The sequence below is a fragment of the Schistocerca nitens genome, chromosome 11, assembly GCF_023898315.1.
Source record: "Schistocerca nitens isolate TAMUIC-IGC-003100 chromosome 11, iqSchNite1.1, whole genome shotgun sequence".
Classification (NCBI taxonomy): Eukaryota; Metazoa; Arthropoda; class Insecta; order Orthoptera; family Acrididae; genus Schistocerca; species Schistocerca nitens.
Genome location: NC_064624.1, coordinates 122,783,123 through 122,904,982, shown reverse-complemented (window position 1 = coordinate 122,904,982; position 121,860 = coordinate 122,783,123). Strand labels below are relative to the sequence as shown.

Sequence of the window (121,860 nt, the reverse complement as noted above, 5' to 3'; positions counted from 1 at the left end):
TATGTGAAATCACAAACTATATTTTCTGTTCTTCCGGCCATGATTTTGGAAGAACACTTTTGAAGTTTCGAATGAAAGCTACTGCATGTATGTTTTTCTTGCTTTCTTCGTTAAATATTTGAAACTGTCTATGCTTAATTAGGCTTTCTTCATGCATCAAAGTAGTTAAGTGCATGGAATTGCCATCATTCGCAGGTGGTGTGGTTACTTTATTACAAGTACATTCTATTCCACTATTATTGTTCCTTGGTGTCACATATTGCTCTGGTAATATCGGTTGATTACCAAAATTTGGTCTTCCTTCTGGTGCATTAAAATTCGCCATCAGATTATCTGCGATCTTTTCCCCTGTCAGTACCAGTGTTGTCATTACTGCATACTGTCAGATTTTCAAAGTTTTGATTTTCAGAGCTCAGCACCCTGGCTACTTCTGTTCGGACTTGCTTTCGGATTTCTGAGGGAATGTCCTCCTGCATTGTTTTCACAGCAGTAGCCAAGGCTTTGAATTGGTTCTCTAGTCTGTCTACTTCAGTTTGAAGACTATTGACCTGAACTGGAATGTTTGTTAACAGTTCAATAGTGGTTTTTACTGCATCGATCTCCTGCTTAAAATGGGTAGTAATAGCATTATCATGATCGACCAACACTTGATTTAGCCTACGGACAATTTCTTTATCTCTTTCCAGAAAAATATTGTTTATATTTTCCATAAATTTCTTTTCCTTTTCTTGGTCCCTGAGCTCCTATTGCTGTTTTTCTATAAACTTTTCCTGTCTACGTTTTTCCTTTTCCTGCTGACATTGTCTTTCACGTTCCTGCTCTTTAAGCTCGCGTAGTTTTTCACGCTCCTGCTCTTTAATAGTAAACTTTTCAAATAATGCTGTTAGCATATCCTGTATGGACATAGCTTGAGCATTGCTAACTTCTGCCCCTTGCCCAGAAGAAATATTGTCATTAATTCCTAACTGGTTGAATGCAGGAGTGTCAGTTTGTTTTGGCAACTTTTACTACCACTCGGGACATCAGTTTCTAAATTATCATTCATAATTAAATTTTCTAATAATTCGACAGAAATATGGGTAGATTGTTCTACCTGAGACTCTGATGTCATCTCTCCATCAGTATGCTCATTCGCTTTATTTTTCTTTTGTTAACCATTCTATCACCAATATAGCACAACAAATATATAAATCACTGACAAGCACCAATTGACACAAAATGACCTTATAACTAACACATATACACAAATAACACTTTTTATTATTCTTGCAGCCAGAATATTCAATTAATACTACTTATGGCTGCAGGTACTGATTTGAATTTAAAATTGCACACAGCGGTTGTTGGTAGTGTGCTGCTGTATAACCACTGAACGTGAACATCTGTTCCTACGTGAGTTGATTGAGAGTAGTGAACTGCACTGCTTATATGAAGTTACTCGTGTGTCTCGCACCAGCGCAGACACAGATTCGTACAGCAGTTCGGTAGGAAGATGTCAATGTTCATGAAACAAGTAAATAAACAATGATTAATAGTTTGTTTTGGTACTCCATACATGTAATAGATCACAATTACAATTATTAAAATGAATAAATGTGCATTGGTGGCCCCACGTTGGGCGCCAGTGTGGCGTTTGCTGTGTTATTCAGTGGTTTGGTATTTAACTAATTTGTAAATGGTAATGATAATCTTATTTTATTACATTGAGTAATTACTAAATAATTTTTCTCCCGGCTAAAGATTTGATCAAGTTACCGTCGTATTAAAGTGTTGTCTGTAAGTTGTGTAAGTGTCACTAAATCACAGTTCATACAACAGTTTCCTTACAACTATTGATTAAGATGGAAGCAGTTATCTTCAGCAAAATGATCATTAAAACCACCGAATATCAGCCACGCACTACACTGACGTATGTTACTTGAAACAATACTCTTCGCAACTCGTGCGTAATTAATTTCGGCTCCATAAATCAGCTAGAAAAGTTTCTTATAAGGATCGTGGTATGAGCACTGTTTTTAAAGAACCAATCTGATTCGAATCATTTTCATTAAAATGAGTTCGGGACCACCGGTGCACATTTATTTTTACACATTTATATTACCTTCGGCATTTATTCTGCAGAGTTGCGTAATTTAAATTTGAATTTGCCGCTGAGATAATTGTTAAGATGGCGGCAGACAATTGATAAACTTTCTATTGTTAGAGCAAATAAATAAATAAATATTTAAAATGCTTATTAAACTGTATAAAATCTACTTTCGTATTGTGCACTATTTAGACTTCATCAAGCAAACATTTGATTTGTTTCTAAGGAAAACACTGACAAAAACGGGATACAAATCGCTACATCAATGGCTGCGCTCCTTGCAGCGGAAAGAAATAATTAACACAGATAATGCTTACTGAGAGAGGAAAGTTACAGATAATTATTCGCTGATATTTATAATAATAATAATGAACTCTATTTTCAAGTATAATTACAATTTCTTAACAGATCTCAGTTCGATATGCGTCCGCAACCTACAAAAGCCAACCAACAAAAGGTAAAAACAAAGGAAGACAAACGCAGATAATAAAAGGAATTTACAATTATCATTCTCTTTGTATGCTACACATCGATATGTCCAATTACATCATAGAATATTATATAAATAATTAATATTTATCATTGTTTTCACTATTTTTTCATATGTCGAATAGATAATGTTTATAACTGTTACAGGCATAATTTCCTCTCGTCGCACTGTAGCTAAAATTTATCTCGTGGATGTTACACATAGAGATGGGTCGAACTCGTTCATTCCAGTGAACTACTTCATTCATTTCACTCTTTGCCGTGAAGCGTTCAAATGAAGTAGTTCATTCGTGAAGTACGGAAGCCTGTCGAAGTTGCCCAGTTCGCCGCTCAGCCGCTGCTACGCTCGCTTCGCCTCGCTCGTACAATGAAGCTTCGTAATACTTCATAATTTTACCAACAGATGGCCGAACTATGCAGTAACGTGCACGCAACGTTTTACGCTCTTACAGCGTCTGAGTTAACTTAAATAGAGCATGGTCGAAGGGGACAAAGGAAAGATAAACAGAGAAGCATGTCACATATAAGGAAGGTTTACATTTAATCTTGCTCGAAATTTTCTCATGAAGCGTCCAAAAAAGTCTTTATCTGCCAAATGAAATATTATTTGTTGTATTCATGAACTGAAAAATAGGGCTACCAACGAAATGCAGTCCAATTTTATGTTCCTTGTAAAATTTAATCCAAAATAGAATGAGTATGTTTACCACTGTCACAGTCTATATACCTACGTTAAGTAATTATTCAGAAGTTTTCCTGTAGATTTTATTTTTCTTGAGAATAATAACCCTCCAGATTTAAAACGTAAACTGTCACCTGTAGTCATTGTTACGATTTCAGGTAAAATCCCTCTTTCAGTGTTATCACAGTCTAACCTAGACTGTGGTGTTATTAACAAACCTTTTATTTTCATGTTGGCTGTGCGTGCTCACACAGCCAGCCCCTTCGTTTATATCTTTAATATTCATTTGTCTGCAAGCGCTGCCAACGGTAGGCTACCCGTAGACGCGAAGTATAGCTGCACAAATAGTCACGAGTAATGTCAGCACTGCACGTAGCAGCTGACGCTGCCTTCCACTCGCCCCTCACCGCCCCAACCCGTCGTAAACCTATGGAAACTTATGGTTCCCCAGCCCACAAACTCCGCGCGATTCGTAGACAGGCAACAGAGGGAGACTGAAGTGAAGTAAGTGACGTAACGCCCATGTAGTGGGTGAGGAGAGGGGAAGAGAGTGAGTGAACTAGAAAAAAGTGTGGAGTGTGCTATCTGTGAAGAGTTTGAAGTACCAGTTCATTGAAATTGAGTGGTTAGTTCACACTTCACTGAAGTGAAGCGTTCATTTGAACGACTCATTCACGAGCTCCCCATCACTAGTTACACAGTTGTGGAGGCTGCTGCTGACAACAACTGCACACCTACTGCCGTGGGCCTTGCATGGCGGTGAAACGTCTATCATAAAGTGTGAGGCAGTTTACATGTTAACACTTTCCCTGCGGCTGACGCTTATAAGCGTCACAAGAAGCCACGAGCCAGTGCGGCTGACGCTTATAAGCGTCCGCGCTCACTGTCGGATTACTCGGTCTAGTTGCAGTGTCTAATCTAGCATCAAAGAGTGTATACTTCCATTTTGTGTGGTCAGTTATCAAATGTATATTGTTCGTAATGGCGGCTAATGAACACACCTGGACCTTCCAATGTGAGCCGGCCTAGGTGGTCTAGCGGTTCTAGGCGCTCAGTCCGGAACTGCGCGACTGCTACGGTCGCAGGTTCGAATCCTGCCTCGGGCATGGATGTGTGTGATGTCCTTAGGTTAGTTAGGTTTAAGTAGTTCTAAGTTCTAGGGGACTGATGACCACACATGTAAAGTCCCATAGTGCTCAGAGCCATTTGAACCTTCTAATGTGAAAAGGAGCAGGAAAAGTGTTAAGTTGACAGAGGAATAGTTACTTAGTGTACTAGACGACAGTGATTTTACGTGTATGGAGGACGAGGCATACCGCGAGGATTGTCATTTAGAGTCTGCAGAAGAATTGCAGAGTGATGATAGCGTGGAAGCACAGCTTTCGAATCTGTTTCATGACAGTTCCGAATCTGACAGTACGGATCACGACGAATGTGTGGAAATTGACGACGAAAAAGGGCCTGACCTATCACACGGAGATAATCCAGGTGATTCCTGGCATAAAGAACCACACAATATACAGTATCACCCATTTACGAAGGAAGAAGTTTTGCAAATTCATCCTGCTGGCAACTCTCCTATGGATTTCTTAAGATTACTGGTAACAAGACGAATTGTTGCAACTTGTAGTTCACGAAATGACCGATAACACAGTCAACATGTTGCTGAGCAAAAATACAAAAGAGGGATCTGTTGTGGTGTTATTCAGTCCTGAGACTGGCTTGATGCAGCTCTCCATGCTACTCTATCCTGTGCAAGCTTCATATCCCAGTACCTACTGCAGCCTACATCCTTCTGAATCTGCTTAGTGTATTCATCTCTTGGTCTCCCTCTACGATTTTTACCCTCCACGCTGCCCTCCAGTACTAAATTGGTGATCCCTTAATGCCTCAGAACATGTCCTATCAACCGATCCCCTCTTCTAGTCAAGTTGTGCCACAAACTCCTCTTCTCCCTAATTCTATTCAATACCTCCTCGTTAGTTATGTGATCTACTCATCTAATCTTAAGCATTCTTCTGTAGCACCACATTTCGAAAGCTTCTATTCTCTTCTTGTCCAAACTATTTATTGTCCATGTTTCACTTCCATACATGGTTACACTCCATACAAATACTTTCAGAAACGACTTCCTGACATTTAAATCTATACTCGATGTTAACAAATTTCTCTTCTTCAGAAACGCTTTCCTTGCCATTGCCAGTCTACATTTTATATCCTCTCTACTGCGACCATCATCAATTATTTTGCTCGCCAAATAGCGAAACTCCTTTACTATTCCCTCAGCATCACCCGACTTATCAAGACACTTTCCATTCCGTTCAGTTGCTCTTCCAAGTCCTTTGCTGTCTCTGACAGAATTACAATGTCATCGGCGAACCTCAAAGTTTTTATTTCTTCTCCATGGATTTTAATACCTACTCCGAATTTTTCTTTTGTTTCCTTTACTGCTTGCTCAATATAGAGAATGAATAACGTCGACGAGAGCCTACAACCCTGTCTCACTCCCTTCTTAACCACTGCTTCCCTTTCATGTCCCTTGACTCTTGTAACTGCCATCTGGTTTCTGTACAAATTGTAAATACCTGTCGCTCCCTGTATTTTACCCCTGCCACCTTCAGAATTTGAAAGAGAGTATTCCAGTCAACATTGTCAAACGCTTTCTCTAAGAATACAAATGCTATAAACATACGTTTGCCTTTCCTTAATCTATCTTCTAAGATAAGTCGTAGGGTCAGTATTGCCTCACATGTTCCAATATTTCTACGGAATCCAAACTGATCTTCCCCGAGATCGGCTTCTACCAGTTTTTCCATTCGTCTTTGCAGCTGTGACTTACACTCCTGGAAATTGAAATAAGAACACCGTGAATTCATTGTCCCAGGAAGGGGAAACTTTATTGACACATTCCTGGGGTCAGATACATCACATGATCACACTGACAGAACCACAGGCACATAGACACAGGCAACAGAGCATGCACAATGTCGGCACTAGTACAGTGTATATCCACCTTTCGCAGCAATGCAGCCTGCTATTCTCCCATGGAGACGATCGTAGAGATGCTGGATGTAGTCCTGTGGAACGGCTTGCCATGCCATTTCCACCTGGCGCCTCAGTTGGACCAGCGTTCGTGCTGGATGTGCAGACCGCGTGAGACGACGCTTCATCCAGTCCCAAACATGCTCAATGGGGGACAGATCCGGAGATCTTGCTGGCCAGGGTAGTTGACTTACACCTTCTAGAGCACGTTGGGTGGCACGGGATACATGCGGACGTGCATTGTCCTGTTGGAACAGCAAGTTCCCCTGCCGGTCTAGGAATGGTAGAACGATGGGTTCGATGACGGTTTGGATGTACCGTGCACTATTCAGTGTCCCCTCGACGATCACCAGTGGTGTACGGCCAGTGTAGGAGATCGCTCCCCACACCGTGATGCCGGGTGTTGGCCCTGTGTGCCTCGGTCGTATGCAGTCCTGATTGTGGCGCTCACCTGCACGGCGCCAAACACGCATACGACCATCATTGGCACCAAGGCAGAAACGACTCTCATCGCTGAAGACGACACGTCTCCATTCGTCCCTCCATTCACGCCTGTCGCGACACCACTGGAGGCGGGCTGCACGATGTTGGGGCGTGAGCGGAAGACGGCCTAACGGTGTGCGGGACCGTAGCCCAGCTTCGTGGAGACGGTTGCGAATGGTCCTCGCCGATACCCCAGGAGCAACAGTGTCCCTAATTTGCTGGGAAGTGGCGGTGCGGTCCCCTACGGCACTGCATAGGATCCTACGGTTTTGGCGTGCATCCGTGCGTCGCTGCGGTCCGGTCCCAGGTCGACGGGCACGTGCACCTTCCGCCGACCACTGGCGACAACATCGATGTACTGTGGAGACCTCACGCCCCACGTATTGAGCAATTCGGCGGTACGTCCACCCGGCCTCCCGCATGCCCACTATACGCCCTCGCTCAAAGTCCGTCAACTGCACATACGGTTCACGTCCACGCTGTCGCGGCATGCTACCAGTGTTAAAGACTGCGATGGAGCTCCGTATGCCACGGCAAACTGGCTGACACTGACGGCGGCGGTGCACAAATGCTGCGCAGCTAGCGCCATTCGACGGCCAACACCGCGGTTCCTGGTGTGTCCGCTGTGCCGTGCGTGTGATCATTGCTTGTACAGCCCTCTCGCAGTGTCCGGAGCAAGTATGGTGGGTCTGACACACCGGTGTCAATGTGTTCTTTTTTCCATTTCCAGGAGTGTATTAAACTGATAGTTCGGTAATTTTCACATCTGTCAACACCTGCTTTCTTTGGGAAACCTCTAAGTATAGGCGAATTACTAGTTTTCCTGGGTGTTTCGTTACATGTGGGTAACGTTAAGTATCCGCGATTACAAGGCTACTGGAAGAAAGAACCGCTGTTTGAGAATAGAGGAATAGCGATGAGTATAAGCAGAGACCGGTATTTGATGATATTACGCTCTATTTTGCAAAAAATCCACTTCCAGGAAACCCGAAACCAGACGATCGTTTATATAAGATGGGACCTATATTGGATTATTTTAACACGCGAATGTCTCAAGTGTATTACCCGGGAAGAGATTTATCAATAGATGAATCAATAATTCGTTCGAGGGGAAGATTTGTCATTTAGACAGTACATAAAAAGCAAACTAATAAATATGGCATTAAGATATACATGCTCAACAATCCAGACGGTTTCATAAATAAGTGCGCAGTATACACGGAAAGTATCGGTGATATGGGGGGGGGGGGGGGGAGAGGTCACGCTGAAAAGGCCGTTTTGCATTTGATGGCAGAAAAGCTGCATGTTGGTCATCACATTTTCTTGGACAATTATTCTAATAGTTTTCATTTAGCTACAACTCTGTTGAACCTAAAAACACTTTCCACAGGTACTCTGAAATTAAATAGGAAATTCCCCCCGAAAACGTATCGGCAAAACTTGCGCGGTATTCTAATGTAGTTATGATTGGAAAATGGAACGATCGACGGAGGTTTCCTACATTTCCACAGAACATCTAAATTGTTATGGAGCAAGTGACGAATGCGCGCCAGCAAATAGTCACGAAACATTTGCCTATTATTAGGTACAATGCGTATATGTCTGGGACTGATGAACAAGATCAGATGTTATCGTATTATTTATGTGGACGAAAGACTATCCGCTGGCCAAAGAAACTATTCTTTCATGTCATTGACATGGTAGTTTTCAATTCTCTATATCTGTGCAACAAATACTCAGGAAATAAAATAACATTGTACGATTACAGAATGAGTATTATAAAGGGCTTCCTTCCACCAATGGACGTTCCACGAAATGTTAGCAAGAAACATCACAAACAAACACACGTTGTGCAATAACGGGAAGGTACTGCAGGGAAGAAGCAAGTTATGAGAAAGGCCGGTATTACACTATCAAATTTCTTTGTCCAGTATCTTTGTCAAAGATGTTTGATAGTGTAATAGGGACTTTGTCAAATGTCCAATATTTGATCAAATCTAGGGCCTCGCTGTATATTTGATCAAAGAAATCACTTGTCTTCTGTTCATTGCAATGTGACATGTTACCACATGGAGCGCTAGCATCGCTGCAGCGTTCTGTCGTCTGTAGTGTTTTTATAACCATTGCCGGTAAATACAATTGCTGTGTGCCGACAACTACAAAATTAATAGAGATGTCTGAAGCTAATGAGGCGCTTTACAACTTGAGGCACCCTGAATACAAAAATAGATTAAGAAGATTGGAGACCTGACCTAATCTAACCTAACCTAACATAACCCTCTCCTGTAACAAGGAATCGGAGTGTTACAGAGAGCCTGTCTTCTGAAGATGTAGCAGTTGTTAAGTGAATATTGTGCTTTGTGATATGAGGATACACTTCATTGAGCACATACAGAAATGTATGCTCATCCATTCTTAAGTAATTGATGTACGACTTGACGTCTTCCACTGTAAGATCACGTAACAAGTTTTGTTGAATGCTTTTATCGTGTCGTCGTAAAACCCACGGCTTCACCCAGATCAGATTAGTTTTTCGTTCCATAGATCCGTGCTGAGGAGATCCTCGTGGATGTGGAAAATGTCGATTTTTTTAAGCTGAAATAACAATACTAATAGTATGAATAAATACATCATTTGTTTCTATTAAAAATTTCGCCAATGGAGTAGAAGGAGTTGGCCAGTAGTGAGTCTTTCAGGCTCCTTTTAAACTGATCTTTATTTCTAACGAAATTTTTTATGTTTGCTGGCAAATTATTGAAGATGGGTGTTCCTGAGTAGTGGACCCCTTTTTGAACTAAAGTAAGTGCTTTTAAGTCCTTGTGCAGATCATTTTTGTTCCTGGTATTCTATGTATGAACTGAGTTGTTTGTTGGAAAAAGAGATATATTATTTACGACAAATTTCATTAAGATGTAAATATACTGAGAGGCAGTAGTTAGTATACCCAGTTCTTTGAAGAGGTTTCTGCAGGACGTCCATGAATTTACTCCACAAATAATACGTATTACACGCTTTTGGACTCTGAAAACTTTTGTTTGACTTGAAGATTTACCCCAAAATATTATCCCATATGACATTATGGAATGAAAGTATGCAAGCTTTTTCATTTTTATGTTGCCTATGTCTGCTAACACCCGAATTGCAAATACAGATTTGTTAAGGCCCTTTCTGCACTTCTGTGGTGTGCTCCTCCCAACTGAATTTATTATCACGTTGTAATCCCAGGAATTTAAGACTGTCAACCTCGTATGTATGGTTCCTGTTTTTCCCCCACTTCTTTTCCGCATGTGTACACAACGCAATTGCGGTACGTGCAACTGCTGCGGTTAATAACAAGTTGTTGTCAGCCATCTTGAACTTTGACGAAAAATTTGATGACAGTGTAATACGTGGTAATACCCCTTCTAGCGCTACGTCAAAGATCTTTGTCAAGACGGAATATTTGATCACATCTTTGATCAAATCTTTGACGAAGAAATTTGATAGTGTAATACCGGCCGAAGCGGTGTAAGAAGTGCGCGGAACAAGGCAAGCGCACTGATACACCATACGAGTGTACAACCTGCCCAGACAGGCCTGGATTACTGCTTTGAACTGCTGTATAATTTCCCATAAGTAGCAAAAACGCGATAATATCGAGGAATTCCGATTATCAGACACCTTTTATTTCTTTTGGCATTGTATGGTTTCTTTTTATGACGTGGAATGTTAGAACTGTTTTTTTTTTACGAGTACTTAGAAAACGAGGTTTTCTTTTGTGTTAAGTCGACTTATTTCTTATTGCGATGTAAAGTGTCCACTTCAGTTTTTTGCGAAAGAATTTGTTATACTAAATTTGTTTTAATAGCACCTCAATTGAAGTGATGGGGGATACGAGAGAAGCCTCCACGTAGGGTGTGTTTCACTTACTAATTGCTACACATCTTGGTGTCCCCTGGGCGCCTATGATATATGTAGACGGCTAATTCTCTCATACCAGAAGCAAACATGCTACTAAATTGACGATCTGTATCAGAGTCAATCTTAAAAATGAGCATTTTTAGTAAATATAATTTCAAACGAATCCAGTTTCCTTCTTAAGAATTTGCGTTTTGGAATACAAATTTTTCCTGAATGCAGTGGTTTGTTCCTTGTTTGAATTGTATTTTTTTGTTACATTATCAACAAATCACGAACATTTGAATGACGCCTGTGACCTCTACAGGTGTCAGACAGCAAACAGACTTTTAAAACATGACTACAATACAGTCGAAGCTTATTTGAAGTAATGCATCTAAGGTGCCATCAATAAGTCAGTATGGAACATGATCCTACAGATCTTACAAGGTCTTGACGTCAGCCTGTAGCTCAGGTGTGCTTACGAGCGTCGGCTCCGAGCGGTGCCTGCCGTTTCAGTGTCACTGGCCCGCACTCGCACATTGCCGGGCCGCACTGGAGAGATGCGCGCCTGCACCGATGCCGCCGCGTAAGTGTTCAAATACATCGCACAAATGTGCCAGTAACATTTTTAATAACGACGTAAATGTTTGAGCTTCTGGGCTCGAAATTCTTCTAAATTGTCGTCCTCAAAGAGTTGATTTTTAAATGAGAGTCAAACACTTTGTGATTTCAGTAATTCATCGTATATTCTCGCATTGAGAGTCAAACACTTTGTGATTTAAGTAATTCATCGTATATTCTCGCATATAGTTCATCTTCTGTACCAGGAAATTTGGATTGAATGTAACGCTTTTCAAACCACCATTCGCAATATTTTCCTGCGATTGTTGGAAATAGGTTCGTTTCAGCAGTTGGAAGAGAGCGTCATGTAGCTTACGCAGCTACGATGACGCAGGAAGCCCATATTTTTGTACGTGTAAAACATTAAAAGATCTTACATTATGTCTTAAAAGAAACAAGACATTAGAGGATACTTCAAGAGCATCGGAATTTCGTGAGCCTTACTAAAATGCATAATTCGGCTTAAAATGCACATTCATATGTCCAGATTCGTGTGTAAATTTTCTTGGAGTACCAGTACTGTATTATCTCATGTTTGGTTCTTTATTATGACATAATGCCATACGTGCACTTGAAACGCAGCGAACAGTTGAAACTAGCCAATAGTGTGAAATTAAACAATTCGTTTCAAATAAAGCGGAAAAGATTAATTAAAGCCAAATCTCTTTAGCTAACGGACAAAAATAACGTCATTGTTCTGCAAGGCGATTAATGCTTGACTGTCTGGAAGGTGGAAATAAAATCTAAAAATTATAACATATTTTAGTCTTCCGTAGTTATGCGAAGGTATTTTAATTCATTTGATAACTCCCGGCCACAAAATTTCCGTTTGTCGTCATTTAACGTGAGAGCAATAAACTAAGAGGAAACAACAAAATCACTGAACGTAAACACGGGTCACGTGGAGACGACCCATCTCCCTTCCACAACTCAGATTGCTCTGGGCATCAGCGCCAGATTTACTATATTTCCGAACCGGGGCAATATTAAGTAGTGGCGCCCAGCCACACTTCTGTAACCAGAAGCGACTCAACTGCGTATACGCAAGAGCCGACCCGCAACAGCTCAAACGAATGTAATTTAAAACAGTTGTCACATGACGCTCATCGGAGGCAATTTGTTGTTATGAAGCATTGCATCGGCTTCCTAAAGCCTTTGACACACTTTGCTGGTGGCAGACGCTTGTATGAGCACTGTTTTTTGTTGTTCTACACGGCGCATTTCCTTTGCAACTTATGTTTTATTTTCGTTTTTTTCCCTCTCGTTCTTGTTTTGTTGCCGCAGTATTATTCTGCAATAGCGGAATACAGTAATATCCTTTGTTAGAGTATTGGTTCTTACCAGTCAAAATCACAAAAATTTAACTGAAAACTAAAACAATCAAAAATTCCCGGAATTCTAAACAATTCCTGGGTTTTTCCCGGTTTTCTCCCGGATGAAAAAATTCCCGGGTTTTTCTGTATTTCTAAAGATGACGACAGAAAATGTTTGGAACAGTGGAAGCACCAATGAAACAAATGTATTAGTTGTAATGGAAAGCATTTTGAAGAGGATAACATTGTTTTGTAAACAATTTGAAAATATATCTTTTAAAAAATAATTCCTTTTTTTGGGTATCCCTCATATAAGTTGTAAATCATTATTCTACATTTGGAAACGCTTCTATATGTCAGACATTTTATTTCCATTGGTAGATTTTCCTAGAGTTTTATAGCTGCATATATGAGGGTAATCCCAAAAGTAAAGTCTCCCTATTTTTTTGTAAGTACATAGACCTGTTTATATCTACAATGGTTTACATCAATTTACAACTTGAACATTTAGCTATTTTTCGACATAAACCCCAATTTTTGTCGATGCATTTTTGTAGACACTGTGGCAGTTTTTGTATGCCCATGTCATACCAGCTCACCGCTATGCTGTTCAGAAAGTTATGAACCTCGTCTTTCACCTCGTCGTCTGAGCTGAATCGTTTCTGGCCAATTGTCCATTTAACCTAGGGAACAGGTGATAGTCACTGGGCGCCAAGTCAGGACTAAAGGGTGGGTATGCAATTATGTTACACTGAAACTGTTGCAGGAGCGCAACGGTTTGCCAAGCGATGTGTGGGCGAGCGTTGTCACGGAGAATGTGTACGCCCTTGCTCAACATTCCTCTTCCCCAGTTTTTTTCAGTCTCACAGTACCTGTCAGCATTAATTGTGGTCCCAGTGATTCAGCTCCGACGAGGAGGAGAAAGAAGAGGTTCATAACTTTCTGAACTGCATGGCGGCAAGCTGGTATGACGTGGGCATACAAAAACTGCGACAGTATCTACAAAAATGTATCGACAGAAATGGTGATTATGTCGAAAAATAGCTAAATGTTCAAGCTGTAAACTGATGTAAACCATTGTAGAAATAAACCGGTCTGTGTACTTATAAAAAAAATAGGAGACCTTACTTTTGGGATTACCCTCGTATCACCTCTTTCTGTGCAAACGTTGGAGTCATTAAGAAGGGTACTGCAGATAATTTTACCATCTAGTGTTGTGCTTCTGAATGTCTCTATTAATTTGAAAATGAGATGGACTGTCAACAACAAATTTTGTAAGTGGATAAATGTAGTGTGAGGCTGTGGTTAATGTTCCCAGCTAGCTTGAAGAGATGCCTGCAAGATATTTCTGTGTGAACCACATACTTATTTCTGATTACTTTCCCTTTTGCAATGAATAGTTTTTGCTTAAGTGTGGAGCCATCCCAGAATGCTGTCTCCTAGTGAATGAAAATATTACTGATTGCTTTATCCCCAATGTTGTCAAATATTCTTATGGCAAAAGTATCTGAACTGATGAAAGGTAACTTTGGAATATCTAATAAGAAGTTAACACAGACTATTTTACATACACAGAATATATTTGTAAAGATATAGACAGATATGGACACAGTACAATCATCTGACAGAGGTTTAAAGATGTCTTTTCCACAAAATATACATATATATTTAATTCCAAAGCTTTTACACAAAACATATGTCTTTGCATTCTGCTTCATCATCATAATCTTTTTTCCTCGTGAAAAACTAAAGTAAAATTGTCAGCAGTTTTGAGCAACAACAGAACTGTCAGCACAGCCCAGAATATATTCTGCAATGTGGCAAACAGCAGTTAAAATCTGGAAACCGGACAACAAGACTTCGGCACAATATACACACGTGTACACATATAAAACAGACAGCATGACATGTGGGCCTGATTCCAAAGAGAGGGAGAGAGATGGAAGGAAATTAACCTCCTCTCATCAACAGGCACACATGCTGCATTTTTTTTGCAAAATAATGAGCATTTCATCAAAATATAATTTTAGTAACTGGTATAAAATCTGTACAAAACACTAAAGAGCATCACAGGAAGAGCCAAGATTTGTAATGAAACAGCCATGTCATTTGTCAAAGAGAGAAGTGATATTTATAATTATTAGTTAGGAGAGAGAAAGTCAGAATTCAACATAAACTCACCACACAGGTACATGCTAGTTAAGAACAGGTACGTCGCAATACGTAATAGGGAGTGACGACTCGGTGAGTTATTTTGCAGTATTTCTCTTTACTGCTACCTTAGCAATGATGCAGGCAGTGAGGAAACTCACAAGAAGCTGTGTGTGAAAGCTGGAATAAGTGTGCTCTGCAGTTCCCAATAACTAATGTGCCATCTTAGATTGTAAATAATGGCACTGTATTTGCAACTATATGTTAGAGGAAGTTATCAGCAAGCAGGCTAAGGAAATAAGTATTGAAACACTGAAAGTGGGCCACTGGACCACATGCCTGAGGAGGGATATATTAGGATGAAAATAAGACTGTGGGAAATGGATATTAAGAAGTAATAAAGCAGCTTATGAAAGAATGGAACAAATATCAGATGCAAGAAGAAATGAAGAGTTGTTTTTGACGGACAGCTAAAAGACAAATACTAGAGACAAGAAGGAACAGAGCTCATTCAATTGACAGCTGGAAAGATGAGAAAAATTTTAACTTTTTTCCTTTTTTTAGAGAAACTGAAAAACATGAATGATGTTAGAATCTAAGAAATTAAAATAAATGAAAAGCTCCAGTTTGCTTTTGTTCTACAATATTACTTTTATTGTTAACTAGTTTTTGGCTTACAAGGCCATCTTCAGACATTTACTGAGTATCCCACCAAAGTTGTTAAATGTTAGCAGACAACATTGGAAGAGAAGTAACACATCTAGACTGAAGTAGAAACATACAGTAAGTAAAATCTATGCAATGAAAAAGTAAAAACTGAACAGTACATAAATAACAATGGAGTAGACAGGAAAGCCTTTAGCACAAAACTCCATTGTTATTTATGTACTGTTCAGTTTTTACTTTTTCATTGCAAAGATTTTACTTACTGTATGTTTCTACTTCAGTCTAGATGTGTTTCTTCTCTTCCATTGTCGTCTGCTAACTTCTTTGGTGATAATACTCAGTAAATGTCTGAAGATGGGCTTGTAAGCCGCAAACCAGTTAACAATGAAAGTAATATTGTAGAACAAAAGCAAGGTGCTTTTCATTTATTATAATGTTGTTCTACCAAAAACCGACGGAAGATTCTGTTAATATAAGAAATTAAAGCACACCTGAGCAACATGTAAATAATAGAAGAAAAATAGGAAACAGAAAAGTTCAAGGCAAAAGTAAAATCTTTCCCAGGATTCCAGGAGAAAATATAGGAAAAGATAGGGGCAACGTGGACACAACAAAGAAGAGATGAACCCACAGGCAAAGAATGAAAAACTTTTTGAAATAAAAGAAAGAGGACATAAATTATTTGGTGTGGTCATCAGTAGGTCAAACAAACTTTAAACTAATTATACTGTATTGTTGTTATTATTATTGTTATTACTATCATCATCATCATCATGTTGCATTAAAATTGGGGGTAATTGTTATGAGAGAGAGAGAGAGAGAGAGAGAGAGAGAGAGAGAGAGAAAGAGAGAGAGAGAGAGAGAGAATGTGGCAAGACCCGCCAAAAAATTGGCAGGGGGGGGGGGGGGGGGGGCGCATGACCTGTTCACCATGAAACTTGGGAGATACCAGCATTTCCAAGAAAAGCCAAAGTTGAAAACTGGCAACACACTGATTGAAAAAAAAATAACAGGCTCACAGAATACATACTGGGTTTTAGTCAAAGCTCAAAGAAAGACATGGTTGAAACAGTGTGGCCCACAGCTAGTGAAAAATGAGGGTATGAACCAAAACTATGAGATATTTACTGCCTGCTCAGTCTTTCTTTTGTCAATTCAGTTCCAATTTTGACTTCCATTACATTTACAGGGAAAAACCAGACATCTTTCACAGCAACCAACACTCCCCTATTTGCACAGAGGAACTGCAGTGCTGTGTCTACACAATTTGTTCCTTCAGCAGTGAATCTTTTAGTTTCTCTCTCCCTTGAAACAACCATTAACAACCATTGATTATAATAGCTAAGAATGCCAGTGCTGGCAAATACACAACCACAAGCAAGCAAGAACACTGATATATAGATTTTGCAAACTTCTTCAACAACTGTGCCCCAAGGGCACCATTTCAAAAAAAAATGCCCTAGGGCTTAACAGAGAACATATCTGCAGAAAAAGAAATTGTCACAACCATCGCACCGGGCGGAACGCCGAGTGTATAGATATGCTTCGCAGTATACTATACATACTACAATCTACATAATTAGCTAAACACCAATTTCTACACACAAATATATGTGAGATGTACATATGCTATAACACAGTTATGTCATTTGCTACAGAGGGCCTAGCTTATACAGTAGGTGCCAGCAAAGCTTTACAATTGACGAAGCGGTGAAAAAGTTAACATTTGAGATCCTTCGTTCAATATTGCACAACACAGTGAGGTAAATCACCACATTGTCAAACTAGAGATAATTTGAAAAATATACACAATTAGACCCCAATGCACTCAAAATTTGTAGACTTAGTACAAAGTTGGAAGAAGCTTAAGAGATGTTATAAAAATATTTAACAACTCCAGCAAAAAGAACATCAAAAAGGTATCACTCCTTCAATAGGAAAGTCAATACAATGTTCTCGTGGATTGTCGAAAGGAAGCCACATACAAAAATGCTTGCAAAGTGATGCACACAAAATAATGAGGTAAAAATACAATACGAAATTTTAAGATGCTCGATATTAAATTCGTAAATCACAGAGCAATTTGTTCTCAAATTCTACTGCTCTAACAGTCTATCAGCAAAGATATAATTTTTGACACACAGAAAGCACCTGTGAATACATGCTACAGAATATGCATACATCAACTATTCTAACTACCTCAAAATTAAACAAATATTCAACACATGTTATTTTCAATACTTTATCATACTACTAGTCTACACGACATTTTCTAGAAAGGAGATATAACACACAAATGCTAGAATTCCTGTCTCTTAAAAGCAAAACAAACAGATAAATAGAACTGTGTTTTTCTTACAATACTACTCAAAATAAGAATACATTATTCTGTAGATAGTCATAATTTGCACATTTGCAATCTCCTTGCTAACATTTTTCTCTCTAATACTATTTTTATCATAAATGCTTCCAATGAATAGTTACAAACAAAAAAGCTGCAATAACTAGCTACACAATACAGCAGTCATTGTGAAGTACAATAATTAGCTACATCAATCTTTGACATAAAAGTTTCTTTGGCACTTTATGGACAAATATAAAAGAGAAACTGTTTAACAAGAAGCATATTATATGAAACTAGACATTGCTTCAAAATATTATGGACACATTTGGCACGGAATGTTTTGTTTATGATCAATTCTCTTTTTTACACATAATTTGTCTGAAAATTGCTTTAATGAAAACATGAAATGTAGAAGCAACAGATTGTGGTGGCCAGCGCAACCAGTTCGGGAGTAATGGCAGGACGTAACGTGTGCAATGTGTGTGGGAGGTGGATTAAGCTCGACGTCGGGGATACTTCTCTCATTACTGAAATATGGGGGATGGCATCTGGCAGGTAAAAACACGCCGACTGGATCAGAAGCTGCCAAAGAGTTTGAAGTGCCTGAAGTCAGACTGTGCACACGGGTATCAAACACACTGCCTAAGGTAAAGGGTGTCAAGTAACTGGTATTCATGTCTCAAAAGTCTAATTAGTGTGCCAGCTTCAGTTTTAATTTACTTTCCCCACATCGTTTCAAATTAGTGTTGGGATGATTCCTGTGACAGGCCAAGCTCAGCTGCATCTCTCATATATAGAGAAATGTATGTTAACAAATCAAAAGTGCAAGCATGAAGTAATCATCGAGGAATGTGCCATCACTCAGATTCCAGTATGTCTTGGATGCATAACAAATTTCAGGGCTGAAGTACACTTAACAGTGTTAACACCTTTTTCCCTGCATGCCGATATTGGCAATTCATTGACATTACCGTATTGTATATGGTATCCAATGAGAATCACCAAATCTAATTATTTCTTCCAGCAAAAGATATGAATTGATTACATTTGTTTTGAAATTCCAAGTGCCAGAATAACTTTCCCTGATCTGTTTATTTTGAATTTATAAGCTGCTTATTGACTTTTGAATTTCTTTGGTGACTAGATATTCTGAGAGACTGACTTGTAGCACGGCTCAGGACCCAGGTTAGGTCGGAATGCGATAATCTGCTTGCGAGTTGGCGAAGCCTGTGAATCTCGACATTAAAATACGATTGCTACAATAGACTGATGTGCAGCGTTTCCCAAGATATACATTCGTCACTGAAAACCTACTTGTATGCCTTATTTCCAATCTTGTTGAAAATTCTGGTCATATGGTTAAATTCTAATCTAACACAACAAAATACCAGCTATCTTTAGTTATGAGCCATATTAAATTATGAAAGAGCATTCTGACTGGCTGTTGACAGCTGTCTCACAATTAGTCATATTCAGTTCCCATCGTTTTTCGTGCACGTTGTTACAAGCTTCGGAACAGAACCCGACAGTTGCCGTCACTCTAAGTGCACTTTCACCAATTTCATTTTGCAGCAAATGTAAGTTAAGTGAATGAATACAAGGAACATTCTCCAATTTTTAAGTACAGTATTAAGGTATGTCAGCTGGCCCAGCCACATCAGTTAAATGTCTTGATATTATTGGAGAGTTGTGGGAAAACATAATGCAGCTGTAAAGGAGACTGCATACAGAATAATCGTGTTATCCATTCTTGAGTACTATTCCAGAGTTTGGGATTCTCACTGTGTATGACAAAAGAAAGACACGGAAGCAACTCAGAAGTGCGCTGTTAGATCTTTCACTGGTCGGTGGTGGATACAAGTGCACAAAGACTAGCCATGCTGCCTTACTGAAATACAGTGTCAAATCAGGTGATTAGTTTAGAAAGAAAGAAAATGGAAGATATAAAATAAGGGGGAAACTAAATTACTAATCTTACATCCTCCTTTTTTTATCTGTTTAAAAAGATCATCGGATGATGACTTGGTAATAAGTCAAAAATGGTGATGATACAATTTGTGTGACCCGAGGATGAAATATGTAGCAACAAAAACAACAACAACAACAACACCAAGTTCTGTTAAACTTCCTTACTGAATTCAGGGTTGATCTTAAAACTTCTGGCATTAACTAGGGTCACCCTGACACATACAAACTCCACAATAAAGTTCCTAGGCTGCCTCTCAGATCAAAACAGGAGTCATACTATGTTATGGGTTGTCTCTGGTGCTTTGCAACAGTGTTCCTGAAAAATTCTTAGCGACTGGTGAACAAGATCGACAGAACCGACTGTAGCCTGATGAGAATGGGAACTCAATGCAAGGGGATCATAGTAGACAGTCTAGATTTTGCCAATGATACAGGCATTATACCAGTGACATACAATGTCTTGATATTATTGGAGAGTTGTGGGAAAACATAATGCAGCTGTAAAGGAGACTGCATACAGAATAATCGTGTTATCCATTCTTGAGAACTACTAGATTTCAAATTGAACTGTTAAAGAAAACCACCAAACGAAATGATCTGCAGACATCCCCTTCAAACACTAGACAAAATATGGAGAAAGCAGCAGAAAGGAAAATTTAAGTGCATATTGAAAAACAGACTGGACAAGGAAGCACTTAATGAAGGAATAAGTAAACTTGAAATAGCCTACCAAACATTGCACACAATCTACAATAAAAAATGCCTTTCACAAAATGCTAAGATACACCTTGAAGAAACAGTTCTGTAATCAGTATTCATCTACACAGCTGAAACCCTATCCCCAAATGCAAATAATGGCCTCCTTGAAGAACTGAAGAGAAAAAGAGTGTAGAATTGTTAGGACAATCATGGGATCCAATTACAAGAATGGCATACACTAAAACAGACGCAACAAGAATGTCTACGGCAAAAATTGAAAAATTGCAGACACAATCTGCAAAAGATGTGTACAAATTTATTGCTACTTCAAACAAATGAATGGGAACAGTTTGGCCAAGAAGATCTCCGAATTTTATTATTCAAAACCCAGAAGCACAACCCCCTGGTTTAGAAGTACCAAAAAATTCCTCCAAGCTCCTACAAAACAAATCCAATGATACCTCTGACAGGGATATCTACCGCAAGAAGATAGTGAAGAACGGGCTACACTGAGATGGAGAAACCAAATAGAAGACACTGTGCTCCTAGGATGGAGAACATATGTGAGCCCACTCACAAAAACTGAAGCAAATCTGGACTTCAGAGAAATCAAAGTCAACTGCCATGTAACAAGAGTTTACATGATTCTAGAGGATGTCAGAGAAATGATAATAATAATATTATTATTATTATAAAGAAATACAAGAACTGGATTAGAAAATACAGAAAATCATTCAGCAGACATTAACAAATACAACATCCAAAGTGAAATTTATGGAAAAACTTTCAAAACTATTCGAGGTAAAAACTGGGGTTAGACAAGTTGATGGGTTATCGCCTTTGTTGTTCAATGCAGTTCTACATACAGTCATGGAAGAATGGTAAAAGAAACTTGAAGAAGAAAACTGCTGGAAACCAATTTCATTAGGAACAAAAACGTGAATTCTCTACTTAGCCTTTGTGGACGATCTCACAATAATCGCAGATTCTTGTGAGATGGCTATAAAACAGATAAAAACTCTAAAAGAATGCCCAGAGAAAGTCGGCCTACAGATATCATTTGAAAAGACCGTGTTAACAACAAATTTAGAAATTTTCAAATTACAAACCAAATATGGAGAAATAAACAGTATCACACTTTAAATACATAGGAGAAATTATCTCTGAAAATTATGCACAACAAGAAAGGATACAAAAAGCTAGTAAAGGTTTAGGATTAGTGCAAAACCTCTATAACAAAAAACGCTTATCTTTAAATGCCAAAATTAGACATTACAAAACAGTAATTAACTCTCAATGTTATATGCCAGTGGAACCTTGGCACTAAGCAAGAAAACTGATATAGAAAATCTAAAGAAAGAAGAAAGAAAAATAACAAGGAAAATTTTGGGAACAAGATGGACAGAGAATGGATATAGACTACAGAAAACATCCAAGATTGAAGAATATTCTAATATAGAGACAGACACGAGGAAAAAGACGCCTCAGATTCAATGGCCACATAATGAGGTTTCCCTTGCTAATGGTCGAGAAAGGATCCAAAATGTAAAAAAAAAAAAAAAAAGGACTTGGAAATAGCCAAAATCACCAAAGAACAAGCAGATGTAAGGAACAATTTTAGAACAAAAGTGGAAAAATGAGAGGTTAAACCACACAAAAGCCTGAAGAACCAGAACAAAATAGAGTGAAGACAGAAACAACGAAAAACCGGTGGGCAAATAAAAAGAACCAGAAGAACGGAAAATGAACCATCTTTACTTAGCATCTTCCACGCTGGAAGTTTTGCGACTAATAATAATAATAATAATAATAATAATAATCCCGTGTGGAGTTGATAGTCTCCCATCGGGTGCCTCCCCAGGTGGCGGATAGGGAAATGCTCTCCAGATATGGAGGGTACCGGGGAAATAAAATACCCGGGGTGGACCAAAACTATTAACTGCAATCCACTAATGTCTGTCTGGTATCCAGTGGTTAGGGGTCAGCGTCTGTTCGCCTGGATGGTGCGGCTGCAGCAACCTTCTCGATCTCAACAATCACGTCGTTTTCCTCATGATCTTTCCTCGGAAGGACCACCACCAAGTTAGTTTTCAACTTGAAAACCAAACATGATGATAATACAAGGAATGAATCCACTACCCCAGGCACCAGTCGCAAGGCTGGCTTTACCTGGTCATCGGATTCCAGGGGACCAGGAGCATCATGTTACGCCCAAGGTTGAGAACCAGATGACATCCAAATTATTACACACAAAACAAAGACACTTCATCGGTAAACTTAATACTAATACTCTCTTCAGACTGGGCAAGATCAAACAACTTACAGACGTGCTGCAAAAATCCCGCATCAAAATCCTTGCAATCCAGGAAACACGATTTACGGACGAAAACCATTTTGACACAGACAACTACAGGACCTACAAAGGAAAACCAGCAGTTAAAACTAATGAGAAAGGACTCGAACAGTTTGGTACAGCAATTGTAGTCCACAAATCTATCAGCGACTCTGTCATTGACTTCCAGTCTGCCTCAGAACGTATATCAACGCTCTCCGTCAAATAGGCCAACAAAGCCGCCATCAATGCACAGGCACCCACAAATAACTATAACGAGAAGAACCCCCAGAAAGTGGATGACTTCTGGAATGACCTTGAAGAGACGACAAACAAAATTGCCAAACACCATGTAATTGTTAGGTGACTTTAACGCACAATTAGGCAAAGAGAAAAAATACAGGAAAATCACCGGAATCCATACAGCTCATAAGAGAACTAACAAGAATGGGGAAAGATTGATAAGCTTTTGCAAAACTTTCGGCCTCATAATTATGTCAACACAATTCAAAAAACCCAACAAGAAACTGTGTACTTGGAAGTCGCCCAACACAATGTTGGATGAATTCCAGATAGACCATGTGGCCCTCTCCAAGAGTAACACAGCAGAAATTCTGAATGTGAAAACAAGAAAAGGACTTTTGTAATCAGATCACCATCTTCTACAGATAAAGACCAGATTACAACCCAATAGAAAAAAGCCAAAACTAAACAAAGTGCTGAGACCAGACCCCGAATACATAAAACTCAACAAGGAAAACATGTTACAGGAAATTAGTCAGACAAACACTACAAACTGGACAGAACTTGTGGACGTCCTCAAATCCGTGATGAAATTGGGTCCACCCCGAGAAGGAGAAAACACAGGTGGTGGAACATATGTGACCAAGCAATAGAAGAAAGGACCAATGCCTGAAAAAACTTCAATAGTCACAAAACATCAGAAAAATGGCAACAATTTCTAGTAATCTGAAAACGAACATCGAAAACTATTCGGAGTGAAAAAAGAAATTATGACAAATGGCGACTAGATGAGATAGAACAAGACTTTAAGAAGAGCAACACCAGGAATTTTTATAAGACGTTTAAAGAACATATTGCAGGATACCAGCCATCCAATCTTTGCTTCAAGAAACCGGAAGGTTCACTAGAAACTAACACCAAGAGTAACTGCCAAATCCTCGCAGACTATTTCAACAAACTTTCTCAACTGCGAAAGATATACAGAGGATATTCACTACCAGACGTCTACACCAAATCCCGAAGCTAAACCACCAACCATCAACGAAATAGTAGAAATTATCAAGACACTGAAAAACAATAGAGCCCCGGGAGACAATGGAATTATTGCAGAACTATGGAAACTAAATGATGAAAGATTAACAGGAAAAATCCACAAAATCATATTAAACATTTGGGAAACAGAACAGATCCCTTCTGAATGGAAATGCGCACTCATCCATACATTCCACAAAAAAGGGGACAAAACTGAACCAAAAAATTACAGGGGTATCTCACTCGTTCCTGTCACATATAAAATCCTATCAAAAGTTCTCTTGAATAGATTAGAAGAACAAGCTGACCCACAAATGGAAGAATACCAGGCTGGTTTTTGCAAGGGACGGTCATGCATAGAACAGATCTGGAATCTGAAAATGATTCTCCAGATGAGAAACACCCGAAACACAGTGGTCACTTTTGTAGATTTTAAAAAGGCCTACGACTCAATAGACAGAGTAGCGCTCTGCAACATGGTGGAAGAATTCAGTATTGACAGAAAGACAAGGGCAATCATCTGCAAACATTAACTGACACAGTCTCCAAGGTTAAATTTATGGGGGATATCTCTGAACCATTTGAAATCCAAACTGGAGTGCGACACGGTGACGGACTTTCACCATTACTCTTTAATATCGTTCTTGAAAAAATTATCAGGACATGGGAAAAAGAAGTCAAAGGAAACCAAATTGGCATTAGAAAAGATAACAGATTCAATGTGAAGTGTTTAGCTTTTGCAGATGACCTTGCAATCCTCACAAATAAAATAAAAGAAGCCACTAACGCCATAGAGAAGTTACACAAAATTGCACAAAGAACTGGCCTGCAAATCTCGTATGAGAAAACCCAGTACATAGAAAGAGTGCCACAAGACAAATTGCCTATTGTGACAACCCATGGGAAAATCGTATAAGTACCACATTGTAAGTACCTGGGAGAAATCATCCAGCCATCAGGGATCAACCTAAAGGCCAATGAGGAAAGAATAAAAAAACTACAGAAAGCACATAAACTCACATGGAACTATTACAACAAATGATAAAGTCCATATCCATTAACACAAAATTGAGGCACTACAACACTGTTATATTTCTGGAGGCATTGTATGCATCTGAAACAACACAAATAGATGGGCAAACTAAAATCAAAGAAATAGAGAAACAAGAAGGGAAAATATTCAGGAAAAATTTTTGGCCCGATACAAGAGCAAGGAATCTGGAAGAAGAGACAAACATCAGAAATATATAAATACACAGACAAGATTACGGATACAATAAGGAAAAGAAGAATGCAGTTCTATGGACATATCCACAGGATGAATGAAAACAGAATTTCAAAGCAAATTCTTAAAGTCATCAACTCAGGCAGGGGAAAAACAAAATGGATAAAAGAAGTTGAAGAGGACCTCAGACAAGCACACATAACAGTAAACGATGCACAAAATAGAACCAAATTCAGGAACATCATCAAAAAACAAATTTGGCACCACAACACAGAAGAGACCAGGATGCAAATGGACAGCGGAGTGAAAGAAACAATACAGTTAACACATGAAGAAAATTTGAGCTCAGAAAAAATAAACAATAATCATAAAGGAATTCAAGTTCAAATGCTCTCTTTAAATGGGAATAATCAATAATAATAATAATAATAATAATACAAAAAATTTACATACAGTCTTTGACAGAAATCACTGCAGAATAGAAGACAATCTTTTCATGAAATGCCACTAAGAAAGCGAATGTGACAAAATGCAACACGTCTATTGCCTCCAACATCATCTTGTGTAAGGACCACGTAACTGAGATTAGGGCTCACATAGGAGCATATAGACAAATCAGTTTTGCCTCACTCCATTTGCGAGTAGACCAGGAGGGGTAATCACAAGCAATGATACTTTCCTTCCTGCACTGTGAATTGGGTAGCAGGGTATGTGTGTAGATGAAGAACTAAGTTCAGTCCCTGGCATTGCCACAGTTTTCTCATATAATCGTTAAATGGAACCTGCTCACCCTCACAAGTAAAACTGAGGAGATATGCAAAGCAGGAATAGTCGTTATATGTCTGAAAGCTGACTCTTATGGCTAGGTGACTGGTCTGCTAATGACGTAATATCCAATGGAGCAGTTGTCAGCTGGTATCAGACGTTCACTTGCACCCGATAGGGCTACACCTCTTCATGTTTTTTCCTTATCTTTCTACATCTACAACCATACTCTGCAAGCCGCCATACATTACACGCCAGATTTTTTCGTGCCCTATTAGTATTATTCGCTGTAACAAATGTGAACAAAATCAGAAACATTTAAGTTGAAAATGTTTGTCTTTTGTGTTGTTCACATAGAGTGACCCATTAATACGTCAATGTTCGTTACATTCCTCACAGAATCTGACAAGTCAGCCCCCTCCCTTTCCACCCATTTTATGTAAACTAACCCTCTGGATGCTGTATGTCAATGCAGAACAACAAATTTACTCATTTCCTTGCAGCAGCAGACACTTCAAACAGATGGCTAGCGTCCTCACCACTTGACATCTCAAGAAGGTGCAACATTTGATGTACACATCCAAAAATATAGGTTTGCTTAGGTATGTGACACTCATAAAGAAGGCACAGGATTACAACATTTTGCGTTGTGTCGATACTGGTGCAGACCCATAATTCGACATTTATCTAGTGGTGGGCTGCACACTCAACATAAATTGCCTTGCGCAAATAAATAAAGCTTTCAACACCTTCATAATTATTATTACAGTTCTCCAACACCCCAAAAAGTAAGCGGATTACAATTATCTCCAACTATATCTCTGAGAAGTGGAGAACCCTTATATCTTTTTGTTTCTCACCATCAAAAAATTAAAACTCCCTAGTCATAATTAATCCTAAACAAAATATTTTATAGAGAGTTGTACTGCTAAAAACTGTTTCTCAATAATATACTAAAAATCTTGCTAGGTGCACACAACACGTAATAAAATCAGCAGAAGAAACAACAAAACGGCATGCTAATCCACCCATTGGCATTGTGGTGAAAGCTTAAAAGTGACAGAGGCATTGGTACACATTTTAAAAGTATGTAGGACAGAGCTGTTTTTATCAGTAATACGTCAAATTTCTGTTTAAGTCAAGAGTGTTTCATAGCTACAACTCAATTTTCAGTGACTACATTGCCTTTTTGGCTATTACATGGGCTTCAGTTTATCAGCTAGCAGGAAATGAATGACACAGTTATGAGTTTTACAAGAAAGGCATTTATGATGAGATTAAAAAAATAAATAAAGGATTATCTGTAGATTACCTCCATCTTCAAATGATTTAACATGTTTATGACAGTACTACATGACTTAAATGTGATCCAAGGCTGTATGTTCTGTTTACATAGTTAAATGATAACAATCATTCACAGGAGATGAGAATGGAGTTGTAGGTCTGAAAAATGTTGACTTAAACAGAGGAATTAAATACAGTTTCTAAAGACAGTGAACTACCAGTAAAATTATCCACATTCTGAAAGTTACAGTCACAGACCGACAATGACAAAAGTCCATTAACACATTTTTCACTACCCAGTGCAATTATATGAGTATACAGTTTTCATGCAAAACAAGGATAATTAATACAACAGTACTGTTTCAGTGGTGTGATATCTAACAAGTTATAACAATCTATGAATAAGGGATGATGGACAAACAGCTCCACTTGCTTCGGCATTTTAAGAACTCAAAATATTGCAATGAGCTAGTCTGAAGCAAATGGAGAAGTTTGTACGTACCGACAGCTCTTACTTTCTAATGTACAACTCAGAACTGAGTGCTTGAATTCTGGTCCACGGGGAAAATGCTTGGAAGACGTTTGGGACAGCTTGCTTCAAAATTATCACACTGTACAATCTTCTGCTTTCAAGTCTGTACTCTCCAATAAAGATGACGCATATTGCTACACTTCTAATATCTTTGCTGTGTACAGATTTACATTATATACTAGGGTCGTACTGAAAGGCATGAGCAACCATTTATTACAACTGTCATTCCAAAAATGTAGCAAAGACAACTGCAGTATTGTAATCTACAGACTTCAGATTCTGTGTTGACATATTCTGACATCATTAATGCCTGTCATGTGACAGCAGGATAGATTTACAAACTGGCCAGCATTGAGATTTTATTTTTATAGCATGCTGGCATTGAATTCCTTATTAAAGAGGAAAAAATCTCCTGCTGAAATTCATCCCAGACACCAGAGAGCATACGGAAATGTGTGCAGTGTTAGGAGATGGGTGAAATACTTGAAAGATGAGGATAGGAGCGGCTGAGGGAAACCTCGTAACATCCCCCATCGAAGTGCCTGGTAGAGTTCAATGGGAGAAGAGTTGACAATTTCATTATAAAATACAGGAAGGATGGGGGGCGGGGGGGGGGGGGGGGCAACGTAATGAGTAGAACTTGTGACAGACACATTACAGTGCAGCAAATGTGTCAAAGCTCAGACTTTTGAAAAGTCTGTGCTCAATGCATCCCACATTTATTGACAATATTCAGGAAAAAAAAAAAAAAAAAAAAAAAAAAACAAGGTCTGCATTAGTGGTTTCAAAACTGTAGTGCCAGAAACTTACTTGTGACACCCATTTTTCACAACAGCTGACCTAATGTATGTTTCACGCATTTGTCTCAAGTTTTTATTATGTTTTGAATTGTCAGTCTGTACCTTATGTGACTACAGAAATTGTATTTTTCTCTTTTGATGTAACAGCTGCTCATGGGGAGAAAATGTGACCCCTTTGAAGACTTTTGTTGGTTTTCACAACTTTACGTTAATGGTATTAATAGATTTCTGCTCATCACATAGAGGAAGAGTTGAGTCACAGACAGGCACAGTGAAAAAGAATGCCAGGAATACTATCTGACACTCAATATCTCCTTTAAGTAATGGGTAACAACCTATCATTTATGTACTGTTGTTGTTCCATCCTGACCTTTCCACTGTTTGCGAATGTAAATGTCTCAAACTGCATTCAGTTTATCTAACAAGCTTGAACAGTTTAGTGTGTAAAGCTTACAACATCAATAAATGTTTGTTGGAGATTGAAACCTAAATAGTTGCTCTGGATTTGAATACATTGAATTTTGTCAACCAGATGGAAATTAACTTTATCAGAAGAGTATATTCTAATTTTTATTGTGCTTTGGAGTCCGTAGAGGAGTTTATGGGATGTAAAGTGAAAGGTTGTGGAGTTATTTGGACACATGATGGCAACTTTACGAGAGCAGAATTTGATCTATTACTTTTGAACCACGTGAGGAAGTGGCGATTTAATGATTGTTACTAATGGCAGGTATTTTAGATGTTTATTAAGTCATCATCCTGCTCTATGTATGCTATCATGTTTCCATTTTCATTTGTATGAAGCCACATCCATTTTCTAAATATGAAAATTAATGTTATCAACCACCGATGAATTTTGGTACACATCTGAGAACACAGAACTTTGATTGGGGTCTTTGCTGTCTGGTGTGTTATAAGGTGTTCAACAAACTTGGAGACGATAAAACATAATAAACAAAAATTATGACACAATGCTGTAAGATGACAAAATGGAGGGTATGGAGTTTTGATGACAACTGTGACAAGTGATGAAAGCTGTTTTCATAATTACGAGTTTGAAATATGGAACGGTAGCATCTGACTGCTGCAGTCAAAAACCAAAGCACGAACAGATACTCTGCCTGGGAAAGTTATGAGTAGCAGCTTTTGGATGCAGAGGGTAACATTCTGGCAAATTTTCTGCAGCCATAAATGTTACCAGCTACATCTAGACACTGTTGGAGCTCCGTTGCGCATTCGATGTGGCAGAAAATTCATTAGAGCAACATTATGTACATGGTTTGTCTAAAAAACATAATTAATATTTGTAATGATAAGTTGCTTGTGAACTTCAGTATGACCCTTGTACATTGTTATGTAGTTTGCTGACAAGAATACGATAGCCAATGTAACAGAGCTGTACATATTCTGCGACTGCATTGATAAGATCTGTTTGATTTTCTAACTTTTTACTTATGGCATTTCAGGGATCATTAAAGTGATTTTATATTTTATAATCCTTGTGATCAAAAAACATTTTTTCTTCTCTCACCACAAAGTGACACAGCTGTATAGGCAGCAACAATCCCTTTGTACAACTTCTTGTTACAAATCCTACAGTTATATATAATATTTTTTTGTGTTATAATGCTGGATCAGGACTAACAAATTTTGGAGGAACGCAGCTATTACTGGAGATAGCTATTAATGGATGACAATTTCAGACATGGCTTGTACTGCAGAAACTCACATCTGAAATACTAGAAAGAAATTCAGTCTGCGTAATGGTGTCAAAAAAGTTCTGCACCTTTCACCAGGTTTTACTTTTTTCATTACTTTACCATGCAAAATGGCATATATATAGTTATAGTAGAGGGAAACATTCCACATAGGAAAAATATATCTAAAAACAAAGATTATGTGACTTACCAAATGAAAGTCCTGGCAGGTTGACAGACACACAAACAAACACAAACATACACAAAAAATTCGAGCTTTCGCAACAAACTGTTTTTCCCCCTAAGGTAAGTCTTTCCGCTCCCGGGATTAGAATGACTCCTTACCCTCTCCCTTAAAACCCACATCCTTTCGTCTTTCCCTCTCCTTCCCTCTTTCCTGATGAGGCAACAGTTTGTTGCGAAAGCTTGAATTTTGTGTGTATGTTTGTGTGTCTGTCGACCTGCCAGGACTTTCATTTGGTAAGTCACATCATGCAGATAAATTTTCAACCACCAAGCACTCAGTTCAAATTTTCAAAACATTACAATGAAGAAAACTGGTCAGATATGGCTCAATGCAAAGTGCTATGATATGAAAACGTACACAGTTGATCAAGAAAGTTCTCAGTTTTAACTGTGCCATGATAGTTGGAAAAGGCTCATCCTAATTGTTTCTTATGACACAGAGGAGTCAGTAAATACAGAGGATATGTGGAAAACAATGTTTGGGGGGGGGGGGGGGGGAACACAATTTCTATTTTATGGCATATGTTTGCAATGTAGTCTTTTATCTCGACTTAAGTCTTTGAGAACTTTCCAGACCAAAACAAAAGTGTAAGTTTTTTGGCGCACACAGGGTGGGAATGTAACGTGGTAGGAAAGGGGGGGGGGGGCAGGAGACTTAACACTGTGAGATCACGGTTTTACGCTAGGAGGGGAATGCGCAGGGCCCCTACGACGAGGAGTCGGGACTGCAGAGGCGGGCGGTGCCCGTGGCGGCGGCTCGGGTGGCAGCTCCGCCCCCGCAGGCGTCCGGTTCCCTGGCGGTGCCCTTCCTGGCAGAGAGGTGGGCGCGCAGGGCGAGCACCGTGGCGGCCGCCACGAGCGGCAGACCCAGGAGTGCCGAGATCGCCTCCCCCGTTGCCAGGTTCGGGTGCCACTCCACCAACCCTATGACAACACCGAAATGTAACTGTCTCAGCTGGAGACTGATGTAATGTCTAAGTAATAAATTTACATCTACATACAGCATACTCATGTTAACATGTCTAGAGGCTGAAGAGGGAATTTAGTAGATCACGTTCTACACTGCTGGCCATTAAAATTCCTACACCAAGAAGAAATGCAGATGATAAACGGGTATTCATTGGACAAATATGTTATACTAGAACTGACATGTCATTACATTTTCACGCAATTTGGGTGCACAGATCCTGAGAAATCAGTACCCAGAACAACCACCTCTGGCCGTAATAACAGCCTTGATACGCCTGGACATTGAGTCAAACAGAGCACCGGATGGCGTGTACAGGCACAGCTGCCCATGCAGCTTCAACACGATACCACAGTTCATCACGAGTAGTAACTGGCGTATTGTGACGAGCCAGTTGCTCGGCCACCATTGGCCGGACGTTTTCAGTTGGTGAGAGATCTGGAGAACTTGCTGGCCAGGACAGCAGTCAAACATTTGCTGTATCCAGAAAGGCCCGTACAGAACCTGCAACGTGCGGTCGTGCATTATCCTGCTGAAATGTAGGGTTTCGCAGGGATCGAATGAAGGGTAGAGCTACGGGTCGTAACACATCTCAAATGTAACGTCCACTGTTCAAAGTGCCGTCAATGCGAACAAGAGGTGACCGAGACCTGTAATCGATGGCACTTCATACCATCACACCGGGTGATACACCAGTATGGCGATGACGAATATACGCTTCAATGTGCGATCACCGCAATGTTGCCAAACACAGATGTGACCATCGTAATGCTGTAGACAGAACCTGGATTAATCCGAAAAATTGACGATTTCCCATTCGTGCACTCAGGTTCGTCGTCGAGTACACTATCGAAGGTACTCCTGTCTGTGATGCAGCGTCAAGGGTAACTACAGTCATAGTCTCTGAGCTGATAGTCCGTGCTGCTGCAAACGTCATCGAACTGTTCGTGCAGATGGTTGTCTTGCAAAATTCCCCGTCTGTTGACTCAGGAATCGAGACGTGGCTGCACGATCCATTACAGCCGTGTGGATAAGATGCCTGTCATCTCGACTGCTAGTCATACGAGGCCATTGGGATCCAGCACGGCGTTCCGTATTACCCTCCTGAACCCACCGATTCCATATTCTGCTAACAGCCATTGGATCTTGAACAACTCGAGCAGCAATGTCGCAATACGATAAACCGCAGTCGTGATGGGCTACAATCCAACCTTTATCAAAGTCGGAAACGTGATGGTACGCATTGCTCCTCCTTACACGAGGCACCACAACAATGTTTCACCAGGCAACGCCAGTCAACTGTTGTTTGTGTATCAGAAATCAGTTGGAAACTTTCCTCATGTCAGCACGTTGTCGGTGTCACCACTGGTGCCAACCTTGTGTGAATGCTCTGAAAAGCTAATCATTTGCATATCACAGCATCTTCTTCCTGTCGGTTAAATTTTGCGTCTGTAGCACATCACCTTCGTGGTGTAGCAATTTTAATGACCAGTAGTGTACTTAGGAACCAATGTTGGGAAACGCCATCTGACGACTCTACAAAGTTATAGGTGCCAGCACCTGTTAATTTACGTTTACAGCTCTGAGCACTTGTTCATCTTCGCTATTTTGAAACACAAGTCTTCTAGTAAACAAGTGCACATAACGTTTAAGATATGTATTTTACAGCAAATATTTACTGGACGTTTTCATCTTTTTTTGTCCATACTACCACTTCCCAAAATATGGAAAGCAAATAGCTTGCAGTAGAAGTTATTTGTTTCACAGAATCGAAGAGCAAGAATTGCTCATAGCTCTTAATGTACGTGTTTTAGAGCGCATGTTTACTTGACTTTTTTGTTTCAAATGGTCATTACTGCCATGTCCCTGAATATTCACCATCACTTCTGAAACACCCTGTATACACGGTGATACTGTGATGATGTTACAAACTTTCTAGGGTCATGGAGAAGCAGAAATATAGTAATTTGAGGTAAGGGTCCCTGTACCAGAAACAAATAAGTCTAAAGTTATGAGCAAAAACTGCTCCGATACCTCTGACTATATAATACATGTACCGATAATTTCAGAGGCGGCATTATGGACCAAATCAAGAAAAAATGTCTAGTAAACATGAATTTGTGTTTTATTCATCTCATGACGTACATTTTCAATCCATTTGGTTTGCATACAGGAGATATTTTAAAAATTTACAATACTGTTACAATTATTTTTACATTAATAAAAATAGCACAATAAATAATAACACTATAAGGATATTTCTTGGAATATGTAACACATTGTATCCAGCTCAAATTTCCAGTTTATCCTGCATGAATTCATCCACTGAGTAATAACCCTTCAGTGTCCACTCGTATAGCTTTCTTTTAAGTGAACGTAAATTCATCAGCATCAACTTATTCCCTTTTAATTTATTACAAATTTTCATTCCCATGTATCGAGGTCCCCGGGCATACAGTCTGAGGCGGTGGGTGGGGAGCATAAAATTTTCTTTGTTTCTAGTATCATGTGAATGGACAAAATGGTTTCTCTCAAATAATTCACGTCTGGAGTACAAAAATATATAAACTCATGTATGTATAAGAATGGCAGAGTTAATATTTTCACCTTTCTAAATAATGGTTGACATGGTTTTTTGTGATTTGTAGTGCACATATTCTGAATGATTTTTTCTGTATTTTCAGTATCTGCACTATGTTTGTCGAATTACCCCAAAAAACAATACCGTACCTAATAATGGATTCGTAGTAGCTCGTATATGCTATGTTTCGTGTGTCCGTGTCAGTTGCAGTTTATAATATTTGGATTGCAAATGCAAAGCTGCTCAGTTTGTTTGCTAGTTATTCAATGTGTGACTGCCAGCTCAAATTTTTATCTATATTTAAACCTAAGAATTTGACTGAGTCAACTTCTTCTACATCTTGGTTGTTGTGTACAATCTTAATCTGCTCACATGTTGACTGTTTGGCTTTGAAGGGCTCCAACAGACATACCTGAGGAGTTAAGAGCACTTGTTCAATAGAGGAGATGTGTTAATCACTGGTGAAGATGAAAATGTGCTCATACCTCCTCAGGAATACATTTTAGAGCCTTTGTATACTAGACATTGTTTCTTGTTTTGGTCTACACTACTATCTCTGAAAGTTGCCTACCCTACATTCTCAGCAACAACAGTACCAGTACATGTTTTCCAGTGTCGGTATCAGAACAGTTTTTTCTCATAACTTTTGATACATTTGTTTCCAGTACAGGGACCCTTGCCTCAAATTGATAAGTTTACCCATTTAATTTACCCTAGGAACTTTGTAACATCACAGAATCACCTTGTATATACAGGTGCTGGCACCTATAACTTCGACATTTTTTCAACGTGGGATTCGTTCGCTGCCTGAAAAATGAGAGAAAGTAGTGGTCAACGATGGAAAATACTTTGAATGATACATGTGTAACCAATTTGTTTCATGTTGGAGAAAAAACGGTGGAAGCAAAGTTGTACACCTTGTAAATAAAAATACATAAATCAAGGAAACAATAGGGTGATGGAGGGAAATGCTGGTGTACGTGCATGCGCGCGCACGTGCCTGAGCATACAGCATACATGCGTGTGTGTGTGTGTGTGTGTGTGTGTGTGAAGGAGGGGGGGGGGGGGGTTACAAATTGTGGAGGAAGATTAAGAGATGAATACAGTAAGTAGATTGAAAAGAACATAGGCTGTAGTAGTTATGCAGAGATGAATAGGCTCACACAGGATACAGTGGTGTGGAGAGTGGCCTCAGACCAGTCTTCAGACTTAAGACCGCAATAACGAACACACAGAACTCGTATAACGAATGCAATAAAATGTCAGCACTGTGGACGTACCAAAGCCGAGAGGGGGCTTCCCGTTGTAGCGGACGCGGAACAGCGACCACCACAGGGAGGCGAGCGGCACCCCGCCACAGGCGGCGCCGAGCACCAGCACCGAGCTGACGCGCAGGCGGCGCAGCAGCAGCGCCGAGCAGGCGGCCGCCGAGCAGTAGGCGACCAGCCACGGCCACGCCGTGCCCGCCACCCCGCCGTGCGAGAAGTGCGCCGCCAGGCCCGCCCACTGCGCACCCCACAGCGAGGGCGCGGCGCGCACCGCGGCCTGCGACAGTGACGCGTTTACTCGAGCCGCGCTCTACTCTCACTCGTACGATTGCGATATTAAAGTACGTGTCTCGCAGTTTCAACAGTTCTGTTCACACGAGTCAAATAGCTGTGACGATTCCCCGGGCATGCACGTCAGCACATTTTTGCAGGAGATCCCGGGTTCGAGTCCCGGTCGGGGCACACATTTTCAACATGTCCCCAATGAAGTACATCAACGCCTGTTTGCAGCTAGGGTGTCCATTTAATTATCATTTCATTTCTAGCAAAGCTGCATGGTCATCCACGGTAACTGTTCTTTCGGGAACAGATACTACCATCATATCTAGTGAAATAGTTTGATGTTTTCTTCGGAAAAGAAGTCATTTCATGGAACATTAAAATCCACAATAGTACCTGGACATTTCTCAGAACTGAAAGCAATCTGATTGCTATACAACAGAGCCCCGAAGAATATTTCTCCGTACTTTGGTTGCCACTTTCGGCTCAACACAGTATTTGCAGCATCTGGAGCAGATTTCTACGACAGCGGAAGTGTGTAATCGCTATCAGTTTCACACATCGCCCTGTGTACGCTGTATGTATTTACCCACAACAGTGAACATACAGTTACTCACACACATAGAAAGACGATACGAGGTGGTGTGGGAAACATTTCAGTATAAAGGTCCTGTAGAGCTAAACAGTAATTAGCCTAGTAGTAGTAGTAGTAGTAGTAGTAGTAGTAGTAAACAATTTTTTTTTTCTTCAAAGGAGCCTTTATAACCCACAAATTGTAGAACTCGATACATCAGTCTACTAAATGACTCTATACACTTCACATTCTATTATGCATGTAAATTTATGTGAACATGATTTATTTTCTACTTACACTAACTACTATTCAATGTATCACATGGAAATTTCCTTTAAAGCACCTCTGCACAATTTTTGTAAAATCAGGTATACAACTGTTTGTCACATAAACACATATCATAATTTTAATCTATAATATATAAACTGAAGTAGAACAATGTACACTATGTCATCAAATGGATCCGGACAAACCCAAAAACATACAGGAACTGGTTTCCGTAATTATGCCACCGGCTCATTTCTTTTTGAACGCCCCTTATATCATTCATCTTTCATCATTTAAAAAACAAAAATAAAAGTATTTCATTCTACTGTTTAGTCAGGAGTGTAGGTTGGTCATAATGTGGGAGATTAGTGGGGGACGGGGAAGGGGCAGGGGCAAGAGATAGCAGAAAAGGGGGGGGGGGGAGGGGAGGGTACTAGCTAATGTCTGATGCACTCTGGGGTAATGGTCTAAGAAAGGTTGGGAACCACTGCTCTAGGACCTGCAAAAACCATTGCCGAACTGCGACAAAAGGTGCAAGACGCTCAGACAGTCTCTCACAGGATGCCAACTGACCCCTTAACGATCACTGCACGCAACAATACATGCCCATGTTGCTACCGGGGTGGCGTGAGGAAGGGGGGAGGGGAGTGTACAGTGTGTATTGATGTGTTTGGGCACCTTTTTCTGTGATTTGTGTTTTTTTTTTATCTGAACCTGTTATTGTACACTACTACAATACCTTTCACTTAACTTGTCAGTAAACTGGCCGTGTCCTTGAGGGTGCTGCATTTCTTTTCCAGCAGAGCACAAAGGTAAGTACTGTTACTTGTAATGTGCCATCTCCTGCTCTAAGAAAATTTGACTTGCAAATAAGCTTCACATTCTTGCTGAAGCACTTGAAAATTTACATTCCAGTATGACTGAGTTATTATAATGTATTGCCAGGGAAATATGTTTAGCAAGGACATTATACTATGTTGACACAAACACGTGATCTGTATATGTTAAATTACACCAATCATATGAAAAAAACACCTTTATTATGCACTGCCTGCTTCACAAGTGGCCGATTATTTAAACAGAATACAAGAGCCGAGCAATCCACTGACCATTCACTTCCTCTCCACAATGCTTTAGGTAGGAGGTTAGGATGATGGACAGGTCTCATGTTTTACTGAAAGTTTTATTCCACACACTATGGCTGATTCGAGTATTCGTAGATCGGCCCTCAACAGAGGAAAAAAAATGGTGCACCAGTGAACAAGCCCTTTTCTTAATCTTCCATCAATGTGCCTTGGAGATGGTAGTTGGTGTGGCATGGACACAGAAATTAAACAGAATGTCTGCCAGTAGTGATCTTTGAGCACGGCTTTCAAGGTTCAAAAAACAAATTGAAATCCTTCGATTAGAGCACACAATATTAGGTAAACTTTCTAGTTTATGACTAGGGATTACTTGAACAAACTTGAGCATCATGTCTTCTTTCTATACTTTATCATAAGTTGCCATTATCTGCACAGAGGCTCCTGCTGATTTGATGCCTTTCCAAGATCCAGATTCTACCAACACTGTAAGAGACTGTATCTGATTGCAGTAACTCCAAATTTTTTGAAGCCATCCTGCTCAACTGGAATTTATTTTATCCGTGGTACCTGTGACATGATAAAGAATTGGCCTCTCCAATAACTCAAAGGTTATGTTGAGGAGAGAGATAATTAGACACAACATTTCCTGCTTTGCTTGGTTTCAGACTATGATTACACTAGCATTCTTAAATATCAATCTGGAGTAAATGGTGTATGTATATACTACAGTGTGTTTCTTAACTCCATACAGTAACAACAATAACAAAATTACAACCAAGGAGAGATCAGACAACGTCACTGCAGCTAATATTACAATAGCAAATACAGAAAAAATTACAGAAGAAATTGAGACAGCAAAACAAGTTGATTTTCATGAATTTCAGATACAAATTACTAAAGTATCAGAGAAATCTTCACTACTGGCCAAGAGTAAAAAGAAGACATGGTGGAATGAAGAGTCTGAAGAACAAAGTGTTAAAAATTGAGATATTAAAAAGAAGGACAACATATGGCAGAATTCAGATGACAGAGAAAAGAAACATCAAAAATAATCCAAACCTCAAATGAACCTTTGAGAAAGCTCAGTTTATGTAAATAGAAGAAAATTTTACCAAAAATAATACTAGAAATTTTGACCAAACCTTTCAACATGGACTTAAAGAGCATCAGCATCTACATCTGCTCTCTCCAAACCACTATGGGTTGCATGACAGATGGTACATCCCATTGTACCAGTTATTAGCACCAAGTATTTGTTTCAAAGACAAAAATGGCAAAATAGTGCTAAATAACAAAGAAAATTGCAAAATGCTAGCAGAATTTTTTGACAGGCTCTTAAATTGTCCAGTTCCCACAGATAAATTGGAATTTCCAGCAATAACACAAAATCTGAAGGACGATTTCCCACAAACAGGGCAAGAAATTCGTGAAGGCATCAAATCACTGAAAACAACAAAGCAAGCGATGAAGACTACATTACAGCAGAATTATTCAAATAGTGAGAACAAACAGTTATAAATGATCTACAACTGCTGTTTGAAAACATCTGAAAAACTGGAAAGATTCCAGAAGAGTAAAATTTATGTTAATCCACCTGCTACATAAAAAAGGAGACAAACACAATGTCAACAGTTACAGAGAATTGTCACTTCTGCCAGTGGCACACAAAAGTGTCTCACAGATTCTGCTGGACAGAGTTGTAGAAACTTTAGACAAACAGTTGAGGGAATACTAGGGAGGGTTCCGAAAGGGAAGTTCCAGCACAGACAGATTTTTAACTTAAAACAATAATTCACCTCAGAATGTTAACCAGCAAACCTATGATAGTATCTATGAATATAGAGACTGTTCCTGATAGAACAGATACCACTGATGACCATGCAGCTTCTTCAGAACAAATGATAACTAATTGAGCCCTCAACTGTTGACAGGTGTTGTTGATATACCTCAATGGCGACAACTGAAAAGGCGACGATTCTCGTAAGAGTTCGGGCAACCTGTGCGCATTCGCACAGACAATGGTCAGTGGCCTAGTAGCCTTTAACTATATATGAAGATAGTAACTGTAATCGCCCCCCCCCCCCCTCCTCCCCATCATGAACCATGGACCTTGCTGTCGGTGGGGAGGTTTGGGTGCCTCATACAGATAGCCGTACCGTAGGTGTAACCATAACGGAGGGGTACCTGTGGAGAGGCCAGACAAACGTGTGGTTGCTGAAGAGGGGCAGCAGCCTTTTCAGTAGTTGCAGGGGGAACAGTCTGGATGATTGACTGATCTGGCCTTGTAACACTAACCAAAATGGCCTTGCTGTTCTGGTACTGCGAACGCAAGGGGAAACTACAGCTGTAATTTTTCCCGAGGGTATGCAGCTTTACTGTATGATTAAATGATGATGGCGCCCTCTTGGGTAAAATACTCCGGAGGTAAAATAGTCCCCCATTCGTATCTCCGGGCGGAGACTACTCAGGAGGACGTCGTTATCAGGAGAAAGAAAGCTGGCGTTCTACGGATCGGAGCGTGGAATGTCAGATCCCGTAATCGGGGCATGTAGCTTAGAAAATTTAAAAAGGGAAATGGATGGGTTAAAGTTAGATATAATGGGAATTTGTGAAGTTAGGTGGCAGGAGGAACAAGACTTCCGGTCAGGTGAATACAGGGTTATAAATACAAAATCAAATAGGGGTAATGCAGGAGTAGCTCTAATAATGAATAGGAAAATAGGAGTGCGGATAAGCTACTACAAACAGCATAGTGAACACATTATTGTGGCCAAGATAGATACGAAGCCCATGCCTACCACAGCAGTACAAGTTTATATACCAACTAGCTCCTCAGATAACGAAGAGATTGATGAAATGTATTATGAGATAAAAGAAATTTTCAGATAGTGAAGGGACATGAAAATTTAACAGTCATAGGTGACTGGAACTTGACAGTAGGAAAAGGAAGAGAAGGAAACATAGTAGGTGAACATGGAATGGGAGTAAGGAATGAAAGAGGAAAGCCGCCTGGTAGAATTTTGCACAGAGCATAACTTACTCATAGCTAACACTTGGTTCAAGAATCATAAAAGAAGATTGTATACATGGAAGAAGCCTGGAGATACTGACAGGTTTCAGATAGATTATATAATGGTAAGACAGAGATTTAGGAACCAGGTTTTAAATTGTAAGACATTTCCAGGGGCAGATGTGGGCTCTGACCACAATCAATTGGTTATGAACTGCAACTTGAAACTGAAGACACTGCAAAAAAGGTGGGAATTTGAGGAGATGGGACCTGGATAAACTAAAAGAACCAGAGGTTGTAGAGAGCTTCAGGGAGAGCATTAGGGAACGATTGACAAGAATGGGAGAAAGAAATACAGTACAAGAAGAATGGGTAGCTTTGAGAGATGAAATAATGAAGGTAGAACGGGATCAAGTAGGTAAAAAGATGAGGGCTAATAGAAATCCTTGGGTAACAGAAAAGATATTGAATTTAATTGATGAAAGGAGAAAATATAAAAATGCAGTAAATGAAGCAGGCAAAAAGGAATACAAACGTCTCAAAAATGAGATCGACAGGAAGTGCAAAATGGCTAAGCAGGGATGGCTAGAGGACAAATGTAAGGATGTAGAGACGCATATCACTAGGGGTAAAATAGATACTGCCTAAAGGAAAATCAAAGAGACCTTTGGAGAAAAGAGAGCCACTTGTATGAATATCAAGAGCTCAGATGGAAACCCAGTTCTAAGCAAAGAAGGGAAAGCAGAAAGGTGGAAGGAGCATATAGAGGGTCTATACAAGGCTGATGTACTTGAGGACAATATTATGGAAATGGAAGGGAATGTAGATGAAGATGAAAGGGGAGATATGATACTGCATGAAGAGTTTGACAGAGCACTGAAAGACCTAAGTTGAAACAAGGCCCCGGGAGTAGACAACATTCCATTAGAACTACTGATAGCCTTGGGAGAGCCAGTCCTGACAAAACTCTACCATCTGGTGAGCAAGATGTATGAGACAGGTGAAATACCCTCAGACTTCAAGAAGAATATAATAATTCCAGTTCGAAAGGAAGCAGGTGTTGACAGATGTGAAACTTATCAAACTAACAGTGTAATATGCCACAGCTGCAAAAAACTTACACGAATTCTTTACAGATGAATGGAAAAACTGGTAGAAGCCGACCTCGGGGAAGATCAGTTTGGATTCCTTAGAAATGCTGGAACATGTAGGGCAATACTGAACCTACGAATTACCTTACAAGATAGATTATGGAAACAAAAACCTATGTTTCTAGCATGTGTAGACTTAGAGAAAGCTTTTGACAATGTTGACTGGAATACTCTCTTTTAAATTCTGAAGGTGACAGGGGTAAAATACAGGGAGCAAAAGGCTAGTTACAATTTGTACAGAAACCAGATGGCAGTTATAAGAGTCAAGTGACATCAAAGGGAAACAGTGGTTGGGAAGGGAGTGAGACAGGGTTGTAGCCTCTCCCCGATGTTATTCAATCTGTATATTGAGCAAGCAGTAAAGGAAACAAAAGAAAAATTCAGAGTAGGAATTAAAATCCACGGAGAAGAAATAAAAACTTTGAGGTTCGCCGATGACATTGTAATTCTGTCAGAGACAGCAAAGGACTTGGAAGAGCAGTTGAACGGAATGGACAGTGTCTTGAAAGGAGGATATAAGATGAACATCAACAAAAGCAAAAAGAGGATAATGGAATGTAGTCAAATTAAATCGGGTGATGCTGAGGGAATTAGATTAGGAAATGAGGCACAAAGTAATAAAGGAGTTTTGCTATTTGGGGAGTAAAATAACTGATGATGGTGGAAGTAGAGAGGATATAAAATGTAGACTGGCAATGGCAAGGAAAGCGTTGCTGAAGAAGAGAAATTTGTTAACATCAAGTATAGATTTAAGTGTCAGGAAATCTTTTCTGAATGTATTTGTGTGGAGTGTAGCCATGTATGGAAGTGAAACGTGGACGATAAATAGTTTGGACAAGAAGAGAATAGAAGCTTTCGAAATGTGGTGCTACAGAAGAATGCTGAAGATTAGATGGGTAGATTACTTAGCTAATGAGGAAGTATTGAATAGAATTGGAGAGAAGGGAAATTTGTGGCACAACTTGACTAGAAGAAGGGATCACTTGGTAGGACATGTTCTGAGGCATCAAGTGATCACCAATTTAGTACTGGAGGTCAGCGTGGAGGGAAAAATTGTAGAGGGAGACCAAGAGATGAATACACTAAGCAGATTCAGAAGGATGTAGGCTGCAGTACGTACTGGGAGATGAAGAAGCTTGCACAGGACAGAGTAGCACGGAGAGCTGCATCAAACCAGTCTCTGGACTGAAGACCACAACAACAACAACAACCAACAACAACAACAACTGTTCTTGAAAGAACAGTTCTCTTTTACCATCAGTTTGTGGTATAGGCTGTGGCTCAATTTCAGTATTTTTAAATCTGTTGCTATTGGGTAAGAAGCAAAACAAACAAAAACTTTTTTTAGGTCTCACTTCGTTAGATCAGTTACAACCTAAAATATGTTCACTTTCTACAGTTTTCAATAAACAAAGCCCACTGGTGATGGCACAGAGGTGCTGAAACATGTTTCAGCAAAAAGAAAAAAATAGTGTTTTTGCATAAACGCAGCACCTACATTCTATGTTTCTCTGTGTGTGTTTGCACTGGAACAAGAAAAGTCTTTCAGCACCTTTGACGCAACACATCAAAGCCCACAGGAGAAAAGCTGTGTCATGGTTTGAGGACACTGAGAAACAGGGCACCCACAGCATCGGTACTGCACAGAACTTAGCAAGATACAGAAGTTAGGGACTAACTACTGGACTGATTCGACAACCTATTCCTAACATGCCCGTTTTTCTTCTTCTTCTATGTGATCAGGCCCAGTGGACAGCACACTGCTACAAGTTTCCTCCTCCATTGTATTCTGTCCATTGCTGCTATCTGCCATCCATCCACATCTATTGATGCTTGGTTTAAATCTTCATGGATGCCATCCCTCCAATGCTTCTCGGGTCTCCCTGGGAGGCTCTTTCCTGTAGATGTGAAGTCCGAGAGCTTCCGAGGCCATCTGTGATCTTCCATCCGGGCCACATAACTGGCCCACTGCATCCGTTTGGCTTTGGGCTGCTGGTATAGTTCCTCAAGCTCTCGGTTGTGTCTGATCCGTCATTCCCCTGTGTCTGCATCCAGAACTGGAGCAAAGATCTTCCGAAGCACTTTCCCTCAAAAGACGAGGAGCTTACGGAAGTCCTGTATCTGGATACTCCATGTCTCACAACCATATAGAACAACAGGCTGGATCAGGGTTTTGTACAGTTGAATACTGAACTGTCTGGAGAGATATCTGGACCGAACCAGTTGTGCTAGGCTGTGGTAAGATCGGTTTCTTGCTTCTATTCTGGCATTGATCTCTGCTTCACATGACGAGTTATCAGTGAAAAGTGCCCCTAGGTATCTAAATTCGTGGAATCTCTTGTAGGACTGGTCTTCCACCTGCAGTGATTGTAGATGATCAGCAGTCTGACTTTGACCATGCATCATAACGAGGTACTCTGTCTTGGCTTCATTTATGTTTTGCCCAAATTTGCTGGCAGTCTCCTTTAGTGCTCTTGTCATCTGCTCCAACTACTCTTCAGACCTAGAGAGTAAACAGATGTCATCTGCATAGGCTAAGTTTTCCAGTCTCTTTCCTACAATTTCAATCCCTTCATTCTCTTGGAAGGTCTCGCGTACGATCTTCTCGAGGGCAAAGTTGAACAGGATAGGGGACAACCCATCTCCTTGCCTGAGTTCAAATGGCTCTGAACACTATGGGACTTAACTGCTGAGGTCATCAGTACCCTAAAACTTAGAACTACTTAAACCTAGCTAACCTAAGGACATCACACACATCCATTCCCGAGGCAGGATTCGAACCTGCGACCGTAGCAGCAGCGCGGTACCGGACTGAAGCACCTAGAACCGATCGGCCACAGTGGCCGGCCCTTGCCCAAGTTCTGTCGCAATTTCAAATTCCTCAGTTTCACTATTTCCAATCTTCATCTTTGCATGTGCTTTGCTCAGACAGATCTGTATCAGACTGACGAGTTTCTCTGCCAAGCCAAACTCCCTTAAACAGCTGAGCAGTCTCTTGCGATGTATACAATCGTAGGCCTAACATACCCATTAGGGAAATAAAGACCAAGGAAATATTCCAACAGCAAGCCACGCAGCTTGTTTTGTACAGCACACTGGAGTTTCTTGCACTCAAAAATCAAATTACACATAGTACCACACAGTCCGACAGTGACTCAATTTTCTTACACATGATAAACCCTTGCAGTTCAGCAAGCAGGCAGATGACACGGCTGCAAATGGTGTCACACTTAAAGCATACTGGGGGCAGAGGTGCAGACAGATTGCAACATTTGCACATCTTTCTCACTCTCATTCAGAAATAAACCTTGATTAAAAAGGGAACGCCCGATTCCTTAAACAACTGAACTCCCACGTATAAAACAGCTTCAAATGAGTCAATCTGTTAAATATGTTACATTACGCATGTAATTGTGAAAAATTTGGGAAGGCTTGAAATTAAGTATAAAGTTTGTTGGAACTGACAGAGTGCTCTCATTCTCAAATACTGGACAAACCAAGTCTGGGTATTTGTGCACTGTCATTTATGCTGCTTCAAGACTAACAAAACATTCTCTAACCATAATTGTATTGTATTGTATGTTAACCGGGGGCCTAGAAACGGTGGAGAGGCTCCATCCCAGCCGCAGTCGCAGTGGTCCACAACCCTAAGAAGGCGTGAAGATGGTACATTGAAGTGCCAAACTTGGTAGCTATGCAATAACTGGCCATTTTCTTACAATAATGAACGGCCATAGTCCCTCAGACCTCCTGGCACAAGGGTGGACATACAAAAACTCTATGCTGTATGTTGAGCAGCAACTTGTCTCATTGTGTTATACTTTTAATGTAAGGTTACAGTTCTTAATGACTAGATTATGTCAGCATTTTAAATTTTTCAAACCAATGAATCATTATATGAAATACTGAAAAATAAATTTCTGTTGCCCCTGGAAGCCCCTAGGTAGGCAACCTGCAACTAGTACAAGGTTCTGGGACAGCAGTTTGGTAGTTAAAAACAAATAAATGAATAAAATAAGAAAGCACCTTTGAAGGTTAGAAGTTTTCTGAGTGTTGTTAACGACAAAGTTTTTGGCATTTTCAATGACATTTTTGGTAATTCGAAAGTCACAGGTTTGGTTCTTGCTAATAGCAACTTCCTTTTTTCCCCACTATTCTTCTTCTTCTCCTTTTGAATGTGCCAGCTAAGAACCACGATATTCAACTTTTCAGCCTGGAGAGAGACTTGATGTTTGCCCAGTAATCCCGCATTCTCTGGCTGTTTCTCCCTTCTCTCCTTTGTCCAAAGGACGCCGGTCTGTCCTGAAACCTCATTTCTTTTAGTATCCTTCTGAGAAGTGCTCGGTTTTTAATGTCACCTTCAGTAATGTTCAGTTCCTGGATATCTTTCTCGACTTCTGCGAGCCACAGTGTCACGGTCTTCCTGCTCTTCCAGTGGTTGAGAAGTTGGTTGGTCAGTCTTGTTTGGTCCATCCTTATGATATTCACATAGAAATTATTTTAATTCTACGTTTATTATCAAAAGGAAATGTTTGTTAGCAAATACTGTATCATATTTTTTAACAGAAATAACATCTTTTATTTTTAACTGCTAATGGCATGAAAATGCCAGTACTCACGGTAAATTAAAATCTGGTACAAAAAAGCAAGACATCAAAGAGAAAATAAAATACTTTTTTAGCTCTAGAGCTTGTGCAGTATTACTGATGTACATTCAGTTCAAAGACACGCTGCTAGACTTGTTATCAGTAGGTGGTGGTGGTGGTGGTTACTGTTTAACGTCCCGTCGACAACGAGGTCATTAGAGACGGAGCGCAAGCTCGGGTTAGGGAAGGATTGGGAAGGAAATCGGCCATGCCCTTTCAAAGGAACCATCCCGGCATTTGCCTGAAACGATTTAGGGAAATCACGGAAAACCTAAAGCAGGATGGCCGGAGACGGTATTGAACCGTCGTCCTCCCGAATGCGAGTCCAGTGTGCTAACCACTGCGCCACCTCGCTCGGTTATCAGTAGGTACTTTGTGAAATCAAATGGGTATTTCTTGGTATTCCTGGAAGGAAGATAACATTCTTTTCACAAAGCGCTATTGTGACAATTTAGAGAATCGGCATTGGAAGCTGGCTGGAGAATGATTCTACTGCCACCGACGTACATTTCATGTAAGGACCACAAAGGTGAATGAGAGAAACCAGGGCACCTATAGAGACATGTGGACAGTTATTTTCCCTTGCTCTAGTAGTGAGTGGAATCAGTAGGGAAATGACTAGTAGTGGTACAAGGCACCCTCTGTCATGCACCATATGGTGACTTTCAGAGTATGTATGTAGATGTAGATCATATTCAACAGTAAGTGATTTGGTATGCCTGTACTGAATTTTAATTTATTTGCATGTGATTATAATTAAAAAAAAAAAAAAAGTACAAGCATGAATCACGACCTGTCCTCACAGCTTCAATTCTGCCAGTACCTCTTGCAAACCGGAACAATTCGCAAAAGAGCTTCTGTGAAGTTTGGAAAGTAGGAGATGAGGTAGTGGCAGAATTGAAGCTGTGAGGACAGGTTGTGAGTCATGCTCGGGCAGTTCAGATGGTCCAGCACTTTCCCGCCAAAGGCAGACGAGTTCGAGTCTCGGTCCGGCACACAGTTTTAATCTGCCAGAAAGTTTCATATCAGCGCACACTCCACTGCAGAGTGAAACTCTCATTCTGGAAAATAAAAGTTGGTTCTAGTGCGAATCAAAGTACTGACTTTGTGATTACTGGACTAATACGCTAGCAACTTAGCTACCGGTGATTTCACTGAAATATGTATAGTGCTTTGAATGTGACACAGTTTATGAGGGCTCCCCATCGCATCCTCATCAGATTTGATGGCAAAATGGCCCACTGGATAGCCCATCAAAAACTGAACACAGATCAGGCATGAAAACAGGAACTGTGGAAAAAAGAAGCAAAATAGAAATAGGCAATGGTTCAAATTTAATATGTGCAATATCCAGTGACACTAATGACAATCGTGTCATGGTTGTGTGGTCACGGTTTAGACTGCAACAAGGGGTGTTCAAATCTCCTTCATTTTCAACCCCCCCCCCCCCACACACACACACAAAAGAAAAGAAGAAGAAGAAGAAGAAGAAGAATGAATTGTTTGTCCAGTCATTGGTGTGTCTGTTTGCTGTATTCAAATCTGTGTATATGTCGTGGTGTAATGTACGTTTGCAACAGCAATATCTAACTAAGGGACCTCCCGACATAAGTACCTCCTACTTGTTCTACACAAGTACCTCTTGTGTTCTGTTTTGGAAGTTTTGACTATTGAATTCCTTCACTGTAACATAGTCCACACCCGTTTATTTGTTGTTTCAATTCAGTGAGAGGTCTGTGCAGCATCTCGCTTACTCTTTTTATTCATCACATTTATTTGTGATGGTAATATATTCGCACCACATGACTCATATTCTGTAACCAATGTATAATATGACAATTGCCAAGAGTAGAGAAGGAGAACAGACACGTTAACTGACTGGATGAAGAGTTTGTAATTTTGTGTGTGTGTGTGTGTGTGTGTGTGTGTGTGTGTGTGTGTGTGTGTGTGTGTGTGTGTGTGTGTGTTGGGGGGGGGGGGCAGGGGGGGGGGGGAGAGAGAGATAGGTATGAGGGAGATTTGAACCCCGATTGGCAGTCTATCACCGTGACCATAAAACCACTACACAATGGCCATTGACATTGCTCGATATTGCACACACTATATTTGAACCATTCATTATTTCTATTTTGCTTCTTTTGTCCACATTTGAATACACCTTCTTCCTGTTTGATCTGTGTGCAGTTTCTGACAAGCTATCCAATGGGTCAATTTACCACCAAATCTGAGGGTGATGTGGTGGGGAGTTTCCCTTGTTAGAAGTCTTCAAAGGTGATTTCTTTTTAGTTTTTCCTTATTTGGGAACTGTGTCATATTGCCTTTGGAAATCAATGTTTGGGCGCTGACTTTCAAATCCTGTAATTATTAACGGCACTGCTCTGCAATACATAAGAACAAGCTGGATAAAACATATGAACTAGTGTCAAACGAAAGTGCAGGAGCACGTTGCCAGAGCTCTCCCTGACGTGCACAGGCGTGTCATCACGTGACACAAGGTCAGCACGACTTCGGCGCCAAATGGGGCTGGCCCCGCAACACGAGGGAATGAAAGAAGGGGAAAAGACTGTGCGTGTCAGTCAGTGAGCAGTTACGGTGCACTGCGGCGGTGTCGTCCAATACGACGTGACCGGGTGGCAACATCTGGATGGGAAGAATCATCTGGAAACTGGAAGGAGTGTAACTGAGGAGTGTGGTACTGGTCACAGCACTGTTTCTCGTGCGTGGGGAGCATTCTGGACTGCGGGCACCGTTGCTCAAAACAGATGAGGTGGCTGACCACAGTCAACTATAGCAGGAGATGCAGATTACACTGTGCAACAGGCAACGAGGGATCCACGTCAAACAGTGGATGCAATTGCAACCACATTTAACAGGACTGCAAGGCAATCTCTCAGTCCAGAGCGGCACAGCACTTGTATGGGGGTGGTTTCTTAACCCGACAACCAGAATGTTGTGTTCCGTTGACACCCTCGTACTTGCAGCACCGTCTGTGACTGTGCCCTTGGCACAGAGACTGGGGTCATCTGCTGTTCTGATATAAGAGCAGATTCAGTGTCCGAGTGGTGATACTGGGCGTAGCCATGTATGACGACAGATGGGAACATGTAATGCACCCAGGAACATTGTTGACTCTCCAGGTATTATAGCAGGGGGAGGCATAATTTTGCACGGGTGTACTGATCGAGATCTACAAGGTGTACAACTTTGCTTCCGCCATTCGCCGACAGGTGGCGACAACACTAAGTAGCGGTCGAAAGAAACGGATCGCAGATATCAGGAAGTTAGCTTGGAATTCGTCATAATGTCTTTATTTCTTAATATTTTTAAACCAGATTCGGATCACCTTCAAAGTATTCTCCATTGACCACAACACACTTCTTCAAACAATCCTTCCATTGCTCAAAACAGCTTTTAAATTCACTTATTGGGATGTTCTTTATGCCGTCCAGGGATTTTTGTTTTACCTCCTCGACAGTGGCAAAACACTTTCCTTTCGTGTCCCTCTCGAGTCTGGGGAACGAAAAGAAATTGGCTAGATCCAGCGAGTAGGGGAGGTGGACAATCGGTGTCACGCCTTTTTGGGCCAAAAACTGCTTTACGGAGAGGGCGGTGTGGACCTGTGCATTGTCACGATGGAAGAATCGGTTGCCTGTGCCCGACAGATCTGCCTTTTTCTTCCAGTTACTCTCCATCAATCTTTCCAGACCCTGCTAGTAAAACTCCTGGTTGACAGTTTGACCCAGGGGAACCAACTTTGTGTACACAACACCTCTGCAATCAAAGAAACAAAAGAGCATCGACTCTGATGGTTGACTTCACTTGGTGAGCTCTTTTGGGACCAGGAGAGCCACTTCTCTTCCACTGGCTTGATTGCTGGTTTGTTTCAGGATCGTATCCACAGTACAATGATTCATCGCCAGTAATCACCTTGGAAAAAATTTCAGTGTCCTCTTTGAGCTGATTTTGAAGCTCTAAACACGCCTGAAGTCGCCGCTACCATTGCTTGTCTGTGAGAAGGCGAGGGACAAATTTGGCCGTAACCCTTCTCATGTGCAAATCTTCAGATAAAATCCCCTGAATTGAACTCCATGATATTCCAGATATCTCACAGAGTCGATTAATGATTCGGTGATGGTCTTCACGAACGTGGGCATTGATTTTGTCTTCGGTTTCTTCACTTCTGAACATTGAGGAGTGTCCTGAATGGGGAAGGCCTTTAATTTACACTTCTCCATTTTTAAAATGTGAAAACCACTTGTAGACACTGGTTTTACTTAGGGCAGAATCCCCATATGCAGTGTTAAGCATTACAATAGTTTCTGCAGCCGATTTCCCCAACAGGAAACAAAATTTCACAGCCTTGCGTTGCCCTCGACAATCTGCCATCACGTTTTTGCTGAAATGGTAAAAATGTTTAACTAAAAAAACTCTCACAGGCGAACCCATGCACTCACAGTGAAAAAAATTCGCACATTGACTCAGGTGGCGTGACCGTAACGGACACCAGGTCGAACAATGGGTTCCCCCACTCTCCCTCCCAACTGCAGCCCAATTTCCATTACTTTTGGGTCCCCCTTCATACAGTTTGCTGTTATTCACACACTTACATTGAAGTAGGGACTTCCAACCCAATTGGTGCAGCAATGCTCTTCATCTGCCCTTGTCAGTTTTCATCTGATTCAGTGTGTGTCATTGTCATCCATATAGATGAAAACTATCTGGTGACCCCCAGGAAGTTTTAATCAGTTCGTGACGCACTGAGGAAGTTTGCACCTGCCACTGTTCCAGGCATCTTGCGTGTTGAAACCACTGTTCTGCATATTGCTTGGTGTGCACCACAATGTTTTTCTCGATATCAATCACTGAGATTCCGATGACGACAGTTCTGTACGAATTGGTAATTTTGAGTTGTTTCTTGTTCTTGTCCACACCTTCAGCAATGACTGATATTCTTCTGGATGGTGGTGGTGTTATATTACTAAGAGAGAAGATGTACACGTATATGCATACGCTGACAACATAGTCATAGGTTCAACAGATATACAGAAGCTGCAGAAAATCATTGAGAAAATAGACAAATGGTGCAGTGAACACGAACTACACATAAACATAACAAAACAGAAATGATGATTTTCAGAAAAGGAGGCAAGACACCCAAGAATGTGGGAGATCAACATCACAGGACAAAAAATAAAAATCTCATCAGACTTTAAATACCTACAGGTGACATTGCAACCAAGAGCCAAATGTTTCACAAAACATACAACAGAACGTGCAGCCCATGCAATAATAGCAATACAGGACATCCAAAAACATCCACCTACTCAATCTAGAAATGGCCATGAAATTATTCAACGCAAAAATCTTGCCAATCCTGGCCTATGGGATGGAGGTTATATGGGACCACCTGACAGAAAAAAATCTAGAAAAGGTAAAATAAACTTATCTAAAAAGAGCACTAGGTCTCTCAAAGACAACAAGATCTAGACTACTGTACCTGCTAGCGAGAGAGACATTCATAATTGAAGACATCAAACTTCGATATATGATGCCACATGCCAGGGCTTCCAGAAATCAACTGAAGATCATGGAGGACAAATGAGAAAAGGTATGGCCGGCGTTCTATGGCACCGAAGCAATGACGAACCGCTCACGGACAGCAACCAAACTTCGAACTGTGACATGTCTTAACTAGATTTTCTATACACTGCTTTCATCATCTAATTTGCAAAAACAAAACTTATATCGACCCAACCACAACATGTGTATGTGAACTGTGTAACGAAGCCTGTGAACAATATCACATAGAACTGTGCAGTAAAAGAGTGAAATCGATAAATGAATATGCAAAAATGGGTAATGTAAATGTAAATTCTTAAACAAAGTAACTGTATATGGCTATCTGGCTGCAGTTTTTAAATAAAATAATATTACTAAGAGACAGTAGCCAGTGTGTGTGTGTGGGGGGTAAATAGACTCTATTATGAGCTACATTTAACTGAGCTGTGTATCAATTATTTTAGTGCGAGCAGTAATTTAACACATTGACTGCCAACTTTGAATTACCTTGTACCTGACGACATGGCTGCTGGCACACTGTTTTGCAAGTAAGAACAGGAGCATCTGTGATTGAGTATGAAAGAGCTAAAGCAGATGGGCTGAGGGATCTTGTAATGGTCCCCTAAGCAGCCCCTGCTGATTTGTAGAGAGCACAGTGTTCCAACTTATGATTTTAGCCACCACATTCAATATTTGGGTTCTGCATGTAAATGACCTGTGTAGATCACACCTAGGTGTTTTCAAATGTTGCAGTATATGAGAGCCTGCTCTCTAAATGTGATGTAAAGTTTGTAATTTGCTCAGTTTCTTTTACAGGCTTTCAAAGATACGGTCAAAGAGAATTATGTTTGAAGTATTCATCCAACACCAAATCTAATGTTAAGCATTGCTTTAGCTTCCCTGAAGCTATTATCCTGAGCAATCAAAGCAGTATCATTAGAGCAAATAAATTTTCTGGACTTTGGCTCTGGACGGTCATAAGAGCACAGATGAAAAAGGAGTGGAGCCAAAACAGAACCTTGTGGGACACCAATAAATAAATAAATAAATAAATAAATAAATCTACATCTACATACATACTCCGCAATCCACCATACGGTGCTTGGCGGAAGGTACCTCGTACCACAACTAGCATCTTCTCTCCCTGTTCCACTCCCAAACAGAACGAGGGAAAAATGACTGCCTATATGCCTCTGTACGAGCCCTAATCTCTCTTATCTTATCTTTGGGGTCTTTGCGTGAAATATAAGTTGGCGGCAGTAAAATTGTACTGCAGTCAACCTCAAATTCTGGTTCTCTAAATTTCCTCAGTAGCAGTTCATGAAAAGAACGCCTCCTTTCCTCCAGAGACTCCCACCCGAGTTCCTGAAGCATTTCTGTAACACTTGTGTGATGATCAAACCTACCAGTAACAAATCTAGCAGCCCACCTCTGAATTGCTTCTATGTCCTCCCTCAATCCGACCTGATAGGGATCCCAAACACTTGAGCAGTACTCAAGAATAGTTCATATTAGTGTTTTATAAGCGGTCTCCTTTACATCTTCCCAAAATTCTACCAATGAACCGAAGATGACTATCCGCCTTCCCCACAACTGCCATTACATGCTTGTCCCACTTCATATAGCTCTGCAATGTTACGCCCAAATATTTAACCGATGTGACTGTGTGAAGCGCTACACTGCTAATGGAGTATTCAAACATTACGGGATTCTTTTTCCTATTCATCTGCATTAATTTACATTTATCTATATTTAGAGTTAGCTGCCATTCTTTACACCAATCACAAATCCTGTCCAAGTTATCTCGTATCCTCCTACAGTCGCTCAACGACGACACCTTCCCGTACACCACAGCATCATCAGCAAACAGCCGCACATTGCTATCCACCCTATCCAAAGATAATTTATGTAGATAGAAAACAACAGCGGACCTACCACACTACCCTGGGGCACTCCAGACGATACCCTCACCTCCGACGAACACTCACTATGGAGGACAACGTACTGGGTTCTATTACTTAAGAAGTCTTTCAGCCACTCAAATAATTGGGAACCAATCCCATATGCTCGTACCGTAGTTAGGAGTCTGCAGTGGGGCACCAAGTCAAACGCTTTCCGGGAGGCAAGGAATATGGCACCCATCTGATACCCTCCATCCATATCATGTGAAAAAAGGGCGAGTTGCGTTTTGCAGGAGCGATGCTTTCTAAAGCCGTGCTGATGCACGGACAGCAACTTCTCTGTCTCAAGGAAATTCATTATATTCTAACTGAGAATATGTTCGATAATCCTGCAACAAACCGATGTTAAGGATATTGGTCCGTAATTTTTAGGATCCGTCCTTCTGCCCTTCTTGTATACAGGTGTCACCTGCGCTTTTTTCGAGTCGCTCGGGTCTTCAAGTCAGGCAAGAGATTCGCGATAAATGCAAGCTAAGTAAGGAGCCAATACAGTAGAGTACTCTCCGTAAAACCTAATTGGAATCCCATCAGGACCTGGCGATTTATTTATTTCCAACCCATTCAGCTGCTTCACAACCCCAGCGATGTCTATCACTACGTCTTCCATACGGGAATCTGTACGAGACTCAAACGGCAGTATGTTTGTACGATCCTAAATTTAAAATTTCAGCTTTCATTTTGCTGTCTTCCGTTGTCAGGCCAGACTGATCAGTGAGTGACTAGACGGAAGCCTTCAAACCGCTCACGGATTTTACGTAAGACCAGAATTTCCTTGCGTTTTCAGCAAGATCTTTTGCTAAGGTACGACGGTGGTAGTGGTCGAATGCTTCGCGCATTGCTCTTTTTACAGCAGCGCGAATCTCTACTAACTTTTGCCTGTCGTCATTCTCCCGAAACCAGTAAATAAAAAAATAATTGGTTTTGACAGCATGAGGTTCTACACAGAATAGGCGAGGAAATAATAAGCGGAAAAAACTGACTAGAAGGAACTGGATGACAGAGAAAAAAGAAAAGCAAAACAAAACCGACGCAACCCGATTATAAGGATTATAAGGTGGGGTGAGAGACTCAGCTCTTCGCACTCACCCCAGCGATGCCCGGCACGAGCTCCAGAACGAACAGGAAGAGCGTGAGGGGCAGTGCCGTGGCGTGCAGGCGACCCGCGTGCAGCAGTGCCGCGCCCGGCGTGGACGGCCGCTCGCCGCCCTCGGACAGGGCACCCGCCACCAGCGTCCAGACGGTGAGCCCCGTCAGGTACGCCACGAGCCAGGCGGCGCGCAGCCCGCGCCCCAGCGGCGGGCCCTCGTCCTGCTCCCGTCCGCCGTCCCGCTCCCAGCCGCGGCACCGGTACCCGTCGCACAGTGCGTAGTCGCACGCCACGAACAGGCCCACCGCCGCCCCCGTGCTCAGGAACAGTTGCCGCAGGCACACCACTGCCGACAGACTGCACCTTTACGACATCCGCCGGTAGATTCGCAATGTGTGCAGAACCACCTAACGTAGCTGCCAGTGTAAAGTAGTACTGCACAATTCAATATGGAAAACTAATGTATACACCTATATTTCATATTAGTGATTTCTCTCTTCAACCTTCACATTATCTTTTAGTTGTGTATAGATAATGCTCAATTTTGATTAATTTTCATTTCCATTCAAAACTTGAGTCTAATAATGTGTGATGAAAATAGGGATGTGTGGAGTAGTCCATTGTTTATGTCAATTAAATTTAAGATTAATTGTAAACTTTAACACTAATTTGGAACTAAAATTAATTTCATATTTCACTCAATGTTCAATAATCAAAATTATGTGAGCGACTGTTAAAGCACAGTATTACTGAAACAATTTACACTACTGGCCATTAAAATTGCTACACCACGAAGATGACGTGCTACAAACGTGAAATTTAACCAACAGGAAGAAGATGCTGTGATATGCAAATGATTAGCTTTTCAGAGCATTTACACAAGGTTGGCGCCGGTGGCGACACCTACAATGTGCTCACATGAGGAAAGTTTCCAAGCGATCACTCATACACAAACAGCAGTTGACCGGCACTGCCTGGTGAAACATTGTTGTGATGCCTCGTGTAAGGAGGAGAAATGCGTAGCATCGAGTTGCCGACTTTGATAAAGGTCGGATTGTAGCCCATCACGATTGCGGTTTATCATATCGCGACATTGCTGTTCGCGTTGGTCGAGATCCAATGACTGTTAGCAGAATATGGAATCGGTGGGTTCAGGAGGGTAATACGGAACACCGTGCTGGATCCCAGCGGCCTTGTATCACTAGCAGTCGAGATGACAGGCATCTTATCCGCACGGCTGTAACGGATCGTGCAGCCACGTCTCGATCCCTGAGTCAGCAGATGGGGACGTTTGCAAGACTACAACCATCTGCACGTACAGTTCGATGACGTTTGCAGCAGCACAGACTATCAGCCCGGGGACCGTGGCTGCGGTTACCCTTGAAGCTGCATCACATACAGGAGCGCCTGCGATGGTGTACTCGACGACACACCTCAGTGCACGAATGGCAAATCGTCATTTTTTCAGATGAATCCAGGTTCTGTTTACAGCATCATTACGGTCACATCCGTGTTTGGCAACATCGCGGTGATCGCACATTGAAGCGTGTATTTGTCATTGCCTTACTGGCGTATCAACCGGGGTGATGGTACGGGGTGCCACTGGTTACACATCTCGGCCACCTCTTGTTCGCATTAACGGCACTTTTCACAGTGGACATTACATTTCAGATGTGTTACGACCCGTGGCTCTACCCTTCATTCTATCCCTGCTAAACCTACATTTCAGCAGGATAATGCACGACTGCATGTTGCAGGTCCTGTAGGGCCTTTCTGGATACAGAAAGTGCTCGACTGCTGCCCTGGCCAGCGCATTCTCCAGATCTCTCACCAACTGAAAACGTCTGGTCAATGGTGACCGAGCAACTGGCTCGTCACAATACACCAGCCACTACTCTTGATGAACTGTGGTATCATGTTGAAGCTGCATGGGCAGCTGTACCTGTACATGCCATCCGAGCTCTGTTTGACTCAACGTCCAGCTGTATCAAGGTCGTTATTACGGCCAGAGGTGGTTGTTCTGGGTACTGATTTCTCAGGATCTATGCACCCAAATTGTGTGAAAATGTAATCAGATGTCAGTTCTAGTATAATATATTTGTCCAATGAATACCCATTTATCATCTGCGTTACTTCTTGGTGTAGCAATTTTAATGGCCAGTAGTGTACAATACCTATTCAGGAAAATGGAAAGTAATGTAATATATTTAAAATTTAGTAATATTAATGCTATTTTGTACGTTGAATATGCTAAATGTCTACAATGTACCAAATAACATGAAACTGGTGTAAAATAGCAAATGGATTTGCATTTAATCGAAACAACAGTATATCATAGTGAGCTGAGCATTAGATATTTCGTAAACATGTAGGTGGCACACGCCATTGAGTAGTGATCGTCAATAACTGAGACCAAGTCTCCGCGTGGTTGTCAGAATCTCTGTAACTCAGCTTGCATCTGAAGAAAATAATAGAAAACTAGGAAGTACAAGTGTGTCGGGTTATTTAGAAACCAGAAATCAGGTCCTGTTAATACTGCACCAAAGGTAACTATAAATTATTAATGAATTTTTTTTTTATTATTTACATCTACATCATACTCCGCAAGCCACCTCATGGTGTGTGACGGAGGGTACTTTCGGTACCACTATCTGATCCCTCCAACCCCGTTCCACTCGCGAATAGTGCGTGGGAAGAACGATTGTCGGTAAGCCTCTGTACTGACTCTAATTTCTCGAATGTTCTCGTGGTCGCGAGATGTATGTGGGGTGAAGTAATACGTTGTCCGACTCCTCCTGATAAGTGCTGTCCCGGAATTTCAATAGTAATTCTCTCCGTGGAGCACAACACTTCTCTTGTAATGTGTGCCAGTGGAGTTTGTTTAGCGTCTCCGTAATGCTCTCTCGCCAGCTAAATGACCCCGTGACAAGACACGCCACTCTTCGTTGGACGTTCTCTATCTCCTCTATTAGTCCTACCTGGTGGTGCAATAGTCATCTCTGAAGTGTACTGCGTTACCCTCAAGAAATTGAAGAAACAACTTCAGCTTCTTTGTTACCCTGAGAATGCAAGCGACTTCTTCTTCACAGGACAATACACAGCCTGACAACTCTGTGCACCCAACAGGAGCTCACAAAACATCATCGGACTGTTCTTCCTCATCCACCCTACAGCTCAGATCTCGCAACTTCCGAGTTCAACTCGTTTAGCCCAATGAAGGACGCATTCCGTTGGAAGCAACACGTAGATGATGAGGAAGTTATTGGTGCACTAAGATTTGCTCTGACAACAATCAGAGTCGTATACAAGCCTCCCAGTAAGGTGGCATAAGGCTATCATACTGAAAGGACATTATGTTGAAAAACAGGGTCCTCTAGCCAGAAGAATGGGGAATAATATGGCGTATTGCAATGCTGAATAAAACCAACCTGCTTTCAGGAAAAATGACGTTGTACTACTTATTGAACACCCATTGTAATTCTTTTGTCACATTTGTAAAAGCACAAGTTGTCAGTTATGTAAACATTACTGTACTTACCATTCACACATAATTTATGATGAAGACATGTGCACCAATCAAAATTATAGAAGTTTGTAATTTTTTAAAATTATTTCATATTGCTCTCAGCTGTCATTTTATTTATTTGTTGTACTATTGCACAATTTCAGTCCTACGACATTTTCAAGTGTGTAAAATAGGAGCGTCATATACACAACGTATTAGCATTACTTAATTCTTAAGTATATCAGCTCTCATGATATGCTATGAAAATTATAGATTACTTCACAGAAGGTTGTCATGGTAATTTCACCAAACAAGATTTTGCTTCTGTGTATATTTAATTAACATTCATCATTGTTGTGCTTAGACTGTAATATCTAATTGTCAAAAATTTGAAATGTAAGCTCAGTTACTCTTAATTAGTTGTTGCAGAGATCTTATGCCGATTATACACGTACACAGATGGTGCATAACTGGTGTTATTCTGTCATATGGACATAAAAGTAGTAAGATTAATAAAATAAAATAAAGCCAACATACACACGTCAAAAACAAGTTTTGCCTCACCCTGTTTCCCACAACTCCTGAAGACAGACGTTGACTGTGGATATTGTATCACAGACACAGATCCTTTGACTGTTCAGAGATGTCACTAAACCCACCTAAAGAAGTAAACAACCATGCATGAGCAGTGTCTGTTAGACGGAGGGTGTCCAACAACCGATCAGTTCCAATCATTCCACCAGGAAGGAGGTACACCACTCGGGTTGTCTGTAATTCAACCATGCCTAGACGGTCAATACCGCAGTTCAATCACGTCCGCATTGTTACTTTGTGCCAGGAAGGGCTCTCAACAACGGAAGTGTCCAGGCGTCTCGGAGTGAACCAAAGTGATGTTGTTCGGACATGGAGGAGATACAGAGAGACAGGAACTGTCAATGAAATGCCTCACTAAGGCCGCCCAAGGGCTACTACTGCAGTGGATGACCGCTACCTACGGATTATGGCTCAAACGAACCCTGACAGCAACACCACCATGTTGAGTAATGCTTTTCGTGCAGCCACAGGACGTCGTGTTACGACTCAAACTGTGCGCAATAGGCTCCACCATGCACAACTTCACTCCCAACATCCATGGTGAGGTCCATCTTTGCAACCACGACACCATGCAGTGTGGTACAGATGGGCTCAACAACATGCTGAATGTACCACTCAGGATTGGCATCGTGTTCTCTTCCAATGAGTGTCGCATATGTCTTTAACCAGACAATCATCAGAGACATGTTTAGAGGAAACCTGGTCAGGCTGAACGCCGCTGCTAGAGGTCATGAAAGGCACCAATATGGCTGTATGATACGTGAATGCCATCCTCCAACCGATAGTGCAACCACATCGGCAGCATATTGACAGGCATTCGTCTTCTTGGACCACAATTCATGCCCCCATTGTGTACATATTGTGAATGACTTCCTTCAGGATAACAACATTGCTCGACTAGAGTGGCCAGCATGTTCACCAGACATGAACCCTATCGAACATGCTTGGGATAGATTGAAAAGGGCTGTTTATGGATGACGTGACCCACCAACCATTCTGAGGGATTTACGCCGAATCACCGTTGAGGAGTGGGACAATCTGGTCCAACAGTGCCTTGATGAATTTGTGGATAGTATGCCACGACGAATACAGGCATGACAGGCATGCATGAATGCAAGAGGATGTGCTACTGTGTATTAGAGGTACCAGTGTGTACAGTAAGCTGGACCACGATCTCTGAAGGTCTCGCTGTATGGTGGTACAACATGCAATGTGTGGTTTTCATGAGCAATAAAAAGGGTGGAAATGATGTTTATGTTGATCTCTATTCCAATTTTCTGTACAGGTTCCAGAACTCTCAGAACTGAGGTGATGCAAAACTTTTTTTAATGTGTGGATAAACTCTACAAATCTGAACATACAAATGTTTAAAACTGCACTTTTATAGCCATGTAACGAAAAAGGAATGAAAATTATGCTGTCAGAATGAGACAGTGATGATTCATTGTATAGTTATACGATCTTCTTCCGCATGTTCATGACTATAACAATGACTGTGGTCTCTATGGCTCTGTGACATTTTGCGATAGATAGCACAAAATTGTCTAGGAATTTGCATAGTTATTTTAGTTCATTTAAAACTTTGTCCAACTGGTTCATTAGATCTATTTACATTTCAATATCTTCCATCATGACCATGACTTTACCTTTCTCTATTTTGTGCAGGTTGTGTAGTGATTTATGATATGTGATTTGTAATTTGCATCTTAAAGGGACACATTCACAAAGGAATTCCCATATGGAATCAATGTTAAAATGAGGAAACTTGAGGTGCACTTTGAAAATAAACTTTTACAGAACACAGATGAAACACCATCTTCAAATTGTATAAAAATTGTATATTATGAGATATAAGTTTTTTGTTCTACAAGAGCTGTTCCATAAAGAATGATCATGATTAATTTTTTACAACATACCTTTACTCATCCTCATAATTTTGATGGTCCTTCTCAAAGTAGGCACCCTTTAATGGGATGCACCTGTCCCAGCATTTCCGCCAATTTTCAAGTACATGCTGGAAACCATTTTTTGAGACTTCGTTCAAAATCTCCTTCGCAACTGCTTCTAATGATTGATAATGCCTTCCACGAAGGTGTTTCTTCATGTTGTTGTTGTTGTTGTGGTCTTCAGTCCTGAGACTGGTTTGATGCAGCTCTCCATGCTACTCTATCCTGTGCAAGCTTCTTCATCTCCCAGTACCTACTGCAACCTACATCCTTCTGAATCTGCTTAGTGTATTGATCTCTTGGTCTCCCTCTACGATTTTTACCCTCCACACTGCCCTCCAATGCTAAATTTGTAATCCCTTGATGCCTCAAAACATGTCCTACCAACCGATCCCTTCTTCTAGTCAAGTTGTGCCACAAACTTCTCTTCTCCCCAATCCTATTCAATACCTCCTCATTAGTTACGTGATCTACCCACCTTATCTTCAAGCATTCTTCTGTAGCACCACATTTCGAAAGCTTCTATTCTCTTCTTGTCCAAACTGGTTATCGTCCATGTTTCACTTCCATACATGGCTACACTCCATACAAATACTTTCAGAAACGACTTCCTGACACTTAAATCTATACTCGACGTTAACAAATTTCTCTTCTTCAGAACCGATTTCCTTGCCATTGCCAGTCTACATTTTATATCCTCTCTACTTCGACCATCATCAGTTATTTTACTCTCTAAATAGCAACTCTCCAAAGGTCTCTTTAATTTTCCTGTAGGCAGTATCTATCTTACCCCTAGTGAGACAAGCCTCTACATCCTTACATTTGTCCTCTAGCAATCCCTGCTTAGCCATTTTGCACTTTCTGTCGATCTCATTTTTGAGACGTTTGTATTCCCTTTTGCCTGCTTCATTTACTGAATTTTTATATTTTCTCCTTTCATCAATTAAATTCAATATTTCTTCTGTTACCCAAGGATTTCTATTAGCCCTCGTCTTTTTACCTACTTGCTCCTCTGCTGCCTTCACTACTTCATCCGTCAGAGCTACCCATTCTTCTTCTACTGTATTTCTTTCCCCCATTCCTGTCAATTGTTCCCTTATGCTCTCCCTGAAACTCTGTACAACCTCTGGTTCTTTCAGTTTATCCAGGTCCCATCTCCTTAAATTCCCACCTTTTTGTAGTTTCTTCAGTTTCAATCTGCAGTTCATAACCAATAGATTGTGGTCAGAATCCACATCTGCCCCTGGAAATGTCTTACAATTTAAAACCTGCTTCCTAAATCTCTGTCTTACCATTATATAATCTATATGATACCTATTAGTATCTCCAGGCTTCTTCCAGGTATACAACCTTCTTTTATGATTCTTGAACCAAGTGTTAGCTATGATTAAGTTATGCTCTGTGCAAAATTCAACAAGGCGGCTTCCTCTTTCATTTCTTCCCGCCCAATCCATATTCACCTACTATGTTTCCTTCTCTCCCTTTTCCTACTGACGAATTCCAGTCACCCATGACTATTAAATTTTCGTCTCCCTTCACTACCTGAATAATTTCTTTTATCTCGTCATACATTTCATCAATTTCTTCATCATCTGCAGAGCTAGTTGGCATATAAACTTGTACTACTGTAGTAGGCATGGGCTTTGTGTCTATCTTGGCCACAATAATGCGTTCACTATGCTGTTTGTAGTAGCTAACACGCACTCCTATTTTTTTATTCATTATTAAACCTACTCCTGCATTACCCCTATTTGATTTTGTATTTATAACCCTGTAATCACCTGACCAAAAGTCTTGTTCCTCCTGCCACCGAACTTCACTAATTCCCACTATATCTAACTTTAACCTATCCATTTCCCTTTTTAAATTTTCTAACCTACCTGCCCGATTAAGGGATCTGACATTCCACGCTCCGATCCGTAGAATGCCAGTTTTCTTTCTCCTGATAACGACGTCCTCTTGAGTAGTCCCCGCCCGGAGATCCAAATGGGGGACTATTTTACCTCCAGAATATTTTACCCAAGAGGACGCCATCATCATTTAATTATACAGTAAAGCTGCATGTCCTCAGGAAAAATTACGGCCGTAGTTTCCCCTTGCTTTCAGCCGTTCGCAGTACCAGCACAGCAAGGCCGTTTTGGTTAATGTTACAAGGCCAGATCAGTCAATCATCCAGACTGTTGCCCCTGCAACTACTGAAAAGGCTGCTGCCCGTCTTCGGGAACGACACGTTTGTCTGGCCTCTCAACAGATACCCCTCCGTTGTGGTTGCACCTACGGTACGGCCATCTGTATCGCTGAGGCACGCAAGCCTCCCCACCAACGGCAAGGTCCATGGTTCATGGGGGAAGTTCTTCATGTTAGGGAAAAGAAAAAAGTCTAGGGGGTAAATCCAGACTATAGGGAGAGTGAGGGATGCACTTCGAGTTGATATTTGCAAGATATTCAGCAACAACATTGGCAATATATTATCACGGTGCAGCATCAAGCCTGTTTCACAGAAATGCGGTCTTTTGCGCCCGATATGGACTGACAATGTTTTCAGGAGATCCCTGTAGAATTGTCCCGTTACTGGTGTGTATGCAGGTACAACGTGCTGATAAACCACTCCACGAATATCAAAGAATGAGATGACTATAACTTTCCCAGCAGAAGTGACCACTTTTGCTTTTTTGGGGGTTGCTGATGAAGGAGATTTCAACACCGAGCTTTGCTATTTGCTCTCAGGATCAAAATGACAGCCAAGTTTCATCAGCAGCGATTACATTCGAAAGAAACTCTAGATCTTCCTCTGACACCAACTTTAACTGCATGCAGATCTACACGCAAATGTCCTTTTGTTCGGGAATCGACAGTCTCGGAACCCATCATGCACAAACACGTATCTTCATAATTTTTCTGTCACCAACGTGTGGGTGACACCCAATGAAGTGATCAGTATTTCAGAAAGTGATCTTAAGGTAATTCGTCAATTCTCTCTCACAATGATAGCAGCAGCGTTGATGTTTCCATAAGAGCAGTAAGTGGAGCACCAGGTCCTCTTTCCTTTGAAATTGATTATCTCTCCTCTTTAAACATTTTAAACCACCTAACGTTAACTGCCAGAGTAAAGTAGTACTGCACAATTCAAAATGGAAAACTAATGTATACACCTATATTTCATATTAGTAATTTCTCTCTTCAACCTTCACATTATCTTTTAGTTGTGCATAGATAATGCTCAATTTTGATTAATTTTCATTTTCATTCAAAACTTGAGTCTAGAAAATTTAGTAATAAGTGATGAAAATAGGGATGTGTGGAGTAGTCCATTGTTTATGTCAATTAAATTTAAAATTAATTGTAAACTGTAACACTAATGTGGAACTAAAATTAATTTCATATTCCAGTCAATGTTCAATAACTAAAATTATGTGAGCGACTGTTAAAGCACAGTATTACTGAAACAATTTACACTACAGGCCATTAAAATTGCTACACCACGAAGATGACGTGCTACAGAGGTGAAATTTAACCGACAGGAAGAAGATGCTGTGATATGCAAACGATTAGCTTTTCCGAGCATTCACAACAAGGCTGGCGCCGGTGGCGACACCTACAACATGCTGACAACAGGAAAGTTCCCAACCGATTTCTCATACACAAAAAGCAGTCGACCGGCGTTGCCTGGTGAAACGTTGTTGTGATGCCTCGTGTAAGGAGGAGAAATGCGTACCATCGCGTTTCCGACTTTGATAAAGGTCGAATTGTAGCCTATCGCGATTGTGGTTTATCATATAGGGACATTGCTGCTCGCGTTGGTCGAGATCCAATCACTGTTAGCAGAATATGGAATCGGTGGGTTCAGGAGGGTAATACGGAACACCGTGCTAGATCCCAAAGGCCTCGTATCACTAGCAGTCGAGATGACAGGCATCTTATCCGCATGGCTGTAATGGATCGTGCAGCCACGTCTCAATCCCTGAGTCAACAGATGGGGCCGTTTGTAAGACGACAACCATCTGCACGAACAGTTCGACGACGTCTGCAGCAGCACGGACTATCAGCTCGGAGACCGTGGCAGCGGTTACCCTGGACACTGCATCACAGACAGGTGCGCCTGAGATAGTGTACTCGACGACGCACCTGCGTGCACAAATGGCAAAACGCCATTTTTTCGGATGAATCCAGGTTCTGTTTACAGCATCAGACGGTCACATGCGTGTTTGGCGACATCGTGGTGAACGCACATTGGAAGCGTGTATTCGTCATCGCCATACTGGCGTATCAACCGGGGTCCCATCGGTTACACGTCTCGGTCACCTCTTGTTCGCATTGAACAGTGGACGTTACATTTCAGATGTGTTACGACCCGTGGTTCTACCCTTCATTTGATCCCTGCAAAACCTACATTTCAGCAGGATAATGCACGACTGCATGTTGCAGGTCCTGTACGGGCCTTTCTGGATACAGAAAATGTTCAACTGCTGCCCTGGCTCGCACATTATCCAACGTGTGGATGGCACCCAATGAAATGATCAGTATTTCAGAAAGTGATCTTAAGGTAATTCGTCAATCTTCTCTCACAATGATAGCAGCAGCGTTGATGTTTCCATATGAGCAGTAAGTGGAGCACCAGGTCCACGTTCCTTTGAAATTGATTGTCTCCCCTCTTTAAACATTTTAAACCAGCTTTGAGCTGTGCTGTAGGGAAGAACAGATCCTCCATAGGCCTCCTGTAACATTGTGTAGGCCTCAGCTGAAGATTTGTTGAGACGAAAGCAGAATTTCAAAGCGGCATATTGTTCCTCGTGTTTTATCTCCATTGCAGCAGTAGGCGCTACTGAAATTGTCTGTCCTCACCTGACTCTCACTGGCAGGAACCAGGAGCCCCGACAATGAAACTACAACAGCGTGTTTGTTGCACATTAAGCTAACAGAATATCATAAGATTAAATTTTAGTGTGAGAAATTATGACCATAAAAAATTATGAGCATTCTTTATTGAACAGCCCTTGTAAACACACACACACACACACACACACACACACACACACACACACACACAGAGAGAGAGAGAGAGAGAGAGAGAGAGAGAGAGAGAGAGAGAGAGAGATACTTTTTAAAATGCTTGGAGCTTGTAATTTTTTTCTTGGTGTCAGTCACAACAGGCACCTTTTTATTTTATTTATAAGAGATACTGAAAGTTTAATATCTTTATCTTTCTTAGTTTCTGAGAAATGTGTATCAGAATATCTAAAACAGAGTTTTGAGAAAAACTGTTTTAAAGTATTACATACCAAAAACTAATGTAACTACCATACACATGTACATTTCAAACATTTCATTCCAGGACTATACTATGGCTTAGCTTCATCCTCTTTATTTTATTTTCCTTTTTTATTTCTTATTCTGGCTATCCTGGCCTCCTTAGCAGCATTTCCTGAAGAAATTTAAGCAAAACGGATACTTTCCATGTCGATACTTTACCGTCCGCTTTCAGTATTGATACCGACCTTTGTTCGAAGAGTCTTTACACTTCAGTCTATTTTGACACGTGAGCTCTGTACCAAATCACTGAATCGGGAACACCAAGCTTTGGTATTTTTTTCTAACAAGAACAGTTTTTGATAGTCTTCCCCAATGACTGAATTCAAATTTTCATTCAGAGTCAATAGTTTTACAATGGACATACTTTTTTGAGAGCCCTTGTTGGCTAAGGTATTTGAAAATGGGTTTGGCAGTAAGTAGGATATTTCCAGAATGAGATTTTCACTCTGCAGCAGAGCGTGCGCTGATATGAAACTTCCTGTCAGATTAAAACTGTGTGCCGGACTGAGACTCGAACTCGGGACTTTGCCTTTCGCAGGCAAGTGCTCTAATGCACACAGTTTTAATCTGCCAGGAAGTTTCAGTAAGTAGGATAGTTTTCTAGAATTGGAAGCTGTACATGGGTTGTTGTATTTGCACCAGCTGTCAGGTCCCCATAGGGTTTCTCACCCACTGGAAGTTTATGAAAGGATATTGCCCAGATAACTCTTCTGATTGCATCTATATTGTTGCAGTTATTCTTAATTTTCATATCATAATATTTCTAGATCCTATCTATTTCAAGCTATTTTAGCCCCCGTTTATCACCTAACTTATTTCCACTACATACCTTTACTGTACATGCAGTATCCACTCCAGTCTATTAATTTTGACTGTAGGCCAGTATGGTGTATCTTATATGACTTTTTGATAAGCCTTATTATCCCCCATCCCCCAAGGTAATCTTTATACAGGACACTTATTGACTGCTTAGACATTCTTGGGAACAGGAAGCATCTAGAAGCTTTTTACTTGAGGCAGACACTCAGGATGACTTTGCATTCAATATCCCCCGCCACGGTCTGTAACAGGAAGTTTCATTGCTTATTTTTATATATTTATTCCCATTAAACCTGAGCTTATACCCAAACTTCTTTATTCTACCCATCCTACTTATAACTGTTCACAAAAACACACTAAATCATTATATTTGTATCACATAAACATAAACAACAAACATGAAGGATTTGAAAAACAATAGTCAGCAACGCAGACGGACTGACAAATATTGAAAAAATAATTCTCTCTTGCAATCAAAATAAGGATATCTGTCAAACACAAATACTTGCTGTACTGTAGTTTGTGCTCGGCAAGACAGCACACAAATGGGCGATATACTTAGTTACCAGGCACCATAGAAAAATTAATAACTCAGAAACTAGTCATTAAATTTGAATGATAAAATGACATTTTGTAGCCAAATAATAGGAGCATTAAGCAAGACACAAAAATATTTTCAATTTTTTTTAAAATCCTGTTAGTGACTGTATCCTCTTAAGTGTGTAGAAGAGGTGAAGGTGTTGCTGTCAGTTATTGTCGAGTGTTCTTTAAACTGGGTGATAATCTTTCTTCCCGCCTGTCAAATATAAAATTTTGGTGATCTTAACAGTTAATCTTGTATATTCCAGGTTGTGAGAATTGTTCTGATTCTTGTGGTGTATGTCTGAACAGCCACTATAGGCTGTGAATGTTTCTGCAGCTAGTTTTTGCTTCTGTATTCTTGAAACAACAAGTTATTTTGGTGAAAATAACAATACACTGAAAAATGTTAGTAACGCTGGAAAAGAATTCATTATTAAATTAAGACATATTGTTCCAACTGCATATTCTACAAATTTCAGGTGTAATCACTGAATACTTATTATTTTGAATGATCAATGAGTATTTACATTTCATCATGTATGCCACACTGCAACCTAACTAAACTGAAATTAACTTTTGTAACTGCAAATTTGTTAAAACTGTAATCATAGATACTAATTTTGATTGTAATAATTCTAGAAATAACTGAGTGAGTGTGTCAATTAGATTGTTTTCGGATTATCATCTGTATGTTCCATATTTGCATTCTCCCTCCCCCTCTGCCCAGAACACTTCACTCAGCTGCCGTCTTACCTGCGCCCCACTATAGTCAATTCCTTTCCTGTTGCACTTCAGACAGAATGACAGATAAAACAAATGTCTATATACCTCCCTATGAGCCCTAATTTCTATTACCTTTGTGAACTTAATCCAGCAGCAGAATCTTTCTACAGTAAGTTTCAAACGCCGGCTCTCTAAATATTTGTACCAGGAATTCCCATAGGAGTTCCCAATACTGGGATACATTAATTTATAGCAATGAGTAACTCATTCAACCTCTAGATGAAATACGAGGGCAGTTCAATAAGTAATGCAACACATTTTTTTTCTCGGCCAATTTTGGTTGAAAAAACCGGAAATTTCTTGTGGAATATTTTCAAACATTCCCGCTTCGTCTCGTATAGTTTCATTGACTTCCGACAGGTGGCAGCGCTGTACGGAGCTGTTAAAATGGCGTCTGTAACGGATGTGCGTTGCAAACAACGGGCAGTGATCGAGTTTCTTTTGGCGGAAAACCAGGGCATCTCAGATATTCGTAGGCGCTTGCAGAATGTCTACGGTGATCTGGCAGTGGTCAAAAGCACGGTGAGTCGTTGGGCAAAGCGTGTGTCATCATCGCCGCAAGGTCAAGCGAGACTGTCTGATCTCCCGCGTGCGGGCCGGCCGTGCACAGCTGTGACTCCTGCAATGGCGGAGCGTGCGAACACACTCGTTCGAGACGATCGACGGATCACCATCAAACAACTCAGTGCTCAACTTGACATCTCTGTTGGTAGTGCTGTCACAATTGTTCACCAGTTGGGATATTCAAAGGTTTGTTCCCGCTGGGTCCCTCGTTGTCTAACCGAACACCATAAAGAGCAAAGGAGAACCGTCTGTGTGGAATTGCTTGCTCGTCATGTGGCTGAGGGTGACAATTTCTTGTCAAAGATTGTTACAGGCGATGAAACATGGGTTCATCACTTCGAACCTGAAACAAAACGGCAATCAATGGAGTGGCGCCACACCCACTCCCCTACCGAGAAAAAGTTTAAAGCCATACCCTCAGCCAGTAAAGTCACGGTTACAGTCTTCTGGGACGCTGAAGGGGTTATTCTGTTCGATGTCCTTCCCCACGGTCAAACGATCAACTCTGAAGTGTATTGTGCTACTCTTCAGAAACTGAAGAAACGACTTCAGCGTGTTCGTAGGCACAAAAATCAGAACGAACTTCTCCTTCTTCATGACAATGCAAGACCTCACACAAGTCTTCGCACCCGAGAGGAGCTCACAAAATTTCAGTGGACTGTTCTTCCTCGTGCACCCTACAGCCCCGATCTCGCACCGTCGGATTTCCATATGTTTGGCCCAATGAAGGACGCAATCCGTGGGAGGCACTACGCAGATGATGAAGAAGTTATCGATGCAGTACGACGTTGGCTCCGACATCGACCAGTTGAATGGTACCGTGCAGGCATACAGGCCCTCATTTCAAGGTGGCGTAAGGCCGTAGCATTGAATGGAGATTACGTTGAAAAATAGTGTTGTGTAGCTAAAAGATTGGGGAATAACCTGGTGTATTTCAATGCTGAATAAAACAACCCCTGTTTCAGAAAAAAAATGTGTTGCATTACTTATTGAACTGCCCTCGTATAAGTATTATGGCTATTTATTGCATGTTACTGCTATCTGATTAAATTTGTGTGTTCTGTGCTCTGTATTGATAATTTATAGGAAGAACAATACACAGTTATAACATCCACTTTTATAAAATACCTGGTACCAAATCGTAACATTACCGGTTGTACTGGTTAGAGTAAGTATCCGAGGCAGTACTGACCCCTGTGTGAGAAGAAGAAATAGTGTACGATAGCGACGACCATGATGAGCCCCTTGAGCGGGTCCTGAGCGTGGCACGGCACCCGCTTCTCCTGCAGAGCACTCAGTGTCAGGAAGCCCGCCACGGCCAGCAGCGACCCGTCCCTCAGGGGCACCAGCCAGCGCCGCCGCGGCTGCAGCCGCAGGCGGAAGCGCACGCTCGGCGGCGCGTAGCCGGCGATGCCGGCGCTGCCGTAGCCGCCCACGCGTACGCCCCCTGCCACCCACGCCACTGGCAGCAGGACTGCTGACGAACCTGTACCGTGTCATCACACAGTTAGCACATCGTAATTTACTGGAACGAGATTCCTTCCATTTACTATTCGGCACACTCTTTGACAGTGGTGATCTAAAGACCACATCAGGAGGGCCTGACAGTTTACAAACACAGTTTACATCTTTCTCTTTAACTATTTGATGTTATATGCATGTAAAAAATACTATTTCATGATTAGCTCAGTATTATAGCACAGATAACATCATTAAAAAAATATTATTTCAAAAATGCAAAATAATGTTTCTATTTTAATTAGATTAGATTAGATTTACTTTCATTCCAATTGATCCGTAGTGAGGAGGTCCTCCAGGATGTGGAACATGTCAGAAAAACAACAATACATGACAAATATTTACAATTAAAACAAATAAGCTAATGTACCATTCCACAGGTCCCAAGTGGAATGATCGTCATTTTTTAATGAACACTAAGAGTAATTTTACAAATACTAATGCACTGAATTTAAAATAAAAAAGTTTTTTATTTATTTATAAGGTAATACAACTACTGTAATACTTATTTACAATGAACACATTACTGCACTGAAATGGTGCAGAAGTTAGATTATACTAACACACACACACACACACACACACACACACACACATTTTCAATGAACACATTACTGCACTGAAATTGTGCAGAAGTTATGTTGTACTTATATACAAATCAGTTGGTTTTACTAAGAAATTCATCAATGGAGTAGAAGGAGTTGGCCACCAATAAATCCTTTAGGCTTCTCTTAAACTGAATTTCATTGGTTGTTAAGATTTTTATGGCTGCTGGCAAGTTATTGAAAATGTGTGTTCCTGAATAATGCACACCTTTTTGTACAAGAGTAAGTGACTTTAAATCCTTGTGAAGATTATTCTTATTTCTAGTATTGATTCCATGAATTGAGCTGTTGGTTTGAAAAAGTGATATATTTTTAATGACAAATTTCATTAAGGAATAAATATATTGGGAAGCAGTAGTTAGTATCCCTAGTTCCCTAAACAGGCTTCTGCAGGATGTTCTTGAGTTCACACCACATATAACTCTCACTGCACGTTTTTGTGCCCGGAAAACTTTAGCTTGGCTTGATGAATTACCCCAAAAAATAATCCCATATGACATTATGGAATGAAAGTAAGCATAGTATGCCATCTTTTTCATTTTTATATCCCCTATGTCTGACAAAATTCGCATTGAAAACAGAGATTTGTTAAGACGCTTCAGCAGTTCTGTGGTGTGGTCCTCCCAGTTGAATTTATTATCAAGCTGTAATCCCAAGAATTTAACACTGTCCACTTCTTCTATATTCTTGTCATCGTATGTTAGACATATACTCTTGGGACACCCCTTACAAGTTCTGAACTGCATGTAGTGTGTTTTTTCAAAGTTTAGTGACAAAGAATTGGCTAGGAACCAGTGATTAATGTCCACAAATATTTTATTGGCTGATCTTTCTAAGACTACATTTGACTTGCTATTTATTGCAATGTTTGTATCATCGGCAAACAAAACAAACTTGGCATCTGGTAATGTTACTGATGAAAGGTCATTGATATACACAAGAAAAAGTAAGGGCCCCAAAATGGAACCTTGTGGGACCCCACATGTAATTAGTTCCCAGTTGGATGAGGCCTGATAGCTTGATACATGTCTCTTTCCTAATAACACCCTTTGTTTCCTGCCAGAGATATAAGATTTGAACCATTTTGCAGCATTTCCTGTTATACTATAATATTCTAGTTTACTTAAAAGGATATTGTGATTTACACAGTCAAATGCCTTTGACAGATCACAAAATATACCAGTTGCCTGCAATTTTTTGTCTAATGAATTAAGCACATTTTCACTGTAAGTGTAGATAGCCTTCTCAATATCAGAACCTTTTAGAAATCCAAACTGTGACTTTGACAGTATGTTATTTGAGATAAGATGGTTATAAAGACGACTGTACATTACTTTTTCGAAAATTTTTGAGAATGCTGGCAACAGTGAAATTGGACGGAAATTTGATGCTATTTCTTTATCTCCCTTCTTAAACAGTGGCTTAACTTCAGCATATTTCAGCCATTCAGGAAATATTCCACTAATAAACGACTGGTTACACAGATAGCTTAATATGTTACTTAGCTCAGAATCACATTCTTTAATTAACTTTGTTGATATTTCATCATACCCACTAGATGTTTTTGATTTTAAAGATTTTATGATGGACATTATTTCTGTTGGGGTAGTGAGGGTCAAATTCATATTAAGGAAGTTACTTGAAATGTCTGGTCTAAGGTAATCCATAGCAGCATCTACCGAACCTGACAACCCCATCTTGTCAGTAACAGTTATAAAATGTTTGTTAAAAAGTTCTGCAACACTATACACATCTGTCACCAATGTATCATTTACTCTTAATGCTATTTGTTCCTCTTCATGCCTGGTTCTACCGGTCTCCTCCTTCACTATATCCCATATTGTCTTTATTTTGTTATCTGATATGACTATCTTTTCCTTGTAATATATTTGCTTTGACATCCGTATTACAGTCTTTAATATTTTGCAGTATTTCTTATAATGTGCTATAGCATCAACATTGGAAATGTTTCGGAGTGACAGATACAGTTTTCTTTTTGTTTTACAAGATACCCCTATTCCTCGAGTAATCCATGGCTTCTTTGTAGACTTTGCTCTAACCTTGGCAAGTTTTGGGGGAAAGCAGTGTTCGAATAAGGTAAGCACTTTATTAGCAAAAATGTTATATTTTTCATTCATGCCATGAACGCTGTAAACATCAGTCCAGTGAATGTCTCTGAGGAGTGTCCTAAAATAATCAATTTTTGGCTTACTGATTACCCTTTTGAGCTCAGATTTAACAGATTTTATATCCTGTTCAGTATTAACATTTAACAGAAGGAACTGCATGTCATGGTCTGAGAGGCCATTGACTATTGGTTTTGTAATATAATTTTGTTCATTGGACTTTTCTATAAAGATATTATCAATGGCTGTTTGTGAGCAAGTGGCTATCCTAGTGGGGAACTTTACTGTGGGAATTAAGTTGAATGATAGTGTTACTAACTCAAACAAGTTCTTATTGGGAGAGTCTTTAAGGAAATCTACATTGAAATCACCAGCAACCACTATTTCTTTGTTTTTGGTTGTTAAATGGGCCAGTACAGCTTCAAGGTGGTTGACAAACAGATTAAAGTTACCTGCAGGTGCTCGATATACACTTAATATTATGAAGGATTTTTTGTGAAATTCTAATTCTGTTGCACATGCTTCCATATGCTGTTCTAGGCAAAATTTATGAATGTCTATGTTCTTAAATTTATGACAGTTCCTGATGAATGTGGCAACTCCTCCTTTCTCCATTTCTGATCTACAAAAGTGAGATGCTAACCTAAACCCTGTAACACTTAAAAGTTCTATACCAGTGGTCACATGATGTTCAGAGAGGCAGATTATGTCAGCTGGATTTGAAGACTCTAATTCATCTATGCAGATAGTTAATTCATTAATTTTATTTCTCAGTCCTCGAATATTTTGATGCAATAAAGATAGCTGACATTTCTCATTGACTGAGTTAAGATTGGGTGGAGTTAAAATATCTGCTGACAGTTGAAAATTCTTAACCACAAGCATAATACAATGCAGTACGAAATCATCCAAATGATAATACAAAACTCATATTCAGAGGTTGTGTAAATGAAGGCAGCTGATACAACTCTGCGACTAGTGTGAAAATTAATGTTGTCTACAATTAATTACTTAAAAAAACTATATTTACAAAAAAATTATATAAAAGGCTGGCTTTTATCAAAGTTTTGAAAAAAAAAAACCAAACACTTGAAACTGTCACAAAAAATCCAACAAAACCACACAAAATACAGCATAGCACCACTGTATCCCAATCTCCAGTTCACCTATACAGCTCAACCCAGACCAAAAGTGCACTTACAGTGTCGGCATTATGGTGTTGCAGTTACTAACTGTATGTGTGCTGAATGATAGGAAGTGAACATGATGAATTGGATAGGACAAGATGGCAGAACACATGAGAAAATAGTTTTCAATAAATATCAGAAGTGGATTAATGTTTTTCAATTAAATAATGGAAGACGGTAGGTGGGTCAATGCTTTGAATTAAATCATGCGAGAAGGTACACGGATCAATTTTTATTAATTAAATCATGGGAGAAGATAGGTGTATCGATGTTTATTTTCAATAGAATCGCATGTTTAATATACTAATAAACATTGATCCACCTACCTCCTCCTCCCACAATTTAATTAAAAAAAGAAAAAAAAATCCACTTAGCCAGAGGTTTCACAGGCACCTAAGAGTACATTTTCTATTTTATGTCATATTCTGTTTTATATGACAACATTCTCCATCATATATTCCATTGTGCCACTGTGTAATTTCGCACACTCCACATCGTGGCGACTGTAGCACACTAAATGTCACAATAACATACCTCACAAATACATTGCCACCACCCTCTACAACATTACACTTCTACTCCAAAACAAACACACCGCAGCTCAATGACATCACACGACACATTGCAGCACAGTGCAACTATGTCACGGGTCGAGGTAGACAGGTGGTATCCTGCAATTAAGTATAGCTGCCCGGCTATCCACACGGTCTAATGCGCTGCTTCCCGAGCAGGAAGATGTGCCGGTCCTCAGCACGAATCCGCCTGGCAGATTAGTGTTGAGGTCAGGTGTGCCGGCCAACCTGTGGATGGTTTTTAGGCAGTTTTCCATCTGCCTCAGCAAATGCGGGCCGGTTCCCATTATTCCGCCTCAGTTACACTGTGTCAGCGATTGCTGCCTTAAATGTTGGGGAAAAACGGCGGAAGCAAATTAGTACGCCCTGTACACTGTAGCACATCATAGGGTCTAGATGGTACGTTCTTGTAGACAGCGTCATTCAGCTTCCGCCCCCCCCCCCCCCCCGGAAAAAAAAAAAAAAAAAAAAAAAAAAAAAAAAAAAAAAAAAAACCCGCTACAGGCGTCAAATCTGGGGAACGGGTAGGCCGAGATACAGTTCCTCTGCATCCAATCTAATGATTTTGAAACAATTTGTGAAGATATGCTGTAGTGCTTCATGCACTATGAGCTAGACAGCCATCATGTTGGTACCACAAGAGATCATCATCTAGCATCCATGGAAAATGGTCTGTTAGAGGGCTGCGCATTCACTGATCCGTCTATGAAAAACGGGCCCGCGAGCTAACGGTTCACTATGCAGCACCATACTTTTACACTCCACAGACGCTGACATTACACACGATAACGCCAACGAGGACTGTTGACAGAACAACAGTACAATATTGGCAGTTTACCTGGCCATGGTTGGTAAATGTGGCTTTATCACTGGACAAGATACATGATACATCTGGAGTATCCTGTCTTAATGAACATGTACAGAAGTTAACATGAGTCTCATAATCATTCCCAAGCAGCTCTTGTAGGAGAGAGATGTGATAGAGATTGAACCTTTGTCAATGGAGAACGTGTAGAATAACTGCAAAATTCGTGCCACTTTCTCGTGCGATTGTGCACGAGCTAACGTGCGGATCAACTGCAACAGCAGTGAGAACATTAATTTCCCCCTGATCTATTGTCGCTTGTTTCCTTCTGTTATGCTGTCTAACATTTTGATGTAGATGGTTGAAGAGAAGGTTGACGTCTATTGGAATATCTTGCTGCATACACCGTAAAAGAACTAACTGCATTCTCCCTACACTCTCCATCCACCATGAGCATGTTGGCTTTTTCTGCCTTGGTAAATCGCATTGTCCGCTCGGGACCTACTGCTTGGACTGTCTCAAACTAAATGATTAGCAAGGTGTAACAAGCACACTGTAAGCAGATGTAACAGCACCGAACCTAGCAACTACGCAGGTTGAATGGCACAAACAAGTGTTGGTGTGGAAACTTTTCAAAATATGATACCTCTTAAATGACTCATAGAATCCTGCAACAAACACCATTGACATTTCAATGGCATTACAGAAGTGTCCAATTCCACTCGTTTGCTGTGACCCATGACATGATCAGTATTGTGGAAATGGCTAGTTCCACATATATAATATGGTGACAATGGTGTCACTACATACACATGCAAACAAATGTGAACAAAAATAAAAATGACAAATTTTCACTGCAAAAATAAAATGAAACTAATGGGACAACCACTGAAAATTGGAGATTTAGGGCAGGAAGAAAGTAAATACACAACAATAAAAGAACACTGCACCATCCTAAAACAAGTAATATCCAAAAAAAATCAAATCCTACATTCCGCTACACCAACAAAACCACAGGAATCATACATTTCCCTTGACCTATATAACTCTACCACAACTATTGATACCAAAAATCAACACCTACAAACCCGAAAAGTGGAATCGCACATTTCCCTTGACCTATGTAGCTCAACTGCAGCTATTTGATGTAAAAAAACACCTACAACTCTGAACAGTGGAAACAAAATCTCACCAACTCAAAAAACCAAAATACCCCATATTCACCACAGAATTAAAACCAACGGACCTACCATAAAAATACAACAGAAAAAAACACCAGAATTGCTATAGAATAAAACCAAATCAAAAAATAATTACCAACAAAAGCTTCCAGCAATACCCCCTAGGTTGGCCACAGCGTGTGCACACCTCCTCCCCCCCTCCTCCTCACACACATACTCTAACCCTCACTCTCACTCCTCTCTCTCTCTCTCTCTCTCTCTCTCTCTCTCTCTCTCTCTCTCTCTCTCTCTCTCGGAAATACGGAAGCGTCCGATCCCGCCCTGTCTGCTTTGACCCATGACGTCACAAATATGGCGGAAACAAAAACACACACACTTTCCACAAGAAGCCTAATGACACTAACGGGACAAGCGCGGGAAATGGGGTGTTTTGGGTGGGGGGCAAACTAAATATAAACAAATTTAGACGCCTTGCGTAGCTACAACGTGTAAGTAAAGACAGCCATGCATGTATACCCACCCACCTCCCCAGGGGTCGTAACCCCTGCAACCCATAGAAGATAAAGATGCTTCAGTAGCTGATTAGTGTTTTTTGTCTTTTTAAAACAAAAATCTCACGGGATAGAACGAACAGATCAGAAAGATAAATATAATAAAATAAAACAGAAATTGGAGGAAACAGATAATTAAAATAAGTAATAAGTGTTTTTAAATTTTAAAAAAAATATCTCACGAGATAGAACGAAGTAAATAAAATAAGATAAAACAGAACTGGAGACAGCCACACTCAAACCAAACTCCGCGCCGTCATGACGTCTCACACGACAACACCCTTACGTCATGGGTCAAAGCCGACGCATGGGATCGGACGCTTCTGTCGACCCTCTCTCTCTCTCTCTCTCTCTCTCTCTCTCTCTCTCTCTCTCACACACACACACACACACACACACACACACACACACACACTCTCGCTGAGAACACTTCCACAATCCACATTACTGCACCAACTACCTAAACTCAAAATCATGTTAGCACAATGACAACCAAAACTCTAATGAACACATTGAACTTATCATGTCCACACCCCCAACAGAGGGCATCATCAAATACAACAACATGACATCTACAAACACAACCGACAAAAACACTGGCCAAAGTGACGTCGTGCACTACAACACCATTAAGTCACAGGTTGAAGCATACGGGTGGAATCGGATGCTTCCATTGACCCTACTTTTAGCTTGTTAATGTCAATAGATATTGTTCCATTTAAAAGAGTGTGTTTATTTGCACAAAAGTATGCTTTCTGAGTATAAATCTGTTTACTAACTAACAATATGAGCCCCTGACTACTAATCCATTCTGTGAAAACTGTATATCGATAGCACTTCCCATTTCTGCAATACTCGCGGTGCAAGTTCTACGTGATTCACACTGTATAGCAATAACTTTCTGGACATTTAAGATATAAAGAAAAAGTTATCTTTAATGATGATAGTAACATCCTCATGGATGTTTACAATTGGGCACTGTGTGTGAAACTAACATTGAATATAAAGAAAATAAACACTACAGCATAAAGAAGGAAAATAACTGTTGCTTTAAGCATAGTAGATACAAATCTACAGTGTCTGTAACAAACATGAAGCTTTTTTGGGCTTAATATTGATTGTCAATTAATAAGGCACGAACGCACGAAGATACTGACAAAAAGAGCGTCATCAACATGTTATGCTTTTAGGGTTCCATCATCAGTCTGTAACAGTCAACGTTTGTGGTGATGTACTATTCCTACAAGCACTCATTTGTTAGCTACGGGACTATTTTTTGGGGATCAAAGGTACAACACTTGGACACAATATTAAGACTACAGAAAAGAACTATAAGAATAACAACTAGAAGTAGTAGTTGGCTTCACTGTGAAGAACTGTTTAGGAAACTGGATATCTTTACTGCACTAAGTGGGTACGCCTACAAATCTGCTGTCTAAATCAGGGAAAATATTATTATATATTTTGCTGATAGTTTTCTACACCACTGTGAACTACATCCAGTTTGGATCTATATTTACCAAGGAATAACAAACAAAACTCAAAACAGCATTTCCTGTCAGAGAATAAAATTGTATTAATAAATTGCCCGAGGGGATGAAAAAGATTACTTAAATACAGCTGTTTAAAAAGGCAGCTGAGCCATTCTTCATAAATAATGTATACTACGCAGTTAAAGATTACTACACAGTTAAAGATTACTTCACAGTTAAAGATTACTTGGTGGACTCAGTAGTGCTTAATAATGATGGGGGAACATTACATAACAGTGTCACATAAGAGCACATGACCACAATGCAATACTTTTACAAAAAAGGTCAAGAGATGAAGTATATGACTGTTATATCTTATTCTCCTGAGATAAACATATCGCTCAATATTGGGGGACGATGACTGGTTTCCAGGTGGTCTGAAAGGAGGGCATGGAGACAAGCATGAGGCTCAGTTGTATGTTTACAGGCCTGGAATCAGTTTTCTAAACAGACTGCAGTTAGTGCAAGAGGCATAGCAGGATGATTGTGGTCAGGACTGACCTGCAAGTGTCTTTAGTGCGTGCAGTGATGAAGTGCAGAACTATGTTTTATAAGTTAGTCTATCTGGAGCCAACTGTGTGTAACGTGATACAATAGAGACCATTCGAATGAGACAGTGTAGCATGTTTATCCCAGGAGAATAAGATATAACAGTCATATACTATACCTCTTGACATTTTTTTCGTAATGTGACACTGTGTTGTAATGTTCCCCCAACATTATTAACCACTACTGAGTCCTCCAAGTAATCTTTAACTGTGTAGTAATCTTTAACTGCGTAGTATACATTATTTATGAAGAATGGCCAACTGCCTTTTTAAACAGCTGTATTTAAGTAATCTTTTTCATCCCCTTGGGCAGTTTATTAAGACAATTTTATTCTCTGACAGGAAATGCTGTTTTGAGTTTTCTGTTTGTTCTACCTTGGTAAATATAAGTCCAAACTGGATCCAGTTTCACAAAGGTATAGAAAACTTACTAGGCCTACATCTAGTTATTCTTGTAGGAATAGTACATCACCACAAACATTGACTGTTACAAACTGATGATGGAACCCTAAAAGCATAACATGTTGATGACGTTCTTTTTGTCAGTATCTTCGTGCGTTCACGCCTTGTTAATTGACAATCAATATTCATCCCGAAAAGCTTCATGTTTGTTACAGAATCGTTTGCTCCACCTGGTGATCCTAATTTATGTTTTGGATAGTTTTGCTACATTATTTCAGAGAAATGTCTGGCTGGTTCCTTCATCGAGACCATGGCTGAATATCTGTCCTATTCTCATAAAAGCATGCTTCTATATTTTGCGGGTATGTTTATTTTTCAGCTATCTGCTTTCATTGTATTCTGATTACAGGTGCTATGTCATTGTGAGATGATCCCTGGACGGATGGATGAATGAATAAACAAATAACTAAATCATACCAGTCTTCAGACAGTAGACAACAACAACAACAACAACAACAACAACGTTTGGATACCTGAGGTGGCGGAATATTTGAATGACAGTGGTGATGGTGGTATTGATAATAAGACATGACACTGCAACTGTTCTATATAATCAGATGGTCCCTTCAGACTTTATTTCTGTAAGCATGAAAATGATTACTGATCATGGCAAACAAGAGGATGGTGTAGGGCCATTTCCACCTAACCTAGACCTCGACTAAACTACAGATAAGTCTGTCGCAACAACCAAGATATCAGGAGGTGGGGGACTGTCTGATATCACACTCTCCCCCATTTTCATGTAGGTTACAGATGTTATGCAGAGATGAAGAAACTTGCATAGTCTTGTTTGGGGAGTTACATCAAATCAAACTTCAGACCACAACAATAACAACAGTTTGGGCACCTAGGGTGGTCAAATATGTGAATGATGGCAGAGATGCTGATGATTAAAAGATGTGACATAAACAGTGGGTTCATTCACACTTCGTTTCAGTATGCACGAAATTTCTTACCGATTGTGGTGAACAGCAGTGCGGTGTAGGCGTCGCCCACTGAGGCGACGGTGTCCAAGTAGAGCGGCAGCAAGACGACGGCCACCGCCGACGAAAGGGCGAGCATCAAGGCGAGGGCCGCAACCTCCGCCGCCTCCCTCGCCGGCGACAGTGTGACACCGCCCCCGTCCGCATCGTACTCGTCGTCGTCGCTGCAGTAGCCGGCGGGCCCGACCGCCCCCGCGCCGGAGGTGGCGTCGTACTCGTGCGAACCGTCTCGCACGAGCAGGTCCTGACGCTCCTCGCGGTCTCCCATCTCGGCCCGATGTTGTGGGCAACGCCCCGCCTCGGCTTCAATACGTCACAACCAACGCCGGGGGACGCCCACTCACATCCCCGCACGGATTAGCAGCTGCCCACTTGACTCGAGGCCGGAAGTATTTCTGTTTAACAGCCGCAGTAACATTGTTACGACAGCTATGCGAACTTCCACCTAACCCATTTCTTAATATCTTATTTTTCCTTCTTCTTTATATCTAATCAGTCTCTGTCAAAGGAGAAAGTTTAGTGACATTTAGTTTGCAGGGGTAACATATCATCTGACATCATATCGTGAAGACATGACACATCTACAAGTTATAGTTTTTACAAGATTGATTAAAACACTGCAATGTACATCAAGGCAGCGGATATTTTTCTTCGGTACGCCTTAACCCTTTTGAATGTAGCAGTATCGTCATTAAACTATCGATATCTTTTTTTTTCGAACTGTGCATCAATATTCTTGCGGTGGGGCTACTTAATCAATTTCTCGGTGGAGTAAAAAGCTTCAGAATCAAAGATTTAATACCACTAAATCAATGAAAAGTTTCAAAATTCTGTAAAAGCCACTCCCTAAAATTTAATATCTTCTCGAAATTCACCCGCCCGACATACAAGTATAAACTCAGTACTGCAGTTGGGTTTATCTGTGGAATTATCTCTTTGCGTTTGTCGTGTGAAACATCTGATGGTATTTGAATTACGACGTAATGTTCGCATACGTCAATACAATGCATTATTGGTAGTGGTAGGGAAAGTGATGGATGTTTTGGGAAGTTTTCTAAACTATAACTTTTTTTTTCCAAAGCGGTTAATTTTCATAGAAAAGGAATTATTGTAGTGCAAAAGAAACAAAGTAAGAAAATTATTAACCAGCTAAAGGGACAAATTCGTTTTCATGCAGTGCGTGGCCCGGTAACAGGACAGAAAGAAACCAAATTTTAAGAGAGGTTAGGACTGAGAAAAACCATCAGTTTGAGAAAGAAACCAAAAAACATAATTCTAGGTTATTACATCAGCATAAACAATTATTGACCAGGAATTTTCAACAGTCAGCAGATATTTCAGCTCTACCCAATTTTAACTCAGTCAATGTGAAATGTCAGATATCCTTATTGCATCAAAATATTCTAGGACTGAGAAATAAAAATCTGCATAGATGAAGTTCCCCACTAGGGTAGCAAATTGCTCACAAACTGTCTTTGATAATATCTTTATAGAAATGTCCAATAAACAAAATTATGTTACAAAACCAATAGTCGATGGCCTCTCAGACCGTGCCATGCAGTTCCTTCTGTTAAGTGTTAATAATGAGCAGGATATAAAATCTGTTAAATCTGAGCTCAAGAGGGTAATCAATAAGCCAAAAATTGATTATTTTAGGACACCCCTCAGAGACATTCACTGGAATGATGTTTACAGTGCTCATGGCATGAATGAAAAAGTATAACACTTTTGCTAATGAAGTGCTTACCTTATTTGAACACTGTTTCCCCCCAAAACTAACGAAGGTTAGACCTAAGTCTATAAAAAAGCCATGGATTACTCAAGGAATAGGGGTATCTTGTAAAACAAAAAGTAAACTATCTGTCAATCTGAAACAGTTCGGATGTTGATGCTATAGCACATTACAAGAAATACTGCAAAATATTAAAGACTGTAATACGGATGTCAAAGCAAATATATTACAAGGAAAAGATAGTCATATAACAAAATAAAGACAATATGGGATATAGTGAAGGAGGAGACCGGTAGAACCAGACATATAGAGGGACAAATAGCATTAAGAGTAAATGATATGTTGGTGACAGATGTGTGTAGTGTTGCGGAGCTTTTTAACAAACATTTTATAACTGTTACTGAAAAATGGGGTTGTCAGGTTCTGTAGATGCTGCTATGGAATATCTCAGACCAGACATTTCAAGTAACTTCCATAATATGAATTTGACCCTCACTACCCCAGCAGAAATAATTTCCATCATAAAACCTTTAAAATCAAAAACATCTAGTGGGTATGATGAACTCTCAACAAAGTTAATTAAAGAATGTGATTCTGAGTTAAGTAACATATTAAGCTATCTGTGTAACCAGTCATTTATCAGTGGAATATTTCCTGAATGGTTGAAATATGCTAAAGTTAAGCCACTGTTTAAGAAGTGAGATAAAGAAATAGCATCAAATTTCTGTCCAATTTCACTTTTGCCAGCATTCTCAAAAATTTTAGAAAAAGTTTTGTACAATCGGCTTTATAACCATCTTATCTCAAGTAACATACTGTCAAAGACGCAGTTCGGATTTCTAAAGGGTTCTGATGTTGTGAATTCTGTCTACACCTACGGTGAAAATGTGCTTAATTCATTAGACAAAACGTTGCAGGCAACTGGTATATTTTGTGATCTGTCAAAGGCATTTGACTGAGTAAATCACAATATCCTTTTAAGTAAATTAGAATATTATGGTGTAACAGGAAATTGCTGCAAAATGGTTCAAATCTTATATCTCTGGCAGAAAACAAAGGGTGTTATTAGGAAAAAGACATGTATTAAGCTATCAGGTATCGTCCAACTGGGAACTAATTACATGTGGGGTGCCACAAGGTCCCATTCTTTTTCTTGTATATATCAATGACATTTCATCAATAACATTACCAGATACCAAGTTTGTTTTGTTTGCCGATGATACAAACACTGCAATAAATAGCAAATCAAGTGTAGTCTTAGAAAGATTGGCTAATGAAATATTTGTGGACATTAATCACTGGTTCCTAGCCAATACGGTTCAGAACTTGTAAGGAGTGTCCCACTAGAATATGCCTAACATACGATGACAAGCAGATAGAAGAAGTGGACAGTGTTAAATTCTTGGGATTACAGCTTGATAATAAATTCAACTGGGAGGAGCACACCACAGAACTGCTGAAGTGTCTTAACAAATCTCTATTTGCAATGCGAATTCTGTCAGACATAGGGGATATAAAATGGAAAAGCTGGCATACTATGCTTACTTTCATTCCATAATGTCATATGGGATTCTTTTTTGGGGTAATTCATCAAGCGAACCTAAAGTTTTCCAGTCACAAAAACGTGTAGTAAGAGTTATATGTGGTGTGAACTCAAGGACATCCTGCAGAAGCCTGTTTAGGGAACTAGGGGTACTAACTACTGCTTCCCAATATATTTATTCCTTAATGAAATTTGTCATTAAAAATATATCACTTTTTCAAACCAATAGCTCAATTCATGGAATCAATACTAGAAATAAGAATAATCTTCACAAGGATTTAAAGTCACTTACTCTTGTACAGAAAGGTGTGCATTATTCAGGAACATACATTTTCAGTAACTTGCCATCAGCCATAAAAATCTTAACAACGAATGAAATTCAGTTTAAGAGAAGCCTAAAGGATTTATTCATGGCCAACTCCTTCTACTCCATTGATGAATTTCTCAGTAGAACCAACTGATACATGTTTATAGCCTCATAAATAAAAAAAAAAATGCTTTTTTATTTTAAAATCATTGCATTAGTGTTTGTAAAATGATTCTTTCATATAGTGTTCATTAAAAAAAATGATGATCATTCCACTTAGGACCTGTGGAAGGTACATTAGCTTATTTGTTTCTGTTGTAAATATTTGTCATGTATTATTGTTTTTCTGACATGTTCTACATCCTGGAGGACCTCCTTACCACAGATCAGTTAGAATGAAAGTAAATCTAATCTAATCTTGAAACATAGTCTTCAAATGAGATCACTTATTGCCAACCTGATCAGAGTCTGTTTTTTTTTGTGTGTGTCATATATCACTCTTTTATGGATATGCAAATAGTCAGCTCACTTCACTCTCTGTGGCCCCAGTCAAAAGACATTTCAAACAGTCCTTTTCACAAAACACACTGCAGCGGTGTCAACTGGTTAATTCCTCGTGCAAATCCAGAACTCATTGGATGGTCTCAGATTTCTTAGAAGCCTCATCAGTAAACAAATTAGCATTGAAGCTGAGCAAATACAATACAGAAACCTACAATGAACAACCACGACAAAGAAACTGACAAGAAACTACAATAAAGTGTACGAATGCTCTGGAATCCCTAGCAACAGATGTTGGCCAGATAAAGGGGGCAAATAAATTTAAATATTTGGATGAAATTATCCAAGAAAATTGCTTAGAAAAATTCGCTGCACAAGAAAGAGTACATAAAATGGAGAGAGCTTATGAAATAACTAGGAATGTCTGCAACAAAAGGTGTCTGTCTAAAAATTTGAAGATACGGCACTACAACACAGTAGTAAAACCAGAATCTCTTTATGCAAGAGAATGTTTAGTACTGAACTACAAATTACACAAATTTGACATTCTAGAACCAAAAATGATTCGAAAAATACTTGGGCCACCAAAATATACAGAGGAATGGAAATTAAGAAGCAATGAAGAAGTTTATCACAACATAGAAAACAATTTGATGCCATTTCTTTATCTCACTTCTTAAACAGTGGCTTAACTTCAGCATATTTCAACCATTCAGGAAATATTCCACTGATAAATGACTGGTTACACAGATAGCTTAATATGTTACTTAACTCAGAATCACATTCTTTAATTAACTTTGTTGATATTCCATCGTACCCACTAAATGTTTTTGATTTTAAAGGTTTTATGATGGAAATTATTTCTGCTGGGGTAGTGAGGGTCAAATTCATATTATGGAAGTTACTTGAAATGTCTGGTCTGAGGTATTCCATAGCAGCATCTACAGAACCTGACAACCCCATTTTTCAGTAACAGTTATAAAATGTTTGTTAAAAAGTTCTGCAATACTACACACACCTGTCACCAACATATCATTTACTCTTAATGCTATTTGTCCCTCTTCATGTCTGGTTCTACCGGTCTCCTCCTTCACTATATCCCTTATTGTCTTTATTTTGTTATATGACTATCTTTTCCTTGTAATATATTTGCTTTTACGTCCGTATTACAGTCTTTAATATTTTGCAGTATTTCTTGTAATGTGCTATAGCATCAACATCCGAACTGTTTCAGATTAACAGATAGTTTTCTTTTTGTTTTACAAGATACCCCTATTCCTTGAGTAATCCATGGCTTTTTTATAGACTTAGGTCTAACCTTCGTTAGTTTTGGGGGGAAACAGTGTTCAAATAAGGTAAGCACTTCATTAGCAAAAGTGTTATACTTTTTCATTCATGCCATGAGTGCTGTAAACATCATTCCAGTGAATGTCTCTGAGGGGTGTCCTAAAATAATCAATTTTTGGCTTATTGATTACCCTCTTGAGCTCAGATTTGACAGATTTTATATCCTGCTCAGTATTAACATTTAACAGAAGGAACTGCATGTCATGGTCAGAGAGGCCATTGACTATTGGTTTTGTAATATATTTTTGTTCATTGGACTTTTTTATAAAGACGTTATCAATGACAGTTTGTGAGCAATTTGCTACCCTAGTGGGGAGCTTGACAGTGGGAATTAAGTTGAATGATTGTGTTACTAACTCAAATAAGCTCTTATTGGGAGAGTCTTTAAGGAAGTCTACATTGAAATCACCAGCAACCACTATTTCTTTGTTTTTGATTGTTAAATGGGCCAGTACAGCTTCAATGTGGTTTATGAACCGATTAACGTTACCTGCAGGTGCTCGATATTTGTGAAATTCGACTTCTATGATTTTTCTACTTCCAAGATTTTTCCAGTGGCGACTTTTTGTGTCCTAAATGTTTTGACAGAATAACAACAATCATAGTATCTGAATAAGGTGAAGCCTGCATATGATGCAGATTTTGCATCAATAGAGGAAGAATTAAATACCCTGAAACAGTCAACTACAGAGGTACGTGTTAGTTGTGTTAAGAAACCGTGGTCAGTGAAGTCGAGTCATAAGCTCTATGCATCAAGAAAGCTCAGAGAAATTACTAACGCTATGGTTGAATACACTACAGCAAAATTGACCACACTCTTCAAAGTAGAAATTCCAGCTTCAGAAGAAAATGAACCAAAGCACTCTTGCACCTATTGCCAGGAATTTTTCACAAATATCAATTCAGCTGTTGAATATTGTGCATCCTACAGTGAAAAGGTGTGAGTTTTAACTCTTATTCCAGAGACATTTTCAGAGAAAACAATTTTGAACCACATTCCATCAGTATCAAAGTACTTGATTGGGACTGTCCTCGCCAAAGTGCGGACAAAAAAGACACTATAACTGTAACAGTTGAAGGTCAGAAAGTTGTGAAAGTAAAGACATACATGACTAGCAGTATTAAAGAAACTTTTGCAATTTATAAGAGCAACTACACATATTGGAAGATAAAAATTTTGTACACTACGACCTAAGTGGGTAGTTCCACACCCACCTAAAGATGTCTGCTTATGTGTCTACTACGTGCATTTTGAACTTTGTTTGGTAACTTTGAAGAACTTACTGGAGCACGTTACATATGACATCTTTGTTGGGCGCTTGAAGTCATTAGTAGTCTGTGACGTAAAGTGAGAGACTTGTTTGTTTCGAGAGTGTGGGGACTGCCTTGGAAAGGGAGGCCTGTCTTTTGATACCTGGCCTGGAAGACATAGCAGATAACTCTGCAGAAATTACATATGCGACACGGGAGGAAAATAAACGGAGAAAACTGTTGCCTTTGACAGTTTCATTGAAGAACTTGACAAATCCAACACAACTGTCAGAAAGAGCAAACGAGGCTCTCAATGATGTCCACAACTGGTCATTAAAAAATAAAGTAACCCTAAATGTAAAGAAAACTAACTATATTAACTTCCAATTTAACAAAAAACACAATGCCACTAGAATAAAAGTTAATAATAATTAATTAGAATGTGTAACAAGTACCAAATTCTAGGGATGAATGTAGACAGCCAACTGAAATGGACAAACCATGTCAACATTTTGGCAAAGAAATTATCCACAGAATGCTATGCTCTTAGAATCCTTGCACCAGTATGCAATAATACCTGTCTTAAAATAACATATTACGGATATCTACACTCAGTCCTCAGCTACGGGATCATGTTTTGGGGAACAAGTGCCAGTAACATACAAACTGTGTTCAAAGTACAGAAAAGAGCCATAAGGATAATAACAAACAGCAACAACAGGGCCCACTGCCTAGAACTATTTAGAAAGCTAGGCATTCTAACTGTTTCTTGTGAGTATATCTTTCAGAACATAATGTTCATTAAGAAAAATCTCAACATGTACAACACAAACAGCCTAATACATGACCATGAAACAAGAGCTTGTCACCACCTCCATCTAGATAGAAAGAACAAGGCAAAGACGCAAAAAAGTATATTTTACAATGGGATAAAACTGTACAACAAATTACCCCAAGAAATTAAAGAAATAAATGAGCCCCTCACTTTCAGACAAAAGCTTAAAACCTTTTTAGTAAGTAAAAGTTGTTATACTGTAAAAGAATATTTAACATAGATGTAGATTATTAGCAACATATGACATTATCACCAAAATATTATGTAATTATAAATATGTGTATGACTAGTTATAAAAACTACACAAAATATGAGAAACCTGTTTAATTGTAAAAGTAAATGTGTGCTCATGTGTTGTAATGTGACGACATCCATACAATATTTATTGTTCCACGGATGAATAAATAAATAAATAAATAAATGGTCAGTGAAAGCAGTAACACACCAGTATCTGAAGAAATTGCAACAACAACACATTGCAGAAGTGAAAGGGTGTGTATAGGCTGAAGAACTATGTTTAGTGATTCACTGTGATTTTGCTGAGAACTGGTCTGTAATTCTACCACAAGAATACAAGGGTGTCATTGGAATAATGACCAGGTTTCAATTTTTTACAAGAGTGATAATATTTTCAAAACAAGATCACAAGTGTTGCAGTTATAAGTGATGACACAGGACATGACAGTTCATGCTTTGCTAGCGATGCACAAAATTCTTCAACTGCAAACAAGGGCAGAGAAGATCATCATTATTTCTGATGGTGCTCCTAGTCATTTTAAAAACTGTTACCAGCAGTTTGAATTGAGTAAGTTGCTTGTGCCAATTGACTGGGTATACAGTGCTACTGGCCATGGGAAGGGGCCTTGTGATGGTGTAGGAGGCCTGCTGAAGCACCATGCTACAAAACATAATCTTTCCAGACCAAATACAGCTGCAATTCAGAATGCCGAGGATTTTACGAGAGTCGTGAAATCTTACACATCCACAGCCCTCATTCTTTTGTCCGAAGAGGAACTTGAAGAATTCCATGAGCAGAAAACAGAAGAACGGTCCAAACAAACTGCTCTTGTGAAAGGAATTCAGAAGACACATTTTTGGACTAAAATGATGGGTGAACTCATATTGCACACATTTTAAACAGCAAGAAAGAAGAAATTTCATTCGTTTGGGCAACACCTCAGAAACAGCAGGATAATATTCAGATTCTTAACCTGAGAAGGGGGGTGTTTATGGTGTTTGTGTATGGCTGTGACTGGTGGATTGCAGAGACTGTAGTCATCAGTTATGAGTTAAATGAAACTGTAGTGAACTTTATGCTACCACATGGACAAGCTGCTGGATATAGGTTTCCAGCTGAAGGACAGCAACAATTCCATCACTGCTCACTTCCTGTTCACAATGTTTTGAAGATCAAAAGCGCTCAAGTTCCTGTAGGTTCAACAGGAAGGCATCACTCTATATCAAAGGAAGATACTGAAGCAGTGGAACACATTTTTAGTTCATTGACTGGCTAATTTCAGTACAAAATACAGTGCACACAAGTTGTATAAATTGGAACAGTTTAAAATGCTTGAAAAATTAGTATCTTACTCATATTTCAGAGCTAAAATTATGTTAAATAAGGCTAGGTTTTGATTTTTATGCCACTGTTATGTGCTAATAAAACAGATTTTATGTATGGCTGAAATTTCAATTGTTTATAAAACCTGTTCAGCCTAAAAGTGGAAGCTCTCCTTTTCAGGCAGTGTAGAACTATATGATACTAATCAACAGAAAAAAATCACAATTGTATGGATTTGCATTTTTGAAAAAAAAAATTCCCCGTAAATTATAAAGAAAGGTTCAGAAGCTATAGCAAAAGAACTTTGACAGATACGTCCAAATGGAGGATTTCTGTGTAATAATAAGGCAATTACCTTTCAAATAAAAAAAAAGTATCTAGAACTGTTCCAGAGATTTTAAAATTTTTTCAAAAGTTCGTATCTTCAAGATGGTATGTGCAGTGTCATCTTTGCAGGGCTGTATCTCGGAACAGAAATTTCTTTGGAGAAAACAAAAAAATATGTATTCCTTACTTAGTTGTTTATTTTAACATATGCTAAATTTAATAACATCCGAGACTATGAAGGTAAGATTTTTTCCTAGCCTGCCTGAATTGATATGGACTGTGCCTAACTCGTTGATGATTGTAAGTAGCCAAAATAGGCAGATTTTTAGACAGAGATAAACTGGCTGGCAAATGTTGCTGAGCTAAACCTTTCCAAGGTTTGGAAGATGTGGTATTCCCATTTAAGCCCGTTATCTATATGAATGCCTCAGAAATTTGAACCACGTATCCTCCGATTTGCTGGCTCTCATGTGCAATAGTAATCTCCTGTGGGCTTTTGTTGCCAGAACAGAATTGAACGCAATTGGTTTGTGTGAGGTTTATTGCTAAACAATTTACTATGAACCAATTTGTAACATCTGCAAGTAACTGGTTGGTGTTAAACTGTATGTTTGTGGATGTTTTAGAGTCGGTAACAATGCTTGTGTGATCTGCAGACTTTGTGAAGTTGTTTGCTTTATTAGCGGTATGTCAATATACGGGGTGATTTTTTCCACCATGTAGAAACTCTAGGGATTGAGCGATGAGAGGATACAGAACAAAAGGCCCAATGAACTTGTGTTCGGAAATGCATGGTCTCCACGCTCGAGACCATTTATTCAATCATACATTGTTAACTAGACAGTGGTCTAATATGCACTGTACTATACAGTCACAGTTACAGTATGTATTGAAAATGGTTTCCATGTGCCTCAATGCATGCATGTACAAGCCGTAGCACATTCTGTTTCACACATTCACTTTGGCCAGGGCGCATCCGAACAATGTCAAATGCAGCATGAATACGTTACTCCAGTGTCTCCACATCTAGAATTGACTCTGCATACACGATACTTTTGAGATGGCCTTCACAGGAGAGTCTCTAAAGGAACGGAAGGTTCCAAATGATTGGAAAAGAGCACAGGTAGTTCCAGTTTTCAAGAAGGGTCGTCGAGCAGATGCGCAGAACTATAGGCCTATATCTCTGACATCGATCTGTTGTAGAGTTTTAGAACACATTTTTTGCTCGTGTATCGTGTCATTTCTGGAAACCCAGAAACTTCTCTGTAAGAATCAACACGGATTCCGGAAACAGCAATCGTGTGACACCCAGCTCACTTTCTTTGTTCGTGAGACCCAGAAAATATTAGAAACAGGCTCCCAGGTAGATGCCATTTTCCTCGACTTCCGGAAGGCGTTCGATACATTTCCACACTGTCGCCTGATAAACAAAGTAAGAGCCTACGGAATATCAGACCAGCTGTGTGGCTGGATTGAAGAGTTTTTAGCAAACAGAACACAGCATGTTGTTCTCAATGGAGAGACATCTGCAGACGTTAAAGTGACCTCTGGCATGCCACAGAGGAGTGTTATGGGACCATTGCTTTTCACAATATATATAAATGACCTAGTGGACAATGTTGGAAGTTGCATGCGGCTTTTCGCGGATGATGCTGTAGTATACAGAGGAGTCGCAGCATGAGAAAACTGCAGCGAAATGCAGGAAGATCTGCAGCGGATAGGCACTTGGTGCAGGGAGTGGCAACTGACCCTTAACATAGACAAATGTAATGTATTGCGAATACATAGAAAGAAGGATCCTTTACTGTATGATTATATGATAGCGGAACAAACACTGGTAGCAGTTACTTATGTGAAATATCTCGGAGTATGCATACGGAACGATTTGAAGTGGAATGATCATATAAAATTAATTGTCAGTAAGGCGGGTGTCATGTTGAGATTCATTGGGCGAGTCCTTAGAAAATGTAGTCCATCAACAAAGGAGGTGGCTTACAAAACACTCGTTCGACCTATACTTGAGTATTGCTCAACAGTGCAGGATCCGTACCAGGTTGGGTTGACAGAGGAGATAGGGAAGATCTAAAGAAGAGTGGTGCGTTTCATCACAGGGTTATTCGGTAAGCGTGATAGCGTTACGGAGATGTTTAGCAAACTCGAGTGGCAGACTCCGCAAGAGAGATGCTCTGCATCGCGGTGTAGCTCGGTGTCCAGGTTTCGAGAGGGTGCGTTTCTGGATGAGGTATCGAATATATTGCTTCCCCCTACTTATATCTCCCGAGGAGATCACAAATGTAAAATTAGAAAGATTTGAGCGCACACGGAGGCTTTCTGGCAGTCGTTCTTCCCGCGAACCGTACGCGACTGGAATGGGAAAGGGAGGTAATGACAGTGGCACGTAAAGTGCCCTCCGCCACACACTGTTGGGTGGCTTGTGGCTCGCGGAGTATAGATGTAGATGTCAATGTTTGCTGTTTGATATAAGATATGACATGCAGTATTCTTAGACAAATTGTTTTTACATTTTCACTGGATGATTTCAATATTGTTCAACTTCAAAGGAATATGGGACACACTTAACTAATCTTTTGTACCCTACATCCTGGATGATGGCTAAGCAGTAGATGACTAATGGGAGAAATAAACAGCTGATGCTTAAAATGCATTTTATAAAATACTTTATGGCTGTTGAACCTCACCTTGTGGAAACATTATGAATAATACACTGTCTGATCAAAAGTATCCAGACAGCCATATGTAATGTGGGACTGACCACCAGATGTCATGAAAGGCAGACCTGCCACATTACAAAATGAGGTGTGTGTGTGTGTGTGAGAGAGAGAGAGAGAGAGAGAGAGAGAGAGAGAGAGAGAGAGAGAGAGAGAGAGAGAGACAGACAGAGAGAGGGAGGCGGGGGCATCAGCACCCTTACACTCATTAAAACAAACAAATGAGGAGATAATCTCTAAACTTGTTGCAGACTCATGCACTCAAAATTACCACACACTTACCCTATCTCAAATGCACCAAAGCAACTTACAAGGGAACCTTCCCATCGCACCCCCCTCAGATTTAGTTATAAGTTGGCACAGTGGATAGGCCTTGAAAAACTGAACACAGATCAATCGAGAAAACAGGAAGAAGTTGTGTGGAACTATGAAAAAAATAAGCGAAATATACAAACAGAGTAGTCCATGTGCAACATAGGCAACATCAATGACAGTGTGAGCTCAGGTGCGCCGTGGTTAGCGTGAGCAGCTGCGGAACGAGAGGTCCTTGGTTCAAGTTTTCCCTCGAGTGAAAATTTTACTTTCTTTATTTTCACAAAGTTATGATCTGTCCGTTCGTTCATTGACATCTCTGTTCACTGTAATAAGTTTAGTGTCTGTGTTTTGCGACCGCACCGCAAAACCGTGCGATTAGTAGACGAAAGGACGTGCCTCTCCAATGCCTCTCTACTAATCGCACGGTTTTGTGGTGCGGTTGCAAAACACAGACACTAAACGTATTACAGTGAACACAGACGTCAATGAACGAACGGACAGATGATAACTTTGCGAAAATAAAGAAAGTAAAATTTTCACTCGAGGGAAGACTTGAACCAAGGACCTCTCGTTCCGCAGCTGCTCACGCTAACCACGGGACCACGGCGCTCCTGCACGCACACTGTCCTTAATGTTGTCTATCTTGCTCATGGACTACTCAGTTTGTATATTTCGCTTTTTTTTTCATAGTTCCACACAACTTCTTCCTGTTTTCTCGATTGATCTGTGTTCAGTTTTTCAGTACTATCCACTGTGCCAACTTATAACTAAATCTGAGAGGGGTGCGTTGGGGAGGTTCCCTTGTTAGAAAGAGGGAAAGTGGCTATACAGGAAATTAAAACACAGAGAAAATTAAACACAGAAGAGCTAAAAGAAAAGTGCAGGGAAATGTGACCGGCTGACCACTTACAGTAAACTTGGGTGAGCCAGTCACCTTGTTAACACATTAAAACCATCTCTCTAAAAACTTGGGGAAAATGTTGAATAATTCACAAAACTTTAAAACTCAAGCCACATTCATTTGGATGTTATTTAAAATAGAAGACAGATCTGGTGGCAAATCCACCACTGCCCACTGATCAGAAAATAAAACACAGTCCAATACAATATGGATCACAGTTATATGTACGCCGCAAGCTCCAAACATTGGAGGGTCCTCTCACTGGAGCAAGAAGCCAAGTGTCAAAGGGTTGTGGCCTATGCAGAGACAAGTAAGGAGAACCTCAGCCTGTCGACATGGCCGGAAGGAGGTAGGCCACGGCCACGTTGTGGGCTCTGCTAGACGGAGTTTATTGTTTGTCAATTCCAGTCACCCGTCTTCCCGTCAATGCGTACTTTGTACCTCAGGAGCAAGGTTTTATCATACAGGGAGCTGGCACACTGAAATACAATGTACCTCCTTGGTTGCTAGATCTGCCCTTTCATTCCCTGCAATACTCAAGTGCCCTGGTTCCCAGCAGAAAGACACCTCCTTCCCTAGTTGTAGATGGAGGAAGGCATGCTGGATATTCTGGACTACTTTATCTGCTTGGTACAAATGTTGGAGAAAGTGAAGGGCACTTAGAGAATCGGAACAGACAAGAAATTTAGCGCCAGAAGAATCTCATCTGCTCCAGGGCCTGCAAGATTGCATATAATTCTGCATAGAAGACAGTAATTCTTGAGGCAGTCAGTCCTGGAGGACACAATCTGGGAAAATGACAGAGAAACCAACTGAGGCCCCATCTGTAAAGGCAGCTACATACTTGTGGTGGTCATACAAAATGTCAGAAAATATCGCATTAAAAACAGAAGCAGGAGTGCGATCTCTCGTGTACTGCAGCAAATCTAAAACTATCCCGGGCCTCCGCAGTAACCAGGGCAACTGTAGCTACTCCATACTGAGTGAATCCAGCACACATCGCACACGGGTCCCAAATGGCAGTGTGGCTCGTAGAGGGTCGGAGAAAAGGCATTCCGGAGGCAGCCGAGCAGCAGTATGGTATGCGGGTGAAGTTGGAGCTGGGAGGAACTTACATACCTGATGCACCACGATGAGTTGCCATTGGATGACGTGTGGCAGTTCCCGAGCCTCAGCACAGAGACTAGGTATAGGACTGGTCCTATAAGCACCCGTGGCCAGCCTAATCCCCTCATGGCGGACAGCATCAATGATCTTCAAATAAGAAGGCTGTGGTGTCACCGCCAGACACCACACTTGCTAGGTGGTAGCCTTTAAATCGGCCGCGGTCCGGTAGTATACGTCGGACCCGCGTGTCGCCACTGTCAGTGATCACAGACCGAGTGCCACCACACGGCAGGTCTAGAGAGACTTTCTAGCACTCGCCCCAGTTGTACAGCCGACGTTCACAGCAGTGGTTCACTGACAAATACGCTCTCATTTGCCGAGACGATAGTTAGCATAGCCTTCAGCTACGTCATTTGCTACGACCTAGCAAGGCGCCGTATTCAATTAATATACGCTCTCATTTGCCGAGACGATAGTTAGCATAGCCTTCAGCTACGTCATTTGCTACGACCTAGCAAGGCGCCGTATTCAATTAATATACGCTCTCATTTGCCGAGACGATAGTTAGCATAGCCTTCAGCTACGTCATTTGCTACGACCTAGCAAGGCGCCGTATTCAATTAATATACGCTCTCATTTGCCGAGACAATAGTTAGCATAGCCTTCAGCTACGTCATTTGCTACGACCTAGCAAGGCGCCGTATTCAATTAATATTGCAATTATACTTTTGTATCGTCAAGAGCGATGTACACCAATTATGGATTAAAGTTAAGTATCACATCATCTACGTACTTTATTTGCAATTCTCAAGACATTGTCCTGTTCCAGACCTCACGCCAGTCTGCGTGTAATTAAACGCGTGCATTTCGGCCTCCTCTAGCAACACGGTGTTGGCTCTTCTGCCAACACTTCAAAGGCCTCGCTGATCTGTACACTGTGCAACCGTAGTCCAGTCGGGAACGCACAAAAGTCCTATAAAACTGGAGCAGATGCACCCGTGTCTGTTGCCCAAGATCTGTAGCTAAGGCACTTTATGAGGCTCAGTGCCTTGAGAGTTCTGGCTTTCAGGCCCCTCAGGTGTGGCAACCACGACAATTTCTAGCCAAAAATGAGGCTCAGAAACATCACTGAGTCTTTAAAATGTATGGTGATATCCCTCATATGCAAGCCAGGTAAATTAAAAATATGATGAGAATCAGTGCTGTTTTTCTGGGGGGAACGCTGGGGGATGCGTACCCCTAAACTTTTTCATCGACAAAGTAATTTTTTTACGATGTCGGTCGGTCCTCCACTAATGTTGTTCCAGCCCGTGGACTATGTATGCTATTGGTTCATGAAAGGTAGACATCTTGCTACTGATAGCAAGAGTAAAGTAAGAAGGCGTGAAGACTACAGCAGCCATGAACTAAAGTCAGTTTGGAAACTGTTGTAATGCTATTAATGTAAGTCACACTGTAGTTTTATAGTTAAGTAAATTTTCAGCTGTATTAAAAACTGGTTCAGTTGAAGCACGGGATACCACCCATCTTCTATGCCATTTTGGGAGCCAAACAAGGTTACAAAAGATTTTTATAGTGTAGTTTCTATTGTTGTTGATGATATGTGTGGATGGTTTTTGTTGTATTGTGTCTTTTAGTGGTGTTTTAAAGGCTAAAATATGTGTTTGGTAATATTTCCTTGTATTGTTTTGTATGTCAGAGAGTTGATTTGACTCACCTGTTTCATTTGAGGTGTATTAGAGTTCAATTGAAGTGTACAATACCATTTTATTGTATTGTCCAGGGGTTGATGGGAATCACATGCTTAATTTGAGGTGATATAAACTGAAGTGTTCGATACCACATTCTCTTGTATGTTTGGGTGTTTCTCGTTATCACCTGCTTCATCTGAGCTGTAAAGTCAACTGAAGAGTCCGATACCGTTTCTTTTGTAGTTCAACATGTTAATGACATCATGGCTAAATGCAGACAGGTGGTATCCCATACTTCAGTTATAAGTAATTTTCGCTGCATTATATCCAATGTCGGAGTACCCTCAAACGTTTTTTTCGAAAAAAGGCACTGATGAGAACAATTAAAATGAACACACACACACTTATCTGGAGAAAACTGGAACCCTGTCTTTGCGGCCCACTCCTCTAACCTCTGCAATGTAGCTTGCAACTGACGGCTCGCTGTTGCAACGATGGAGGAGAAACAGAAAACAGCAAAATTGTCCACAAATAAGGAGCACTGTACAGGACTTCTTACTGCAGACATGATACAGTTTATGGCTGTGGCAAATAGGGTAGCTCTTAAAATGCTTCTCAAATCGATCTGACAGCGTGTCACCAACTCGAGTCCTAAAAAACTGATGGGACAGGAAAGACTGTAGGAAGATGAGAAGGTGGCCACAAAAGCCCCATTGATGCAATTGTGTGAGAATACCGTGTCTCCACATAGTATCGTACACCTTACTGATATCGAAGAACATGCTGATGATGTGATGTTTATGTAGGAAATCGTGCTGCATAGCCGACTGTAGCAGGGTTATGTTGTTGACAGTGGACCAAAATCTCCAGAATCCACACTGAGAGCAGCTAAGGAGTTGATCAACCAGATCAGATGACTGTTAACCATTTGCTCCAGGGTCTTTCCTACACAGCTCGTTAAGAAGATACTCCTGTAACTACTGGGGTGTGGGCAATCATTTCCTGGTTTGAGGACAGGTTCTAAAATTGCCTACCTCCACGAGTTGGGAAGCTGCCTGTGTGTCATGTAAGATTAAAACATTTGAGGATGATTATCCGTGATGCCGCTGGCAAATGTCGAAGCATGCAGCACCGGATTTGGTCGTGAGTGGGTGCAGTGTAATAAGTCTCAGACAGTGCCGTCTCCAGCTCCCACATGGATGAAGGGAAGTTGTAGGACTCAAAGCTGTTGGATCGGAAGTCTAACTCCTCTCGACAGTCACCGGTAGTGACAAAACGCTGGATCTTGGCTTGCATTGGTAGTAGTGCTTGCAAAATGCTCGGCTAGTGTCTGAGCGATGTCTCTGAGTGTCGTTTGGAGACACCCCTGTATCAGCATCGCTGCTATTGGTAAACAACTGGGTTTATTGGAAATCCACTGGAAGGCTTCCCAACTGGAATGGGTGGTATAGTCCAGGAACACTTGCCCACCTTTCCTTGCTCTCCTCAATGATGCTTTGAGCCTTGGCCCTTGTGATTCAAAAGGCCCTGAAATGTCCTCTGTCGCCCGGCATTTAAACTGTCGATGAGTCGCACACCTGTTACGGATTGCCGAATGGCACTCATCCATCCAACAAGGTACAGGCCGCTCTTAAAGTGACCTGAGGACTTTGGGATGACTAGGTCCAGAGGCATGATGGATCACTCGTGTGACGTGGCCCACCCATTTCTGGATGCTGTTGTAGCGTTCAAGTACAACCAGATGGCTGAACAGTGCCCAGTTATTTATTTATTTATTGTTCCATGGGACCAAATTAAGGAGAAGTCTCCATGGTCATGGAACGAGTCAATACATGAAATTATAACACGATATTATAAACAGATAAAATGAAATATAAAAAACATATTCAGGCGACAAGTCGTAAGTTTAAATAAAGAAAATCAACAATGTAACACTGGAATTTGCTTAATTTTTTAGCTCTTCCAGGAGCTCCTTGACAGAATAGAAGGAGTGAGCCATGAGGAAACTCTTCAGTTTGGACTTAAAAGAGTTTGAGCTACTGCTAAGGTTTTTTAGTTCTTGTGGTAGCTTATTGAAAATGGATGCAGCAGAATAGTGCACTCCTTTCTGCACAAGAGTCAAGGAAGTGCATTCCGCATGCACATTTGATTTCTGCCTAGTATTAACTGAGTGAAAGCTGCTAACTCTTGGGAATACGCTAATATTGCTAACAACAAATGACATTAAAGAAAATATATACTGTGAGGGCAATGTCAGAATTCCCAGACTATTGAATAGGGGTCGACAAGAGGTTCTCGAACTTACACCACATATAGCTCGAACAGCCCGTTTTTGAGCCAAAAATACCCTTTTTGAATCAGGAGAAGGTAGGGAACCTTTTGGCATTAAAAAAACTAAGTACAAGAAATACATTGTATTATATACATCTGAAAGAGCGACCGACATACTACTTTTCCACATAGTCACCAAACACATTGAGGCATTTATCATAGCAGTGGACAATCTTTGAAAGACCTTCGCCATAAAATTCTGCCGCCTGAGACTTCAGCCAGTGAGTCAAACCCACCTGAAGTTCCTCGTCATCATCAAAGTGCTGCGTTGCAAGCCAGTTCTTCATCTTGGGAAGCAAGTGGAAGTGCTTGGTGCAAGATTTTGGCTGTGGGGCAGATGAGGGAATATTTCCAATTTGAATTAATTAAGGAGTTCTTTAGTGCGGTTTGCCATGTGAGGTCAGGCATTGTCATGCAAAAACAAAATTTTGGACATCAGCTTTCCTCAGTGTTTGTTTTGAACTGCTCTTCTAAGGCTTTGCAAAGTTTGAGAGTACCAGGCAGAATTTATGATTGCTCCACATTTGAGAAAATCAATAACAAGCACACCTTGCCTATCCCAAAACACTGTCGCCATCAATTTCCTTGCTGACAAGGTTTGCATACATTTTCTCGGTTTTTGGGATGACCTCATGTGCCCCCCCTCCACGGACTAGCAATTGACGTGTTTCGCCCAAGTCTCATCACTGGTTATGATTCGATCCAGTAATGAATCACAATGTTTGCGGTACGCCTCCAAAAATGTCAACATTGCCTCCATTCGCTGTTCTTTATGGAGCTCTGTAAACGTTTTGGGCAGCCATTGTGCACAAAATTTGTGGTAGTCCAGCTTTAGAGACGAAATGGCTGCAGGAAAAATGTGAAGACATCGAAAAAGATATGATTGTCGGAAGGACAGATTCAGCACACAGGAAAGTCAAAACAACCTTTGGTGACATAAAAAGCAACGGTGGTAACATTAAGAGTTCAATGGGAATTCCACTGTTAAATGCAGAGGAGAGAGCAGATAGGTGGAAAGAATACATTGAAAGCCTCTATGAGGGTGAAGATTTGTCTAATGTGATAGAAGAAGAAACAGGAGTCGATTTAGAAGAGATAGGGGATCCAGTATTAGAATCGGAATTTAAAAGAGCTTTGGAGGACTTACAGTCAAATAAGGCAGAAGGGATAGATAACATTCCATCAGAATTTCTAAAATCATTGGGGGAAGTGGCAACAAAACGACTATTCACGTTGGTGTGTAGAATATATGAGTCTGGCGATATACCATCCGACTTTCGGAAAAGCATCATCCGCACATTTTCGAAGATGGCAAGAGCTGACAAGTGCGAGAATTATCGCACAATCAGCTTAACAGCTCATGCATCGAAGCTGCTTACAAGAATAATATACAGAAGAATGGAAAAGAAAATTGAGAATGCGCTAGGTGACAATCAGTTTGGCTTTAGGAAAAGCAAAGGGATGGGAGAAGCAATTCTGACGTTACGGCTAATAATGGAAGCAAGGCTAAAGAAAAATCAGGACACTTTCATAGGATTTGTCGACCTGGAAAAAGCGTTCGACAATATAAAATGGTGCAAGCTGTTCGAGATTCTGAAAAAAGTAGGGGTAAGCTATAGGGAGAGACGGGTCATATACAATATGCACAACAACCAAGAGGGAATAATAAGAGTGGACGATCAAGAACGAAGTGCTCGTATTAAGAAGGGTGTAAGATAAGGCTGTAGCCTTTCGCCCCTACTCTTCAATCTGTACACCGAGGAAGCAATGATGGAAATAAAAGACAGGTTCAGGAGTGGAATTAAAATACAAGGCGAAAGGATATCAACAATATGATTCGCTGATGACATTGCTATCCCGAGTGAAAGTGAAGAAGAATTAAATGATCTGCTGAATGGAATGAACAGTCTAATGAGTACACAGTACGGTCTGAGAGTAAATCGGAGAAAGACGAAGGTAATGAGAAGTAGTAGAAATGATAACAGTGAGAAACTTAACATCAGGATTGATGGTCACGAAGTCAATGAAGTTAAGGAATTCTGCTACCTAGGCAGTAAAATAACCAATGACGGACGGAGCAAGGAGGACATCAAAAGCAGACTCGCTATGGCAAAAAAGGCATTTCTGGCCAAGAGAAGTCTACTAATATCAAATACCGGCCTTAATTTGAGGAAGAAATTTCTGAGGATGTACGTCTGGAGTACAGGATTGTATGGTAGTGAAACATGGACTGTGGGAAAACCGGAACAGAAGAGAATCGAAGCATTTGAGATGTGGTGCTATAGACGAATATTGAAAATTAGGTGGACCGATAAGGTAAGGAATGAGGAGGTTCTACGCAGAATCGGAGAGGAAAGGAATATGTGGAAAACACTGATAAGGAGAAGGGACAGGATGATAGGACATCTGCTAAGACATGAGGGAATGACTTCCATGGTACTAGAGGGAGCTGTAGAGGGCAAAATCTGTAGAGGAAGAGATTTGAATACATGAAGCAAATAATTAAGGACGTAGGTTGCAAGTGCTACTCTGAGATGAAGAGGTTAGCACAGGAAAGGAATTCGTGGCGGGCCGCATCAAACCAGTCAGTAGACTGATGACCAAAAAAAAAAAAAAAAAAAAAAAAAACTTTAGAGTGACAATTTCAAACAACAAAGTCCGTGAAACTTGTGGAAAAGAAAGCAAAAGCTCCATTATTGTGAAGTGACAGTTTTCATGAATTGTTTCATTAACTTTAGCGACAAGGTCATCAGTCACAGTGCTCAGGGATCCACTCTTCTCTTCATCACGAACATTGGTTCGGCCATTTTTAAGCCGAATAAACCATTTCCGGACGGAACATTCACTCATTATGTTGTTTCCAAACACTTTGCACAGTTCGCGATAAATTTCTATAGGTTTTAGGTTTTTTGTGAACGAAAACCGTATCACAGACCACACCTCACAACTGGCGGGATTTTCAATTGCACCACACATTCCAAATTTGAATATAGAAAAAAACCAGATGCGCACATTCCCTCTGTCACGGACGGATGCTAACTGAGCTGGCGAGCACGCACATACCAAAATAAACGCGCTCGGCACGCACCTAGCAGCATCTGATGGAAACTTACCCTACTTTCTGGATAGCCCTCATAAAAAGGCAAAACCCTGTCAAAGCTGCCCTCTTTTCACTTCACAATCAAAAACGCATTTTGACCAGTGGCAAGCATTCTGTTACAGTATACTGAAGAACTCTGTATAACTCCCTGAGTCGGGAGAACTGCATGCGTGAGCCCTCTCGTTAGACTAAGTGTTAGTACCTACCAGCGGCCCACCATTTCCGCTGGGAGGAGGAATAGAAAATTTCACAGGCTCCATTTTGGTCCCACGAGCAGCTGGGGAAATAAGGGTCCAGTCAGACAGAGCCCCGCATGCCCGAGTAAGCCTTATACAACTGAGGTGCGACAGGTTTCTCAGAGGTTCCCCACCAACGTCTGTTCCACATCAACAGTGATGCATGACACCTTGAGATACAGAGGTTTCTTTTATAGAGGTTTGTTCCATCCTTGCAATCCAGGCGGTCCAGCCTAGATCCCCATTTCCGTCCCGTACAGTGGTCGCTGAAGAATACTCAGAGCTTACGGTGACAGAGACTGGGGGCACTTACGAGTCCCCAGTTCAGGAACCCTGGGGTTGCCAGGCCCATACTCGGCAAATGAATGCTGAATCGTGTTGTTTTGTAAGGCGGGCAACCACAGCCAAACTTTGACATTTTTCCAAAGAAAATTCCGCACTGGCTGTATCAATGATTTTTATTAAATCTATTTTGCACCACTTATCGGTGCATCCTCAGGCAATATACACTATTTATAACATAGTAATGGTTAACATTGCCCTGTAGCCACTCCCCACCATTCACATCCAATATACTTTCATCTGGTGAAAGTGGTAGTTAAATTTTTTTCTCCCCCCCCCCCCCTTACCCCTTCCTTTTAGTGGGAGTGGCAATGATCGAGCAAGCTGAGAGGAGCCGCACGGCAATGGACACAGCCTGACTGACTCATTGCCCCCCCTCCCCCCCCCCCCCCCCCCACACACATATAAACAAAGATGCTGTAACTTAAACACACACACAAAATTCAAGCTTTCGCAACCCAGGGTTGCTTCATCAGGAAAGAGGGAAGGAGAGGGAAAGACGAAAGGATGTGGGTTTTAAGGCAGAGGGTAAGGAGTCATTCCAATCCCGGGAGCGGAAGGACGTACCTTAGGAGGAAAAAAGGACAGGTATACACACGAACACGTGCGCGCGCGTGCGCCCACACACACACACACACACACACACACACACACACACACACACACACACACACACACACACACACACACACACACACACACAGACATATGTAAATGCAAAGAGGTTGGGCAGAGATGTCAGTCAAGGTGGAAGTACAGAGCCAAGGATGTTGTTGAATACCAGGTGAGGTACAAGGGGCGGCAACTTTGAATTAATGGAGGTTGAGGCCTGGTGGGTAACATGAAGAGAGAATACACTTAAGGGCAAGTTCCCATCTCCGGAGTTCTGACAGGTTGGTGTTAGTGGGAAGTATCCAGATAACCCGGACGGTGTAACACTGTGCCAAGATGTGCTGGCCGTGCACCGAGGCATGTTTAGCCACAGGGTGATCCTCATTACCGACAAACACTGTCTGCCTGTGTCCGTTCATGCGAATGGACAGTTTGTTGCTGGTCATTCCCACATAGAAGGCTTCACAGTGTGGGCATGTCAGTTGGTAAATCACGTGGGTGCTTTCACACGTGGCTCTGCCTTTGATCGTGTACACCTTCCGGGTTACAGGACTGGAGTAGGTGGTGGTGGGAGGGTGCACGGGACAGGTTTTCCACTGGGGGCAGTTACAAGGGTAGGAGCCAGAGGGTAGGGAAGGTGGTTTGGGGATTTCATAGGGATGAACCGAGAGGTTACGAAGGTTACGTGGACGGCGGAAAGACACTCTTGGTGGAGTGTGGAGGATTTCGTGAAGGATGGATCTCATTTCAGGGCAGGATTTGAGGAAGTCGTATCCCTGCTGGAGAGCCACATTCAGAGTCTGATCCAGTCCCGGAAAGTATCCCGTCACAAGTGGGGCACTTTTGGGGTTCTTCTGTGGGAGGTTCTGGGTTTGAGGAGATGAGGAAGTGGCTCTGGTTATTTGCTTCTGTACCAGGTCAGGAGGGAAGTTGCGGGATGCGAAAACCTGTTTTCAGGTTGTTGGTGTAATGGTTCAGGGATTCCAGACTGGAGCAGATTCGTTTGCCACGAAGACCTAGGCTGTACGGAAGGGACCGTTTGATGTGGAATGGGTGGCAGCTGTCATAATGGAGGTACTGTTGCTTGTTGGTGGGTTTGATGTGGACGGACGTATGAAGCTGGCCATTGGACAGATGGAGGTCAACGTCAAGGAAAGTAGCATGGGATTTGGAGTAGGACCAGGTGAACCTGATGGAACCAAAGGAGTTGAGGTTGGAGAGGAAATTCTGGAGTTCTTCTTCACTGTGAGTCCAGATCATGAAGATGTCATCAATAAATCTGTACCAAACTTTGGGTTGGCAGGTTTGGGTAACCAAGAAGGCTTCCTTTAAGTGACCCAAGCCTTACAGATATGTGGGGAGTAGCTACAGGGCAATGTTCAATGTTACTATGTTAATGTTATAAATAGCGTATATTGCCTGAGGATGCACTGATAAGTGAAACCGGTCACAGATTTAATAAAAATCATTCATACAGCCAAAAGGAGAGGTCAGTGACTTCGGATGTGGACTAGTCAGTGGATGTCAAATTGAGTGAGAGAGCCATCGGGGACATTTTAACAATTTTAAAGGTGCCCTAGTTGACTATTTGCGATGTGATTGTGCCGTGAAAACATGAAGGAACAGTCACAGCTAAACTGAGGCCACGCAGAACTCAAGGACTGAGTATCAAGTGTTGTGGAGGGTGGTTGTGAAATATCACATGAAATCTATGGAGGAAATCAATTCTGAGTTCCATAGTGCTACCAGTAGTTGAGATAGCATAATGACCATATGTGAGGAGTTAAAAAGAATGGGGCAGAGTGGGCAAGCAGCTCCTCACAAACCACACATTTGTGTAGTCAGTGCTAAGTGACACATGAGGTGGTGGAAAGAGCAATTGCACTAGACAGTGCATGACTGAAATGGAGTGACAAATCTCTCTATACCCTGTGGCAGACTGATGGAAGGCTTTGGATTTGGTGAATGTCTATAATCTAGAATGAGATTTTCACCCTGCAGTGGAGTGTGCGCTGATATGAAACTTCCTGGCAGATTAAAACTGTGTGCCAGACCGAGACTGGAACTCGGGACCTTTGCCTTTCGTGGGCAACTGCTCTACCGACTTCGCTACCTGAGCATGACTCACACCCCGTCCTCACAGCTTTACTTCTGCCAGTACCTCGTCTCCTACCTTCCAAACTTTACAGAAACTCTCCTGTGAACCAGGATGGGGTGTGAGTCGTGCTTGGGTAGCTCAGTTAGTAGAGCCCTTGCCTGCGAAAGGCAAAGGTCCCGAGTTCGAGTCTCGGTCCGGCACACAGTTTTAATCTGCCAGGAAGCTTTGTGTCTATAATCTGTTCATCATAACAGTAAACCTGACGTAAACAAACACAAACGTGATGATTGGTCAGAAGCTGAAGCACACGTACACTGGTGTTGTTACGCTCTTGGAAGTAGGTCCTACTTATGTATTACATATCTTATTACTAAGTTACGTCACTGGTGAATGCTGGCAGGATACAGAACGGCTTGTCATAAAAGAAAAAGAGAAAATGTGGTGCCTGGTTGGCTTCGTGGACTCTGTTGTTGGTAGACTCAATGTAGCAGGTGACACTTCCAGAACTGAAATGTATTTCTTGGACTCAGATAAGGAAGGAGCTAAGAGATTACCAGATGACTGACTGAGTAATACCTTCAGTAGCTTCAATATTTAACTACATGGTAAAACCCTTCCATACTCTCTTATGTTACACACAGCTTGTGCAGAAAAATTACTCTGTGGTTAAGTCATAAATTTTCATCATTCTTGTTTTTAATTACAATTATACATTAGCTAAAAACGATAATGTGTTGCAGTTTTCATCTAGTCGTCTAAGAAGCATATTGTGGGAGATTTGCAGTGTATTATTTCATTCCGCTTAAAAATTAAATGACATTCGATGCTGTATTGCTCCTCTGCTCGTCTCTTTTTACGTGTGAACTGCAGCTGGCCATGCCACTGCAGGCTAGCTGTACCAGCTGACTGGCCACTGCTGTCCAAGTTGAATGCGCCAGTAAAGCTGTTGTCCCACATTATTGGTAAGTCGATGTGTGTGTAACGCACAGCACAAAACCTTCCCTTATTATCGTACTTGACAGTACTCGAGACAGCTCGGCTGCAGTCCCACATGAAATGGATATTCAATGAGGTTCCAGCAAATGCAGAAGAATACAAAGTGCAATGTTTGCATCAGGTTTATTCTTATGATGAACAGATTGTAGAGAATGTTACCTGCCATTGCGCATAGCGCCAGCAGTGAAGTATGGAGGTGGTGGTGTCACAGTCAGGGTGTGTTTTACGGTTAGGATGTGGTCCCTTTATTGTGCTTAAAACTAAATGTGAAGGGTACGACCACACTTGACAACACTGTGTACTGTGGAGTAACGGTTTGGAGACTACAATGATTGTACCAGCATGACAATGCACCCTGCCACAAAGTAACGGTTGCTGTGAGGCTTTGGCTTCTTTAAAGTAACGCTCCTGAAATGGGTTGGTGGTCTCTCCAGAATACTGATCTGAGCCCGGTGGAATGCATTGGGGGGATGAGTCAGAATGTCAACTTCACTCCAGACCCCAAAGTCCAACTTCACAACCTTTTCTGGCTTCGGCTCTTGAGGAAGACATTCAGAGACCTCATTGAAGGTGTCCCCAGTAGAGTTCAAGCCATTATAAGGGTGAACAGTGGACACACCACATATTAATGGGCTCTAATAGGTACCAGGATGCCTTTGATAAGATAGCTTGCTATTTTTTTTTATTAATTTGTAACATACAAATACTGTGTGTGTGTGTGTGTGTGTGTGTGTGTGTGTGTGTGTGTGTGTGTTATATTATAATGATGATGAGAGAAGGCAGTGGATGAAACCCAGTGCTGATACATAGCACAAATGGGGCCACCGAGCACAATGTCCCCATCTGAAAGACAGACCACCATCTTCTACAGTGTCACATACCCTCACTTCATGAGATATGAGAAATGGAGAGGTTTGGAATTTAATCCAGGACATTGGTGCAAAATCTGGTGATCAGGAACTTTATGCTGCCTCCTCTCCTCCCCTTGCCAGCCAAATAATGCCAAAGAAAAATTTTCTCAACTCCAGGATTCAAACTGGCTTACCGTCTTCTCGAACACCACCTCACAAATGTGCATTGGTGATTCTCAGCCATGGTAGCAGGTTTGATCAAATAGAGTATGTAAATTGGCAAACAAGTATACTTAAGAGAAAATCTTTTGAAAAACAACTTGTCACGCTACAGTGAACACTGAGCATCAACAGTGATTGTTGTTTTTTCTTCCTCCAGCCCCCTCCCACCTGCCCACAGAGTACACATACTGAATCTTCTGGAAGGAAATATAACTCGAGTAAAGTGTGGTGCCTAACTAGTCACAGATCCACTCTCAGCGCAAAAGTGCAGTGCTCATACTGTATAACTCGATATCAGCTGACTCCATTTGACTGAAGATATGGTTTTGCCTTTTGCTCTCCCCCCCCCCCCCCCCCCTGGACACCCCCCCCCCCTCCTACTCACAAATCCACTTCAGGATGCATATAATCAACAGGCAGGCTGACCATTAAAGATTATGCTTGCTGCACATCAGCAAATGTGTGATTAGTATTTTGGCTCACAGCACAGTGTTTGCTTATACAAACAAAACAAACGCCATCTGAACATGATGATGATATTTGGTTTGTGGGGCACTTAACTGTGCAGATATCAGCACATGGCAGACCCTGAAGGCCCAACGGTGCAGACTGGCAGCTGTGTCATTCTCAGCCCTTAAGGTCATTGGAGGCAGAGGCAACTGACAACAGCCTTATGACAGTGGTATTACCGGTTCCCGTCAGGTCACTGTAGTCAAGTGCTGTTGGGCTTGGCTAGCACTTGGAGGGGCCACCGTCGTGGTCTGCTGGGTGCTGTTGGTAAGCATGGTGCACTCAGCCCTTTGGAGGTTAATTGAGGAGCAATTTGCTGATGTGCAGCAAGCATAATCTTTATTGGTCAGCCTGCCTGTTGATCATATGCATCCAGAAGTGAATTTGTGGGTAAGGAGGGTGGGGGGGGGGGGGGGCACACCACTCTCCGGGCCGTTGTCAGTACTCGTGACATCGCTACTTCTCAATCAAATTGCTCCTCAATTAACCTCCAAAGGTCCGAGAGCACCATGCTTACCAACAGCACCCGGCAGACCGGGACGGTGGCCCCTCCAAGTACTAGCCGAGCCCAACAGCACTTAACTGCAGTGACCTGGCGGGAACCTGTAATACCACTGTCGTAAGGCCGTTTTCAGTTTTTGCATATGACTGAAACAAACTGCTACATCATTCAAACTACACTGAAGGGCCACAGAAACTGGTATAGGCATGTATATTCAAATACAGTGATGTAAACAGGCAGAATATGGCACTGCGGTCGACAACGCCTATGCAAGACAACAAGTGTCTGCCGCAGTCGTTAGATTGGTTACTGCTTTCAGCTGAAAGCTCAATTTGTATGCCACTCTTTTCATGGTGCATGTCTGCAGCTCATCATCTTTATGGTAAGTAGCAATTTATCCTTTTCATATTATCATTATTCCATTCTGGATTTTCCAGTGTTTGTTTAAGAAGTTCAACATTTTTGATTGTTGCTTCACAGTGAATTTTTTCCCTCATTAAGTTTGTCGTAAATAGTTCACTGCAGTTCAAAAGGAACAATCGTGTACATAAATTCAAAACCAGAAGAAAAAATGACATACTGTACTCCACATTAAGGCCATCTTTAATGAAGATAGGTGTGCAGTCAAAAAAATTTGGTCACTTATCCAGCGATATAAAATGTTTGACAGGCAGCAATGTTAAATTTGAAAACAAACTTAAAAAGTTTCTCCTTGACACACCTTTCTATTCTGAGGGGAATGAATGTGCATCATTACGATTAATCTTATAAATGACACACGGAATATGAATGTCACTAAAAAATAAAGAGATACTTTGAAAATCCTCCTGTAGAAGTTGATGTTAGAGTTGCACCTGTTTTAGACTGAAGTCAGCTGATAGGTATATCCCTCTAACTAAGGGCTCACCTTCAGAGGATGTCATGTTTCCAGGAAGAGAAGGTATTAGCATATTTCATCAAAATATAGCGGTATTAGAGATAAAGGCAGTAAATGTAAATGCCATGTGGCTAGAGCCTCCCGTTGGGTAGACCGGTGCAAGTCTTTCGACTTGACATCACTTCGTCAACTTGCGTGTCGAAGGGGACGAAATGATGATGATAAGGACAACACAACACCTAGTCCCTGAGCAGAGAAAATCTCTGACCCAGCCGGGAATTGAGCCCAGATGAACTGCTTATAGATGTTGACTCTTAAATTATTGGTATATTGGAGCACCACTTAAATAATTTGACAATTCAGAGGCTTCCTTTACCAGGATACATATTGGCTGGCTGTTTTTCGAGGAGTTCCTTGCGAGGTGGGGGAGTGGCCATGTATGTAAAAAAACAGTATTCCATTTGAGTCCTTAGACGTATCACAGCACTGCGCGGAACAGATATTTGAATGTTGTGCAGGGGCTGTTGAATTTAGTGAAACCAAACTTCTAATTGTTGTTGTTTATAGGTCCCATAACTCTGACTTCAGAGCATTTCTGCTCAAGCTAGAGACAGTTCTTGATACACTTTATAGGAAGTATCAGAAATTAGTTATATGTGGTGACTTCAATATTAATTTTGTATATGATGGTGCGAGAAAAAGTATGTTGGTAGATCTCCTAAATTCATATGATCTGATGCAGACAGTGGTTTTTTCCAACTAGGATGCAGGGGAACAGTAGCACACCTATAGACAATATTTTTATTCATTCTTCATTATTAGATGGGCATTCTGTTAGTAAAAGGGTGAATGGCCTTTCAGACCATGCTGCACAAATTTTAACACTAAAAGGCTTTTTTACTCAAACAAATGTCACATATAATTACAGACTATGTAGGAAAGTTAATCCAACAGCAATGGAGAGTTTTTTAAACCTCGTTAAGGAGCAAGAGTGGCAGGATGTTTATAGTGCCGATAACATAGATGATAAATATAATGCTTTCCTTAAAATGTTTCTCATGTTCTTTGAGAGCTAGCTGCTTTCCATCAGAATGTTCTTTACTACTAGTAAAAGGCTGCCTGGGTGGCAGATTAGTGGGATAAGAATATCTTGTAAAACAAAGTGGGAATTATATCAAGATGTTAGAAGTAGTCACAAACAAGCTACAGTAGGCCATTACAAACATTACTGTAAGGTCCTTAAAAATGTTATTAGGAAGGCAAAGAGAATGTGGTACACAAACAGGACAGCTAATTCGCAGGATAAAATTAAAACCATATGGTCAGTTATGAAGGTAGTGTCTGGTCAGCAGCACAAGATTGACGATATAAAGTCAGTTCATTGTAAAAATATTTCTGTTACTGATAAATCAGATATATGTACAGCATTTAACAATCATTTTCTCAGCATTACTGGTGAATTAAATAAAAATTTAGTTTCGACACAAAATCATATAACTCTCTTGGCAAATGCCTTTCTGAGATTGCTGTCAGAAATACTCCTCTGTGATACAGACAAGGGGAACATTGAGTCAATAATTAAATCACTGAAGACTAAGAACTCTCATGGACATGATGGAGTGCCTAGCAGAATATTAAAGTACTGTGCTGCACATGTTAGCCCTGTATTTAGCCATATTTGTAATTTTTCCTTTAGGAATGGTCAGTTTCCTGAACAATTAAAGTACTCAGTAGTAAAGCCGCTTCATAAAAAGTGAGAAAGGGATACTGTAGACAATTTTAGACCTATTTCTATATTATCAGTGTTTGCTAAAGTTATTGAAAAGGATGTGTATGTAAGGATAATTGATCATTTTATATCACATGATTTGCTATTAAATGTACACTTCGGCTTTAGAAGTCATTTAACAACTGAAAATGTTATATTCTCTTTCCTCTGTGAGGTACTGAATGGATTAAACAAAAGGTTTCAAATGCTAGGCATATTTTTGATTTAACTAAGCTGTTTGATTGCGTTGATCACAAAATATTGCTCCAGAAGGGAATATGGGGAGTAGCTCACAATTGGTTCAGGTCTTACTTTAGCAGCAGACAGCAAAAGGTTATTATTCAGTGTTGAGAATGGCTGTGATGTGGGGTCTGAGTGGGGTATGGTCAAGTGTGTGTGTGTGTGTGGGGGGGGGGGGGGGGGGAGCCCCAGGGATCTTTTGGGGCATTTCTGTTCCTTATTTATGTAAATGATGTGCTCTCTAGTATTACAGGACACTCTGAAGTATTTCTGTTTGCTGATGAAACTAGCTTGGTAGTAAAGGATGTTGTGTGCTACATTGGCTCGATTTCAAATAGTGCAGTACATGACATAAGTTCATAGCTTGTGGAAAATAAACTAATGCTAAATCACAGTAAGACTCAGCTTTTATAGTTTCTAACACACAATTCAACAAAACCTGATGTTCTAATTTCACAGAATTTCAGGATCTTGTTATTTTTGCTGCCATTTTTACTATTTGAACGATATCTGAAGTGAGTGATGGTTCGACACAAAAATTATTCTACTTTCTTTATTTTCATTCGTTTATGTCATATGGTATTATATTTTGGGGTAACTCTTCCCATTCTAAAAGGATAATTTGGCTGCGAAATGGGCAGTTCCAGCAATAAGCGTTGTAAGTTCACGAATCTCTTGTCGACATCTGTTCGTTAGTCTGGGTGTTTTGACATTGGCCTCTTTTTTATATATACTATCGCTTCTTGTTAACAATATCAGCTTATTCCCATAATTAGCAGCTTTCACTCAGTTAATACTTGGCAGAATCAATCCTGCATTTGGATCGGACTTCCTTAACTCTTGCATAGAAAGGTATGCAGTATATTGCTGCATCCATTTTCAATAAGCTACCACAAGAATTCGGAAATCTTAGCTGTAATCCATGCGCTTTCAAATTGAAACTGAAGAGTTTCCTCATGGGTCACCTATTCTAGTCTGTCAAGTAGTTCCTTGAGAAATTAAGCTGATTCTTGTTGTATTGTTGATTGCATTAACTTATGGCATGACTTTTTTCAGGTTCATAAATATTTTATTTTTATCTGTTATTACATTTGTGTTGTAATTTCATGTACTGACACCTTCCATGACCTTGAAGATTTGCCCCTCTATTAGGTCCTACGGAACCTGATGTGTAAATAAAATAAAATAAACTGTGCTCCCCCATCTTCACGGCATTTGGAAGAGTTGCTTAGAGTACACACACAGCAGACTTTAATCCACATGGGCTTCATCCACGACTGGCAATGTTGCAGACTATTATGGCAACCACATAACGTAGTCTATATTGTAAGATAGTTTATTCCGAAATGTGAACAGTTTCAGGAAGTTATCCACCTGATCATTCTGATTATAGCAGATCCGGTTGTTGTTGTTGTGGTCTTCAGTCCTGAGACTGGTTTGATGCAGCTCTCCATGCTACTCTATCCTGTGCAAGTTTCTTCATCTCCCAGTACCTACTGCAACCTACATCCTTCTGAATCTGCTTAGTGTATTCATCTCTTGGTCTCCCTCTACGATTTTTACCCTCCACGCTGCCCTCCAATGCTAAATTTGTGATCCCTTGATGCCTCAGAACATGTCCTACCAACCGGTCCCTTCTTCTCGTCAAGTTGTGCCACAAACTCCTCTTCTCCCCAATTCTATTCAATACCTCCTCATTAGTTATGTGATCCACCCATCTAATCTTCAGCAGATCCAGTATCATGAGCATTCTCTGAGAAGTCATTCTGCACCTTGCGATGACTTAAAACTTGCATCAGATCAACAGTGACATAGTCGAGACTCACTCATCTATTCCTACACCTGCCATTGAGGCAGGGCTGGCAAAATTAATCTTATGGATATCATGAAGGAATTAATTGTTTACTGAAATCTCGAAACGAAACTATGCTCAAAACTTGTGTGTAAAATTTATGGTGCCTAAAGGGAACACATTAAATGTCTTCATCTTCGTCAAAGAATTTGTTTTCCGGTAAGATGCGATGCACACTGTCCGTAAAATGGTAATAATGATAATGTGGTCTCCAGTGAAATCGGAATTCCTGTTCATAAGTGGTTTCAGAGCAAAGTAGAACTAACGTCTTCCATTTACATAATGTCTATCTCAAAATTAAAGGAACAAAATTATTTCTAAGAAGCAAGATATATGTAACTAGGCCCATATTTAGACTTTTGATATTACTAGATTGTTTCTCTCTCTCTGTCTCGGGCTATTCATATGCCACTGCTGACTGAATGGACAGAGGTCAGATGTCTGACAGACAGTATCAGGACTTCAAGTAACTCTTCTGTCAAACGGCAGCATTCAGTAAATTTTGCAGCCCGAGACCAGCTAGATAGTAAAGTGAAAACTTTACCAAGTGAGGCTGTTGGAAGAAGATGTTTACCAATGCAAAGCATACATTGTGCCTTCGAGACAGGTAACTGTCAGAATTCTGTGTTGCTAATGTATGACAAGTTAGTAAATATGTTAAACCTTCCACATAAATCTTGCACGATGATCAGAAAATTAAATAGATTCAGACTTCTCCAAACATGTGCTTGGGAACTCTTCCCCTACACCATTGACAAATGAGCAATGATGGGAGGAGGAGGAGGGGGGGAGGGGGGAGGGCATATGAGATACTGGTCCTCTTATACAAAAAACGAAGTTCAAATACTCAATTTAGTGAATTTTATAACCTTTTTTGTCAAACTGTTGTACAGGAAGTCCTGTTTATTGTGATCACAATAAGTAACTTTTTGTCCAGAAACAAAATAAAAAAATGTATAAGAACAACTAAATTGAAGCAAGCACAATAAAACACCTGGCCAATCTATGAGAAGAAATCCCTCTCAGTGAGCACCAAATGTGAACTCTACCGCTCCATTGTTAATCCTAAAACAATACATGCTTGTGAAACACTATTCAAACTGAACATTAGATTGGCATCAGATAAACTAAAGCATGCAGGCAGAAGAATTGTCACAACAAATAACAACAAAAAACACCAAATGGGCAGACAAAGGTGATTGATGCACAACGAAATGGTGTAACAGAAAACTGAGTTGGTAACAGATATGATGCAAAAGGAGAATATTGCCATTTTCTGCTATTTGCGGTATTAAGATTAGCAGAAAACAGGCTACTGAAAAAATTGATTTTGGAAAAATAAAACCAAGAATAATTGGTTTGGAGAGGCCCAGAATGATTCAGAATAGTTAAATACGACAATGCAACAAACTGAAAACACAGAAGAAAAGATCATTCTCATGAACAGTAATGCTAGACTTGAAGCTAAAAACATTTAAACAAAAACGATTCACCATAACTGAAAGAAAGGGCACCCAGGTTAAAAAGAATGAAAACGTTATGAAAAGCACAGGTGTGAAATAGCCAATTCTCTACTTGGGAGGCTTAAATAAATATGAACTGATTCAGATGATCCCATGTGGGCATCAACTTTGTTAGAAAATGGATATAATTAACACATACTATGTAGTGGTATTTATATACATAACAAAATCTTCAAATTAAAATAACTTCTTAACTATTGCATATCAGATAAAATTAATTGCATTTCTGTAATAGGAAACTTAGTAATGGGACTTAACATTAGTAAAGGTCAGTGCTCCAGTTAAATAGTGGAATCAAAACTTTTAGAGCACATTCTACTATGAAATTTTAAAGTGCAGGTTGTTTTGTAAACTGACTGCACTATTGGAACTAGCAAAAAAAGTAAATTACTGTTTGAATATTAAGAATCTGGGAAAGAAAGGATTGCATGAAAGAAACAAAATAACATTTGTTTACTCTGGAAGTCATGCCAAAGTAAGTGGAGATACTCCGTTTCATTGCATTTTATCTGTACGATCCTGAAAGGATATTACTTACCTCTATTAACGTGAAGGTAGTATCCTGTGATTTTAATTAAACTGTTTGAAGATTGTAGGAGCAATAATGTTTTCAGACTTTTAAGCTATTGACTCGGGCAGCTTTGACTCAGCTTCCCTCTGCTACAGTGCATAGCACAAATATTTGTTTATCTTGGTTGTGATAACCTAACAGATACGACCCTGTTGACAGATCACTGCTTATGCCACTACACGGCCAGTAATGAATGAAAAGCTAACAGAAGACAGAGTATTTGAGTCCTAGCAACTTAGCTCCAATACTGTTTCTCATACATATAAACAACCTTCCTCCTAATATACAATAATCAGAATTTGTTCTTTATCCAGAGACACAAGTATTATAATGAATCCAAACATATGTGCATAAACAGAAGAAATAGTAAACAATGATCTCAAAAGTATTATTGAGCAGATTTCTGCAAATGGTTACACTTTCTTGCAAATTCCACCACTATTTTGTCTATGTATTGTGGAAGTTACATGTTTCATTAAGAAAATAATGGACACTGAAGATCAAGTAATGTATAAAAATGAAAATTTCGTAAATATACTACAAGACAAAATGGTACTGCATAGTGAATACGCAAAAACAAAACTAACACAAGATGGGCCTCTACTAGCAAGGAAAAATGTTACAAATCACCACATTACATAAAAAAAAAAAAAAAGATATTTTAAATTGGTTCTAAAAATCTATCTTTTAAGTAAATGTTACTACAATGTTGATGAACATATACTACCCTAAACTGTATAAAGATGAATAGATATTAAGATTTTCCTAATGATAAGGCAGTTTTCTCTTGTTTGTGGTAAGAACATGGGCTAGTGAAAAGTATGTAGAGACTCAGCAAGTAATTACACATGTCGTCCCACAATAAAACTGATGTGCAACACAACACGTTCATCATAGCACTCCATGTATTTTGGCACCTGCTTCGCATTTGCATACACACGTGCTTTTTCAAAACGTACGTATAAGCCTGGCTTTGAAGCTGTCTCTTGTATGACATTTATCTGAATTGTTGCATCTCCTGTAGATTCAGCTAAGATGGCAACATTGTCTGCAAAAACCAATCAATCAAAATTCATATTATCCCCTTTCCTCTCAATTGTGATTTTTTAAAATTCCTTTTTTTTCTGTTCTATTCTTCCATCTCCTGACTATCTTTTCTAGCACACAACTGAACAGGAATGGGGACAATCCATCTTGTCTTACCCCAGTTCTGTTCTCACCTAAAAATTTAATTTTGCATTTATTATTATACACTGAAGAGCCAAAGAAACTGGTACACCTGCCTAATATCGTGTAGGACCCCCGCAAGCACACAGAAGTGCCGCAACACGATGTGCCATGGATTTGACTAATGTCGGAAGTAGTGCTGGAGGGAATTTACACCATGAATCCTGCAGGGCTGTCCATAAATCCATAAGAATTCGAGGTGGTGGAGATCTGTTTTGAACAGCACGTTGCAAGCCATCCCAGATATGCTCAATAATATTCATGTCTGGGGAGAAGTGTTTAAACTCTGAAGAGTGTTCCTGGAGCCACTCTGTAGCAATTCTGGACATGTGGGGTGTTGCACTGTTCTGCTGGAACTGCCCACGTCCGTCGGGATGCACAATGGACATGAATGGATGCAGGTGGTCAGAGAGGATGCTTATGTACGTGTCACCTGTCGGAATTGTATCTAGACATATAAGGCGTCCCATATCACTCCAATGGCACGTGCCCCACACCATTACAGAGCCTCCACCAGCTTCAACAGTCCCCTGCTGACATGCAGAGTCTGTGGATTTATGAGGCTGTCCCAATACCCATACATGTGTAAATCATGAAATTCTGCTAGACAAGCTCAAGTATTGTGGCATGAGTGGGACAGTGCACAAATGGTTTCATTCGTACCTAACTGGAAGAGTGCAGAAAGTAGAAATAAGTAGTTCTCGTAACATGCAAAGATCAGCACATTCCTCAAACTGGGGAACTATCAAGAATGGGGTTCCACAAGGGTCAGTCTTGGGTCCTTTGTTGTTCTTATTATATATTAATGACTTGCCATTCTATATTCATGAAGAGGCAAAGTTAGTTCTCTTTGCTGATGATACAAGTATAGTAATCACACCTGACAAACAAGAATTAACTGATGAAATTGTCAATACTGTCTTTCAGAAAATTACTAAGTGGTTCCTTGTAAACGGACTCTCACTGAATTTTGATAAGACACAGTACACACAGTTCCGTACAGTGAATGGTATGATGCCATTAATAAATACAGACCTTAATCAGAAGCATATAGCTAAGGTAGAATATTGCAAATTTTTAGGTGTGTCCATTGATGAGAGATTAAATTGGAAGAAACACATTGATGATCTGCTGAAACGTTTGAGTTCAGCTACTTATGCAATAAGGGTCATTGCAAATTTTGGTGATAAACATCTTAGTAAATTAGCTTACTACGCCTATTTTCACTCATTGCTTTCATATGGCATCATATTTTGGGGTAATTCATCACTGAGGAATAAAGTATTTATTGCACAAAAGCGTGTAATCAGAATAATAGCTGGAGTCCACCCAAGATCATCCTGCAGACATTTATTTAAGGATCTAGGGATATTCACAGTAGCTTCTCAGTATATATACTCTCTTATGAAATTTGTTATTAACAACCAAACCCAATTCAAAAGTAATAGCAGTGTGCATAACTACAATACTAGGAGAAAGGATGATCTTCACTATTCAAGATTAAATCTAACTTTGGCACAGAAAGGGGTGAATTATACTGGCACTAAAGTCTTTGGTCACTTACCAAATAGTATCAAAAGTCTGACAGATAACCAACAAGTATTTAAGAAGAAATTAAAAGAATTTCTGAATGACAACTCCTTCTACTCCATAGAGGAATTTTTAGATATAAATTTAAAAAATAATTAAAAAAATAAAAATAAAGAAAAACAAAAAAACACAATAAAATAAAGTTGTTATATTAACTTAAGTATGTTGTTAAATTAACCTAATTATGTCATGTATTGGAAAATTCGACTCGTTCCACATCATTACGAAATATCGTATTCATGATCCATGGAACTAGTATTAATCTAATCTAATCTAATCATGTTTATCTGCTTGTTACAATTTGAAACGAGACTCCTCCAACCACGCAACATGCTTCCAGTCATCAACAGTCCAATGTCGGTGTTGACGGGTCCAGACGAGGTGTAAAGCTTTGTGTCGTGCAGTCATCTAGGGCACGCGGTGGGCCTTTGGCTCTGAAAGCCCATATGGATGATGTTTCATTGAATGCATCACACACTGACACTTGTTGATGGCCCAGCATTGAAATCTGGAGCAATTTGTGGAAGGGTTGCACTTCTGTCACGTTAAATAATTCTCTTCAGTTGTCGTTAGTCCCGTTCTTGCAGGATCTTTCTCTGGCCGCAGCGACGTCAGAGATTTGATGTTTTATTGGATCCTGGATATACCTGGTACACTCGTGAAATGCTCGTATGGGAAAAATCCCCACTTCATCGCTACCTTGGAGATACTGTGTCCCATCACTCGTGCACTGACTATAACACCACACTGAAACTCACTCAGATCTTGATAACCTGCCATTGTAGCAGCAGTAACCGATCTAACAACTGCGCCAGACATTTGTTGTCTCATATAGGCATTGCCGACCACAGCGCCACATTCTGCCTGTTTACATATCACTGTATTTGAATACGCATGCCTATACCAGTTTCTTTGGCGCTTCAGTGTGTGATGACTTATTGATTTGGCTCCCCAAACGATTTGCAATGATTCACACCCAAAGTAGAACCTTCAGTACACAGCTCTTTAAACAGTTGGACATAATGACAACAGCCTGAGAAACATTTACTTCCTTTTGGAGCTTACTGTCAGCATTCAACTACTGTTTTAAAACAACAACAACACTGGCAAATGTAACATTAGAGGGAGAAATGATTTACACTACCTACCACTCAGCCCCTGCATGATGCGGAAAGGAGTCAGGTATTCAACCATAAAAATCTTTGACCAGTTACCAATGGAGTGAAGAATGTAATAAAGACAGGAATCATAACTGCTTCACAGTTCCTCCTAGTCCACGGAATTTCTGAATGTGTAACAAAGAAGTACACTGCCTGATAAAAAAAAAAGTGAAGCATCCAGAAAGCGAAGAGGAAACAGAATGAAACTTCCCAGGTTCAGAGGGTATGTGATGTTATTTCAGTAACCACCAAATTGAGGAGGAGGAGGAGGAGGAGGAGGAAGAGGAGATTATCATTTAATGTCTTGTCAACAATGAGGTCATTAGAAACGGAGCACAAAATCGGATTAGGGAAGGACGGTGAAGCACAGCAGCTGTGCTCTTTCGAAGGGACTATCCCGAATTTGCCTTAAGGAATTTAGGGAAATGACACAGAACCTAAATCAGAATGGCCAGTTGTGGGTTTCTACTATCATCATCATCCTGAGTGTTAGTCCAGTGTGCTAACTACTGCACTATTCCGCTTTGTACACTACAAAACTTGAGTTAAACTTACAAAGAATTTGGCTGTATGAGCCCATTTATCAGTGTGTCTTTGCACTGCCTGCATGCACTCATTCGATTGGGAAAAATGTTATACGGCTGCCGTATCTTCTCCCGAGACAAGCTGGTCCACAACTGTCGTAAGTGGTCCTCGATATCCCGGATACCGCCACTGGAAGAAGTTTACACCCGAGCTGGTCCCACACGTTTTTTACGAGGGACAGCTCTGGGGCACTTACTTCCCACAGGAATACCTCAACAACACACAGACTGTTCATAGAGACATGTGCCATGTGAGGGTGAACATTGTCCTGCTGAAAAAAGGCACCACGGTATGGTCACGAGAGAGGTAACACACGGGGATGCACAACATCTGTGATATAGCACTGTGCTGTCAAAATTCCCTCAGTCACTACCAGCCCAGTCCCAAAGTCGTACCCGACAGCTCCCCACGCCGTGACAGCTGGAGTACCACTGCTTAACGAGCAACGAGGCGCAGTGGCTAGCACACTGGACTCACATTCGGGAGGACGACGGTTCAATCTCGTGTCCAGCCATCCTGATTTAGGTTTTCCACGATTTCCCTAAATCGCGCCAGGCAAATGCCAGGACGGTTCCTTTGAAAGGGCACGGCCGACTTCCTTCCCTGTCCTAATCCGATGAGACAGATGGCCTCGTTGTCTGGTCTCCTCCCCCAAACAACCCAACCCAACCACTGCTGCGCCTCTCTGAAACACTGGAAGAATGGGATTCTCTCCCCAGGTTGCCGACGTACTAGCCGTCAGTGGTCATCTGGGATAGCGCAGAATGGCAATTCCTCCCTGAACGGAATGTGACATCATTCATAATGAATCTGAACTTCCGACGCAGCTGTTGCGGTGTTAATGACGTGCTACGCTTAGGTCGGTAAACCTCCATTTCAGCTGCCGCTTGTCTCCAACTGATGGTGTGACAGAATGTTCGAGACAGTCCATTACTTGTTTTCAGAGGACAGCTACAGATCTGATGGGGTTATACTGTGGTTGACACACTGCCAGCCTTCCTGGTGGTGGTTAGGCACAGCCAATCAGAACTTTGACAAGTACACCTGCACCCACATTCCCATGCTGTCCAACATCATCAGGCCATTGTCACATCTGAGTGGCCTACAAAAACGGATCTTGCACAATTCGATGACCTGGCCAAATGGAGACCAATGATGAGGCCTCTTTCAAACTGTCAGTTGCTGACAATGCTGTCCAACCCAAGTACGCATCATATCCGGACCCTTCACGATCTGATGCTCCAGGTGCCTCTTATACAGGGTGTACATAAAGTTAGGAAACCCTTTTCAATTATTTATTGCCCAAGAACCAAACATTGAACAAATATCAAAC

The 121,860-nt window shown here is 40.6% G+C and overlaps 1 protein-coding gene across 2 annotated transcripts; it reads right to left on the bottom strand.

Annotated features, from left to right (window-relative positions):
* Positions 1 to 29,220: 29,220 nt before the first annotated feature.
* Positions 29,221 to 116,028, bottom strand: LOC126213297 (uncharacterized). Of its 2 annotated transcripts, XM_049940973.1 has the most exons (6): positions 115,933 to 116,028; positions 81,161 to 81,582; positions 70,310 to 70,603; positions 55,014 to 55,360; positions 35,408 to 35,672; positions 29,221 to 31,503 (listed from the first exon to the last, which is right to left on the bottom strand). In XM_049940973.1, the coding sequence occupies exons 2-6, from the start codon at positions 81,453 to 81,455 to the stop codon at positions 31,286 to 31,288; spliced, it is 1,419 nt and encodes a 472-aa protein (XP_049796930.1). In that variant the 5' UTR covers positions 81,456 to 81,582; positions 115,933 to 116,028; the 3' UTR covers positions 29,221 to 31,285. The 2 variants fall into 2 exon arrangements, with proteins under 2 accessions (XP_049796930.1, XP_049796929.1); XM_049940972.1 differs by lacking the exon at positions 115,933 to 116,028 and having other exon boundaries at positions 81,161 to 81,913.
* Positions 116,029 to 121,860: the final 5,832 nt, after the last annotated feature.

What these genes read in the sequence shown, in the direction of transcription:
- LOC126213297 (XM_049940973.1), bottom strand. Translation starts at nt 81,455, where the DNA reads ATGGGAGACCGCGAGGAGCGTCAGGACCTGCTCGTGCGAGACGGTTCG. An exon ending in TTTCTTCTTCTCACACAGGG is followed by an intron (nt 55,361 to 70,309) that starts GTCAGTACTGCC and finishes GTCTGTCGGCAG; the next exon opens with TGGTGTGCCTGCGGCAACTG. An exon ending in TCGTGCCGGGCATCGCTGGG is followed by an intron (nt 35,673 to 55,013) that starts GTGAGTGCGAAG and finishes TCACTGTCGCAG; the next exon opens with GCCGCGGTGCGCGCCGCGCC.